The sequence below is a fragment of the Phacochoerus africanus genome, chromosome 1 (genome assembly GCF_016906955.1).
Source record: "Phacochoerus africanus isolate WHEZ1 chromosome 1, ROS_Pafr_v1, whole genome shotgun sequence".
NCBI lineage: Eukaryota > Metazoa > Chordata > Mammalia > Artiodactyla > Suidae > Phacochoerus > Phacochoerus africanus.
Genome location: NC_062544.1, coordinates 66,165,018 through 66,309,196, shown reverse-complemented (window position 1 = coordinate 66,309,196; position 144,179 = coordinate 66,165,018). Strand labels below are relative to the sequence as shown.

Below are 144,179 nucleotides of genomic sequence, written 5' to 3'. Positions count from 1 at the left end.
CTAATCTCTGCCTTGATATAAATACATGTGTTTTCTATCTTAAAATTATTAGATAAGATTCAGTACACATTTATAGAAAATCTGCTCTAATAGGCATTGTGCTAAGAATTTGGGGATATGAGGACAAGTGGAACCCTCAGAGAGCTCACAAACTGTGAGAGGACAGACACATGTACAATAGCATCGTACGAATGATAAATGTGCTATTTAAATACATATTCTTCTATATTTATATAGGATTTTGTTTGTAATGAGGAACAGTGAAAAGAGTCATTAAGGGGACTCAAAATTTAGTGGTTTAAAACACTGTTCTATTACTCATTATCTGATTTTGAGTAATTTTCTTAACAGTTTTGGGCCTCAGTTTACTTATCTATAAAAATGGAATCCTAATAACACTCACTTCATAGGGAGTTTGTGATAATTAAATGATATCTGTAAAACCCTTTGATCCCTATGTGGTCTAATATAGGTACAAAATGTTTGCTTTAGTTGATACTGTTATTGTGATCATCATGATGGTGATAATGACTATAATGGAAGAAAGAATATGTGAAATTTTAACCTTTTCAGATTTTCTAAAGTCTTCTTTCTTTTTTTTTCTGTTTTTTTTTTTTTTTCCTTAGGGGCTTATTTTTCCTTTTATGAGAATATCAAATAAAGAAGATAAGTGAGGCCCACCACCACTTCTAATATACATCTGTCTCCCTTAAAGTTTTCCTTCTTTGTGATTATTCTGTAACTGGGGAGAAAACTGAATATAATGACCCACTCCTCCAGTGATGCTGAACTCAAAGTTTGCTTTTCCTACCACAAGAAAGTTTTATGCATTCTGGATTAAGAGGGTTTTTTTTTTTTTCCTTGTCTTTTTGCCATTTTTTGGGCCACTCCCTTGGCATATGGAGGTTCCCAGGCTAGAGATCTAATTGGGGCTGTAGCTGCCAGCCTACACTAAAGCCACAGCAACGTGGGATCCAAGCCACATCTGCAACCTACACCATAGCTCAAGGCAACGCTGATCCTTAACCCACTGAGCAAGGCCAGGGATCGAACCCACAACCTCATGGTTCCTAGTCGGATTTGTTAACCACTGAGCCATGACGGGAACTCCTTTTTTTTTTTTTTTTTTTGTCGGGGTTCTCGATGTAATGGAATCCCTGAAGACTGGATGCAAGTTTCTTCATGCATTGGAAGAAAGCTCACTCATCCAAACTTTGTATAGTCTAATCTCACTCCAAATGGAACATTTTATTAGATTCTAAAAAAAAAGATATCCTGACTCTTGAGCCCTCCCAAAAACTTGAGTGACCTTCCCTAGCAGCAAAACCAGAAGAAAATTTCAGAAATCATGTGTGTAGCAATGGACTAGGAAAGGTCCCAGCAGGCATACTTATTTTGAATAGGATCAAAAATGAGACAGAATCACTACACAAAAATCATTAGCTCAATTTGATGTGAGGTACTTTTGATTCTTCAGGTAGATTCTGTTAGAGCACTAACACTAAAACTGAATTGAATACATGATATATGATCATTTTTCAAAAATGATATATGATCATTTTTCAAAAAAACTTTGTTCCTTCTGGTGGCTGCCAGACTGCAAGAAGAGTCCCAGGGAAATTTATCTCCTGCTGTTCACATACTATGCAGTCATCTCTGACCTATATAATCAATGTAATATTGTGGAAATGATAGCATGAGTTGTTCAAGGCTAAATCTGAAAGAAATTGGGGTTCCTTCTTGTTTTTCCTTTAATATCTTGCTCCAGAAGCCTACTGTCATGTTGTGAGGACACTCAAGTAGCCTTAGGGAGAGGTCCACATGGTCAGGGACTGTGGTTTCCTGTCAAGAGCCAGGACCAACTGACTATACATTTGAGTGAAGAATCATCTTGGGAATAGAACTTTCAACCAGTTAAGCCTTCAGTTGACTAAAGAGCAATCTGAGTCAAACTCTTAACTACAACTTCACAAAGACCACAAACTCGGACAATTCAAATCCTATGTACCTAATTGTCTGACCTATAGAAACTGTGTGAGATAATATAAACGTAATGTTTTAAGCCACCAAACTGTCTAGTAATTTGTTTTGCAACAGTAGATAATTGAGACCTCTTTATCTTGCTTTTTCCTTGCTTCCTTATCTTGCCTTTTTTTTTAATCCTAATCATTCAGAATAAAATAGTTTCTTTCCATCATTGATATGGGCCATAAACCTTAATCTTTATATAATCCTTGCATTTAAATGTGAGGTGCTCAGGGGAATGCCTATATTTCAAAGTTTCCATTAGGAAATTTTTCTTTTGCCGTTACAGTCAGGTTTCAATAGAAGGGAAAAAAAAAAAAGCTACCTATTGGACACTGATTCAAATAGATTTTAGCTGAACAAACTGTTTTTTTTTTGTTGTTCTGTTGGCTGCTATCCTTTCTTTTTAATTTGTTTTAAGCAATAACTTCATGATTTGTTTTCTCTTTTACAGGCTTAAAAATGTTTGTCTTAAAATAGCAGCAATAACAGTATTCAGTATATAATTTTACAAATAGTTACTTTTTTATTTGACTTTTATGTTAAGCACTGACATTTCAGTTTTGACAGTTTTTTAACAACATAATTAGAATGAGTATGTTTCCCATTAAGATAAAATGAAAAGAAATATATTACCAGAAATAATACATTAGAAATGGAACGTGATATAATATAACCTGTGTATAACACAAAATATAGTATATTAAATATTACTGAAAATTGATATGAAATGCTGAGATCTTTTAAAAAAGGAATTACACTCTTCCTTCAAACATAGTGCTAAAATAGGCTAAAGCTGTGGTCTATTTCTTCTTTACGTTTCAATTCTGTTCTAAACTCCAGAGTGATGTCTTGATAATAATTTGCTTAATCTTTTGTTAAGTTTAGTTTTACTCCATGGCTGTTTGTTTAAGTTTCAATTTGTACTTGTTGTTTTATTAATATTACTACTATTTTATTATTAATTGTAGTGCATATTCTTTCTTGCTCACTTGCTTAGCAGCTCATACTTTGTAAGTAAAGAATTATCATACACCTGCTTTTTATCCCTATATGTCTCTTTTTATAGTGGAACATAAAATTAACAAATTAGATCATAAAACCTTTTTTCCAAGTGTTTCATAATTTTCAGTAACTTATTCATACTTATTTTTTTCTGTTGAAAAATCTTTTGTGGATCTATTTTTAATGGACTGTAAAGGAATAATTAAGGGTGATTTTTGAAGAAATGGTCATGAAACCCCACATATTTAGCTTATTAATTCCAGTGCACCCTGGTGTTTTATATGTCTTCTCCTATGTTTATTCCAAAATGTCTCTGGAAGTAAATATTAGATTTTGCTTCTTTGAAAATATGTTTTTTAGTAACTTATCTGACTTTATTATTTTGTCACAGTGTGTGTGTGTTTAACGTGTTTGCAATATGATCATATGTTTGCCAAGGAGAAGTTTGTGGGAAAAAAAGCTTGAGAACTTAGATATTTTTCTATATTTTTTGTCTGGCAAAAAATTCCATTCCTCATTAGATTTAGGGAAATGATATTGGGGAAAGAGAATGACCAAATTTCCTTTAGAGACTGAAATAATTAAAATTCAAGGAAAGTCCTGCATTTTCTTCAATCTTAAGGAAAATCAAGCTTAATTATATCTAAATATTTTAATTGTAAGAACTTTTGCTTGAAATTAACTTAAATTTTGAATTTAACTTAAAAAAACTATGAATAATTAATAAGGATCTCAAAATCACTACTCATAGTTAAAAGAATTCCATGGCTCCTGAGTAATAATCACTTATAACATGTCATGATATTGCAAAGTATGAATCTAAAAGCCACTCATTGTTTTATTTAACATACTTTTTTTTAAGAGATTCTCTCTAGAATCTTTTCCATTCTAGTAAGAAACCCCTGTACACTGAAATTTGTAGCTACTGCCTGAAAGATTTTAAAGTGTAAGACGATTTGTGAGGTTCAGAGTTTGACTGGAATCCCTCTCAGGTACAAAATGTGGTCAGGTTTTTGGGGTGTCCATTCTCCAGCAATTCCCCCAATGTATTCACTATATAAGATGAAAATGTTCTTGGCAGTGTCACCCTAATGATTCCAAACCATCTTGAAGACAAATTTCTTCTAATGACTGAGAACTCTTTCTATACTAATATTAAAAAAATAATGTTTTGTCAATCATTGTACTACATATAATGTGCTAGAGTCTTAAATGAGTGCATATTTTTCTTTTTATTTCTTACTTTTTAAAAAAATTCTAGCCAGGGAAAGTTTTTTTTTTTTTTTTCTTTAGTTTTAGGAAATGGTTGAAGCAGCTGGCTATTCATAGTTTTGTGAGTCATTTGGTTCTTGTGATTCGTCCTAAACACAGGATTCTCTAAAAAAATTAAGAGAAGGAAAACTAAATTCAAGCTTATACTGCAATGAAGCTGTGGTGCTGTGAATATCATTCTTTTGGAAATCTTGGAAGGCTGCTTAAGAAATCAACCCCAATTTGGAAATGCATTAACATTAGCATGAATGTGACTAATATCTTTGGCTTCACAGAATTACTAAGAAGAAGTTTTATTCTTCTAGTGGTGACAAAAATGTACCCAATGTCTGTGCGTATAAACTGCATATCATAAGCACATCACAAAAATTTACAAGTGGAAAGTAGATACTGGAAAAAATATTTTTAAAGATTACTTTAGACAATTTTAGTAATCTTTAATCAATGTTTAAGATAAAGTGAAATGGTAACAATGAATAAAATATATTGTCATAAAAGCCACATTTTTATATTGAATCTTCAACATGCCTTTCCATAATTGTGTTCGCATATAAAAACTATCAGTTGTATTCTTAGCATTCATGAAAAACTCAATCCTAAATAACTGAACAATTATATATTTACTCATGTTTTAACTCAAAAAATGGGGAAGGGGCATAAATGCATAATCCTAAATCATCATCACTGGTCATTTCAAGACCTTTTATTTGCTAGGGTATTTTTGGCTGTAATTATTGAATACTTCATTAGAGGTTTTTGAAAAGTAAATCTTATGTATTTATTTATCTACTTACTTACTTAACAATACCAAGGAATCTAAGGGTAGTGGATTCCAGGGATATTTTAATCACTCAGTAATGTCGGGCTTTTTCAGAGTCAGCTTCTCTGTTATTTTCTGGCCTTTCTTTCTGTGATGAGCATGGCTTTTAGCCTTTAGTACTCCCAAAACAATGTCCCATAGCAAGAAGGAAAGCAAGTCACTACTTTTTTCATCTTTCAGTTTATGAGTCTTTTCAGAAGCTCCCAGAGTATTTCACTTTGGATTCAATCAGCCAAAATCTAGCCTGGTGTCTGACACCTCGCTACAAGAAAGGTGAGGAATTCAGTCAGTGACTTGCTCTTTCAACTTGCAGAGGGATGGACTAGGCACTGCCACAAGGAAGATTTAGTCGGGAATTGTTCGCATTTAGGTAACCAAAGAAGTCTGCTATGTGATTGACTACTGAGGCCTCAAAAGAGAGGCATGTTAAGGTAAAGCTCAAGGTCTCAGATGCACACTTACAAAGGCTCATTTGAAGATCTGGCGGGCACTAGTAATTGAGATTCGGTTTTATAGAGAGAACATATTTATAACTGTATATTTGGTATATAGCTAGAAACCAATTTAAGCATATAAAGGATATAAAAATAACAATAAGAAAATAGTATTGGCAATTTCATGACAACTTATCAATTACTTTCAAGAGGAAAAATGATTAATGTGTTAGAAAAGAATATCATTAAAAATGTAGGGATTTGTGCATTCACTCAGTATTGGCTATGCTACTTATTAGCTATTTCATGTTGAACAAGTAATGCCACTCTTTCTATTTCTAATCTCCTCACATGTGATGAAGTTAATGATACTGATATTTGAGAATTAAAATGAAATAACATAAGTGGACACTTACAGCCCAGTTACTAACCATTAGAAAATCTTCTGGAATTTTTTTTTTTTTTTTGTCTTTTTGGTATTTCTTGGGCTGCTCCCGCGGCATATGGAGGTTCCCAGGCTAGGGGTCGAATTGGAGCTATAGCCACCGGCCTACGCCAGAGCCACAGCAACGCAGGATCTGAGCCGCGTCTGCAACCTACACCACAGCTCACGGCAACGCGGATCATTAACCCACTGAGGAAGCGCAGGGACCGAACCCGCAACCTCATGGTTCCTAGTCGGATTCGATAACCACTGCGCCATGATGGGAACTCCTGGAATTTTTTTTACTCCATCCTTCATCCCACACATCTGGTTTATTTCTTCTTATTAAAAGTTCTTTGATAATAAGAACTCAACTTAATAGTTTATAATAACCTAGATGATGACTTAAAGTTTAGTTTGTTATATAAAAATGTACTTGCTTAAAAATAGCGCTGTAAAATTTCAGGAAATATATTCGAAATATAAAATTCTCTTTTATTGGGAGTTCCCATCGTGGCGCAGTGGTTAACGAACCCGACTGGGAACCATGGGGTTGCGGGTTCGATCCCTGGTCTTGCTCAGTGGGTTAAGGATCTGGTGTTGCCGTGAGCTGTGGTATAGGTTGCAGACGCGGCTCGGATCCCGCGTTGCTGTGGCTCTTGTGTAGTCCAGCAGCTACAGCTCTGATTGGACCCCTAGCCTGAGAACCTCCATATGCTGCAGGACTAGCCCAAGAAATGGCAAAAAGACAACAGCAACAAAAATAAATTAAAAAAAATTCTCTTTTATGTAAATTAACGAATTCGTCATTTCTTGAAACACATTATCTTTCATCATAGCCCATCTGTCAATATATAGTAAACAATATTCAGAAAATCTTCCTACTTTTTTATTATGAAAAAAGTCAAACAATGAAAAAAATAAAATTACACTTAAATGTCATCTTCTTGGGAAGTAGATCCTTTACAAGTTTAGAGGTTTTATACTAACATAATAAGGCTATCAGCCTATTATTTATTTATTTATTTTTGGCCACATGCATGGCATGTAGACATTCTCGGGCCAGGAGTCTAATCTATGCCACAGCTGTAACTAGAGCCACAACAGTGACAATGCTGGATTTTCAACCCACTGAGCCATGAGGGAACTCCTGGCCTCTTATTTTTTTAACTCATTTTTGAGTTGTTTTTGGTGTATATAGCCATACTTAGAATGTTTATTAATTTAAATATTGGAAACCAATTAAAACTTTCAAGTGGTTAATTACATGAAGTTATTAACCAGAAAATGACATGTGTGGTAAACAAAACAATGTAAGCAAATTATAAAAGCATAGGAAACAAAGAAACACAAAAGGAAAGCTAACACAGGGATGCTAAGTTTTTCTTATATAGAATTATATAAAAAAATGGGTAGTACTACAAGGTGCACATGAGTCCTGCTGGGTACTTTACACTTGTCAGTGCTATTGCTTTTTACTCACTTTGAATAATGATGAATACTTGCACTCAACTTCCCATAACCCTCAGGATGTGATGGATGTGATATATGGGCTAAGGTCACATTCTATTTCATAAATCAAGAAAAAGTGCCTTTCAATGACATGAAAGTTTAAAGATTAAATAAGTGCTTTGTCTTCTAGATTATCAGGTAATGACTCTATATTTAGGAGCATATCTTTAAATACTACTGTATTTTAATATTTTATTCCGAATATATAATATTGTTTTCTCCAAATCTCTTGTTGTATTATGTAGAATGTATATTTATATCTATATTTAGACACCCATGTATGGACAGATATACACATCGGGAGAAAGATGAATAAAAAGATATTCTCACAGTAATGAAGATCTTGATTTTATTCCAATGTGTTTAATCCTTAAAATAGAATTTAAAACAAAGTATAAAATATTTACTTCCATATATTACCTGGGATGCTGGCATTTAGTTTTCTAAATCATTACACATAATTTATTATCTATCAATGAAAAGGTTAAAGCGTAAAATGATCTGAATTTGCTTAATATGTCATTTATGGTACTTTTAATTTTACCTTTCTGTAAGAACAGTTGAAAACTATTTCATATAAGTATATTGCAAATTGCCATTTTTTTATACTATGTCCTTTGGTAATGATTATATGTCTAAATCAAATTTAAGACGTCAGAGCCTAGTTTCACAGGAAATGAAGTTAATCCTGGGAGAAAAGTGCCTTTCAGAGCATTGCCATTTCCTTTTCACTTTTCCCTTTTTATAACAACCTCCTCTTCCCATAGTGAGCTCTCTGAAGTCCAATCCCACCCGCTTCCCTATATCACCTTGCTTATTTCTGATTCTGGGCTTCCCTACTCTACACTTCTCCATCAGATTGTACCATACTACTTCACAGTTATTCATGCCAGTAATTAGTTATTTACATTGCCTGCTGTATGTTCTGAGTACTCCTTCCTATCTCTTACATCATTTGCTCTTTACACTGAATATTGAAATATTACTTATTGATTGATTATAATAATATCTAAAATGACAGAAAATAGGAATCCCTAGAAATTCTGTTTTTCTTCCCAAACACAGAAATTCCTGAAAATTCCTGACTTTACTTTTCAAATTTAAGGCAAAGTTTGTATTTTACTCTGTAATATCTTCAATGTTGACTACGTGGAACAAAATTCTAACTTAAATTGTGAGATAGAAATTTTCTGAAAACTAGATTACTTTTTGATTCCAAAAAAAAAAAAAGAGAGAGAGAGAGAGAGAAAGAAAAAAGAGAACCACAAACTGACCTGAGCTGGTATGAAGTATCTATAGTCTTCATTTATCCCTATTAGTGAATATTCATGTTTGATTGCATACATATATTTGGTTGGGGGTAGGATAAGCAATATATAGTATACTCATCAAATTTAGATTTTTGAAATCCAAATTTGAAAAACATTTGTCCTTATGGGTTTCCAGCTATGTACCATGGATGAGAACCAGTAATTTTCATAATACACCTTTCTTTTATTTGCAAGTATAATTTTTCTTCTGAATTTCTCCTGGCTAATTATCTTATCTGTGGAGATCGGGGTGATAGGTTAATAATACCCTATTTTGAAAAGAAATTATCTATATCTTACAAATGAGTGTGAGTATCAACCCTTCTTTGTAAACAGGAGGCTGAGAAATTAAAAGATAAAGTAGTTTGCCTGATGTGATATCATTAGGTCAACCCTGAATCATAGCTCAGTACCTTCCCAGTGATCCTACTACTGCTTTCATCTCTGTCATCTTTCATCCCTGCAGTATTCTGCTTAGTCACAGGATTCTTAATCTAAGAAATTAATTCAAACTGAGATGTTTGCCGGTGACAATGGCTTCTGAAAACATCAATATTTTATCAGAAGCTTTTAGTTGTCTGTGATATGGCAAGATGACAAGGCCCAAGGAAGATATTTTTAAAATGTAACTCCCTTCTTAGCACTTAGAGGAGACCAGTGTGATTCTTCCATCTAGCGCAAATCAGTGCTAGCAGATTTTAGGATGCTACAAATTCTATCTAAAAAATAATTAGGTGGTTAAGTGATCAATCACTAATTAGAGTTTTGTTTTTCTATATTTGTGTTGGTTTATTAAGTAATACTTCTAAACAGAAATGTTTTCAACAAATTGAAGATCTATTCAGTTAAAAGCAATGCCATAACCATTCCAATCAGTGGTAAAAACAAGTCACAGGCAAGATGATTATCACATTATTCATATAGACTTAATAATTAAAGGTATTTTCTTGCTTATAGTGTCACCTGTGCATTTTCAACTATATTTGCTTTAAATAAAAGTATGAAAAAAAGAGATATTATAGTTAAGTGATTTTTCCAAATGCTCATGCATTATGTATATTGATGTCCCATAATAAATTGCAACTTTTTAATGTGAAAATAGATTGCATAGATACTTCTATTCATATGATTTATTGTGGTGTTCTGCATTAATGAATTTTTGGAATGTAGTTTTTCTTTATGTTACAAATATAACAAGACAATGTTACTTTTTTTATGTTTCAAATATAACTAAATACAGTCATACTAAATAATTTAAAATGGGTCTTTAAAACCACATATAAATGTTTCATAAAAGTTCATCTTTAGAAATTGACATTTAAAGAGATAAAATTATTTGTTTAAAAAATGCTCTGAAAAAAAGAAAATATGGAGTTCCTGCTATGGCTCAGTAAAAACAAACCCAGCTAGTATCCAGCAGAACTCAAGTTCAATCCCTGGCCTTGCTCATTGGGTTGGGGATCTGGTGTTGCCATTGACGTGAGCTGTGGTGTAGACTGCGGATGTGACTCAGATACTGTGTTGCTGTGGCTGTGGTGTAAGCCAGTAGTTGCAGTTCTGATTCAACCCCTAGCCTGGGAATTTCCATATGCCGAGAGTCCGGCCATAAAAAGCAAAAAAAAAAAAAAAAAAATTTTAATTTAAAAAAGAAAAATGCTCGTGTATATGAAGTTTAAAAAAGAAAACGGCTTCCATATATGAAGTTTAAAAAAGCACACAGTGTTTCCCTAGAGATTGGTTTTGAGACTTCACAGCTTTGTTTTTTTCCAGATGTAGATGTTGTGATTCCCCAAAGAAGTGCCTTAGCGAAGTTGTACTGACCTTCCCAAGTTGGTCCCCAACAAAGGTCCTCATGCCCAGTGCAGCTCATGCCAATAGAACGTGATGGAGTTCAGTTCAGAAATAAAGGAAAACTTTATTTTTTGATCAGTTCTCTGATCAGAGAACAGAGAGATGTGAACTCCAGTTCTGGAATCCTAGCTCTCCCCACAGATTGTGGGTGGAGCTGCTTTCTAGGGCTCTGTCCCCTGGGAGGGGCCGGGAGGTGGGAGGAGGAGGAGGGCGGGGCTGCATTGCTCAGGCTCCAGATAGGAGTTCAGGGCTCAGGGTGTGGCTCAGGCGCCGCCGCCATCTTGAGCTGAGTGTGTGCCTGAGCTGAGGTGTTGGCAGCCGTTTGGCACTAGGAACTCCGGCCTGAAGTGCCAGCTATATGGCCTCTGCACATGGCAGCCCGTGAGCAAGTGAGACTAAAAGCCCCAAGGAAAAAAAAAGGTCAGACTTTATCACCCCCATTCTAGTGTTATTTCCCAGGAATTGTTAACGGGCTTTGCTTGTGAAGATGTTCCAAAGAGAGCGTTTTTCCTGTAAGGAAAGGATTTGGTTGCTGAAGGAGTCGGCATTTGTAAAAGTAGGCATTTGTAAAAACCACGTAGCCCCTGTCCTTAATGGTCCAGTTCTGAATAGAGGAACCACATTTCCTGGAGTAGAGAAGCTTTTCACCCCCACTGACAGAATGTTCTCTTTGCCCATTTCATATCCTCTGCTTTGTCTTGAGCAGACGTTAGTCAGGCTTCTCTCCTCCCTACAAGTTCCTGAATTTTAACTTCTTCCATGTCTGAGCAAGAGCTAACAGGCGGCATCATCCCCCTGTCAGCCTGCCCAGGGTACCGGCTGACTGCAGGGAGACACTGTGCCCCTAAGACTCCACCTGTTGTGCGCCCTTGCTGTTGCAACTTTCCCTGATGCGTTTCTGCTAATCTTTGTTACCCCTCTTCACCATGTAAAAGAAAAGCTATTTTTTTCCATTTGGTTTTGAGATACTTGTAGATTTTTGAGATGGAGGCATATTCTCCCTTTGTAATAGTTTTCCTTCTAAAAAAAGTACTTCCCTATTTAGATCCATATTTATATTTATATAACACTACCCTGTGACTTGAGTTAGGAAGCAAAGAGGAGGGCAGAACAGGGCCAATTTCTTCTTCTGAAAAGAAATCCAAACGGATATCCAAAGATGTTTCCCTGTTGCTTTTTTCAGTCCCTGACATATGAAACCTCATATATCATCCCATGAAACCTCATTCCTGGGGCAGGTGGAAAATTGCCTAGATTCCTGTCCTTATGAGCACTTGAGTAAAAATCCCTTTAAAAGTGAAAAGTTGTGGGAAAGTCTTAGCCAAAACTGATTTGTTTATTTATTTTTATTGTGGACTTCCCCATCATGGATAGAAAGATAATCTCTATCTACCTATCAGTCTCCATAATCAGAGGCACTGAAAAGTAACAAAACAAAATATTCTGTATTAGGCCTGAATTTAATTTGCCAGGGGAGTTCCTGGAATGCCTCAGCAGTAATGAACCCCACTAATATCTTTGAGGATGTGAATTTGGTCCTTGGCCTTGCTCAGTGGGTTAAGGATCCGGTGTTGTGTGAGGTGTGGTGTAGGTCACAGACCTGGCTCAGATCCTGCGTTGCTGTGGCTGCAGCATAGGCAGCTGCCACTCCAATTCAACCCCTACACTGGGAACTTCCATATGCTGCAGGTGCCTCCCTAAAAAAAAATTGATGGGAAAGAGAGATTCATATAACTCAGGAGGGACCTCAACCATTCACTCTGTGAAGTATAGGTGCTAGATTGAGGACCAAAACAGAGTTACTTTAAAATAGATGGGATAGGCTTCTCAAGACATTTTTTATAATTTTTTTTTTTGGTCTTTTTGCTATTTCTTGGACCGCTCCCATGGCATATGGAGGTTCCCAGGCTAGGGGTCGAATTGGAGCTGTAGCCACCAGCCTACGCCAGAGCCACACCAATGCGGGATCCAAACCGCATCTGCAACCTACACCACAGCTCACGGCAACACGGGATCGTTAACCCACTGACCAAGGCCAGGGACCGAACCCACAACCTCATGGCTCCTAGTCGGATTCGTTAACCACTGCGCCATGACGGGAACCCCAAGACATTTTTTAGATTGGTTACTAAAATCTAAACATCTCTCTTAAATTGACTGGTCATTTTTCATCATCACTTCATTTGGGTAGGTATTAAACTGGGGCTTAATCTTAAAAGTTCTGGAATGCAAGCATGCAGGCATATAGACATGTGAAACTTAAAGTAGAGAATTACTTTACAGAGGTCAACTATATGCTTCTGAGATATTACTTTCTAATATAGTCATGTTAGATTAGAGCCCACATTAATGAATCCTTTTAGCTTGATTACTTTTGAAAGACTCTGTCTTTAAGTATGTCCACATTCTGAGTTTCTGAGGGTTAAGATTATAGCATGTATATTTTGGGAGACTAGAGTTCAACCTATAACAGGATCATACTGCCACTTGCAAAGATGAGGAAGTGAAGACATTACCATTACACAAAGAGAAAGAAAAGAGAGGTCCCTGGCTGGAAGTTCTGATCAAGCAGGAAAAAAGGTAAATTCTTTAGCCCACTTCTTCAGCTATAGGAAGTACAGAAAGGCAGCAAGAGTAAGAAAAAGGACCAATACCACAATTCTTTACAAGAGAGCTGACACTTTTCACATTCCTGCTGCATGAAGAGGAAGGAAAAAAGATGTTCTTGATCTTTCAGTTCATTATAATTTTATCAATTAGTAAAAGTAGGTTAATTAGAGATAGAAATTTAGAATTTGCACCTAAAGCCTAAAAAGATTTGCAGTTCTTTCTGTGGATTTTCTCAAAATTGAAGGCAAACACTTAATTGGTGAAATGTAATTAAGAAGCAGTGCCCTTCCCCTGGGAGCCTAGGAAAACTATTCTGCCCTGAGGCAAGTAACCACTTGTTAGGGACTAGTATATTGTAATCCTCTAAGAAGAGGATTTTTACTCATTAATAGAGTATAACTTTCCTTGTTTGATAAAACAGATAATAAGAAAATTTGTCCACTTTTTTCAACCACAAACCGAGTTCTATATTGTTGTGCTGATACAGTTGTAGAGGAACTTGAGAAACATTATTGAAATTTGCTACCCTCAGTCTCTCATGATTAAAAGATACTAGAATGGAATATTTTAAACCTACTGGAAGTACAGTTATGTCAACTGAATTTTGAGCCAAGTTACCAATCATAGACCATATGTATTAGATGCAAGAAGTGAGAATAGAGAACAACCCAGTCTCCATTTCTCATAGCCAACCAGGTGGTTGTATCAACAAGAACCAATGCAAATTTTCACATTAATTCCCTTCATGTGAAACCTGGGGTTTTCAATAGCCAGTGCCTTTCTGTTAATCCTAAACCTTGAGTAGAGAAGATCCCCCTCAAGACCTTTGGGGGGGTGTCAAAATCAGAGACCAAGTTATGAATGCAGGGGTAAGCCAAAGTAAACGTAACTCAGAACAAAGGTTAGGATAACAGATAAATTAGAGAGAGAAGCTTACATGAGCACTAAGTACAAGTGTTGAGATATGAAAACCATGGATTAAGAGTAGAAATGAGCAGATCAAGAGCAAACCAAACAAACATTTGCAATAATTCCTACAAGAGGTTATTTCAGTTAAAGTTCAAATGGAAAGAAATGCATGTGCTTGGGGTGTATATTTATTACAAAAAACGTAATGTTTCCCAGGTCCTATGTTGTATATGGTTGAATGACTAAATGTAAATAATCTGGAGTAGAGCATTTTATTTTAGATTAAATGCAAAATTATATACTAGTTTTATCATTGAAAAGTACTTTTGAATCTGAATTAAATAACTGAGATCTCATATATCCCACATAAAGAATTAACAATATTATTGTTTGCACTGTATAATTTTATATATTATTGTATAAAAGGTAAATATTATACTGAAGCAAACTGTTTGCTTTGTTCCAGGTTTTGTATTCTGGTATACACCACACATATAAAATGGTGAACAATATATAGGAAAACATAAACTCATAAAAAGTAATAAATAGTCAAGGTATGGTGTTATAGGCTTCAAGTCCCCTTTAAGGAGATTAAACCCAAAGCCTCTGGCCAAAACAAGAATTATCAGACCCTTATTATGCATCATTGTAATGTCCCCACCCCCACCTTGAGCAACCTGGACTTCTCTCTACTCACCCCTAGGAAAGGTATGTGGACTCGTCACTCCACCTCTGTATCTCCTGTTCCCCACACAAATGAGGCATCCTGCCCTAAACTAATGGGATAATCAAAATGTGCCCCCACACAGAGGCCAATCAACACTCAGTCCTTATGCAGGCAAAGTGGGCCAGGGCAGGAAGGATCAGATCCCCACTCAGGTCCGCAGCATATAGAAATAGTTATAAAGCGAACAGGCTCTCTTGTTTTCTCACAGGGCGGCCTGCACACTGTCTCTCTCTGTAGATGTACTTTGGCTATAATAATTTTGTACTCACCTGCCACCTGCCATTTCAATGCTTTGTTGCTCTGGGGCAGGGACTGAGGAAACAATGCAGTTCTATCAATGGCAATTCATTACATGATTAACTTTAACAAAGTGGTGAATCAGCAGACTCAACACTGAACCCGAGCTACAGTAGTAACCAGAGGCACAGCAGTGACAACACCAGATCCTTAACCCACTGAGCTACTAGAGAACTCCAGAACTCAACAATTTGATTACATGTAGTGTACAAAAATATGTTGAGTAATACATTGCCTAATTTTAGTTTGTTCTGAGAGTATAATGTAAAAAAAAACAAAACAAAACTTGGAGTTCCCTTCGTGGCTCAGCAGGTTAGTATCTGTGAGGATGAGAGTTTGACCCCTGGCCTTACTCAGTGGATTAAGGATATGATATTGCTGCAAGCTGTGGTGCAGGTTGCAGGTGTGATTCAGATCCTGAGTTTCTGTGATTGTGGTGTAGGCCAGCAGCTGCAGCTATAATTCAACCCCTAGTCTGGGAACTTCCATATGCCACAGGTGTTCCCTAAAAAGAAAACAAAAAACAAAACAAAAATCTCTATAAAAAGAATAGCTGTTTAAAAGAGTGAGTTAGATTTTAATTAAGTTACTTGAATGGGTAATTATGATACATTATTAGCTAGAAAATGTATGTCAAGAGGACACATTTATTAGATAGTACATGTTCTGACTTTGACACATGTACAGATAAGTATATATACATATGTAAATATATACATATATACATATAAGCATTTATTTCTCACTACATTAAGCTAGTTTTCAAATTCAAATTTTATTTTGTTTCTAAATATATCTAATAAGTAGAAAGATGAAACATCTTCTAGTTTTAAATAGATGAGATGGTGATTTTTGTTGGCCTTCACTTCCCTGCAGAGGATTTTTTTTTAATGGTCTCTAAGGAAAGATAATGATGCAGTCTCCCTGAGTATCTCATCTTAAGAGTACAAGATTATAGTTTTTAAATGATAATGCATTTGAATTAAATTTTGGTGCAGTAATGAGTTTACACCATTTCATTCTTTGTCCTTGGTTCAATCTCTGTTTTGAAAAGGAAGTCTGAGAGTGTTAACAGCTGATATTGTCAGAGCAAATAATGGTAATATAGACATCTTTTCTGAGGGATTTTGACAGAATGCGTACCATGGAAACAATCTCTCAGCAACAAAATTGTCCAAATTGGGAAATAATACCCAGGTCCACTCACCCTTTTTACTTATGCTTTTGTGATTTTCTTTAAGCTATTTTAATTTCTCCCATTAAAGAAACTCTGGGGATAAAAATCTATGACTGCATTAATATGGTATTTTATTTGAATTAGAAAATCAAACCTCTGAATCATGGCTTTGAATGTTCCCTTAGAAATAAGCAAGAGTGGCACATTTATTTGAGATGTAAGGAAACAAGATCTAGGGATGCCAGCATGCATTGCCCGAGGCCAAGCAGCTAGTGACTACAGAGCCTCCAGGGAAATATAATTCTCCCTGTTCCTTTTCAGGGACTATTGTACTTAAGCTGTAACAAATACAGAATATAAACTGAGTCATCCATATAATTAGGAATCAACTATATTTTACACAGCATATATTTATTTTTTTAAAGTTTGATTCTATGAAATACTTCCTTTATAAAAATTTGCGTTAATGTTCAAATTCATATTGATTAGAAATTTGATACTAACTTTTATTACATATTAAGTTGGGCTCATTAAATATTATGTTATAAATGTTGTGTCTTATAAAACACAACAAAATAATTACATATGAGAAAATTGTCCTCTTCTCCTCAACTGTGAGGGAACTGGCTTCAAATTAGACCAAGAAAATTTAAAAATTGAGGAATTAATGTATGAACAATCATTGGAAGAATGAATATTTCCTCTATAGGTAGATGTTATTAACTTAAATATACTGTTATTTGATTTTAAGTATTTATTTATTTTTATATAACGTGTATTTTTTTTATATAAGCAGTTGCCATCTGTTCAAAGAAATAAAAATTTCCAGAATCCTCTTTTAGCATGGGCAGTTCTGAACAACTGATTCAAGAATTGCTTTTGGCACCTTACCTCTATGAAGGAAAACGAACGCATGCTTTGTTAGTTTAAAACTAGAGTGTTTCTGATAAGTCTGGAATGGCTCTGTCTTTGGGAAGTTTTTATGTATACTATAAAACACTGTTGTTAAGTGTGTCTGTGTATTTTTATTCAGTTATCCTCTTAATGGTATTTAATGAGGACATTCTATGAGCTCATTTTGAAGTGGACATTAGTAAAATAATTGTAAGCAAAACACACAGATTCTTAATTGAAACTTGTGGCAGAGTCTCCATTAATGATTAGACAGTAACCAAGCAAATAACCACAAAATATACAAATATGTAAAATACCATAGTTCTGATGAAATAGTGCATGTTATAACATTGAATAAATATAAAATAAATAACCTCAAAATGGTATAAGAAAAAGAATTGATTGTTTTAGACAGATCAGAGAAATCTTCTCTGGGGATGTGACATTGAGTTGGAAAGAACACATTTTCACAAAGTGGAAAGATATATGAGGCAAAGTTACTAATGTCCCAGGCTATGGAGACAACAACTGATAGTGTCTTTGAACAGAAGACTGTCTCATTTGCAGAAATATAAAAAGGACAAAATAGATGGTATTCAGAGAGAATGGGGAGTGTATTTGTGGCAAAATTTCAGAGGCATATAGGAGCCAGATGCTCAGCCTCATGTTAAAGAGTTTAAGAACAATGATAATGCACTGATATTTTTTTTTTGTTTTAAAGAATATGGAGTAACATAAATAAGATTTTAACTTTTTAAAACTGTTCATGAATGCAGAATAAATAAAATGGTTTGAAAGAGGCCAGGGTAATGAAGACAAATTAAAAGGCTATTGTTGAACTCCAGGAATGATCCAACAGTATCTTGAAGAAGCATAGCAGTTTTGCATTTGGAAAGAAGTAGACACATTTGAACAGGTTAGGAGAGAAAACATTAACAGTAATGTGATGGTAGATTAGATACCGAAGACTACAGGAGAGTGTGATATTGTGGTTTCTGGCTTATATGACTGGGTGGAATCAGTTGTCATTTACAAAGATAGGGAATACTGGAAGATAATGATTTTTGAGCGAAAAAAGTTCATGACTTCATTTTGGTCTTGTTGAATTTAATTTGCCTTTGAGTTGGCCAGGGAGTGATTCAAATAGGCATGTGGATTGTAGATCTAGAGCTAAGAGTATTTTATGAGAGAGTTTTATGTATGGAAGCAGACAGGGATAGAACTAATTTTTTTTTTTTGAAGTAATTCTGGCTGAAAATATAGAAGAGTTACTAACATTGTATTCATTCCAACCCAATTTAATACAATTATACCCTAAATTCTGCTCTCAAATGTGACTGTTATGCAAATGAGTAACATCTCCTCTATTTGGAAATTAATGCTATTAATCTGCTATTTAGGAGCATATTGAAATTTCAAGTAAAAATTACAATCTAACTGACACAAAACGAATAATTGTATCTGAATGAAATACTCCTATTTACTTACAGTTTCAAATACTTGCCCAGATAAAGTCTCTCACCCAAGACAGGGCCAGATGATTGATTTTCTTTATTAGTGAAGATTTAAGCTTCAGAAGCACCAAAAGACATTTTAAGTTCTCTGCGTGGATTGTTGAAAACATTTCTGCTTATACTCTAGATTTCTGAGATTCTGTAAATAGTACAATTTGGAATAGCCTTATATATTCCATGTGAATTGTCTGATATTTAAGCTTATAATGAGGGCTTCAAATTGTATCTCTTAATTAAGACTTCATTATTGTATAAGGTATCATTACTTCTTTCAATGAAACATATAGTTAGAGGATATTATGTGAAAAGTACTAGGCATACCATAAATTGTAGGACAAGAGTTCTGAACTTTGAGCCACATAATCTGTCAGAGTGAGATCATGATAAAACTAAAGTACTAGAGAATGTTACAAGAGGATAACAAGATTCAGAGTCAAGCAGTAACCCAAAAGAAAGAGTGGTATATTTTACCTGGGATCAGTTCTACTCTACTGGGGGTTAGAACCTTAAAAAAGTAAAAAGTATGTGCTCCTCCTTCAGATAGAATTAATTTTAGTACAATTGATGGCAGAGATACACTGTCTGCTATATCTATGTCACACCTCTCCTTTCCCCTATGTCATTTAAGATTTTCTTTTCTTTCCTTTTTTCCAGGATAACGTTAGCTCTTTTCCACTGAAAAAAATGGAAGCAGTGAGAAGAAAATTTCTATATGCATCTAGCAACACATCTATAAAAACTATCTGAACCTCGGTTCTTTGTTTTCCTTCCTTGTCACAGTAGATCACTGTTTGGGTTCTTTTCTAAGGCAAAAATATCCACTTATGATTTTGTTCCCTTCCCTTCTTTACCATCATTTCAGAAATTGTTCCTGTTTTCTCCTTCTTCTACCAGCATGTTTTCTTTCTACTGAATTATTTTCATCAACATATATCTGTGGCTTTAATATCTCCCACTTTCAAAACTCTCTTTGACTCTGAACACTTTTGAATTAACATAAACTTTGTTGGCTCCTCATTTAGAGGAAGTTATCTGATTTGGTTCTCCCTTGGGTAAAGAAATTTACCCATGATTCCATTGATATAGGTCTTCTTGGGAACATGAATAGACCCTGGATTCCAAAACCAATGGACAGTTTCAAAACTTCATCTTTTTCAACCACCAGCAGCAATTGACAAACTGATCTTTACCTAGATAATATTATCCCATCTCTAAGGTTTTAAAATGTTCCATACATTGATGAGCTGAAAATTCCTATCTCCAGCCTAGATTTTACTCCTTAACTCCTTAAAACTACATCCTCAGTTATTTGTACTTAGATGCCTAGGAAGCACTTCAAACTTAATTTGTACAGAATAAAACTCTTTGTATTTTCCATTAAATCAACATATTCCATGGTATTCTAATTTTAATGAATATGAAACGTTTTTCTTCTACTCGCTCAGACCGAATCTGGGAACCATTCTTGAGCCTTCTCCATCATACTTCATAGCAAGACATCAGTAATACTATTGGTTGTTCAACTGAAGTATATCCCTTGTCTGACCACTTCTCACTGCCTCCGCAGCAGCCATCCTTGTCTATGATGCCAAATTTTATCTTTTTAGAATATGTCACATATCATATTGCACAGAATGCTACCAGTTTTCTCAATCCTTCTCAGACTAAAGTCTAAATTTCATGTGATGGTCCTCTTCTAGGATGTACCTGATCTAAACCACTCTTATGCCTATAACCTTATCTCTTACCTCTTTCCCTCTTTCTCATTCTCATTTTGCCTATTTGGGTTATTTGTTGATGAGTTTGGATTTTTTTTCTCTCTTCCTAGGAAATAATCCCCTTGGATTTTCAAGCACTTACCCCCACCCCTCATTTTTGTCTAGTGTCTGCTCAAATATTACCATACCAGGGAGCCTTTTCCTAATATTCATCAAATAATACACATTCACTAAAAAATTGTCTTGCTTGATCTGCTCTACTTTCTTAATCAGTCTTCTATTATACTATTTAATATCTACATATTTGCTTCTCTCTATTCTTTACTGGGATAGAAGCTTCATCCAATAAAATGTGACTACACCGGAATTGTCTGTTTTCTTCACAGCTATATTAATGCTGTATAAATCTGAGTATAGCACATTCGTCCACTGTTTTCTAAATAAACAAATGACTGCCTTACTGAGTAAATAAATGAATAAATAAATGAAAAGGCCATATGAATAACGTTCAGAGTTACAGAAAACACAGGTGTGTCTAGAAATATGCACACATTAAACTCTGATTTCAGAACACAGTTAGAATTTGCATAGGAAAATATTAATAAGGCTAATCATGATATTTTCAGATAAACAAATTATTATTTTTCTATGTTCTTTTATAAAACCTTAGAATTTAATTTTATTCAGGTCTTGGCATCACATTAAGTAATTGGTATACAAAAAAAAATGAAGACTAGATATCATTGACTATGGAGAACAACCATCATACAGTTTCTATACAGAAAAGTAAGTGCTATGGTTAGAGTGAGTAGTTTTAAATTACTCTTAGTGGAGTCAGGCTCTTTATTGTAGGCTTTGCAAATTTAGCCATTAGATAAACTGTTTACTTACAGCACCAGCAGAATAGGGACATCAGTTAAAAACAAAACAAAACAAAACAACAACAAAAAAAACTCATTGAATTGTTTTATACCTAAAAAGGCCTCCAAGCTGGGTTTTTTTGTTTTTTTTGTTTTAAACTTTAAATATTTGCCTTTATTTTATTTTTTTTATTACTCAAATGAATTTATCACATCTGTAGTTATATAATGATCATAACAATCCAATTTCACAGGATTTCCATCCTATAACCCAAGCACATCCTCCCACCCCCCCAAACTGTCTCCTCCAGAGACCGTAAGTTTTTCAGTGTGTGTAAATCAGCATCTGTTCTGCAAAGAAGTTCAGTCTGTCTTTTTTTCAGGTTCCACATGTCAGTGAAAGCATTTGATGGTGGTGTCTCGTTGTATGGCTGACTTCACTTAGCATGATAATTTCTAGGTCCATCCATGTTGCTAAAAATACTGGTATTTTGTTCCTTTTAATGGCTGAGTAATATTCCATTGTGTATATGTACCACATCTTCTTGATCCACTCCTCTGTCGATGGACATTTAGGTTGTTTCCATGTCTTGGCTACTGAAAAGAGTGCTGCAGTGAACATCGGAGTACATGTGTCTTTATGAGTCATGGTTTTCTCTGGATAAATGCCCAGAGTGGGCCCCCAAGCTCTTTTAAGTTTGCCTCAATTGTCTTGTTTCTTCAAGTGGCACAGATCAAAAAGTCCCTTAACCACATTTGCTAAGGATAAGCCTACATCTTTAATTCTATCACCATATACTCAGTACAAGAGCCTATTGTTTAATGCTTATGACTATATTTATCTAAAAGCTGTGAAGAATATTTTTGAATGCTTATGAGTGGAGACATCTGCCAATGAAGATCAAAGGTTATGCTGGACCATTTAAAGCTACATGTAATGGGCCTTAAAAAATTAAAACTGAAAGTGCTCCTATTCCATTTCCTACTTTCCCTGACTCTAATGGCTTCTTTGATCTTTTTTCTGTAGCTACAATTGGGACACTTTAGAGCGAGATAACCAGGAGGTTCATCAACAGGGGTGTAATTTTGTTTCCTGAGATTCTAATTGTCCTTTTGATATTTTGCCAAGGATTACGTTTTAAATCCAAATATAAGTAGTGGATTCTTAAGAAAAATGCATAATGTTTCTACCATGCAAAAAGTAGTAAAGTAACCACCCTCCAAAATAGAGTTGTAAAGGGGTCACACTATGGAATGCAATATTTTGCATTGATATTATTGTGTCAGGAAGTGAGATGGAGGTACAAGAAGAGAGTCACAATAAGTGATAGAAGTAAAATTTTCAAAGAGCAAAATAAAATCATAAAAAAGAAAGAGCAAAGGACATAATGAGTTTATAAATTTTCTTAGCAAAATGAAAGTTTAATAAAATTAATCATTTTTAGACATTGAGCATTTCAGAGAAATCTATTGCTTATAGAGCATACAGAAACTGGCAAAAGTCAATAGAGGGAAATAAGACAATTTGAATGAGGATGTCTCAGAAAGAAAAGAAATTTCTAAAAATCCATCCCCAAATGGAGTATCTTGACACAAAATTGAATGACTACACTTTTGCTATGATAGGTATTTGTATTTATGCAAAATATGTAGTATTTAATGCAATGGATTAATAAACCTAAATATACATTTAATCATAAACTGGGTTATTTTGACCACATTCTATATTGGGTAAATCATACAGTATTCTTTGGTTGACTTGCAATGGGGACATATTTCAATGGAATGAGGTAAACTGAATAAGTAAATTTGTGTTATTATTTTCTTTATTGTCCATGGTTGTCACAGAATAAACTCTTTATGATGGATAACAACTCAGTTTTGTTTTGTAGAATCTTCCAGCTGTGGAATTTTTGATTAATTAAATTGATGTAAATTTTTCTTATTTTGCTGTAAATTGTAAGTTTTTTTTAATGATTATTTTATGTGCACAGATTGTCAGGGTGCCTTTTGGAGAGATAAGAGTAGAATTATATTATAAAATTGATCCAAGTGTTTTATTGTAATCATGACCCAAGGTTTACAGTGTTAGTTGATATATCACATAGTTCTAAGAATTCATAAGAAGAAAATCAGAATTTCAGATGATAATCAAGAGAAATAGTATAAATTCCCACATTCACTTCTAGTGTAGATAATTATTTGAAACGATATTATGAAAAAATATTTCTGGGCTTACGCAATAAGGGTGATTTCACATGAGATGGGAAATGATTTTGTTGAGTTGACCTATGCAGTAACTTCTGCATGCTTTGCAGAAATCTTTTCTTTCAGCTGAGCTTAAAGAATTCTTTTGTCTTCTTAAATGAATACATTGGAACCCTTACTTCAATAAATAGCCATAAAACCCTGTGAACTTCAAAGAGTTCTACCTTTGGCCCTCATTTTTTTCACTCTGAAATATAATGGGCCAATAATTTCACCATGGGCTTTCAATAAACTCACCACATGGAAAAAGAGTAATATTTATTCCAATCAGATCTAGAAAAAATGTGACTATTGCTTTTATTGTTCAGATGTAAGCACATATCTCTGGAATGTTGGAAAACAGTCTTTCCCTTATGATAACTTCTGTGTATTTTTTTTTCCTGCAATATGGTTTCATAGCAAGTTTGAAACTGAGTCAATCCACAATCATCCGCATATCCACTCAGCTTAATCATTAAAAATTGTTGTGGAAGTTCCTCTTGTGGCTCAGGAGGTTTAGAATCCAACTAGTATCCATGAGGATACAGGTTTGATCCCTGGCCTCACTCAGTAGTTAAGGATCCGGCATCACCTCAAGCTGCTGTGTAGGTCACAGATGTTGTTGGAGCCTGCATTGCTGTGGCATAGGCCAGCAGTTGCAGCTCCGATTCAACCCCTAGCCTGGGAACGTCCATATGCCGCAGGCATGTCCCTACAAAGAAAAAAAAAAGTAAAAAAAAAATGTTGTGTTTGATGGTATATGTCTAAAGAGAACCAATTGGATGGGCATAATCTGTTTTTTCTTTATTACTTTGAGAATGTTCTTATAATCACTAGCACTTAAGAAAATGTATTAAGACTACCCTCCCATGTGGCTGATATGAAATGCTAAATTCAATGGTATTTAAATAGATAAAGAACGTTATAGTTTTAAATGTTTTTGGTGAATCACTGAATTAAACGTTAGATGACATGTCCATTTTCAGCACCAAACTCTGGACCTTATGATATGCTAGTGTAGTGTGAGAATCTTTATTGAGTATGAAGATAATGCTCTCTACATTTGACAATGAATTTTTATTCATAGTGCATCTTCCAGGACAGATATTCTGTGAAATTACTTTGAAATATTCTAGAGTCAGATAATTCAAAGCCAAATTTCTCCAGGTTTCCCAATTTCAACACTTCACATCTACTACTCATTAGAAACCAGAAGCCAATCAGAAGAAACTCACTCAAGTCCCAGCAGAAATCCAGCAAAATTGCTTGTATTTGCATTCATTTGTTTCATTTTCTCCTACCTGAAGAAACTCTTCCAGCTATGCTCTGAGCTCCTTTGAGTCTCCTCTTCCTGGGATTTTCTTCCATCTCAATTCTTTCTTATGTTAGCCTCTCCAGTTTTACTCACTTTTACTCTTGTTCTCTATGAGTTTACGCTTCTCCTTTAAGATGTTAAAATGGAAATTCTGGAGTTTCCATTGTGACTCAGCAGGTTAACAGCCCAAAGCTATCTGTGAGGATGAGGGTTTGGTCCCCAGCATTGCTCAGTGGATTAAGGATCTGGCATTGCTGCAAACTAGGTGTAGATCACAGATGTGTCTTGGATCCTGCATTGCTATGAGGTAGACTGGCAGCTACAGCTCTTATTCATCCCCTAGCTGGGAGAGTTGCACAAGTGTGGCCTTAATAAGAAAAAAAAAAAAAAAAAAGAGGAAATTCTACCAGAGACACAATGATGTGATTAATCAATCCCTAACATAAATTGACAAATTGTCAAATTGTTGCCCTAGATCCTCTAGCATTGAACCTGGAATCCCTCAGACAGAAACCCCATACCAAATCTGAAGTAATAAAATTGCAAAAACAAACAAAGCAAGCAATGATTTTTTTCTGGAGACATATTTAGATTTCTTTACCTAAAATTTTATCAAAAGTATATACCAAAAATCAGTATGGAAACTTCTTGTTTATAATGTAAGTCTAAAGGGAAGGGCTTCAGTGGGACTAGTGGAAGAGACTGAGAGATATCACTAAAGTTTGTAAGACACAGTAGTCTGGACTTTGTTCAGACAATAGCTATTATTTTGACTACTGATTCATCAAAAGCATTTGTTTTTCTTCATGGGATTATATCTAGATTACAGTTGCCAACTCCCCTTACATGTGCTGTATGTTTACATTCAAGGCACTTCAGTGTGGAAGGGAGTTAAATACAATATTTTCAAGCCTTCTCCAAAAATCTCTCTCTCTTTCTCTCTCCCTTCTTCGCTCACTTCCACCTTCCCTCCCTCCATCCTTCCTGCCTGGCTAAATTGCAAAGACTGGTGGAATTGCAAAATGGAAGGGCCCAGTTTATTTCTTGAATAACTATATGGAAAATCACCTTCAGTAAACATATTTTAAACTATTGAGTGAGCATAAAATAAACATCACTTACATCGAATTAAGCTATCGTTCCATCATTATTTACTAATAGAAGATAATTTTTGCCTAAGAAATTTGGAGGGCATAAGATTTACACTGATGAGATACTTTGAAGGAGCTATAATGGGGAAACATCCTGCTACATTTGGAAAACAAATATTTAGGGACAAAGTTCCAAGTACAGGTGTGTCTTTGTTCACAGGTACCAGATGTGGAGCAAACAGAAAGGAATGAGTTGTTTTATAGCAACCTTCTTACCAACTCCCACCTTTCTTTCTTAAGTTTTTGTGATCCAAACCTGGGGGGAAAAAAAAACCTGGAAGAGTCAGGAATATTACCTACCAAGTAAAAGGAGAAATAACTAAAACTAAACTCCATGGCAAATGATAAATCCACAACAGTATAGCTTGTGTGTCTGGGAGTATTTCACATTAAAATGAGTTCACAGTCTTGATAATTATGAAGAATTGAACATTCCCAAACCTATAATGGAATAGAAACCATGTTTTTGACATTTAATAACTTACAGCAATTTTATTACATATGTACCTATTTGCCAGTTGGCAGTGTATCTCTTTATCATACAAGAGTCTGAGCTAGTGTATTGGCTCTACCTTAACTATATCTTTTACCATTATCCTTAGTAATTTACCCTTATGCATATATTTCCAACCTTCCTGCATTAAAGGCAGTGGAAGAGGCAAAAAGTACAGTTCCGGGGGCTGAACACATGATCCTGCTCACATTTTAATTGTTGGTATCAATGATATGGCCACACTTGCTGCAAGGGACAAGACATTTTTGTGCATGACCATTTGTTAAGCTAAAAGCGTTAGCTACTTTAGAGAATGACTATAATAGATATTAGACAAACCCAACATATTTCACTGTATTAATTTTAAAGACAAATGTGTTTTTATTGTATCCCATGGGTCACCTTTCGCTATTATACTAGTAGCATGTACCAAAAAAAAAAAAAAATCCTTGAAAAAAAACCACTAGAATCTCATTGCTTATATCTAGTCACTTATGATGGAGCATGATAATGTGAGAAAAAAGAATCTATACATGTATGTGTAACTTGGTCACCATGCTGTACAGTAGAAAATTGACAGAACACTGTAAACCAGATATAATGAAAAAAAAAATCGTTATATAAAAAATAAATAAAATACAAAAAAACCCCACCAATTCAATACATAGAATAAAAGACCTCTCTTTTTTAATTCCCAAATTTCTAGATGGACTCTTCTGCCTTTCTCTTTTCTACTTAATTTTCTTTCATACTTTAGTTTGCAGTAACATGGGTCTATTGATACTATTTTACTGATACCACACTCATAAACACAAAACAAAACAAAATTTTGTTTCCAGCTCTTGTTCCTTATAATCTTCCTGTATTATAGCAACACTGAGTATAGTTGTCACAGTGACAGAGATTACATGAACATAAGCCAGACACTTTTTGACTGGTTGGGGTGTGTGTGTGTGTGAGAGAGAGAGAGAGAGAGAGAGATGTGTGATGTGTGATGTGTGATGTGTAGGATACTAAAGCCAAATTTCCAGGTAGAATTGACTAAGTATAGGGCATTTCATATAAATGACATGGGGATTCAAGTGCCCCTAATAATAATATTTGGTAAATGTTTGAAAATCTAAAATTGCTCCTATTCTATATTTAGAGGATAGCAAATAGATAAGCTAGATTCAATTTTTGCTTCCAAGTACATGATTTCTCTGGTGTTGTTTTTTATTGTTGTTGTGTTTTGTTTTTTTCTTTTTTAGGGCCACACCTAGGGCATAAGGGAGTTCCAAGGCTGGAGTCAAATTGGAGCTGCAGCTGCTGGCCTAGGCCACAGCCATAGTAACACAGGAACTGAGCTACATCTGTGACCTATGCTGCAACTTGCAGCAATGCTGGATCCTTCATCCAGTGAGCAAGGCCAAGGATCAAACCAACAAACTCATGGATACTAGCCGGCTTCTTAACCCACTGAGCCACAACGGGAACTCTTTGTGGTGTTAATTATATCCTTTTCTAATGAGAAGACGAGTTAAATTATTTAATATTTGTCTTTTTTGGGGGTTCATTGTAAAGTAAGGCTGTAACAGAGAGATGCAACAAAAATTTATTTACTTTAAAACAATAGGAATTTCTTTCTTGTTTTGTTCTAAATCAAAGTCAGTATTACAATCAGCTGACAGCTCTGCTCCTTACAGGCATGGCTCTCAGCCTAAGGTCCCCAAATTCTGGTTGATATTGAGGCTGATATATCTTCATATAGTAAACTGTAATATTTAATTTATTAAAAGACTTTTTCTGTCTTTACACTCTTATTATTTGATTCATCCTTAGGGAAGAGATTTTTGGGTTGCCTAAAATGAGCATTTTTAAAGTGATGATAGCACTGTGATAAAATATTCTTGGGTTATTATGTAATGGTTACATCTGCAAACGTCAGAGACAAACATCCTGGGGGATAGTTCCAACTTTGTTGTTTACTAACTGTAGGAACCTAAGCACATTATCTAGTCTGAGTCTGTTTACTCATGTCAGAAATCCAGGCGATAACAATCTGTCATCTACCTCAATGACAGATTGAATCAATTAATAGATTTAAAAATCTGAGAATAGTAGCAAAACAATAGTCAGTACTCAGTAAGTAATATTGAATACTGTCCACTAAAATAATAAGCACCTTGAGGTAAGGTAATGTAAAAGGTAATGTGTTGTCTCTTTTGTTTACTGTTTTATCTCTACTGACCAGCCTAGTGTGGAGTAAGCACTAATATGTTTAAGTTAATAATTTTTTTTTCTTTTAGCTATTTCTTGGGCCACTCCAGCGGCATATGGAGGTTCCCAGGCTAGGGGTCGAATTGGAGCTGTAGCCGCCGGCCTATGCCAGAGCCACAGCAACTCGGGATCCGAGCCGCGTCTGCAACCTACACCACAGCTCACGGCAACGCCGGATCGTTAACCCACTGAGCAAGGGCAGGGACTGAACCCTCAAGCTCATGGTTCCTAGTCAGATTCGTTAACCACAGTGCCACGGAGGGAACTCTAAGTTAGTAAATTTTAAGATATTCCAATAAAATATCTTCCATCATTTATCTATTTGTTCACGCTAGAATTCAACAAAATATGGTTTAATATAATTAATACAGCATAATATTTGTAAGCTAGCATAGCAGGATGAATCTAATTTGAATGCTACATCTGCCACTCCCTCTGAGTCTCTTTATCTTACCAAGAAAATAGGATTAATAAAAGCACACCTCTCTGTGTTATTTGTAGGACCAGTTAATATGCTGTGCCAGAAATGTTTAAGGTGATGCTTGGAAAAATGACAAATGTCTTACTGGCATTATTATTATTACTATTATCATTTATCATTTGGATAATCAATAAAAGTGTAAGTGTAATTATGCTGTAATTACTACATTAACATTCGTTAGGCCTACTTTATACTCTTGTTGTTTTGTATTTCATTAACTTTTAAAATACTTGTTTCCTCAGTAGACATGTTTCATACCATTTTATATTCCATCTGCTCTCACTGGTGTATGACTGCAATGAATGCCAACTGGTGATTCATCCTGGTGATTTAGAGAAACAGTGTTCTTTACATATAAAATCAAGTAAACTATTTTCTCTATGATCAATTACTCATGTCTTCCTTCCTTAAAAGAGATATTATTTAACAAGGATGCCACTCAGTAACCTCTCAGAAACATGCAAACATGCTCTCCTCCAAGTATCTTCTTCATTTAAATGAATTTTTTTTGTCATCATGTCTTAGAATAGCAATACTTCCTTCAGTCATTGGTTTACTGATCCTGTAAGCACAATTACTAAGAAAATCTTCATAGAGTCTTTTGCATTCATTTTCTTTTTGTTAATTCTCTTGCTGACAAAGGATAAGCAAGAGAGTTTGACTTTATTATTATTATTATTCAGTAATTTTTTTAGTGAAGACAATACCTTTGGAAAGATTCCTGTCTTTTAATTTTCTCTCTATAAAATCATTTTGCATACCTTCTGACTTTTGTGAAGTAAAGTTTTTCTATTCTCTTCTACTCTGTGAAGACAAGGAATATTCTTCCCAAATATTTTCATTCAGGTAACCAGCAAATATAAGCAAACTAATTCCAGGGTATTGACATGTGCTATGTGGTAGAGATAAGTAAGTAAGTAGAATTTGATCTGTGTTCCTCTGGAGCTGCCACACTGATGTGGTAGATGCCCAAAGAAAAATAAAGTGAAAAATGTATCTAGTTCATTTAAATCCTATATTAAAAGGGATCTAATTTACTAAATTTTGAAAAACAAAGGGAAAGCTATACATCTCACCTGGGATATTAATTGAGTTGAATTAATAAATTAATGTATTAATGAATGTCCCCTATTTTACTGTCAGATACTATATTTTAAGACAGTCTATTACCAAGAAATAGGAATTATTTCTTTTAGATATATATAATCGTTCTCTCTCATATTTTCTATTGAAACAATGCTAAGATGAATAAAGTACAAAAACCCACTAAATAATCAAAATGAATATTTTCCGAAGAGTTCCTTTTGTGGCTCAATGGGTTAAGAACATGACTGGTACCCATGAAGATGCAGGTTCAATCTCTGGCCTCTCTTAGTGGGTTAAAGATCCAGTATTGCTGCAAGCTGTGGCATAGGTCACGGATGTGGCTTGGATCTGGAGTTGCTGTGGCTGTGGTGTTAGGCCAGTGGCTATGGCTCCAATTCGACCTGTAGCCTGGGAACTTAAATATGCTGCAGGCGAGGCCCTAAAACAACAACAACAACAACAACAACAATAATAATAATATTTTCTGGGAATTTATTAATTTTAGACTTAATGAATCCAATGCCCTTTAAATTTTTCAGGATTATTAACATCAAGTCACTGCTTTAACATTAAGGTCTAATACTTCCAAAATGACCTTTTTGTTTTTGGTGTAGTATTTTTTTGGGGGGGGTATATAGAATAATTGTATAATCATAGTTTGACCTTGAGAGTATTTTATAATGATAGACTTGTACACATGTAGGTTAATTTTTTTCTTAGATATGATCGATTAGTCAGAATGTTATCACAACTAACAGAAATTTCCATCCTAGAGATATAGAATTGGAAATAAATTTTCAGTTTCTTATAAAAACTAAAAGCATAGAATTAATATGGATTGACTACTCTGGTAAAATTGTTTCTCAAAAATAATTTGAAATCGTGCTCTATTCAGATTTTCCTTTGATTTATAACTATATGACAATTTCTTTTAAAATCTCTGAAGCAAATCATAGTCTTATAACATCATATTCAGGTTGATAGGAGATATTACCTGCCTTGGGTTATAAGAATGCTCACCAGGGTTGGGTCCTTTGGAAAGAGTAGACACACAGTTATTCAGTATTCAGAATCCCTTTAGGAGATTCATAGGAGATATGTTTAGGTCAATTGAGTGAATGATTCTCTGACTGAACAGCTACTAGGTATGTATTAAACAAATTTTAGGATAAAGCGCTGTATTAGAGTTTGCTTCCAGGTTTAGGGGAGAATTCATACAGAATCTCTAGGGGTAGAATGAAAATGACTATTTCTTCCTATTGGACTGAGCATGTTCATAAGGGTGGCTCCTGCCTGACTCTGCTGAACATTTTGGGGAAATGACAGGTATGTAGTGCATATACCTCAAGGTATTTGGATTTCCTTTGAAAAACCTGTTTTAACTTCTACCGGTTAGTTTCAGTGGTGCTTCTTGGCTCTAGGTTTCCAGTAATGATACTACAAAATCATTTGAAAGCAATGCTGAAAAGTACACAAAATCATATATTCTGGAATCAGAATGTCTTTTGTTTGAATCCTCAATCTTCTTCCTGGGGGAAAAAATATCTCTCTGTGCTTTGGTTTCCTCTACTGGGGAATAGGGATAATAATAATACTAACCTCATAGTGTTTTCAAGAGGAATAAATGCTTACATAGACATAAAACACTTAGCACAATGCCTGGCATTGAGTTCACTCAGGAAATACTAGTTTTATATGTGTAGAGTGTTATGTATGTTTGATAGAACTTACACTAAGATTTCTTAATAAAAGACTCCCTAATGGCTCTTTTTTATTATTTGTCCAGGTCAATTTTCTAAGCTTCTCTGATCTGCTGTGTTGAACTGCTCTGTGCTGCAAGGTTGCTAAAATCAAGCAGTGTGTGACTGCATAACTGGGCTTCCATGTCTTCTAGCTTCCCTTAGGGTTTAACCAGTAGAAAATACCAGAAGTAAATAAGAGAGCATGAGGAATAGTGGTCAGATATTGATGTCCTTCTCTCCTTGCTATAGCTGTGACATTAGACAGATTTTTCACTCACAGATCCTGACTAGGAACTCTGTTCCAAACTTTGTTCCTATCATATTGCTTCTCTCCATGTTCTTTTTGGAAATGATGGAAAGTCTTCTCATTGTCATTGGTCACTGGGTGCTTCACTCTTTTGGTTCTCTTTATTCTGTCAATTATTTCAGATATAATCCCTTTCTTCAATTAAATATATTGAACATGGGTATGACATTTTTCTTTTTCTTTTTCTTTTTTTTTTTGTCTTTTTGCCATTTCTTTGGCCACTCTCGCGGCACATGGAGGTTCCCAGGCTAGGGGTTGAACCGGAGCTGTAGCTGCCAGCTTATGCCAGAGCCACAGCAATGCGGGATCTGAGCTGCATCTGCAACCTACACCACAGCTCACGGCAACGCTGGATCGTCAACCCACTGAGCAAGGGCAGGGATCGAACTTGCAACCTCATGGTTCCTAGTCAGATTTGTTAACCACTGCGCCAGGACGGGAACTCCCGACATTTTTCTTTTTTGATAAATTAAATATGAGGAGAAAAATATGTCATTAAATACTTCTCTGAGGCTCACTAAGAAACTCTTGAAGTGTCTAAAGTATGAAAATTCAAGCCTTATTTTCACCTTTGCTCAAGTTATTTCTAGCACAGTGTCTGGGTTTAGAACACTTGTAGATGACAGAGCCATTAAGTGTTGTATCCACGTGAAAGTCTACAGCTTAGTATTGGACAGATTTTATTTAATTAATTAAATAATTGTCTTTTTTTTCAGGGCCGTACCCATAGCATGTGGAGTTTCCAAGGCTAGGAGTCGAATCAGAGCTGTAGCCACCGGCCTATGCCAGAGCCACAGCAACATCTGTGACCTACATCACAGCTCATGGCAATGCTGGATCCTTAACCCACGGAGCGAGGCCAGGGATCAAACCTGCAACCTCATGGTTCCTAGTCAGATTTGTTTCGGCTGTGCCATGACGGGAACTCCCAGATTTTAATATAATGGTATTAACAATAATTGTTGTAATGCTTGTTTGTAAGCATTGTTTTCTTAATTTTCCCTTGAAACTACCTATGATTGATGCTATTTTTTGTTGTTGTTTTTTTTTTGCTTTGTAGGGCTGCACCCATAGCATATGGAAATTCCCGGGCTAGGGGTAGAATCAGAGCTACAGCTGCCAGCCTACATCACAGCCACAGTAACTCAGGAGCCAAGCTATGTCTTCGACCCATACCACAGCTCATGGCAACGCTGGAACTCGCTGACCCACTGAACAAGGCCAGGGATAGAACCCAGAACCTCATGGATACTAGTTGGATTCCTTTCTGCTGTGCCGCAACGGGAACTCTAAAACTATCTATGAGATGCTAATTAGAATATGATAAAATGAATATTCTTGATACAAGTATATACATACATAATAAATATACACACACATATATATATGCATCTGTGTGTTTATACTTGATTTCTTTCCCATTCAAAATTTCTGCTGCACAGAAATAAATGTCTGAGAAATTTCATCAAAATATTGATTCCAGAATATATTTTGCACCCAAGTACTTAACAGGGTCATAATATATGCATATGCATGTTTCTATTCATTATAAACAGTTACAGAGTTGAAGATTTTTCCTTTGGCTTTGTATACTGCTGAGTAAGCTAATGATGATGGACACATGGCAAATCCAAAAGGAGAAATGGTAAAAAACATAATTTAAATAAGATAAGCAAGATAAACCAGGGAAGAATATATGTTCTTCCTTCTTGTTTACTGTCTCCCTGGCAGTAAACTTATTTTTCTCCTGCTGATACACAGTGATAGACTTTGTGTTCATAATGAAGATTTGTCTAGAAAGATGATGAATGCTATAAGAGAACATAAAAACTTTTCTATGAGGATATTATTCCTTAAATCATTATCATCTTGGTTCTCAGTGGATTAGAACTTACTCATTTCTATGGTTGATTTTATTCTATTTGCAATTTAATTTTAAGTTAAAATTTAATGAAGTAATTTCCTTTCCTCATAATCAAAGAATAAGGATAAACTTTCTCCCTTTTTTTCTCAGAACAGTATTCTACTTTTTAAAAAATTCTGAAAATGCAACTACCCTTTGAGGTTTGTAATAGTTTTTAGCTTGGGGCTTTTCTTTTTGATCACTTACATTTACTGCTTTTCCTGTTGGACCCTCATATGAATCTGTAAAGAGAGCCTTTTCCTCAAAGATGAGCAGAATTTTCTCATAATCTTACATTCCCATCCTCGGTCCCAATTCTCAAAGGTATTTTTGCCACAGATGCAGAAATTTTTCAACAATAGATGCCTAAAATTAAGTACACATTTGTTTTTCTTCTGAAATATTATTTTATTTATAGACTTCTGTTGCTGGTGGCATGCCTATTTATTCTTAAAAGGAAGATGAATATACTATTTAGAGAATAAATAAAACATTTTTTCTTAAGCTGCTGAAAATAACAAATCATACTAATTAATATGTCATACATGAACTAATAGCAAGCAGTTTAGCTCTCTTAGTTTCAGCTGAATCAGAATCAGTTTTTAAACAAAATTTTTTCAGAATTCAGATCACTCTTCCGTTTAACATAGATTTGCATTTCAGTATCCTTAACTTTGTTTCTAAATTATTTGTTATTCAGTGAGCAAAACTGATGGTTATTGCATTAAAGTTTTAATGAATAAAGGTTGAGAATATTTAATATAATTTCATGATAATAAGTGTGAGAGTAGATTATTAATGAAAAATTCAGAATATGATCTTTCATTATAGCTGCAAGGTTAAAGAATTAATTTTACAGACCATGAAATGGAAATAACTTCCCCACTATTTTATTAACCAATACTTAATCAGTACAATAACCTCCCCTATTCAGACAATGTCTGGTCTCTTATTTAGTGACACTAGATTGACATTTCCATCAGTTAATTAGGTTGATATAATTTAATAAATAATACCCAAGTCAAAACTAGATTATATCATACGATTATTTCTTGATAAGATACCTTATTTCATGATGAAAATACATCAACAATTCTGAAATTTAAACAAGTGTGAATCTGTTAGCTACATTTTTATAAGTTGTGTGGTATATAGCATGATGTCATCAATATAGGAATACAAGGAGATATTTAGAATACTCTAAGCTTCATATAATTCTTCCCCATTGATTGGGTAGTTGTAATTCAATGTATATTTTTCTTGTTAATATTAAAATCTGAATATCTACACTTAGATAATATATAAACAATCCTCTACATTTTCAAAATATTTCATTATATAGACCCAAATGAAGGCTGGGAAACAATGTGTGAACTGTTTAGCACAATATTATTTTAGTTTTACCCTTGGCAATGTTTTTGGACTTTTCATTATTGAAAAGTTGTCTCAGCAAGTGAGAAATATTTGGATTTAGACAAATTAAATCATGCTGGGAAATGAGTGTGTAGAGGACAGAGGGAAGGGCCATGAAAATGCAGCCTTGGCTTATCTCTGTGATTTAATGTAATTGAATACACGTGGGGAAAAAAAATGTGTTTTATGCAATGACCAGAAAAAAAAGTTAATGAGATTGGTGTCACCATTGCCTATTTCTCTTCTTCCATTCTAGTAAGAGTTTCCCAAGTTCCAGATTGTTCTCTTTAGAATTAATATGATTAATGACAGGTATGATGTTCTATAACCCTTTATGGAATTAGATTTAACCGCTCCTAGGCCCCTATCTTCATTTGTTTGCTCCAAGGATTAATTCAAAATGGTCTTTAAAAATTTCAAAGCATCATGTGGAAATTTAGGATGTAAGGTCTCACTTCTGACTTCCAATCCCTGTTCTTTCATTGTGCTTCCTCTGCCCCGGTCCTGCACAAGGCAACAGTGCAAGCTTCCCACTGTTACCCTCCTTCAAGGTGTGAATACAAATTTACCCATCATTATTAATTTTAACAGAAGATTCAGAATAAACTCAAATCTATTTTAGCTTTTAAGGAAAACTAGACATATCTAATTCTACACACATTCTATATTACTTATTTTCCAAGACAAAGTAATAATATGCATAATTCTGTGGGAATTTCTCCAAGCACAGGTAATTTACCCACCTAAAGAGAAATAACTTACAGAAAGGCATAGGTAAGGGAGATTGAGGTACATATTTCCAGTTGCAAAATAAATGAGTCATGGGTATGAGATGTATAATATAGGGAATGTAGTCAATAATTGTGTACTATCTGTGGATGGTGACAGATTGTAACTTGACTTATCAAGGTGACCATTTTGAAATGTAGAAACATTGAATCACTATGTTGTGTTACGGGGACTAACATAGTGTTTCAGATTGATTATACTTCAAAAACAAACAAACAAACTCATAGGAAAAGAGATCAGATTGTGGTTACCAGAGACAAGAGATAGGGGCAGGGGAAATTGGAATTGGGGAAACTTCCAGTTATAAAATAAATAAGTTCTAATTATATAATATTCATGATGATAAAAGTAATTAACACCACTATACATTATATATAAAAGTTATTAAAAGGGTAAATTTTGAGTTTTTATCACAAGGACAGTTCTTTTTTATTTCTTTAATTCTCTATCTACATGAGATTACAGATGTTCACTAAACTGATGTGATAATCATTTCATGATAAATGTAAGTGAACTCATTAAACTTATGCAGTGCTTTATGTCAATTATGTCTCAATAAAACCAGAGGAAAAATATAATGGAACTATAATATTAGACACAAATAAGCAATGCTATCCCCAGGTAGATATATAGACTGGATTATTTTATTTATTGTTTTATTTTGAAAATTATTGATTGATAGTTGATTTACAATGTTATATGAATTTCTGCTCTACAGAAGAGTGATTCAGTTATGTATACATTTTTTAAAAATATTCTTTTCCATTATGGTTTATCATGGGATATTGAATATAGTTTCCAATGTTATACAATAGGACCTTGCTATTTATTAGGCCAGATTATTTTATTTATTTATTTATTTATTTATTTGCTTTTTAGAGCTGCACCTGCAGCACGTGGAGATTCCCGGGCTAGGAGTCTAATCAGAGTTACAACTGCGCACCTATGCCACAGCCACAGCAACGCTAGATCCAAGCCACAACTGCAGCCTACACTATAGCTCATAGCAACGCTGGATCCTTCACTGGTTGAGTGAGGCCAGGGATCAAACCCACAACCTCATGGATACTAGTTGGATTCATTTCCACTGCACCAAAATGGTAACTCTTAGACTGGATTATTTTAATTGTGATGGAGAGAAGGAGCAAGGAAAGCAAACTGACATGGCATATGGGAATCAGGACTTCAACTCTGAATTAGAGACCCAGGAAGTGCCCAGGTTAATGGGGGGATGCCCTTGGTATACGAAACAATTAATCCATCCCAATAGAGTGGCTCAGTGACTGAAGGAAAGATTTCTTCAAGGAGATGATATTCATTCTCTACTTTTTTGTGCTTCTGAGATTTTAGAAAATTTAGACAGTTTACACTAAGTTTGAAGTTGATATAGCAGTAAGGACACAGAAAAATCAAGCAAAAAATGGCAGGAAAACCATAAACCATAGCATATATCATTTTGGTTACACTGAAATAAATTACAGTAAAAATACAAGCCACATATTTGTGAAAGATATTTATATTATTATTTTAAAAATATTGCTATCATAATTATATATTTACATGTTTAGAAGCAATGACAAAATAAAAATACCTAAAAGAAAAATATTCCAGACATGAACTGGCAGTTTGTGAAATTGAGTGACACATAGATATGAGAAAAAATGCTTAGTTTCACTAACAAATCCTTCAAGAAAATCCAGAGGAAGTGATTTCTAAAGAAAATATCTTGATTTGGGGGTTTGGTTTTTGTTTTGTTTTGTTTTGTTTTTTGTCTTTTTGTCTTATTAGGGCCCCACCTGCAGAATATGGAGATTCCCAGGCTAGGGGTTGAATCAGTGCTGCAGCCACTGGCCTACACTACAGCCATAGCAACACCAGATCCAAGCTGCATCTGGACCTACACCACAGCTCACGACAATGCCAGATCCTTAACCCACTGAGTGAGGCCAGGTATTGAACCTTCATCCTCATGGTTTCTAGTTGGGTTCGTTAACCACCGAGCCATGACGGGAACTCCATATCTTGATTTTTAAATCCTGAGAATAATGTGGTTTTTATTCTCGTTTTTACACTGAGTTGACCATATTCCATCAAACAACAGCCGCAAGGTCTGCAAATCAGATAATCTTGGTGCATTGCTATTTTGAACATATTGATTAAATTAGTGTTTCTATTTCATATAAATTATCATCAAATAATATTTATTCTTCAAAAATAGGCACATATTATTACTGGCATTTATTTAAATATATTTAAGTAAAAAACACTTAGAGTTGGTCTTTTGCCGTTGCCTATAGTCTACTATCCAATACCAGAAAATAGTAGGCTGAGAGCAGTCCAGTTATTAAGAGACTGTAAAAATAATTTAAACAGCAGAAGAGGACAATATTTATTTTATTCTTTCTTTGTGTTGGCTTCTGTTTTGATTGTCACATTTGGAACTGATGGCCTGAAATCTAGTAAAATATCATTATCATAGTTTTTGAGAAGCAAAGCTCAGTGAGTGCAATTTTAGTTCAATGAAATTTTGTTTTAAAAAACTGAAAAATTATTCATACTTTTTTTGGTAATTTTGAAAAGGTCTTTTCAAATAGTGACTTAATGATGATTAGCCAGAATTCATTAAACAGTATTTTGATTTAAAAACCTAGGCCATAATCAGTAATAAATTGAAGGCAAGAACATTGTTATGAATTTAAGTATAATTATTTTTGTTTACATTTGTTTTATTGTAATCTCCTATGTATTTATATTTTACCAACTTAATTATCATAGCTAAATATGGAGCATGTCATTCACCATTTGGCAAATATTTTGCTGCTCTTTAACAAGGTATGAGTCACTAATACAGACACATGGAATATTTTAGTGAAATAATAGATGAATATTGTTACCCAAAGGTACCAATCTTTGTTGGAGGAGGTTATCAAGAAGTGACTGCTGGCTGACCTGCAAGCTTGATCCTGCAGATGGAGGCTCTTCACCCACTCTCTACCCTTGGAAAGCACCTTCCGCCCACAATTACCACACCATGAACTGTTTCAAGGATACAGCCTTGAGAGAGAAAGGTATGTTGAGACTGGATTGAACATATGACTGAATCCAGGTAAGACTTCTATATAAACCTTTAAGATTTTGGTGGCAAAGTGCAGAGATCTACTTGTCTCATGACTGTAAAGCCTTTAGTTTTCAAAACTGGCACCTATTAATTTGGAATGGCTTGCCTCTTTCTTTGGTCTTTCCTTGTCTGCTGGGCCCAGTTAATGAACCAAAAAGAATTTAGAAGCAGACAACAATTAGATGACAAATAAATTATGGGCAATGTTGAGTGGCGATAATTGCTGAGAAAATATTTTAAAATAACCACAGAAATGAAAAATGGGTTTGGAGGATTGCAGTTTTAAATAGATTGTTTAATATAGTCCTCATCTAGAAAGTGGCATCTGACCCAGGACTTGAAAGTTATACAGTTAACCTCATGGATATCTGAGGAAAGATTGTTCTAAGAAGAGTGATCAAAGGGAAAATGCTTAGCATTTTTGAGAAAGAACAAGAAGCCCAGAATAACTAGTGACGTGATTTAAAGAAATAGATAAAAGAGATAATATGATCCTGATATAGTAGATCATTTGGAGGACCAATTCTCACTTTGAAGAACAATTAGTAAGTTTTGAATTGAGAAATGAGATGCTCAAACCTACCTAGTTAAAACAGAATAAGCAAAACAAAAAGAGAAAAAGGAAGGCAACCCACCCTGTGTTTGATGTTTGAAGTAGATGGAAGGGCAAATGTTAGTAAGAAGATTTAGAAGCATACTGCAATAATCCAGGTGAGACTTTTAGACCCAGGATTGTAGCAGGAGATGTGATGAAAAGTCATTGTATGTCAGATTAATTTGATGATATAGTGACAAGACTTTCCTATAATGTTGGATGTGAATAAGATGCTTGAAGGATGACTGCGAGATTTTTGGCTTGGGCAATTACAGATATTAATTTGTCATCAACTTACATAAGACAGGTGGAGAGTAGAACAGATTTAGGGGTAAAAATTAGAAGTTAACATCTGTACATATCCCATTTAATTAGACACGTTAAGTGGGTATTTAGAATAGTTAGTTTTATATATATATATATGTTTGGATTATAAGAAAGAAGTAAAGATAAGAGTTTCTAAATTTGAAAATTTTCAATTTATATCTAATTATTGATATAGCTATATTAAGATAAAGATAAATATAATAACTGAGAGAATAGATAAGATCATCAAGGGCCAAGATTTAAATAGAGATTAAAAAAAAAAAAAGATACAGGTTAGAGCCTGGACTCCAAAATACAGAGTCAGAAGGATAAGAAGGAACCAGTGAAAGAGGCTGAGTAAAGTAATTAAAAGAAAAACCAAAACCAAAATAATGAAGAAACCTGGAAGCCAATTGTTCTGCTTTTGCCAGGATAAAACAAATTATCAACTGCGATCATTTTCACCACTGGCTAAGGTAAGATGTTACTTTTCTTTTTTCAGTTATTGGCTTGTTTTGTTGTTAACACTTTTTACTAAGTTTGATTTTTAAGTCATTGGAATGTATTTCACGTGTCTGAGAGTAGAATTGAATGTAATAATATCCATTCTGTGTGTTAAAGTTATGATAATGTAGGTAGGTTCGTCTTAATGAAAAATATTCAAATAATAAATATAGACATATATTACATTTTTCTGAAAATCACTGAACATTCAAAATAAACCAGTGATTGTTTTATTTATATTTAGAAATACGGTAACTAAAATGGTTTTAATTTAATTCTATTTCAGGTTTAAGCACTCAGAGCTAATTATTTTGTTTGAAAAGTAGTATACACTAAGAATTCATTTTCCTAAAGTCTTACCAACTCCAAAAGAATCAAGTGATGAAAACTAATATTTTTAAGTGTATTGTGTGCATCCAATGAAATAAAATTAACCAAACCTAATAGGGTAAATATTATCAAGTTTGTTTTTCTGGAGAAGTTGGATAACTTTTTTACTTGTCAGTAATGAAATAATAAAATCTGATATGACTCCTAATTGCATTTTTTCCACTGTAGGAGTTTCAAAGATTACTGGAAAATTATAGGAAATATTAGTATTACACAGATTTGGTAATTTCTTTAATCAAGTCTGAACCTTCAGTTTATAGCAAAAATAATCATGTACCTATTAAGTATGAAATACTTAGTTCTGTCCTTACAAAAACTTTAGTAGTATATCAGCGATTTCCAGATCAAGGAAAGGGAGAACTCTGAACATTAACTAATAGCCTGAAAATTGTAGTCATATTAACAATTCTTCATAATTGCACTTAAAAAGTTAATATGTCTTATCTGGTATCAATACAATTTTCTCATAGCATTTATAGGTGTATAACTGGAGCTTGTTTTGTTATGGTGCTCTTCCTATTTACAGCATGGTAAACCCAGGCAGGCAATGTAGCCACCAATTCCCTCAGTTCTGATTTGATACAATTTCTTCTTTTTTTAAGCAGTCGTTACTTATATAGTCATTATGGACCTCCTTAGAATGTGTTTATTTATTGTCACTTATCCCTCTGGTGATTATACAATAGTGGTTATAAAAGGCATTAATAGATATAGAACTCTTTTTTTCTGACTTCCTTAAGCCACTCTGTATCATCTTCTTTAAATATTTGTCTGAGTTATGCTGGAAGATCTCTAGCAGTGGGGAAACTACTTTTTAAGGTTAAAAACTAATAGTTTCTTAACTAAAACTGAAACTAAAAATTTTCTGTTTTCTAGGCAATTGCAATGATAAAATTTTCAAATGTTTATTAAGTACCCAGTGTGTTTTTGCTTTCTTAGCATTACATTAAATCTTTAATATGTGTTAGCTATTGGTGGTAAAGTTATTGAAATAGTCTTGGTCTTTAAAAATTTTACAACATAGTAACATAAAAACATACCTAAGTGTCTGTTTATAATTTGTTAAGTATTTGCCATTTAAAAAAGCTTGGTAACAGAGTAGCCAAAGCTAAATTTCTATATAAATTCCACTTAGGTCTCACTCTGGGCATGACATTGCTCCTCAAAGGAGGAGTAATATAAGAGAAAGAAAAAGATAACCATGACACATAAAATGGATATCATGTAGTCTCACTGTTAAATTTCCGAATTTTGGTTTAGTATTTTTTCTCCGGGCCAAACCAGGGTAAGCTTTCTGCATTGCAGTCTTTAAAATATCTGCAGGTGATTATTATGCAAAATTCTCTCTTTTCTATATTCTGTTTTCTGGGCAATACCAATTATTAATAAATTTACATTCCTGAAGACTTCTTAACTCCAGTCTACATGTCACTATTTCTTTCAAGATTTCCTCAAACACAATGACTTCCAACTTCCTAAACAAAATTATCATTAAAAAATAGCTCCGCTAACTTGTTAATACATTTTTAAATATTACCCGAATTATATCCTGTGCACATTATCTAACCATAAAGAAAAAATTGGAACCCTCATTTCTCATTTTGAAACTATACTATTGAAGAAGGAAGGGTGATTTAGATTTTTTTCTTCTTTTGCATAATATTACTGACACATACTTTTCCTTAAATAAAATTCCCTTGTGGTCGATCCTCTAGAAAATAGTTGTAGAAAAAATTAAAATTAATTATTCACAAGTATATTTATAATAGTTTATATTCAAATGTGTCTCACATCCTTATTGATAGATATCAGTGGTTCTATATACACATGTCCATCTTGGAATGGTTGAAGCAGAAAAAAAATCACAATTTATACTAAAGCTCCTTTATATTCCCACCACATTCTAGTTCCAAATCACACAATAATTGAGAAGCTTTTTCCTTGAGTAAGTCATGTTTTATCTTTAAAGATACTTAAAAAATTTATAAAGTGAAATCAAAACTGCTTCTAATAATTAAATAAAGTGAAATTTATTTTTATAAATACTATTTTATTTCATAAAAATACAAAAATATAAATATACATTTATAAAAATATGAATGAATTAACACAAAGACATTATTCAACTAAATAAATATGGCAGTAATAATCATTCCTATTTCTTTAGGGATTTTTTTCATATTAATTTACAAAGCAGTTGCACAATGTTTCATTTAATATTAAAGGTGACTGTAAGTCAGTTAATAAAACATTATTTATAAAGTTCTTATAGCTAAGAAAAGGCACAAAAAGCCTTTTGTATGTTTTTATTGATTATTGATGTGATATACTTTCCTTCAGAGTTTGTGAGGCAAAGAGGGTGAACTGGTTATTAATACTTATTAAAATCTATGTCATTCATATTCATTCACAGAAACTTACTGATTAAGCAAACTCTTACTAAGACAACACCTACGTATTGTTTGTAATTTTGATTTTTTAAAAAATTTCCTCCAAGGAAGAGAAAGCAGGCCACTCCATCTAGTAACAAAGAGAGTACTTCCATTGACATCTGTGAAGTCATACCATATTCTTAATCTCGGTCACTATCATCACCCCCGTACATATCAGCAAGTTTTTTAAAACGAGGCCCCCAGTCGCTGAGGTAATCATAATCTTGGTTGCAATCTGCTGTGAGAGATTCCAAAGAACTGAGTGAATCTGCTATGGAATCATTCCCTTCATAGGCATATGTTGCCAGTGAATCATACGGAGGTGCAGTTGGGTCTGAGTCATTTTCTTTTAATCTCCGATGGATAAAATCCTGTACATCAATATTTTCCCACAGAGGTACAGTTCTCCTTATCTGAAAAATTGTTTCAGGCATTACATCCCTTCTAAGTTTACTGTCTTCTCTTGCTTCTGGATTCCTTAATGTGCCGATGTCAAAAGCTTGGGTATCTTCTTCCCCGCCGCCTTCGTCATTGTAGGTCACAATGTTGTCCCGGACATCATCTTTTGAAATTATCAGAGGTTCCTTTTTTCTTTGCCTTTTTAATGCAGCAAATAGCACAACTAAAACTATTAAAAAAAAGAGAGAGAGACAGGAAAGAGAGAAAATTGTGAGATTCAGGTTTAAGTTAAATATAGCTCACTTCTGTGTGAAGCTGGTGTGGTATTAAAAGTGTTAAAATTGTTTGAATGTAAAGAATAACTATCCTATACAAATAGAGGATGACTTGGGCCAATGACTAGATGCACTGTATTGATAAACAAGCAGATATCACAGTGCCATTTATTTAAAGACTTAATTTCCTATGGGACTCTGGCATTGAAAAACTATTCGATTATACCTAATGTGATTAGCCAACTGTAAGTATGTAATACCACATCCTTCCCGAATGTATGTTTGTTTCAAAATACTAGAATTCTAAAGCTACAATCATTATATTCCAAGAGAAACTGAACCCCAATATAATGCTTTCTTAATGGCTCAAGGAATACATGCAAAACATTACTCACATATATGTATATATACACATGTGTATAGTATGCATATTTTATATGTATATAGTGTACAAATGTGTATATATACACATACATATATGTGTTTATATATGTATATACATATATATATGCTGTTGATCTCATCTCTTCCCATATGTCACATCTGTTTAAACTCTTTAACTGACTTGGTTTTGAAAGCCTGCTTAGAATCTGAAATATAACTCTATAAGCTATAAAATAAAATTCAAACTCAAACTCGTCCTTACCTTGTACTCATCTTATAAGAGAGTTCCAATATTACCTCATTTCTGAGGACTTCCCTGACTTACGCAGTTGCAGTCAAGCTTTGGGCTGAAATGTTAATTGCTCTCCCTCTATATGCTGTATTCTTTTATCATTTACATATTTATATTATCAAGTTAACTATGAATTTCTCCATGTATGATATACTTTCTTCTTTCTTGTTATACTGCTGGAATTTAAATTGCTGGAGTTCCCATTGTGGCTCAGTGGTTAACAAACCCAGCTAGTAACCATAAGGTTGTGGGTTTGATCCCTGGCCTCATTCAGTGGGTTAAGAATCTGGTGTTGCCGCAAGCTGTGGTGTAGGTTGCAGATGCAGCTCAGATCCCACGATGCTGTGGCTGTGGTATAAGCCAGCAGCTACAGCTCTGATTCAACCCCTAGCCTGGGAACCTCCATATGCTGTGGGCGTGGCCCTAGAAAGACTAAAGATAAAAATAAATAAATAAATTGTTATGCATATATTTGACAAGGAACACTTGCAAGATAAAAACATTTTGAAATTCAACATTACATTTGTATCATAAGATATACAGAAAGCCCAGAACATATTTCTTAAGTGCCTAGTAGAGCATCTGGCACATGGTAAGTACTCACCAACATCTGCTGAAAAAAATGAACATGCAAGATGCATAGACCATGTTAAGGAGCCCAAAACTTATCCTAAGAGCAATGGAAAGTTATTAAAGTATTTCATCTGGAAAAAAAATAAAAAAATAAAAAAAGACTCTGGCTTCCATCTTGGGCTTTCTTTCCTCTTTCTCTCTAGTATTGCTTGTCTGGGAAATTGCCATGTTGCAAGAGATGCTGTGAAGAGACCCATATGGTGAGAAACTAGAGTCTGTTTTAGTCAGGGAGAACCTTAGACTTTCATGTAAGTGTGTTTGGGAGCCCTGTTGAGCTTTGAGATTTCTACAGCCCTGGGATAGCAGCCTGGCTGCAAGATTCTGACCAGAACTACCAGATATTTCTGTGTTCCCGACCTTCAGAAACTACGTGATAAATGTTTGTTGTTTTAAGCTGTTTAATTTGGAGTAATTTGTCAAGCAATAATGGATAACTAAAAACCTACCTCTAGAGGGTATTAATAAACTTCCATCTCTCAAATTCAAATAAATAAATAAATAATAAAATGCAAGGAAGACCATGTGATTTCCAACAAAAATTCTCATTGAAAATGGACTAAGTCCCTAATTTTATATATAAGAAAAGTTAACAATTAAATAAAGAAAAATCATACTTACCTGTTGCCGGGAAAAAGTAAAAGCAGGTTTCCCTCACTTTAGGGAAGTTAAATGTTTTCTCAGTGCTATTAATGTTTCAATGAGAAGTCAGAAAATGTTGGCTCAAAAACCTATCATCCTTTTCTCAATTTTCGTTTCCTGATTACAGAAACTCATTTCCATTGAACCCATTATTTTGCCATGGCCCTTGAAGCCTCTATAACTATGCTAAAGAACTGTCCATGCTCTTGTCATATTGTCTAAAACGCTTTCCTCAGATCCTACTAATTGGTAGAAAAAAATACCAAAAAATTCATTAGTACTTTCACTGACCTCCACAGAGCAGTCTATAGGTGCTGAGCTATATTGAAAATCATTTTGAAGACATTTTAAAAAACTACTCTTAAAAATGGGACATATCTTGGAGTTCCCATCATGGCTCAGCGGAAATGAATCTGACTAGCGGATGAGGATGCAGGTTCGATCCCTGGCCTCGCTCAGTGGGTTAAGGTTCTGGCATTGCCATTAGCTGTGGTGTAGGTTGCAGTCGTGGTTTGGCCTTGGCATTTGCTGTGGCCATGGCATAGGCCAGTGGCTACAGCTCTAATTTGAACCCTAGCCTGGGAACCTCCATATGCCGAGGGTGCAGTGCTAAAAAGACAAAAAGAAAAAAATGGGATATCTCTTCATAAGCATGAACATAATTAAGTCCAACATAGGTCTGAAATCCACCAATCTAGTGAACCATGCAGTAGAAAAAAGGGGTTCTTCTAATTTAAATATTTAATACATTATTCATAAATTCTCTACCTTTTCATGCATAGAACAACTAAATAGTAAAATTGTTCTAAGGGTTTCTTAGCTAATATAATGTTTACAGACTTTCACAAGTGATCCTCAGAATCTGCTCTGAGTATTTTCTCCTTTGCTAGGTCAAAATTATCTGCTTCTTTTCTCTTGTCTGTGGTTATTAATCTGGGGTATGTGAATAGAATTCAGAGAGGCTAAGATGAGGAATAGGAAAAGAAAGGTATCATTATTTCCACTTATCTGTAACTTGAATTTAGCATTTTTCATACACACACACATATATAACCAGTATAAGTAGTAATAGTAACCACACAGAAGGTAAACCTTTAGAAAGCAGATACTTTATATTGCACTATAATTAGAACATACTCAAATGATCATTAGACTCACACTAGAACAAGGCACATATGACAATAATCAAGCACTTTTTGCTTTCTGTGTTTTTTTTAAATTTGGATAAGTATATTTCCTTTTGTGGTACATGTCTTATTTTTATAAATTTAAATTATTCTAAATAAGTCCATAAGCTTCATCTTCACTACCAAAGGTGTCCAAGGAAGCAAAAGTTTAAAAAGTCCCATCCTAGGTTTTAATCCTCTACTTTTCCTTGTAACATGGGTATAAACTACAAGCTACATTTCTTCAAACTGTCACAGGGTAGGTCTAAAATATTATTGTCCATGTTATATTACCACCTTGCAAAGAACAGACTCTTATAACTTCAGAAATATAGTAACTATGTCCAGCCATTAGCATAGACTTTAAATAAGAATGCTTAAGGAGCTTTTATCATGAATTCTAATGAGTTAGAACCCATTTTAACTAAAATGATCAATAATTACTCCCCTTTTAGGCAATAAATTGGGAAGGTAGAAATATAAGAAATGTGTGCCTTCTATATTGCTCAGGGCAGAAAGATGACAGAATTTTCAGAATAAAAGAAACCTTCTAGGATTTCTGCATAGAGAAAAATATTGTACAATTTAGTTGGATAATGTCATAATATCTAAATTTATTTCAGGTAGATTTTCCCCCATGTATTCGTGCATGTGTTTATATGCATATATGTATTATATTTATATTGAAATTAAAAGATCAAATTTGATGTATATGTATTTTCATGTTGTTCTAAATTAGTTCTTCTAAGAGTAGAACTATTTGAGGAAATAAAGCACATGGTATCAGTAGCATTTGGCTTAAAGGGTAAGCCAAAATTTAATCTCCATGGGGGTACAACAATATTTACAGAGAAGTTGAGCTTCCTAGCAGCAGGCGGAGGTGTGGACTACTGTGGATGATGGCAGTAGTGTGTAAGTTCTAAACCACTCCAAGAAAATTTTTTTCTAAGTGGTTGGTTCATCTTAACTGAGACAAATGTTTTACCCTCATATTCATCAGTTCCCCAATGAAGTCCTGCAAGGGTATCTGGCCAAAGGGATTTCATCCAGATAGCTTGAAAGGATTTGCAGTGAAAAGGAGCCAGCACATATGAGCATTGGAATATAAATTTGGCCAGCTCTCCTGCCTTAAGCATTTGTTTTGGATGAATATTTGTTGGAAACAAGTTTTGGGGGAATGTTTTACAGTGGAACAACTGTTTAATTGAATTAAATTGTTGTCCTGTTAGGACATGCTCAGATAAAACATTTACAATTGGAAGCATGACTTTATTTAGAAAACATTGCTGGACTAGGTATGACCACAGTGCCATAGTGATATTTTAATAAATGAATTTAAACTTTTAATTTAGTGTTTTGCACCTATGTTTAACAAATTGCATGGGAAAAAAGTTTATCTTATTGTGAGAACTTAAATGAATTGGCCAATTCCATGTCTGATATACATAGTGTAGTGTTTGTTAGGAATAATATTTGTAAAGTAGTCTTTTGTTTTGAGAATAGTTGTTAGAAGAATTCTGAAATGGAACGATATGGGAATGCTAGATAAAACACTTTCTGAATGAGTGACTGTGTAAGTTAACCTTTCTGTAGAAGAAAAAAAGTATTTACAGAATTGATATGAAAATTAAATCTATTATTAAATGAAATGTCCTTAGAAATGTGACCATGATAGTTAACACTAAACATTATAAATATAAAATATTTTAAAATATATTTATATCACTAGCTATTATATCTTTGTTATTCATCTCTTGAAAGCTAGAACTATCCCCACTGTCAAAACCTTTTTTTTTCCCCAATGGGAAGAACAATTTTAATATAAAGTTAAAATTTTCAATCTTTAGCTATAAAGAAGAGTGCTTTTCAGTGCATGATCTCTTCATAATAAGGGAGAGAATTCCCGAGTTGAATGAGCATAATTCGGGGGCAAATCATTCATGAAGGGTCAGAGTTTACCGAGTAGAATGATGACACAGAGAAGGATGGCGATGAGAGCTCCCGTGCTCAGGCCAGCAGAGAGGACCAGAGCTTCAGCATTGCAGGACTGCATGTTCCCTTGATTATCACAGGCACACACGCGAATGGTGAGTGTGCCTGTGCTGCTTTGAATTGGATAGTCATTGTCAAAGATTAAAATCGGCAATAGATATGTGCTCATTTTGTTGCGGCTATACCCATTTTTTCGAGTCATGATTCCTGCTGTATTATCTGGAAAAAAATGGGGGGGGGGGGCAAAAAAAGACCTGTTTTAAATGTTCTCTCTTAAGCTTTCATAATATTTGGCTTTAAAAACATTCTATACCTTTATTATCAACAATGGTGAAGTTTGGATTGAGGGGGAAATCAGGCACTGGTTCAAAGAAGAATTTGTGGCCTCGGGGAGGATCATCTTTGTCCATTACACTGACAGTCTGAATCAACTAAGACAGAAGAAAAATTAATTAAATCAAGCACAGAAAGCAACTCTTGTTAGTACAATACATTTCAAATCAGTCTTTGTGCTTTAAATACATCACTGAAATTAAGTAAACAAAAACATGCCCTTTTCAGAAAAATTTGCCAAGTTTTTTTTATAGTTCTGGCTAATGTAACCTATTTAATGAAAAATGAAAAATGCCCATGAGCTATCAGTCTGCAGTCCCCTCTATGAATCATTGTCTGATCCCTGGCCACTATAGTAACCAATTTTAAAGAAAAATGTGACCACTCCAATATCTTTTGTCTTTTAACATTGTTAATATATACTGCCAGTCTGTGTTATTCTTAATTGGTTACCAATCTGTTGCCTCCATTAGCTAATGATTGTTTCAAAGGAAAGAACATAACAGAAGCATTTATAAAAAACACAAGTGCTTAGCACAGCTATTCCTAATTATTAAGGAAACTATAAATATAGTTTTGGAAACATGAGCAATATGCCATATAACATCAGAAAGCAGAAGATTTTAAAGCTAAATGGCACCATAATTACAGTCATATTGCCTACTTTATTCGTTTTTTTTTGCTTTTCTTTTTAATGCTAATTGAAAAATTTAGAATTTATAAATAAACACTTTAAAGTTTTGTAAAATCAGTGTTGAATTTGAGAAATTATAGCACCTCTCTGCTGTGCTCATTGTAGGTTAGAGGTGTGCCAAGTGTGAATATGAAGCAGCAAATGGTAGGTTGGGCAGGAGAATTCCAATGAGCACTTTATTGTGGATAAAATACAAAGCTACACATCAGGGTGCCTGTTTTCTAGTCCTGGCTTTGCCATCTGTGTGATCTGTAATCACAGTCATTTAATTACCATTACTTTCAAATCTCTCCTCTAAAAAAAACAGTTGCGCATTTCCAGGTATAATAGTCCAACATTCTGTGAGGAAGAATTTTTGGAATTTCACAGTAGTTTAATATATCCATTGTTTTGGTTATTTTGTGACTTCAACAGCCACACCAACGTTCATACTCACTAGTTAATATTTTTCTCTTTAACTTGATATTAGCTAGAATTTTGTTAATTTTATTGACAGTGACATGTCACTGTTTGCTTCTTTATATAATGCTTCTGAAAGTACATAATTATTAATACAAACTTGCTACACATTTTCTCCTTAGAAGATTGCAGCATGCCATAGAAAAAATTTACATAGGATCTAACATTCTTGTTCAAACTTTTGTTCCAGAATAGAAATAACTAATGTTTAGTAATATTTTAATCTTAGACAACATTGATATTTTCATTATCTAACTCAGGTCTTGAAATGATTGTTTAAGCCTATATTAAGACAAAATATATGTCAGTACCCTAACATATGTTGTGTTTTGTTTTTAACCTTGTTAATTTTAACAATGAAATTGTTTTGTGCCAAGTATATGAACAATGAAATAGATGTGTTAATAGTAGTAGTATTTATTAAAATAATTTTAATTAGTTGTTATCAATTATACTTTATCATTATCAAATATTAATTGGTAATATATCAACTCACATGAATCAATAAAAGAAAATCATACCAATAGAGGAATAAGTAAAGAATATCTATAGTCTATTGTCAGTTGCCTTGTGTCCCTCCAAAATAAATGTTTAAGTCTTAATCCTATGTACCTGTGATGTGACTTGATTTGGCAACAGGCTCTTTGCAGGTATAATCAGGTTAAGATGAATTCATATGGAATTCAAATGGTCCCTAATCCAGTGAATGAAATTTTCACAAAAAGAGGGAAATGGGAACACAAAGAGAAATACAGAAAGAGTGTCATGTAACAATGGAGACAAAGATTAATTTGGGTCCACAAGCCAAGGAATGCCAGGAATTGCCAGCAACCACAGAGGCTAGGAAGTGCAAGGGAGAATCCTCGCATAGAGCCTCTGGAAGAGCAGGAACTACTGACACATTGATTTCTGGACTTCTCACCCCCAGAACTGTGTAAAAGAATATGTTTCTGTTGTTTTAAACTTTCTAGTTGATGGAAATTTGTCATGGTAGCCTTAGGAAATTAATATGGCTGTGAAGACTTTTTAAAAATGGCCACATTTATGAAAAAATATTCAGCCTCAGTAATTTTAATGGAATTCACATTAAAATTATTATGAAATTTTATATATTGGTAGATATTTAAAATCTGGTATTTCCCAATAAATAGGCAATTATCCACCTTTGATGGTAGTTATTACTAGGCATATAACATATTTCAAATGCTATTTGGAAACATTAATGAGTAATTTAGAAAAAATCTATTTCTACCTTTAGGATTATATCAGAGAAAAATGATAACAGGTAGTGTATATATGATCACTGTAGTGCTGTCTACTAGATTAGCATTTTATTAGTAGACCAAATTTCCATTAATAAATAGATAGTTGAATAAGCTGACTAATGTGTGGCCATGCTATGAAAAGTAAGCATCAAATTAAAAATCATTTAGTAAACTGGGTATATGCCCATTACATGTTACAAAGTGAAAAAAGGAAAAGAATTTTAAATCCATATAACTGTAATGATTCTCTGCTGGTGAAAAGAAAAGAAAATCGTCATATTTATTTATGTGTATGCAAGTTGAATGTGGTTTGTATCTCTATCTTAGTCAGCTTGGGCTGCCATAACAAAAGACCACAGACTAGAAGGCTTAATTAGCAGAAATTTATTTTCTCACAGCTCTGGAGGTTGGAAGTCCAAGATTAGAGCATCATCATGGTGGCTTCCTTGGGAGAGGTCTTGTAGATGGCTACCTTCTTGCTAAAAACTCATATGGCCTTTCCTTTGAGCATGTATATGGAGATAGTGATTCTCCCTAGTGTCTCTTTGAAGGTTACTGATCCTATCATATCAGAGCCCCATGTATGCCCTCATTTTACCCTAATTCCTTCCTTAGAGGCCCCCCATCTCCAGATACAGCCACACTGGGGTTAGGGCTTCAACATACAAGTTTGGAAGGGCAGGAATACTTAGTTCATTATAATCTCTACTGTAATAGAAGAAAGACTGTATTTCACTTTATTTTCTATATTAAAAATCATGGTAAGTTGACTTTTTGTTTTCTTTTTGGTTTCCTTTGCTGTGCAAAAGCTTATCAGTTTGATCAGTTCCCATTGGTTTATATTTGCTTTTATTTATGTTGCTTTGGGAGACTGACCTGAGAAAATATTTGTAAGGTTGATGTAGAGAGTGTTTTGCCTATGTTACAGAATGGGAGAAGATAGTTGCAAATGATGCAATTGACAACGGCTTAATCTCTAGAATATACAAACATCCTATAGAACTCAACAGCAAAAAAGCCAACAACCCAATTGAAAAATGGTCAAAAGACCTGAATAGACATTTTTCCAAGGAAGATATACAGACGGCCAACAAGCACTTGAAACAATGCTCAACATCCCTGATTGTTAGAGAAATGCACATCAAAACTACCACAAGATACCACCTCACACCAGTCAGAATGGCCATCATTAAGAAGTCCACAAATAACAAATGCTGGAGGGGGTATGGAGAAAAGGGAACCCTCCTGAACTGTTAGTGGGAATGTAAGCAGGTATAACCACTGTGGAGAACAGTATGGAGGTATCTCAGAAAACCATACATAGAACTTCCATACGACCCTGCCATCCCACTCTTGGGCATATATCCAGACAAAACTTTCCTTGAAAAAGACACATTCACCCGCATGTTCATGCAGCACTATTCACAATAGCCAAGACATGGAAACAACCCAAATGTCCACTGACAGACAGTTGGATTGGGAAGATGTGGTATATATACACAATGGAATACTACTTAGCCTTAAAAAAGAACCACATAATGCCATTTGCAGCAACATAGATGGAACCAGAGACTCTCATACTGAGTGAAGTAGGTCAGAAAGAGAAAGACAAATACCATATGATATCACTTATACCTAGAATCTAATATATGGCACAGAGGAACCTTCCCACAGAAAATAAAATCATGGACTTGGAGAATAGACTTGTGGTTTCCAAGGGGGAGGGGGAGGGAGTTGGATGGATTGGGAGCTTGGGGTTAATAGATACAAAGTATTGCCTTTAGAATGCATCAGCAATGAGATCCTGCTGTGTAGCACTTGAAACTATGTCTAGTCACTTATGATGGAGCATGATAATGTGTGAAAATAGAATGTGTACATATATGTGTAACTGGGTCACCATGCTGTATAGTAGAAAAAAAAATTGTATTGGGGAAATAACTATTAAAATAATAATAATAATAATATAATAATAATAATAATAATAATAATAATAAATCATGATAGAATTATATACGATTCTTAACGTCTACTTAATTTTTCCTTAAAGAAATATCAAAACAACTGGTTAAAATTTCCTGCAGTAAAATTTGTGCAGTTGCTGTCATTTGTAAAACACTATACTAGTGTAAAAAATGAGCATATTCTGCATTTTCTTACTTTAGAGATATCTGAACTATTACTATATAAGAGGATTTTGTAACTCCTATAAATCCTTTTTATTTCACTGGTAATAAAATTGAAAAATCATAAAGAAAATATAACTTGTATCAAACCAAAATGTCCTGATTGAGCAATTGGAAGGGGCAAAATATAATCAACAAAACAATTATTATGATTTCCTTTATATTAACACAGAACAATTTTATTTTCATACTTCATATTATATTTAATAATGTATTTTTATTCTATATGTGATTATAACTCAGTATCAGTAAAATTATGAATCCAGGTAAGAACTTTTTATGTGTGATATTCAGTATGTGCCTGGTATATAAATTAAGTGCATATTATAATTTTTCCTATAATATCATGGATTATATAAAATATATTTTTAAAGTCATATTTTTAAGATCATTGTGAGGGTTTTGGTACAGGAAGATTAAACAAGTGACAAAGACTGACAATAGTTTGCATGAAAATAAATTGTGCAAGTAAATTAATGCACTGCATCAATATTTGTGAAGAGAAATTAATTAATTAATCCTTCTATCTTTGTGAGGAGAAATGTTTTTTAAGTTTATAGTAACTTACCTGCCCAGGTTTTGCATTTTCACAAACAAATGTTTCATAGTACATGGCAAATTCTGGAGCATGGTCATTTATGTCTAGAATTCTGATGAAGACAGGAATGTGACTACTTTGTTTTGAGTTATCTGCAGGGAGAACATGTGTAAAATTTCAATTTCATTTATAGAGTAGTGGTGTTATCATTTCACCATTTGTAACTTAGCAACAGATCATTTCTGGAGTGTTCACTTCTTGATTGGATTGGTGATAGTTATCTCAGCTTTCTTACATTGTTCAGATGAAAAACATGATTAAAAGAGGAGAATGAATATTATTTATAAGCAATATAAACATGATAAGCAAAAATGATAAAATTGAGAATGGATATTATTTATAAGCAATTATTTATAATCATAAATAATTATAAGCAATAATTTTCTTAGACTGATTAATTATTTTTATGAAGTTAGATTATATTTTTATCCTACAGTATGTGTAAAAGAAAATCAAGTTTAAAATAAGTGAATATTTGATAATCATTAATTCAAAAATCCAACATAGTGTAAATCACTACTCTCAGATTTTGCTAATAAAATTGTTCTACTCAAGACAAAAAGTCTATTTAAAGCTATTCTTTCACTACTTTGGTGAAAAATAATGTGTTAAGATGAATGCATTTCCAACTTACTTATTTCTGTGGCTGTAATGGTGATGTTGTGCCAAGGAGTTGATTCACGATCTAGAGGCTTCAAAGTGAAAATAGAGCCATTTTCTGAGTGAATACTGAAAACCCAGTCCATATCAGTATGCCGATCAACAGAGTATCTAGCAGAGAAGAGACACATAAGCCCATTTCTTAAAGTTACAGACAATTTCACACAATGGTCTGATAAAGGTGACAAGTAAAAAATTGTAATTTTCTTGAAATTATTTTAGATATAATTGTCATTAGATAATTTGATATGTTTGGCTGTTTTTATTATGACTATTTTATGATTATGTGTACTTTGGAAGTAATTATTTATAGTCATGAATCCTTGTGACAGCTTTTAAGTGAGTTTTTAATTGTCACTTTATTTATTCTATCATAGCTCTATTGCAGTGCTTCAGACATGTTACATTTGATAGAGTCAATTGCATTGGATACATTGAAATTATGTTGAAAAAAATATGAAAACATGTGAACACAGAGTCCTTATAAGTATAAGTGAATATGGAGAAGCTGTTGTAAAATACATGGCTCTTGAATGGTTCTCTATTCAAGGATTATTTCAAATGAATCAAGGGTCTTCCAATCTCTCCCTTCAACTAATTCCAAATAAAAACTGAAATGACAAAGGACCACAAAACTACATGACTCTTTCTGATCAGGGCTGTGTATGGAAAAATTGACCATAAACTTTGTATAATTAAGTGGTTGGCAAAATAATGCTCACCCTCATCCAAAGGATGTCCATCTCTCATTTCTGGTACCTGTGAATATGTAACTTTACATGGTAAAGTTAACTTTGCAGATTAAGGCTAAAGACATTGAGATGGGAGATTAACCTCGACTAGCTAGATGGGCCTAAACTAATCATATGAACCCTTAGGAGTGGAATAAGAAGACAGCAAAGTAAAATTCTAGCTTATATGAAAATCCTTTTGTTATGTTGTACTAGCTACCATTTTTGCATGATTGGGATTTCTGCTGCTAAGTGTTTAATAGAGCCACACAGGAAACTAAGTTAATGTTCTTATGAATCACATGAGAATTTTGGTAAAAGTAGATTCTGATACAGTAGGTCTAGTGTGGGAACTGTTTTCCATTATTCTAAAAAACTTAGGTAAGTCCCATGTTGTAAAGTCCATAGACAAGGCTTTGTAGAACAGGTTTATAAAACATGAGATAAACTGGTTAGAATAAGGACAGCTAAAGGAACGATGCAAAGAACTAACAGAATAATCAGCATCTGGAGTCTTGCTCATTTTTCAAGATATCTATTAAAGGCATTTAGCAAATGAACTCCTTTTTAATCTAGTGAATTAGAGAATTAACAGCTTCCTCCATAAATCTGTAATATATCCACCATCAGTCACCGACTTCAGCAAACATAATAGATATTTAGATTTCTAAGTATTGTGAAACAATGGTGATTTTTAAAATATTGGATGAAAATATATTTATCTAAATTTTGTGATTATTTTTAATAAAGAACATGTGACATAGTCTATTGTTAGAAGAGCTATGCTTAAATTAAGGGATCCATTAGTAAGTTCAGTTTTCAAAAATAATTTTAACAATTTAATATAGTGTGTGATAGAGCTCATGGATATCATTGCTTATCCATTCTAAATGTAATAGTTTGCATCTACTAACCACACCCAAACTCCCAGTCCATCCCATCCCTCCCCTCTCCCCCTTGGCAACCGCAAGTCTGTTCTATACTTATTATTTTTAGATTTTTTTAAAACTCGTATGACATATGGTCATTATCCAAGAATAACTATCCTTCTGGGATGGGAAACCTTAAGTAAAAAGAGGATAATTTAAAACCTAGATATAAAAGCAGTTACACAAAAATGCTTAAGATGTATCTTAGAAGCAAATGTTATATTGGGATTTAACTAAGAATTCATTAATTGTAAAATAGTTCTTATTTTTAAAATACCTGTTAATGTACTAAAATTGAGGATGAAAGTCATCAAATTTTGTCTTTTTAATTTCTATTGCTTAAATAATGCTAAAATAAAATAAAATATAGTGTTTCCTATCTCTAAGTTTCAATCCTCCTCTAATTTAGTTCCTAATGTGAGATGAGAAAGTCACTGGAACATTAAAAAAATGTTTCTTTTCCTCCAATACTTATACCAATTTCTGCTTATGAATACAAACAATCCGAAAAGAAACACAAAGAAAGCAAATAAAAGAATGTAATTCAACTGTATCTATGTGTTGAATGGAACTCATTCATAATATTCCCCTTATATATTTATCTCCAGTATTGGAAAGGTCAGTAGTTAACCATTATCTGCTTATGGCTGAATAGATCTTGGATTACTTCCTATCATTTGCATCAGAGATCAAGAGGAAAATAAAAATAAAAAAAAAATAGCATGGTGCCCATTGCTCCTTGCCCTAGAGATTAGTACAGGGGTTTCTATGATTGAGGAATAGTCATCAATGCTAACATTATACAAATCTAGCTTTGACTCACTTTGAACTTATGTGGGATCAAAATAGATCTATGCTTCTGGCTGTCCCACTCTTAGGTTCAACCTTAAAAGGCACTGTTTTCAAGTTAAAAATTCATGAAGGAGAATCACTTTGATGATTTATAAATAATTCACTTTAACATTAACACTGCAAACTTCCGGGTCTCTTTTCAGAAATTTGCCCCACTGCCAATGATGTCTTGCAGTTAGTCAAAGCCCAGAGACAATTTTCTTTTAATTAGCAGCCAATGTTCTATTTCAACACAGAATAGGATGTTCTGGCTTACCTATTAAGAATAAATACACTGGATTACAATAAATGACCAGAAAGAGGCTGAAAGACACTTAACTCAGGACAAAGCTATCTCTATGTCCCAGCAGATCGCTTATTAAAACAATATTTAATTGATCTCATTATGTTGATTTTTTAACAATACATTTTTAAAAATATCATTCGTATAATTTTTTTTTGAATTCATACCTTTTGCAGAGACAGGAGCCAATCATATAGACAGCAAATATAACAAGGTAGAAAAGATCACAAGAGAGCTGAGACTGGAAGATGATCTGTGGTTCTAGTTTTTGTTTATTTGTTTGTTTTTTTAATGTTCTATAATTAAGAATCAAACACTTAGCAGATCCCTGTTTTGTTTTTGGGTTTTTTTTTTTTTCCTAGTACAAGAAAACATGTAAAATAAATTACAGGCGACAGAACATATCAGTAATATGCAGGAATATATCATTCCTTTTGCTTTTCTGAATTCCAGGCACATCTTTCACTAAGTCAGTATAATTCATCTAAGAGTTTGTTCATTCTTTTCCAGACACTGGTTTCCAGAAATGTGTTTTCTAGCTATGAACTATGAAGCCTTCATTTCCCTTTAAAAAGAGAATGTGGCTATACAATGCTTGAACAAATAGTTCAGATCTTTTTTTCCAAATATTTGTGACATGATTTTACTCTCTGTAATAAAATCAAGCAAATGTTAAGGAATTACTGCTATATGTGAAGGCATTTATTTACTTATTCCAGCTTAGGGTGAAATCATGTATATTTTGCTGTGGCATGACTAAATTTCTTACAAGCAAGTTTGTTTTGTGTTTACTTCTCTATTTGACTGCAGTAAAACTGATTTCTTCAAAAATTTGTTGAACTTTAAGTACGTTGAGCATAAAATAGGTGTGAAATGAGACAACATGTTCTTTCAGAACCTGTAAAGCTATAATCAGTCCTATAACTTGGGAAATCTATGATTACTAATGAGGTGAAGCAGAGCTGACAACAGCTGCTAATTGTCACCATAATCTCATGTTGCAAGTGGCAGATGTATTTCAGAAAATATGTTTGATGAACAGATTTACTTATGGATGAGAATTACTTCCCAAACGTTCCCTGGAAAATGTTTCTCCATGATGCTTATTATCATAGCCTGTTTCTGCTCTGGGGATCAGTCATCCCTCTAAATGCTATCAGAGCAAACAGAAGCGTCAGAATATTACAATGTTGTCTCCTTGTTGAATTATTGCTGGCTTTTCACACATAATCGAATATTTAAAGCTTTTTTTTGGCATACATTTTTATGCTAAAAGGAATTGGCTTAATACTATATTTTCAGGCATAGCCTTATATTTTGTCAGACTTTGGAGTGCATGGCCTTATATTTTGTCAGATTTGGAAGTGTAATTTTAAGATGTAATTTCAGAATCATTTGTTCTCCAAATATTTTTCTTCCCTTTGTTGTAATTCTTGAGATTTTACAGATAAAACCACTGCTTATTATTTTTTCAAGAATTGAGTACCCTATACAAAGTAAATATTTCTGGGATAGCTATGAATTTAAAAATGCATCACCTACTTGTATATACTGTAAAGTAAGGCTGCAAGTCTTACTGTGTCTTTGATCAAGGAATGTTCTGCTAAAATTGTGTCCTGAGGAAATTATCAGATACAGGGAAAGAGAGATAGATAGATAGGTAGATAGATGATAATCCAAACAGTCTGCATTTTCATCAGTGATGCATTACCTACATAATAGTATGATATCTGTACAATAGAATTTTATCAAGAATTTAATAACTTAGCAAATATTCATAATAAAATATATAAGCTTATGTTATATAAGCTCTAATTAAAAAGTAGGAGGTGGATAAATTGTTTCAAAGATGATCTATTTTTTTGGATATAAAATAAAATAGCACTGGTGTTAACTGCTGGAGGGGGAGAATTATAGATGTAATTTACTACAAAATTAACTGCAATTCATTTTTTCTAAAATGAATGGCTATAGTTATATAATCAAAAATTATTTGAAATTATATTTTTAATGTCCTCTTCAGATATAAAATAACAGGAACTGTATTTATCCCTTTCTCCTCGCCTCAAAACCACTAAAACCCAGAATAAATATATTTAACAATTGGTTTTTTTTTGAAGCATTATATGCCAGGAGATAGAAAGAATAATTCCTGAGAAAAGAAGAGATTATATGATCTCCCAAACTGGCTGCTGTCTGAGAAGTTTTCTATATAATAATGCAGGAAATGGGAGCCCAGATGGATCTACCAGTCTCTTGAGTTCAGGTGATGATGTTGAGAATCAAGGGAAACCAAGGTGGCTAGAATTTTCTGGGCAGGGGACTTCAGAGGATAGAGCTTCACAAAGAGAAAACCATAGACAGTTGAAGAGGATCCCACCCAGCACTTCAGCTGAGTTCTGATCAGAACATGCATGAGAGTAGATAAAATGAAGCCACAGATATAACCAATAAGAAGGGCCAATGGAAGTAAGGGTTGCTAAAGTAAGAGGCAGAATGATTAAACTGTTTTCTGTAACTTAGCCACACATCTGAATACAGTTCAAGAGTATTTATGAAAATGCAAAGCTATTCCATACTACACACAGTATAAACACAATATTTTTCATCTAGTCAAAAAAATCACAGGCTTGCAAAACACAGGAAATGTGACTGCAAAGAAAGGTCTATCAGTTGAAACTAACCCAGAAATGATACAATTGACAGAATTAGCTGACAATGTTTTAAAAACATTCTGTATGCTTAATTAGAGGGAAAATTAGGCAATAATATAGGTAGATATAAGTAGATATATGTGTAGCTCTTCATAGAACTTCTGGAAAAGAAACTAAAGTCTGTGAGTTGAAAATTATTCTCTGATGGAATTAAGGCAAGTTAGATATTGAAGAAAAAATGATTATTAAACTTGAAAATGAATGGGAGCAATTTAAAATGAATAAAGGAGGTGGTGGCAAGACTAAAGTAAATAATTAAACAGAGCACCAGTGAGCTGTGTTACACTTTCAAGAGACCTAACATAATTAGAATTAAACGATCTGAAAGAGAGGAAGGTAGGGCAAAAAATATTGAAGAAACACTGGTTGAAAAATTTTCCATGTTTGAAAAAAGCCAGAAACTCACAGATCCAAGAAGCTTAATAAACTTATAATTTTTTAAGTACAAAAATGTATGAGGCATATTATGGAAAATCACATCATAATAAATTGCTTAAAACTATTCAGAAAATTTAAATGCATCTTAAGGAACAAATAAGTTACAAAGAGAAAAATAAAGACAGTGCAAAATCTTCAGTATAGAGCTAGAAAAAAACTACCACCCTCAACCTAAAATTCTATACCCAGCACAAAAAAAAACAACCAAAAACAAAAAAACAAAAAACAGTGGTAGCATTAAAAAAAAGGAAGCATTAAAAAAAAAAGAAATAAAAAGGACTGCAAAATAAAATACAGTATCAATTCAAAGGAGGCAGAAAGTAAGGAAGATAGAGCAATTCAAATACAAACAGCAAAATAATAAATTAAACTTAGTATTAATACTCACATTAAATGTACATGATTTAAACATTACAGTTAAAGGCAAAGAGTGTTAGGTTGTGCAATAAAGCAGAACAAGTGTATGCTTCTTATAAGAAACATATTTTAAATACAAAAGCAGAAATAGGTTAACAGCATCATACTTAATGATGACAAACTGATTTTTTCATAAGATTAGGAGGAAGGCAAGGACTTCTGCTTTTATAATTTCTGGCAGTTCTTGGCAGTGCAATAAAGTTATAAAAATATAAAATATATTTTTATATGTAGACATAAAACCACAAAACATGGCTAAAAAAAACCCTACATGAGTGCAGAAATACACATTGTATAAGGAGTAATATATTCAGTATCATTAAGATATTATCAATTCTGCCTATGTTGGTCAATGAGTGCAACAAAATCCCAATCAGTACTTCAACAGGCTCTTTTGTAGCAGTTGATATGTGCAAATGTAAAGGGCCTAGAATTACCAAACAACTTCAGGAATGAAAAAATAAGGTAAATGATAAATACTACCTAATTTGAAGACTTTTTGTACAGCTCTGCAACTGTGTTATTCTTATAAACATAGATAAATACATAATTGGAATCAAAGAGAGAGTCCAGAGTTAGAGCCATACTTATGTAAACAATTGAATTTTGACGAAGGTACAAAATTCGTTCAATGAAGACTATAGTCTTTGTAACTAATGGGGGTGGAGACATTGGGCATCCATATACATAAAAGAAAAAATAAAATTTCAGTCTATATCTCACACTATATAAAAACAATTTAAAATGGATCATAGATATAATACTAAAAATAATAAATCTCCTAGATGAAAAAATAGAATGAGAATTTTAGGATCAGCCAGTGCTTTCTATGTTAGAACCATAAATTCAAGATTTAATAACTGGATTTTATTAAAATTGAGAAATTTTGCTTTTTGAAAGTTACTTTAAGGAAATGGATATATAATCCGCTGACTTGTTGAGGAAACATTTGCAAATCTGTGGGGCTTGGGCCCACAGGGTGCCCTGGGGCTGATGCGTTCCCCACTGGTTGATGAGGCCTGTCCTAGGCTAGTGCCTGCCCACCCAGGTAGAGCTGGGTCCCAAGGTCTCTGGAAGTAGAACCCAGTAGTTTGTGTTGTCCTGCTGGTAGATGCAGTTATGTCCCGCCCTCTGGTGGGCAGGGTATGGTCTCAGGGATGCTGTGGACTTGGAGGAACTTATGACAGCCAGCTTGCTGGTGGGTAAGTCTGCATTCTCACCTGGATAGCTGTTTGACCTGAAACATAACAGTGCTGATGTTTCACCTACTAGCAGGCTGACACTAGTTCTCTGATCTCTAGACCCTGCAGCCAGAGACTCTAAGACTCAGCACTGCTCGCCAGTGGCCAGAACTAGACCCAGAACTTGGCCTCACCCACAAACATCAGTCCAAGGATCCCCTGGGACCTAGCTCCACACAAGAACAGGCTGATAGTTGATTCAGGACCCCTGTCATCACAATCACCAAATTCAGAACCCAGCTCTGCCCAGCAGTGGGTCAGCACTAGCCCAGGGATCTCCAGGGCCCCACAGCCAACCCACTTTGTGACTCTTCCTCTTGAGACCCAGCAGCTTGCAGCCGCCACACAGGGAAGGGCCTGTCAACCTGCTAGACCTGGGGCCAACCACTCCTGCAGACCACCCACAATACTCAGCCTGCTTTAACAGAGGGACCCATGCAGGCCACATGGGGGCACCCCTGGGGATATATCCATGGTGACCAGAGGGGAATGCACTGCTGGGATGCATAGGATTTCACAAAATACCACCTCTCCAGGATAAGAAAATATAACCAACTTACCAAATGCATAGAAATAAAAACAGCAAATTAAGCAAAATTAGGCAGTACATTCCAAATGAAGGAACAAGATAATACCCCACAAGAAGAAATGAAATAGAGATAAGTAATTCATACAATAAAGAGTTCAAAGTAATTATTATAAAATGTTCAAAGAACTTGAGATAAGATTGGATGAACATGGTAAGAGGTTAGAAATTTTTAATAAGGAGTTAAAATATAAGGAAGAAGCAAAAAGAGATGAAGAATACAATAACCCAAATAAAATATACACTAGAAATAATCAACAGATTAGATGATACAGAGGAATGGAACAGTGAACTGTAAGACAGAGTAATAGAAATCACTAAAGCTGATCAGCAAAAAGAAAAAAAAGAATAAAAATAAAAGAGACCTCTGGTACAACATTAAGCATACTAAGATTTATATTTTTGGGTCCAAAAGGAAAATAAAGAACAGAGGCAGAGAACACATCTGAAGACATAGTAGCAGAAAACTTTCCTAACTTGAGAAAGGAAATAGGCATTCAGGCCAGAGTCCAAAACAGGGTCAACCCAAAGAGGATCATGCCAAGACATACTGTAATTAAAACAGCAAAAATTAAAGATAGAGAATATTAAAAGCAGCAAGGGTAAAGCAACAAGTTACATACAAGGGAGTCCCCATACAGCTCTCAGTTGACATTTCAACAAAAACTTCAGGCCAGAAGGGAGTTACACAGTGATTTAAAGGAAGAACCCAAAAGCAGGAATACTTTGGTAAGGTATTATCCAGATTTGTTGGAGACATCAGAAGTTTTACAGAGTTTTTCTAGAGTTTTTTAAGAAAAAGTTAAAGAGACCAAACAGCTTTTTAAGAAAAGTTAGAGAGACTTCTCTAAGTGAAAAAAGAAAAGCAGAACTAGAAATATGAAAGTTACCAAAGGAAGATCTCATTGGTGAAGGCAAGTTTACAGTAAAGTGGGTAAATCAACCATGTATAAAGCTAGTAGGAAGATTAAAAGACAAAAGTAGTAAAATCAGCAATATACACAATAAGTAGTTAAGGGATATGCAAAACAAAAATGTGTAAAATTGGATGTCAAAAATAGTAAATGTGGAGGGGAACTAGGGAGAAAATGTGCATGGTTGTTAAAATGTTTCAACTTAAGAGATCTGTGACTTAAAAAAAAATCACGTGTGTATGTGTGTAGTCGTAAATGTATGGATTACTATATATATACCTCATGGTAAACACAATCTTATGGTATGCTCAACAAACAAAAGTCCAGGACCAGGAGTCTTCACAATGAATTCTATCAAACATATATAGAAGAGTTTACACTTATCCTTCTCAAACTATTCCAAAAAATTAAAGAGGAATGAATACTTCCAAATACATACCAAGAGACCAGCATCCTCCTGGTACCAAAAGATTGTAAAAAGAGCCTGGAGTCAGTAACAAAGACATCAATGGTTTAATGGATGGGGGAGCTTACACTTCTGAAGCAAGGTCCTGGAGCAACACCCCACTATGTGGAGTAGATGGCAGGCAGGACACGGCAGAAGTCTTTGCTGGGGTGGAGGAGGGAGGGGTAGGCTACCAGTTATAGGAGGTATTGACTTCGCATTGGCTCATGGGTTACTAGGGAAACTAGCAGAGGGACACTCCCCTCACTGTCCTTTGATAAGCTATCATGGTGGGGATGTTCTAATTTAAAGATTAGAACCGTCACTAGAAGGAATGGAGCAAGTATGTAGGTAGGTGAGTCAGGTGAGTAAGGTGTAAGTGAAGCAGGAATTGGTTGAGCAGGGTATGTACAGAGGGCAAGAGAACACCTATCTTGAGTGGCCTGATCAAACATTATTTTGGATATAAACATGCTAGTATGTATGTGTAGGCCATTGGAAGACTAGATTACTTGTTCATTTAATTTTATGAGTTTTTTTTTTTCATTTTATGAGTTTAATGCATTTTTGTATGCCGATGCAATATTGTCAGAGTAAAATAATCTTCTGTGTATTGGCATCATTATGACTCATCTTTTAAAATTAATGTTGAACAATATTAAATATACATAATTTGAACCCTAACATTTATTTAAAAGAGAAGGTTAAATGAAGTCTAATTAAACTAAAATATACCAAATATTTCAAGCTAAACTTGAATTATTAACTGCAGATTAAAATTTCATGAATTGTTTATTTAATAATACATTAATTGACCAAGAAATTAAATATTCATTAGGATATGTTTAGTGCAACAAATATTGCTTTGTAAATTAACACTTGACTAGTTATTACATTTTAAACCAAATTTAATAGTTATATATTAAATACTGTGCTCATTATTTTTCTATGTATGACATAAATTCTAGGAAATTTGGGCATTTCCAATAATAATTTAATTGTTTATTTTCCTTAATTAAAAATTAATTTTAAATAAAGCATAATTGTAGGCATTTTAGCCACGCATTAATAGATAACCTATTATTTATCTGTCTTTAGCCTCTACGTCTTTGACACATTTTCCCATCTTCATTCCCCATCCTATTCATCCATTTATCTTACATCTATTTTGTAGTCTCCTTAAACACCATGAATAGGAATCACTTATTCAGTTTGTGGCATATTTGAGAGCATTTAAACTTTTGAGAAATTATTGCACTTTACCAAAGAATACTATACTAGGTTTTAACAGTTTCACCATTCTCAAATATCATTACTCTCTTTACCAACTCTCTGAGTTCTTAGTATAATATAATTGATATTTTTTTTCTCCAAAATGTTGATATGCACTGGGTCTGGGACTACCTTTCAATAGAAGGTATTTTGACAGTTTTCAAGGTATCTCTTAGGAGCCTTTCCAGAAGAATATTTTTTTCTAAATGATTTGTTTAGACCATCTATTATTTGAGCTATGATGTATCCAAAAATAATGAGACAAGAGTCACATCCACATAGGCGTTCCCATTGTGGCTCAGTGGTAAAAAACCCAACTAGTATCCATAAGTACACAGGTTCGATCCCTGGCCTCGCTCAGTGGGTTAAGGATCCCATGTTGCAGTGAGCTGCGATGTAGGTGGCAAACACGGCTCAGATCCTGTTTTGCTGTGGCTGTGGCATAGGCAGGCAGCTGCAGCCCCAATTTGACCCTTAGTTTGGGAACTTCCATATGCCTCACCTGCAGCCCTAGAAAGAAAAATAAAAAAGAATCATCTACAACTAATGGATTAAAATCATAGAATCAGGAGCCAGACAACATGATCCTCAAACCCAGCTTTGCCAATAACTGTTTGGCAAGTTATGTAAGTCTTCAGTGCTTTAGCTTTATCATCTGCAAAAAGATATAGTAACAGGAGCTACTTTGTAAAGTGTGACAAGAGTCAAATGAAATACTCTATCCAGAGCATTTACAAGATACTTTTAGCCCAGCTAAGAGTCTATGCTATGGAAGAGTTTTATCTTATAACTGTACTTGATCATAACATTGTGGGTTTTTGTTTTTTGGCATACAGCTTGTGAATAGTGTGGTTATTATTTTTCTGCAAACTTAAATTTTCTTGAAATACTTACTTTATTAAATTGTTCATGGCATCTGGGTCATACGCTGTGACCTGTCCAATGATGCTGCCCTCCTTTACATCTTCATCTACTTCGATCAGGTAAAAAACTTTACTGAACACAGGAGGCTCATCTATATCTTCTACAGATATTTTGACCACAGCTGTGTCTTTGAACGGTCCCAGGTGTAGGAATCGTGGATCAGGGTGAGTGTTACTTGCATCCACTTTTAAAGTGTACAACATTTTGCTTTCAAAGTCTAAATTCTGAAATTAAATGAAATAAGAAAAATTAATATATAGCAGATATAACAATGAAGACAATTTCAAAATTTAATAACCACCTCTTTTAATAGTACCAGTAATTCTGGTTAAATAACTTTGCCAAGTATTGCTTCATGGGTATATCAAATAAATTAGTAAATATTTGTTTTGCCTAACATTTAAGAGAGTGATTGAGTATTATAGTATAGACATTGAGTCCCACTTAGTAATGCATTTTTCATTTTGATGGTTACAGGTAAATTAACTGTTATCTAATAAGTACATAGGTAATTTATTTTTACTATTTATTATTATTATAAGTTACACAAAGTTTAAATCAGTGGAAATATAAAGTTGAGTTTTAGCAAGCTATTCATAGAAGTTGCTTGCTTAGGCCCTGTGTTTCTAAAGCTGGTGTTTTTTTTTTTTTTTTTAATATATGTATCTTTGATTAATCTGAACACTGCGGAAAGCAAGATGTGAATGAAAGCAGGGAAATCAGGATGATATAAATTAATATTTAGTTGAATTAGTCTATATAACATTTATAATGTTCTCCTACACCTCATTAAAAATCAAGAAATCCAACATAAAACACATAGCATATTCAGACTTCATGTATTTGAATAAACCATAACATTTAACAATATATAGTGCATGAATAATGTGATGCCTGCATGCCCTTTTTTTCTGGCATGGAAAAACAAAACACAGACTTTTGAGAGTATCTTAACCTACTTTGATGGTTGTCTATTATATGCACAAGCAATTGAGGTTTTATATCAACATTTAAGTGTCAGTGATGAAGATGCTTAACTTATTTGAAAAGTGAAATCACAACTATTCCTACTTATATGAAGGACAGACACCATGTAAAGGATGGGAGAAATAAGTCCTATGCTTTCTTCCCTGAAAATTAAAAATAAATTATAAAGTGCTCAATGAAAAAATGAAGACAGTGAGAAGAAACCTGTTTGACAGTTATAATCCCTTCCTGGGTATCCTTGTCAGTGATGACATCAAACATGTCTGCTCCTTCTCCTCCAGCAATGCTGTATTCCATCTCAGCATTCTCCCCCAAATCAGGGTCATTGGCTTTTATCCTTCCAAGATGAGTTCCAAGAGGTACAGACTCAGGAGAATGAAATTGATACATACCTGAAAATTAAATCAAAGCTGTTTTGACATTTCATCTTTAGATAACAAAAATCTTTCATTTCCTTTGCCTTTTTTACTTAAGTAAATTAATTTTAGATCTGGTCAGTTTTTCATTATATTGAATTGTAAGCTGTCAAAATTTGTAGATTTATTGAGCTGGAAAAATAATTTATAAAGGCAGAAAACTCTCATTTTGTAGATGAGAAATTTACATTCCAGAAAGATTAAGTGAATGTCTCAAGTTAGAATGTAGAACTTTTGGCTTAAGAGGACACAAAAAGACAATTTTTTCCTACTGATACAGAGCTTTCAACATAGTCATTACGCTTTTTTATATACACTAAATTATTTTAAAGAACACACATTTATTCTTATATTCTAACTCAAAGATAGAAAAAAATAAATCTATACACATTGACTTCTTTTTTTTTCTTATTAATGTCTTTAAGTGAGATATGAACCTTCTGTCTCCTGCAGTTTCAGCCAATCATGTTACACTGTACCGTGCATGAAAGCATTTTTGTTTGTGATGGTTTATTCAAGAGATAATAGGACGAACTTTTTAAAAATGAAAGTTAGAAATGTTTTTAAACCTTTAATGTGTTGAAATCTAGAAATGTTTTTAAACCTTTAATGTGTTGAAATCTATATAGTAAGAATTTAATTTATTAAATTTATTATATTCTGACATTATTCCTCATATGACCCATGTAGGTATATTATTCTCAGAGATAGGGCTCAAGGAAATCATCCTGTAAAACTGGGAAAAGCAGAAGGAAAAACTAAGTCTGACTTCCTGGTCTGTCTGATTCCAATTTGCTTGGCAGTTAAGAAGAGGGATTTCTAAATCCAACTACCCTGAATTTGAGTTCTTATCACTAGAAAATTTAGTTAAATTCTCTAGCCCTTAATTTTAATGTCTATAGAATAAGGATGATGACAGCAATTAACTTTTAGGTTTGTTATGAAGATTGCATGAAATTATATCTTTAACATGCTTAGCCCAGTTCTTAGTTCAAGAACATTTTTTACTATTGCTACTATAATTCCAAAACTTCCACTAAGATTATAATAGATCATAGAATTATAGAGTAGCAAGTCATTTGAGAAGTCATCAAATTATACTCTTTTGTTTTATAGTTAAGGAAACAGAATGCAAAGTTTATATTTATGTTAATTAGGCTTAATATTCATATTCGCAGCAGACTTTATTTTTTAACATTTATCATATGCAATATGCCCACTATCCAGAATTATACCATCAAGATTTCAAATTTTATTAATGCTTTTCTGTGTTGGAATTAATTTTATAAATTTAAATTTGCAAGCCCTTAACAGAACATTTCAGGATAGGGCCCCTTATAATTTTATTTGCTGTGAAATGGAAACATTTTCAGCAGAGAATCAGAGTCTGTTTTTGTAGGACCTCATGGCATGCAAAGAATCCCTGGTTTCAAATACATCCCTAAAAACAGAAACAACTAAAAGGCTGTTGATTGATTTAATCTTCACAAGTAGGTAACAGATACCAGCAAATTTTAATATGTCTCTGATGCCATACAAACAAGGTATATCCCAATGCTATGGGCTCATAAGCAAGAAAAACCTGACCAGTTAAATCAACTTGCATTAATTTTACTTTAGTATCTGATTTCATAGATATTAAAACGTCAACAACCTTGTGTTTTAGAATTGTTAAGTAAGGTATTATAATTAATTGTAAGGGGTTATAATTTTGATGTACAAACAAAAAGAGTGACAGGCATGGTATTTGAATCCAGGTGGTCAGACTTGAGAGTCCATGCTCCTAGTCAGGAAAGAGATGAGAGGAAAAGTAGTCTGGGAAATTTTATATCTCTTCAAAAGGTAGAAGACAATAATTAAAATTGCCATAAAGAACCTCATTTCCTTGTTTTTTGCATTACCTATTCTGTGATGAAAATGATCATAGTCACTTTTAATTTGTGGGAAATTGCGATATTCTTTGGGGGTGAGGGTTGTGTATTTGCTTTATGCATAAACTAACAGTGAAACTAGCAGTAAAAGTATGGGACTGTTTGTAGTATGTTTGAGAAACTCTCCGCATAAGATCACTGAAACCTCCCTTACTCTGGGGAAATCGTGGAGGATTGTTGTTGACGTCTGTCAGAGTGATGTTCACTGTGGTGGTTCCAGAAAGGCCTCCCATCTGGCCGCCCATGTCTTTGGCTTGTATAACCACTTGGTACTGCTCTCTGTTTTCTCTGCTCATGTCTGGTAATGCAGTTTTTATTATGCCTTTTGGAAAAAGTAGACAAAAATTTTGTAATATAATCAAGGAGTTTTAAAATGAAGCCATGCAAGATCCATTTACAGAAGTTAATCAAAACAAACATGATAACACGTCAATGTACCTAAAAAAGTCTTTCAATCCATAACCAATTTAACATAAGTCACAGAATGGAAACAGATTATTTCATGGGCTCTTGTTCAGGGAAGGAGTTTTGCAAAGTCAATTAATTATCATTTTGATTAAAAAATTACCTTCAGTCAAAAATCTTTAGATGAATAAACTTGTTTGATTTTGGTGATTGTTACATTTTTTGTTTGAATATTTCCTAGGACACAAAATGTTTTGAATCTCTGTAAAATTTTGTATATAGAGCCATAAATTTAAACTCAATAAATAGCAGTCTAAGGAATTTAAGGGTTCAAAGCTTTTAAATGGATAGGATATTTGATTTTGCTTTCATAGAATAAATGTAAGGAGTCAATAAAAACGTGATACTTAATAGATAGCTTTTTTAAAAAAGAAAAATAAATCTTTAAATTAATTGTGCATCAAGATGTATTACATAATGAGAAAGAGACCAACTATTAAATGTTGATACCTGATTCTGGGTCCACTGAAAAATATGGCTGTCCTTGCAATATGCTGTAGACCACTTTGGCACTGTTTCCATAGTTGGCATCATCTGCATCTGTTGCAGTCACTTGTATAACAGACGTACCTACATGAATGTCCACCCAAACACAGACACTTAAATACTTATAAATTTGAAGCTGTCTTTCTGAAAATATGATACTGGAAGTGTGGTGTGTTAGACCATGTTATATGTTTCAAGAAATTTGTTTAAATTATGCTGCTCAAAAAATTACTGATCTATTTTATTTTTTAATTTAAATATTCCTTAATAATATTGTCTGAGCTAAAATCCAAAAAATTTTATCATAAAGATGAATATAATGAGAAAAGTGCACTGAATTTTTAGTTGGTTGAAAATATTATGATGCAAAAGTTTTTCACTGAGTACAGGGCACATGCAATTTTCAGTTAATACATTTATTGCTAACTAGAAATGTGTATTCAAAGAAAACCCAACATTGAAAGCATTCCTGCTACATTTCAGTCTGATAAATTAATCTATATTGTAAATTGAATGAAAATAAAGAGGTGGTGTTGTTATAAAGAAACAAACAAAAGACATAAAATTGACTGCTAAAATTTTTGGTGTGTCAGGTATACATGATTATTAAATGTCCATGCCTTTTAAAAAAATGTAGTTAACATGGTCATACATATTTATTGATATGCTATGTGTTATTTGCTACATGGATGTAAATCAGTGGTATACCCGTTCAAAGTTAAGAAAGTGTATAATTGTGTCACAGGCAATACTATAATTTAAGATTACTCCTAGTTTAATTTATTTTATAAAAATAAAATTATTTTCTCTTAACTTTGTCACTACCATTATTTTTAAATGTAAAAGAGTTTTAAAGGATTTGGTTTCAGAGCTAAATATAATGTAATATGTTGATGGATTTTTTTCTTATATTTTGTAGAACTCCACAAAGCTTCAAGGCATGATTCTAAAAGTGCCATTACTAAAGCCTACCATGTGTCCCCTGAGCAAAACGAGTTTGTAGGACATTTTCTCGTATATTATACACAATTTTTCAAAATATTAATATGATTCTTGCAAAGATTTTAAAATTCTTTTGGAGGAGTGGGTTCCATATTGGCCCTGTCATCTACTTTAATACTCTCCGTATATTACACACTCATAGCTTGTCTAATTGAGTTGTAGAAAATGTTTCCCAACATTATAGCTTATGCAGAATTATAGCATATGCAGCTTATGCAGAATAGCTTATGCAGATTCTAGAACTAATGTATTGCACACTAAGATTAAACTGGCATCTTTATTTCCCATCAATGTATTTGAATACCAATATATGAATTAGCAAGTCATCTATATATTTTCTCAAAATTAATTAGCATAAAATGAAAACTTGAGCTCTTCCTCTTGAGGCCTCTGTCTCTTTAGCTGCAGCAAAATTGGTATGTCCTATATGAGGATACACTGCATTTCAGTCAGGCCTAGATGTACTCTTTTATCATTTAAAAAACACCCACTCATGTCCAAGTTAGACCAAAGCAAATATTGTAAAGTGATTTCCAACCCACAATAATGTTCAAAAGTTCAACCAAAGTGGTTTTCTGATTTAAATTTATTTTTATATAACCCTATGTGAACATATATTAGTTATATTAAGAATTGTTTTCATACTTGAGGATTCTTTGAAATATGAATTATTAAGCATAACTGAGATGTGAAATGCAAGTAGTTAATCAATTTTATGATATTTCTTTTGCTACCAAACTCTCATTTTTCTTTTATTGTGGCTATCAGTTCATTATAGGCGCAGATAGAAACACTCTTCTATACTATTTAATAATGTTTTTTCTTGTTAAGTTGGTTTTGATCATTTGCTCTTTATTAATAGGTATGTGATCTTTGAACTTACCCCAAATTACTTGGCCTAAAAAAAAAAAAGAATTTTTAGAATGGAAACCAATCCTATAATGTGACTAAAATGCTAAAACACCTATGTAAAATACTGTCCTCTGTCTCAGAATCATGGTAGTAATTAGAATGGTGTTAGACACTAATAAACACTAATAGCATATCATTGATATTTCTCATAGCAAAATGAGAAAAAGAAATACCTAGTGTGTTGAACTTTAAGGAATGGATGCATTTATTTATTTATTTATTTACTTACTTACTTAGCTTTTTAGGGCTGCGGGTATGGCATGTGGAAGTCCCCAGGCTAGGAGTCAAATTGGAGATACAGCTGTTGGCCTATATCACAGCAACAGCAATGTGGGAACTGGGTCGCGTCTGCAACCTATACCACAGCTCACACAATGTCAGATCCTTAACCCACTGAGTGAGGCAAAGGATTGAACCTACCTCCTCATGAATACTAGTCAGGTTCGTTTCTACTGCGCCACAAAAGGAACTACTGTGTTTTCCTATTTTGTTTTTTGTTTTTAGTAAATTTAATGACATCTCCCAGTTAATACTATTTAGTATCAAAATTAGATAGAAAGTGGTTTATGTGTTTTTGTACTAATTTTATAAATATTTGTTTATAAAGACAAAAAAGTAATATGCCACTTTGATTTCTATGTACCTCTAAATTTTCTGAGCTATATGGTTTTGTTTATTCTCAAGTAATTTAAAATGAGTATTTTACATTTTTATTAAATATAAAGTAAAATATAGTGAACTCTTAATAGCAAAATTTATATCATTTGTTATCTATAAAAAGTTTTCCAGTGTGATACAAACTCTCCAAAGGCAGGGGCTAGGTCTGCTTTTGTTCAATATTTTCTCTCTAAACCCCAGCAGAGTTTCTAGTGCAAAGCCATACTAGAGTCACAACATTTATAAAATTCTTTACATAGTCTAGGCAGGGTTTTCAGCACTTGATTTGTATCATTATTTTATCCCCATGATAAACATGGGATGTAGGCCTTGGGGCACAAAAAGGTTGCTCGTGATCACACACCTGGTAGGTGACAGGAGGGGATTCAACCTAAGCAGTCTGAAGAAAGACGGTCCATTCTAAACACTGTACTAGGGAGGGAGTAGAATGAACTGCAAGTTTGGGGTTAATGATGAGAACTATTATGCTTAGAATGGATAAACAACAAGATCCCACTGTATAGCACAGGGAACTATATCTAATCACTTGTGAAAGAACAAGATTGAAGTTAATATGAGTAAAAGAGAGAGAGAGAGAGAGAGAGAGAGAGAGAGAGTGTGTGTGTGTGTGTGTGTGTGTGTGTGTGTGTGAGTGATTGGGACACTTTGATGTACAGCAGAAATTGACAGAACATTGTAAATCAACTATAACAAAAAATTAAATAAAAAAATAAGTACTTTACTAAATGGCCTATCTGGACATATGATTGGACACATAATTGAATTTACAGGAGGTGAACCTCTAAGAAAGGGCCTAGATTAGGGTATGAAGCATCCTTTGATGAGTTATTTGTGTGATATGTGAAAAATTACACGCAGATTCTTTTTTAGGGGGATGATATGAGAGGGTAAGTTTTTGAGGGACCAGTTAAGGGAAATACCCACCAAAATGAGAGACCACCAAAATTACACAATAAGAATTTGCCATGAGGGAGATGAATGCATGCAAATATAGCTGATAGATAATCTTTAATCAAAGTCGAATGGCCACAAAAAATGGAAAACATAAAATGTAGGGATCTCCTACAAATATCTAAATCAAAGTGCATCCCATTTTCTTTCATTATATATCCTTATATATGATCCAGATTTTGTGTTCTGGGTTGAAGATGCTAATGTGTTTCTGATTTCAAGAGTCAATTGAAGTCATTTGATTTTTTTTTGTCTTTTTGCCTTTTCTAGGGCCACTTCCGCGGCACATGGAGGTTCCCAGGCTAGGGGTCCAATCAGAGCTGCAGCCGCCAGCCTAGGCCAGAGCCACAGCAACGCAGGATCCGAGCCGCATCTGCAACCTACACCACAACTCATGTTAATGCCTGATGCTTAGCCCACTGAGCAAGGCCAGGGATCGCACCCACAACCTCATGGTTCCTAGTCAGATTTGTTAACCACTGAGCCACGATGGGAACTCCTGAAGTCATTTGATTTTAACTAAAAAGTGTGGGGGGGAGGGGACACATGATTTTTGAAAACCAAAATGAAATATGGCTTATGAATCTGACAAAAAGAAGCAGAGGCAGAGGGAAAAAAGCAAGGAGAGGATTTTGTGAGAGAGAAAAAAGGAAAGACAAAATATGAAGACAAAAATAACCAAATGGAAGGGGACAGTATAAAGGAGAACATTGGAATACAACATTGGAAAGCCCAGTAAAATGAGAATAAAGAATTTATACTTTATTCTCTTTGACTTCATTTACCCCCAAAGTTAATAATAGTTTTTCAGTTCTTTAAGTTAAAATCTCTAATACAACAAAAATAAGTTTAGAGTAAATCACTGGGCATTACTTCCTTTAGAGAAGCATTATTATGTGATGTGATATTATATGGGTTATCTATGTATAACAAAGTTTCCAAGTATCACCCTTTACATTTCTCTGTAAATGGTTATTTGCATAGGAAACAGCAGAGAAAATCATATGTGCAAAAGTAGAAAGTTAAGTTGTATTTTACTTTAAATTAGGTAAGAGGGTTACAAAAGAAGAATACAATTTCAGGATATAAATAAATTTACTTTTTATTTAGACATAATATAAATTATGATTATTACATAAATCTTATTGTAATATTGTAATATGCAGTCTTCCCTTCCCTTACTGTTACTTGGATTTAATTTTATTGAGAGAAATTTGAATTAAAAGAATAAAATAATAAAAATGCTGTTTTTGAGGAGTTGCTATGAATCTAATAAAATTAGAAGCTTTCAAAATATTTTGCATAATAATTATTTTATAGTGGATAAAAATATTACAGTATTAAAATTATCCTGCTAAGCTCTGCATTTTATTAACTTTTTTTTTTTCTTTTTAAAACTAGTATAGTAAGTTTTTGGGCAAGCCAGTTTAACTCTTTTGAGCTCAATTTCACTTATTTATTATAAGAGGAAATTAAACCAAGTATAGTATCTTCCATGTATATATTATACTTATAAAAATGTACATTTATGTTTAAAAATAGATACATATACAAAGTCTATGGGCGGGCCAAGGAGAAGTCAATTAGTGCAGTAATATCAATATTAGTACCAAAATTAATAACTACACTTTATAAATATGATCAAGATTTACCTATAGTTCTTTTTTTTTTTGTCTTTTTAGTTCTGCACCCACAGCAAGCCAGATCTGAGCTACATCTGTGACCTAAACCACTCATGGCAATACCAGATCCTTAACCCACTGAGCAAGGTCAAGGATTGAACTTGCATCCTCATGGATATTAGTCAGATTTGTTTCCACTAAATCCTGACAGGAACCTCGTACCTGTAGTTCTTAATTTATTTGTACTGAAGTCTGCAACCAGAGTCGTACAGCTGCCTCTTTTATGCTTTCCTCAGTTTTTTTAGAATTATATTGCAGGGAATGTAATTGGAATGGCCCAAATTCTCATATTTAAGGTCTGTTAATGAGAAATTGTATTGCCCACAATTTAAAGCATATATAAATTGGATTGCCTTATATGAAGGATTTTTTTTTTGTACAAGATAATGCGTAAGCCTTTTCCCATGTGTAAACATATATTCTATATTTTAATATAGGTATTGAACAAGTGAAGGGTTTTAAAAAAATAAAAGAGAAGCACTTAGTCTAGTTCTGATAGTAATACGTATTTGAAAACTATTAATAGAATCTAGATTCTATTAATATTTCAGATGAGAAAGACTATCTTTAAGTGTACAGATTATGAGAATATACCAATTGACAGATAATATCCTATTAAATAACACAAAATAATATAAGAAAATGCAGATTATTTCAATTTAAATATATATATATGTTTTCTGACAAATATTCTTTTTTTTTTCTTCAGCTGCACTCATAGCATATGGAATTTCCAGGCCAGGTATTGATAACCTGTGCCACAGCAGTGACCAGAGCCACAATATTGACAACACTAGATCTTTAGCCCTCTGTGCCACATTAAAACTTCAAGTACTCTGTTTTTAATTGTGAAGTAATGCTTTACAAAATTTAAGTTATACAAATTTAAATCAATTATTATCAAAATTTATCATATTCAAATATCTTTCATCTTAATTACACTTTTTACTCCTGTAAGTCTAATCATATCTTTTTGGAGAAGAATAAGTGGAAGTTTTTGTACTATTAAGTGTCAAAATATCTGGCAAGATAACACACACACACACACACACACACACAAAACAACAGTGTTTTACCACAGTTAAAGGAATGTTAATCCAAAAACCAGACTACTTTAGAATGCTTATCAATAGGAAGCTGAAATGGAGGTCATAATTAACCCACAAAATGACATGATGTATATCTACATTAATCTACTGATCAACCTATATGGACCAATCCAGTACTTTCATAGAACTGTACCAGGCTAACAGATATTTTAAAATATTAAAAAAAGGAGCTCTCGTTGTGGCTCAGTGGTCACGAACCTGACTAGTATCCATGAAAATGCGGGTTCGATCCCTGGCCCCACTCATTGGGTTAAGGATCTGGCTTTGCCACAAACTGCAGTGTAGGTCACAAACGTGCCTTGGATCTGGCATTGCTGTAGTGGTGGTTTAGGCTGGCAGCTGTAGCTCAGATTTGACCCCTATCCCGGGAACTTCCACATGCTGCACCTGTGCCCCCCCCCCCAAAGAATTAAAAACAAACACACAGACACAGACATATTTCATCCCAGGTTTTTTTATTTCATAGAACTCCTATCTAATTTGATAAATCCCTGTCATATTATTGGAATGAATTCCTGGAAGGGCAGAAGAACTGTACTTTTCTCTGACAGATGGGATTTCCTCTGAGGTTAGAGGAAATAACTTCTTTAAAACTTTTAGTTCTAATGGCTAGATGGCACACATAGTTAAGAGGTATTTAACATCAATAACTCAGTAAAGGTGGACATAAGATAATTTTTTCTTTAAGAAATTATTTTAGACAGACCCATGTATTAGTTACAGTAATATCAGAGTTATATGCTTATAACTGCTTTTGAAATAATATTCAACTAAATATCAGAATTTGAAAATCAGTTGCATATTTGGGATATTATAGTAAGTTTATGCCACTGAATTTTTTTAGAAATATACTATGATTTAAGCGTTAGTTCTCATCTCATTAACAAATCTAATCCTTTCATATAATTACAGCTAAATGTAGTTACATATACAGAAAACAGCATTGTATAATAACAAATGCCATCTAAAATTATAGGCAGCCTTAAAAAACAAAACAATTACTTTTAGTTTTCCATGATAAACAATTACTGGTGGAACATAAAATAACATTAAAAAGAATCAAAATATCATTGTTATGCTATCAGTATATTTGATGTTAATTCAATTGCTTAATCTTTCTGAATCCAAGGTTTCTAATTAACAGAATGGGGTTTTAAAGTTCTATTTCCCATGCTCACCACATGAAGTTGTTTCAATGATCAAATGAGACGATCAAAAGAAATTTGTCAAATGCAAGCATTAGTTGTTATTATGCAAAAGAATGCAAGCAAAACTGTCTAAAACTGCTGACACTATTTGAAATCCCTTTCATTTCAAGCAAAAGTTACATTCAACTTGACTGCCGTTTGAATGGTAGCTGAGTAGAGGTAAAGATGGTTGAAATGCAATGGAATAATTGTTCTCAGTTATCATCTTCAATATCACTTACAAAATAGCAAAAGACATTAAAAACATACAGTTGAAAATCAATAGAAGTGAGATAGCTAACACTAAATAATAGTTTCGGTAATAGTTCTTCTCTTGAAAGAAACCACACATTATAGCTATATGTCCATAATAATTACTTTAGTCAAACATAAAATAAATAAAAATTTAGTTTACACGGATTAACAAATACCTACCAACTCCAGACATTTCCGGAACACTGGCAGTGTATAAGTCTTTTGTGAATTTTGGTTCATTGTCATTGATATCATGGATTTTAATGATAAATTCGGATTCAGGCTCCACCTGCCGCCCGGTCTTTCTGTCTATAGCCTTGGCACGCAGAACATACAGGGACTTTTCTTCTCTGTCTAATTTCTTTGCTGCATGAATATCTCCTGTATTTTCATCTATCACGAACAGACTGCCAGCCCCATCTCCAGTTAATATGTATTTTAAATTTCCATCTCCTTTATCTTGGTCAGTGTGAAGCTTCAGAAGGGTAGAAAATAAGAGTTCTATAAATATATGCATTATTATTACGGTGAAAAAATAATTTTGACAAATAGCATTTTATCTCCACATTATATCACTGGAATGATGATTGCAATGGTCATCTTTTCACTGTGGGGAGACCAAACATTTTAGTTTTATCATTCTCCAAATTTTTAAATACTTACACATTGTGAGAGACTAAATTTAAAATAAAAATATATTTTTCAAACAGTGCTCCCAAGATATTTAATAGAATGCTTCTATGATTTAACCCTCTAGTATATTAACAAGAAAAAAATCCATGAGTTTAGATTTGAAGTGTAAAATAGTTATATATGCTTGATTACATTTAAAATCACTAAACTCAAAGAAATCATGTGGGGAAGTTTTGCACTTAGCATGATAATAAATTTAGGATGTATACCATAATTTTAAAATTTTACCTGTCTTCAATGTATTGTTTTCAGATGCACAGGCTTGGTCATCAGAGAAACCAATCATAGAGAGAATTTTAATCTCATAGATTATTCCCTATATGATTTTATGACATCTTTCAACAATGATGTTCTCATTTTTTTAATGTACATGTTTTATAGACTGATTTGAAATTTCAAATGATATAGAACACACAGGGCTTTTTCCATTGGCTATATGTAAAATTTGATGAAAGTATCAGGATTCATCTCATAAATGATCTTCCTTTCTTCTAATTCGGCCCCATCTTAGAAGTAAATGTCCTAGTGTGGAAAGTTGTTCATTGAGTATTTAAAAGATACAGGTGGATCATGTATTCACAGAAATTTTGAGTTTGAAAATATCCTAACATTTTTGCAAATCTGACTCTTCTGCAACTTGAGTCTTTACTAGCCTGCTCTACCCTAATTTCTTCCATCATACACTTCACAATTCCTATTCCATCCTGGCTGCACCTATTTTTTTGGTGTCCTGTTCTATCCAATGAATTATCGACTATTTGAATCTATTTTTTATGGTAGAAAAAATTACGAACTTGGATTTATATTTTATTTGCCCTTCACTTTCAAGCTCAGTGTTAAAAAAATTACATTCAGCCTTGTCTTTTCTGAAATATCCTCCCAATCCATCGGTCTCCATCTCTGTGGTTACCTCCCTGGTTTCATTCACTCTGTGTGTGTGTGTGTGTGTGTGTGTGTGTGTGTGTGTGTGTTTAGAGCCACACCCACAGGATATGGGGTTTCCTAGGCTAGGGGTCAAATTGGAGCTACAGCTGCCAGCCTGTGCCACAACCACAGCAACATGGAATCTGAACTGATTGTGCAACCTACACCACAGCTTACGGAAATGTTGGATTCTTAACCCACTGAGTGAGGCCAGGAATTGAACCCGCGTCCCCATGGATGCTAGTCAGATTCATTTCCACTGAGCCAGTACAGAAAAGCCATAAACTTCCATACTGAGCCAGTATAGAAATTCATCATATCTTATATGAACCATTCCCTCTTGCTATATTCCAAACAATTTTCCATACTAAAGTTGACTTTTCTGCATCACAAATCTAGTCATGTTATTTCTCAGCTTAAAAATATTCAAACAGGTACAGTGTATAAGAACCAAAGTCTTACAAACCAGAGTTGGTCTCATAAAAATTTCTATTATATTGGGCAGTGTCTGTGTGTATGTGTGTGTGTGTGTGTGTGTGTGTGTGTGTGTGTGTGTTGAATCTACACTGCTTCTATTAAAGGGGATAATATTAATATTAAAAATAATCTATTTTATTGTTATATTAATTGCGTGGATTGTAGAGCCTTATTTATGCATCATCCATTATCTTGTTCACATTTCCAGATGTGTCTCTGCCACCTTTATCCACTTTGCTATACACCCTATACATACCAATTGTTTTGTTTTGCTTCATTTCATTTTCTTCATTACTCAGAAGGCCTGTTCCAGCTGCCACACCTGATGTTTGCAGATATCTCTCTCACCCTTTAAAGCCCTTCCTTTTCTCTGCATTTTCCCCTACCTAAATGTTTCTCAAATCTCATTTTAAAATTTTCTTCTTAGGGACACCTTTCCTGACTCTTTAGGCTAGAATAAATATGCTTGCTCTGTAATTGTAAATCACATTTCACTTACCTATCATGATGCTCATACCATTTGGTGAAATTATTCATTGTGCCCACTAAACTATAAAATCCAAAAGAAAAAGATTTACCTCCATCAATCTATTTACCTATCTATTTACCTATAAAATTGTTAGAGTTTCAACATGTATTTCTTAAAAACCAAATATTTCCTTTGTCTAAACGTATACATTTACATTATACACATCAGGTTTAATTGTCAGTGATTATTAGAAAAATCAGATCATAAGTAATTAAAAAATTGCCTTTTTTAACTAAAATTACATCTTAGATATATAAATAACATTATTTTAATGACTGCATTTTTTTAATACTTTTTTCAAGCTTTTTATAATAAATATTTTTGTACATGTTTATGAATTGCTAGTTCTTTTATTCTAAGAAGAGAAAAAGAAAAGCAGATACTTTTAATGAAAAAATATAACTAGGAAAGGATAAAAAAGATATATAGGTAGATAGAAAATTTATATGTATTGGAAGCTCTATTTAATTTGGCAAAAAAAAATGGAAACAACTAAAATATTCACCTTATTAATGTGGTTAGAATATGTACAATGCCATCATCTATAGCCATTAAAATTACAGTCTACATATTATGGGGATACACCCATTAAAATTATGGTTGATGTGGGGTGTTCCCTTCATGACGCAGTGGAAACTAATCTGACTAGAAACCATGAGGTTGTAGGTTTGATCCCTCACCTTGTTGAGCGGGATCAGGATCTAGCATTGCCATGAGCTATGGTGTAGGTTGCAGATGTGGCTCGGATCTGGCATTGCTGTGGCTCTGGCAGGGGCCGGTGGCTACAGCTCCAATTTGACCCCTATCCTGGGAATCTCCTATACCATGATTGTGGCCCTAAAAGGACAAAAAGACCAAAAAAAAAAAAATCATGGTTGATGTAAATCATTTGAGTGAGAAAATTTTAAAAAATATAGTGTATAATATAATTTCAATTTTTTATATCTGTTTTTTCATAAAAATATGCTCAAAAGATACATAATATTTTAAGTAGCTATACAGTTTTAAACTTTTTCTTTTGTTTTTAATTTGTATATGCTTATACCTTTTTATGAATAAATTTGTACTAATTTCTCAATAAAATAAAGGAAAAATAAGTAAAACTAGTAAGGAGCAATGTAGGAAATAAATCATAATGTCTCCCACAGCATATATACTAATGTTCTCACATTTATACACAGGAAAAAAAAAAGTGATTCATTGTTATCAATATTGTTAAATATATTGACTGAAACAAAGGTAATCCAGGGATAATGATGCAATTTAGTTTAAATTGTAGAATGTTAAATGATGTGGGGCAAAGATCATGTGTTATGTCAGAAATACTTACCCCATACTAATATTATGGAAATTACTAATAATCTGCCAAAATATAAAGCAGGAATAAGGCTATATACTGTTATAAAATTTCAGTGGAAATTTTATGTATATATACACAAATTAAAATTAGTTTTATTTTTTCTGTATACTTCCCCATTATTTTTCCATATATTTAACTTAATTATAATAATCCTTTAATAAAATATTGTATCATACCTTTTTTGCAGTTAATAAATATTTCATTTAACATCCTATTCTATTGTATTAAAATGTGCAGGAAACTGAATCTGTATCTTACATTAAATTAGATATGATTCAACATTCTACTTTGATTCATATACCTATGGAAACAATTTACTTTTCAAAGATTTTCCACTCATTCAAAATATTTTGGAGTCTAAAAAAATAATTTAGTCAAACATAAAATTCATTAAAAAATAAGAGTACAAAAATATAATTATTTTCTTTAATTTTTTTATCATTTATTTATATATATATTTTCTACTGTACAGCATGGTGACCTAGTTACACATGCATGTATACATTCTTTTTTCTTACATTAAGTGTTCCATCATAAGTGACTAGACAGAGTTCCCAGTGCTACACAATAGAATCTCATTGCTAATCCATTTCAAAGGCAACATTCTGCATCTATTGACCCCAAGCTCCCAGTCTGTCCCACTCCCTCCCCTTCTCCTTGGCAACCACAAGTCTATTCTCCAAGTCCATGATTTTATTTTCTTTGGAAAGTTTCCTTTGTGCCACCTATTAGATTCCAGATATGTGATATCATATGGTATTTGTCTTTTTCTTTCTGACCTACTTCACTCAGTATGAGAGTCTCTAGTTCCATCTATGTTGCTGCAAATGGCATTATGTGGTTCTTTTTTAAGGCTAAGTAGTATTCCATTGTGTATATATGCCACATCTTCCTAATCCAACTGTCTGTCAGTGGACATTTGGGTTGTTTCCATGTCTTGGCTATTGTGAATAGTGCTGCAATGAACATGTGGGTGCATGTGTTTTTTTAAGGAAAGTTTTGTCTGGATATATGCCCAAGAGTGGGATTGCTGTGTCATATGGTAGTTCTATGTATAGTTTTCTAAGGTACCTCCATCCTGTTCTCCATAGTGGTTTTACCAGCTTACCTTCCCACCAGCAGTGCAGGAGGGTTCCCTTTTCTCCATATCCTCTCCAGCATTTGTTATTTGTGGACTTCTTAATGATGGCCATTCTGACTGGTGTGAGGTGGTATCATGTGGTAGTTTTGATGTGCATTTCTCTAATAATCAGGGATGTTGAGCATTGTTTCAAGTGCTTGTTGGCCGTCTGTATATCTTCCTTGGAGAAATGTCTATTCAGGTCTTTTGACCATTTTTCAATTGGGTTGTTGGCTTTTTTGCTGTTGAGTTCTATAGGATGTTTGTATATTCTAGAGATTAATCCCTTGTCCATTGCATCATTTGCAACTATTTTCTCCCATTCTGTAAGTTGTCTTTTTGTTTTCTTTTTGGTTTCCCTTGCTGTGCAAAAGCTTGTCAGTTTGATTAGGTCCCATTGGTTTATTTTTGCTTTTATTTCAAATATCAATAAACTAAGTAGCCCTCACTTCCTGGAAATAATTTACTTCTTCTTAACTCAAAAAAATACACTGAAAAAAAGAAAAATAAATACTAGATAAATATTTCAAAAGCTAATTATTATTTTCCCACAGTATAATTTTTAGTTTTGCCCTGTTACATTTTTTGTTTGTTTTTAGAAAAATTTAAAAAGTAAACATATACTTGCAAAATAGGCTAAAGATTTAAACTGGTGATGGTTAATTTTATATGTCAATTTAACTGGGCCACAGAATGTCCAGATATTTGGTTAAACATTATTCTGGATGTGACTATAGGGCTGCTTCTGGAAGAGATTAATAGTTGAATCTGTAGCCTGAATAGATTGTCCTTTCCCAAAGTAGGTGGGCCTCACCTAATCTTTTTAAAGGCCAGAATAAAAAAAAAAAAAAAAAAAAACACTGAATAAGGGAGGATTCGCTTTTTTGCCTGCTGTCTTCCATTCAGACTCTTAAGTTACCCCATTGATTCTCCAGTTATCAAGCATTTGGACTTGGAATCAGAACTATTTCATCATAATTCTAGTCTCCAGCTTGCCAACTGCAGATCTTAGGACTTTCCAGGATCCATAATCATGAGCCAATTCCACATATACACACACACATACATATATACATATATTTACACATATATGCATATATACATATATATGCATATATGTTTTATATAAGAATATAATAAAAATATATTTCCATATAAAATATAATATACCCTTATATATATTTTCCAGAAAGAGAATTAATTTGTGTGTATATATATTATATATATATATTTTATATAAATAAAAGCAGTATTTGTCTGGGTTTTCAGATAAGAAAGAAAGAAAAACAGTAGTCCTTACAGACATTGGAATATTAAGAATAGGTTTGTCATTTAAGATCTACTAACACTGAGAGGGTCCAGAGGGACCACTACTATTTTTCACCACCACTATGAGAAACACAGAAAGGAACAGATCAAGGCATACTTGAAGAGTTTCGTCATCATTTTTCTTTATAAGCCTGATCTTACAGTGGGAACTACTATCACTGAAATGGGAAGCCTAAATGCAATGGGAGTAATTGAGTTCCAGAGTAACAGGGGCCAAGTGCAGCACTCAACTTACAAAAAAACAAGTGTCAGGGTTACCATAATGGACAGTAGAATCAAAACAGCAATCAGAATGGTCTGACTCATATAGACCTATGGTGTTGGCTAGTTGATTATGATGTTCCTAAGTGAAATAGATAGGAAGCCTACTAAATTCATACTTAACCTATAAAAGCAGATATGTTCAAGGTCAAGAGAAAAAAAGACCAATATGAATCATAATAACCGAGTCATGACCACTCAAGAAATTCCCAAACTTGGGCCAAGTTAGAGACCTAGAACCCATTGAATATAGAGCATGCCAGGTCCTCTTGAGGAAGGACCCCAATGCATACCCAAAATAAGTGTGCTTAGTCTTTCTCCCAGTCTTCCTTCCAAAAACCTATGCCTTTTATCAGAATAACTGTGCACTGGGGGAAAAGGAAATGATTGGTTATTCTGAGATCACTAGACTCTGAACTAGCACCGATTACAGGAGAACCAAAATATCAATGTGATCCACCAACTTGAATAGAGGAGTATGAAAGTCAGGTGATTGACAGAATTTTACCTGGGATTTGTCTCATAGTGTCCCAGTGTGTCTCAAACCCAATCTATGTAAAGGAAAAATTGTTACATCTGGCCCATCTTAGAACCAAAAAAGAGGCACAACTATGCCTAGTGGGCTTCTTCAGATTTTGAAAGCAGCATATTCTTCCATTTGGTGTTTTATTTCTATCCATTTACCAAGTCACCTGAAAAGATGATGGTTTGTGTGGGACTCTGAACTTGAAAACTCTCTGCAGCAGGTATGGACTGGTGTGTGAGCTGCTCTACCACTTCGGCCATGTAATCCAATAGAGCCAAAAGTGCCCAAAAGTGTCAGCACCAGGTACAGATGCTGGTTGGAGCCTTTGACAAGTACCTATAGGTGAATTGAAATGTATTCCCTCCTAATTTGGAAGCAAAGTCCTGCTATCCTCTGTCAATAATTAATTTCCTTTGGAGGAAAAATCTCTTGTCCTACTACTTAGCCTTAAAAATGATTGCTTAACCATGGGGACCGAGTTACCATGCAACCTGAGATGTTCAACTTGAATTGTGTATTATCCGACCTATCAAGCCATAAATTTGAGTGTGCATGACAGCACTTTATCATCAAATGGAAGAGGTATATATGTGATCAGGCCTGGACATGCCCTGAAAACACAAGTTAAATTACAGGAAGAAGTGCCCAAATGCCCATGGTCCCCACTCCTGCTCTACTGCCTTCTTTCTCCCAGCCTGCAACTATGGCCTGATGGAGAGTTTCTTCAATCAAGTTTTCAGAAGAAATATCTTGGCCTAGTTTAAAGAGAGTTCTGCATGATATTCAAGCATTACTAAAACGTGGACTGCAGCAGTATAGTCTGTTTCTGAGACATCCTTGAAGAGAAATGACATAGATAGAATTTCAAGCAGTGTGTTCATCTCAGAATAATACAACATTTGAAAGCAATGTTTGCAAAAATCAAAGTAAATTCATCTCTAATAAATTTTCTTTTAAAATTAGAAAGGTCTTTCAATGGTTTATTTGTTTTAATTTTTGTTTAAAGTACTCTTAGTTACAAAAGTATGCCATAGTGCCCAAATCTTATTGTCAACAATCCCTACATATCTTTAAAAATATCTTTGGAATTTTATAATGTCTTATTCAATTTTTTAAAAAGGAAAACCACAGACTTTTGCTGATAGTTGCTTAAAATAACTAACAATTACAATGTATTTCTTATATTTTAATAGTGTTAAAATACATTTTAAATATATTTTTAAGAGTAATATGTTGCGTGTCAGTCTTAATGATATACTTGCTTGTTTATTTCAGATAAAACAATTTATTATCTTTAAATTGACTTATATATTGGCTTCAATAATATTATATTCATATTTGGTATATGATAAATAAAGTCTAAATATAAGGCCACTAATAAAGAACACTTTATACCATAAAGCTTTCAATCTGAGGCTAAGATATATTAGCTAGATATACTGTTTCATATTAAGCAAATACAAATCTGGGCAAAATATGTGAACTCACTGTTTTTAGGAATTGAACAGCAGAAAAGAAACAATATGATCAGCTATAATTCACCTTAGCCTTTTGCCTGGGAAGAATTTTACTACAGGGAAGAGGAACATGAAAAGAGACTAGCAATTCTGCTGCGTTGAAAAAACAGAGATCAGAATTCAGGGCGAGGGTACAGAGAGGAAAGAACCAGAGAACCACAGAGGAGCCCAACTAAGGTATATGTATAGATTTCTGCTAAAATTTATAGTAGAATAATATACTATAGATGTACAGGAAGGCAGGCACAACATACATAGTATACATCTGGGGATCTGAGATTTTAACAGAGAATTTCAGCCATTGCAAAGAATGGAAAGAGGTAGGAGTTTTGACACAACCAGAATGGTTCAGTCTTATGTGAATATCCCTGGCATTAAGTTAAGAATTGAGACAGCTATACCCAGAGAAAAGACTTTGTTCTATGAATAAAACAAACATCCTCAGAAAAAAAGTCTAATGTAGACTCATTCGATCAGTTCCTAAAATCAAGAGTTGATAGGACATTGTGTCATCTATGATGACCACAATATAGTAATATAAAATAATTACTAACATATCAGGAGAATAATATTGTACATAATGTGTCATATCATATCATATATATCAATAGAAGCAGAAACACCAACAACTCAGATATGTGAACTAACAAACATAGAGGTAATTGGAGAACCAACTAATATACATGTACTTATGGTTAAAAAGGAAGGGAAAAGTATGGCAGAGAATAATATTTTAAAGAGATCATTCTCCAAGTTTATGCCCTCAGGGCATAAATCACCTGTACAATTTTCAGTGAATTGCAATGAAAATAATTACAAAACCAAAGTAAATCTGGGTACATGACAGTCAAATAAGTGAAAACTAAGATTCACAGAAAATATTCATGTTTCTTATTTTTTTGTGATTACTTATTTCATTATTTAGAAGTGTATTATTAATTTTCAAACATTTTAATGTTTTTTTAAAATATATTTAATATGATTCTAATTTCTGAAAGAAAAGATATTTAAGGCATCCAAGGAATAAATATATGTTCAGAGAAAATAATATAACAATAAAGACAACTGAATTCTCATAAGACATAATGAAACCCAGAATTGTTCAGTAAAAATAACCTTCAAAAATGAAGATTTATATTAAAAAATATGATAACATTTTGAGAGAAAAATGCTGAGAGAATTCACTGTAATAAGACTTTAATTTCAAAAAACATTAAATAAATGTCTTTAGGCTGAATAGAATTAATCCTAGATTGAATCCTTGGCATAAAACAAAGAAGTGAGGCGACTTGTAAAGGGAAAAACAGTTGATAAATAGAAGAGACTTTAAACATATTCCTTAAAGACAATTGACTGTTTAAATCTAGGATAATATTACTGTATTATGAGGTTTATAAAACATAGTAAAAGTAAATTACATAGTAATAATAGCCAAGTGGGTGCAAATGGAATTGTATTTTTGAAAAGTTATAACATTTTGCAATAATGCCATCATATTCTGGTTGGACATGAGTAAATTAAGGATGGATATTTATCTTTAGCCTTTTAGTCCTTTCATGATCCTTAGAGCAAACACTAAATAATACAAGAAAATTAAACTGAAAAGATAATAGTGAAAGTAAAATTGAATATTAATTAGGAGAGAAAGAGAAGGATGGGGAAATAGAGACAGAAATATTTCCATAAACAAAGGCAAGAAACAAAGCAATTTAAAAAAAAAAAGGAGAACAAATGTAATACAAATAGGCCAGTAATATCAATGGGCCTCAAGCAATAAAGAGATTATCAGAATCCACTAAAAAACACTTCATTGTATTATATGTAGATTACAAGAGGTATGATTTCAATTTAATAACACAAATATATTTAAAGCAAAGAAAAAAAACTATAGCAAGGAATATTGTATAGAAGCATATGGACTATATTAATATCAGACAAAATAAACTTTGAGAAGTAATAAAGAGGAAATTTCATAGTAAGAAAGGGATGTTATCAGAAAGATATAGCAATCATTGATGCACATGTAACTAATAATAAATTTCAAAACATGTGAAGCACATTTCATAAAACTAAAAAAAGTAGTGGACAAATCCAAATCATAGTTGAATTTTATTATGGAAATGACTAGCTTGTATTTTTTATAAGAAACAAACACAGTAGATATAGAAATGAAATTATGAGATTTTAGAATCGCTGAACACAGTGGGCAATGCTATTATTAACCAAGCCAATCTCGATGATATTTCTATAGCACAAAACCTAATATCTGCCTAATACACATTTTTTAAAATATACATTCATCACATTATGCTATGTAATAAGTTGGACTGGGATTGTCCAAAATCTAGCCAATAGGCTATTTTTGTGTGGTCTGTATTATAGCTTTCATCCCCTTTACCTAAAATAGAGAATATTTTATATCATATATCAAATTCTGAGTCAATGCTATCCCTATCAAAATTCCAGCAAGTATTTTACAATAACAAAATAACAACCAAAAATTAACATGAGAATGCAAATGACCTACAGTAGCCTAGACTATTTTGAAGAAAAACAAAGATAATTTACATTTCTATATTCCAAGATTTATTATACAATAATGAAGCCAGTGATGTATTGTAAAGATAAATAAGAACAAATAGAAAATCTAGACATAAACTCGCAGATATATATTCAGTTAATTTTTGATAAAGTGCCAATGAAATCTGAATGTGGGAGGATGGGATTAAGATGGCAGAATAGAAGGACTAGAGCTCAACTTCTCTCCTAAAAACAACAAAATTCACAACTAAAGGCTGAGAAATCTTCACCCAAATGGACCAGAAACCTTAAAAAATATATCCTACTCCAGAAGAAAAAGAGGAGGACACATCAAGAGGTAGGAGGGGTGATTTCATGATATAAACAACCACATACCTCCTAGGTGGGAAGTAAGACAGACTGGAAACTAACTGGTTCACAGAGATTCACCTACAGGAGTGGGAGTTCTGAGCTCCACATCAAACTCTCACGTGTGGGGATCTGGCACTGGGAGAAAGAGCCCCTGGAGCATCTGGCATTGAAGGCCAGTTGGGCTTTTTGTACAGGAGCTCCATGGGTCTGGGGTAAATGGAGACACCATTCTTAAATGACGCACACAGACTTTCACATGCACTGGGTCCCAGGTCAAAGCAAAGTCTCCATAAGAATCTGGGTCAAACCTGACTGCAGATCTTGGAGGACATCCTGGGAAAACAGGGGTGAATGTGGCTTGTTGTGAGGGAAGGACATTGAAGGCAAAGCTCTTGGGAATATTCAGCAGCAGTGACTTTCTCTGGAGGTGGCCATTTTGGGAAAATCTGGTACCACCCATCAGCCAGCTGCTGAGAAGCCCCAGGGAAAACAACAATCCAGGTGGGATCACAGCACTGCCCCTCAGTAAACAGGCTACCTAAAGACCACTCAGGCACACAGCTGCCTCTTAATCCCATCCAGAGACTAAGCCACACCCACAAGAGCAATTAGAATCAGCTTCACCTACCCATGGGCAGGCATCAGCCCCTCCCATCAGGAAGCCTAAAGCAAGCCCCTGTACCAACTTCAGCCACAAAGGGGGCAGACACCAGAGGTAAGAGAGGCTACAACCCTATTATCTGTAAAAAGGTCACCACACCAAAAACCTATCAAAATGAAAAGACAGAGAACTATAACTCAGATGAGGGAGAAAGGAAAAATCCTAGAAAATCAGCTAAGTGATGAGGAGATTCTCAGCCTCCAGGAAAAAGACTTTAGATTGTTGATGCTGAAGATGATGCAAGACATTGGAAATAACCTGGAGGCAAAGATGGATAACTTATAGGAAACACTGACCAAAGAGATACAAGATATAAAACTTAAACAAGAAGAGATGAAAAATACAATAACTGAAATAAAAAATTCACTAGAGGCAGCTAACAGCAGAATACAGGAGGCAGAAGAAAGAATAAGTGAGGTGGACAGATTAGTGGAAATTACAGATGCAGAAAAGAAGGGAGAAAATAGATTGAAAACAAATGAAGAGAGTCTCAGAGAACTCTGGGACAACATTAAACACACCAATATCTATATTATAGGGGTGTCAGAAGGAGAAGAGAGAGAGAAGGGGACAGAAAAAATATTCCAAGAGATAATAGCCAAAAACTTCCCTAACATGGGGAAGGAACCCCTCACTCAAATCCAGGAAGCTCAACAAGTACCATATAAAATAAACCCAAGGAGGAACACCCCGAGACACATATTAATCAAACTGACCAAAATTAAAGACAAAGAGAAAATCTTGAAAGCAGCTAGGGAAAAGAAAGAAATAACATACAAGGGAACCCCAAGAAGGTTATCGGCAGATTTTTCAGCAGAAACTCTGCAGGCCAGAAGGGAGTGATGTGATGAAAGGAAAAAACCTCCAACCAAGGTTACTTGACCCAGCAAGCCTCTCATTCAGATTTGAAGGAGAAATCAAAACCTTCACAGATAAGCAAAAGCTGAGAGAATTCAGAAACACTAAACCAGCCTTACAACAAATACTAAAGGAACTTCTCTAGGCAGAAAAGAACAAGAGAAGAAGGAAAGGAAAAAGAGCAGCAAAAACAAATCCAAAGTAATTAATAAAATGGCAATAAGAACATACATATCAAGAATTACCTTAAATGTGAATGGACTAAACGCCCCAACCAAAAGACATAGACTGGCTGAATGGATACAGAAACAAGATCCATATATATGCTGTCTTCAAGAGACCCACTTCACTTCTAGGGACACGTACAAATTGAAAGTGAGAGGATGGAAGAAAATATTTCACGCAAACGGGGATCAAAAGAAAGCTGGAGTAGAAATACTCATATCAGACAAAATAGACTTTAAAATGAAGACTATTTTAAGGGACAAAGAAAGTCATTACATAATGATCAAAGGATAAATCCAAGACGAGGATTTAACAATTTTAAATATCTATGCACCCAACACAGGTGCACCACCATATATAAGGCAACTGCTAACAACCTTAAAAGGAGAAATCGACAATAGCCCAATCATAGTGGGGGGCTTTAACACCCCACTTACAGCAATGGACAGATCAACCAGACACAAAATCAGTAAGGAAACACAGGCTCTGAATGATGCATTAAGCCAGATGGACTTAGATATTTATAGGACAGTCCATCCAAAAGCAACAGAATACACATTCTTCTCAAGTGCACATGGAACATTCTCCAATGTTGATCACATCCTGGGATACAAATCCAACTTCGGTAACTTTAAGAAAATTTAAATCATATCAAGCAACTTTTCCAACCACAACACTATATGACTAGAAATCAACAACAAGAAAAAAACTGCAAAAAACACAAACACATGGAGACTCAACAACATGCTACTAAACAACCAATGGATCACTGAAGAAATCAAAGAGAAAATTAAAAAATACCTAGCAGCAAATGACAACGAAGATACAACACTCCAAAAACTATGGGATGTAGCAAAAGCCGTTCTAAGAGGAAAGTTTATAGCAATACAAGCCCACCTCAGGAAACAAGAAAAAGCCCAAATAAACAAGCTAACTTTACATCTAAAGCAGCTGGAGAGAGAAGAACAGACAAGACCTAAAGTTAGTAGAAGGAAAGAAATCATAAAGATCAGAGCAGAAATCAATGAAATAGAAACAAAGAAAACCATAGAAAAGATCAATGAAACAAAAAGCTGGTTCTTTGAAAAGATCAACAAAATTGATAAACCCCTAGCCAGACTTATCAAGCAAAAAAGAGAGAAGACTCAAATCAATAAAATTAGAAATGAAAAAGGAGAAATAACAACAGACATCACAGAAATACAAAGGATCATATGAGACTGCTGTATGCAACAATACACCAATAAAACAGAAAACTTAGAAGAAATGGACAAATTCTTAGAAAAGTACCATCTTCCAAGATTAAACCAAGATGAAATAGAAAAGATGAATAGACCCATCACAAGAACTAAAATTGAAACTGTGATTAAAAAACTTCCAACAAACAAAACTCCAGGACCAGACGGCTTCACAGGAGAATTCTATCAAACATTTAGAGAAGAGCTAACACCTCTCCTTCTGAAACTATTCCAAAAAATTGCAGAGGAAGGGATACTCCCAAACTCATTTTATTAGACCAGCAACACCCTGGTACCAAAACCAGACAAAGATTCCACAAAAAAAGAAAATTACAGGCCAATATCACTGATGAACATCAATGCAAAAATACTCAAAAAAATACTAGTAAACCACATCCAACAATACATTAAAAAGATTATACATCATGATCAAGTGGGATCTATCCCAGGGATGCAAGGGTTCTTCAATATCCACAAATCCATCAGTGTGATACACCACATTAACAAACTGAAGAATAAAAACCATATGATCCTCTCAAGAGACGTGGAAAAAGCCTTTGACAAAATCCAAAACATTTCTGATAAAAACCCTTCAGAAAGTGGGCATAGTGAGAATCTACCTCAACATGATAAAGGCCATGTGTGACCAACCCACAGTGAACATCATTCTCAATGGTGAAAAGCTGATGGAATTCCCACTGAGATCAGGAACAAGACAAGCATGTCCGCTCTCACCACTACTCTTTCAACACAGTTCTGGAAGTCCTAGCCACAGCAATCAGAGAAGTAAAAGAAATAAAAGGAATCCAAATTGGAAAGGAAGAAGTAAAACTATTGCTATTTGCAGATGACATGATACTAAACCTAGAGAATCCTAAAGACTCTACCAGAAAACTGTTAGAGCTCATCCACGAATTTGGCAAAGTCACAGGATACAAAATCAATACACAGAAATCGACAGCATTTCTATGCACTAACAATGAAAGAGCAGAAAAAGAAATTAGGCAAGCAATCCCATTTACCATCGCATTCAAAAGAATAAAATACCTAGGAGTAAACCTACCTAAAGAGACAAAAGACCTATAATCTGAAAACTAGAAGACACTGGTGAAAGAAATCAAAGATGTAACAAATATATGGAAAGATATACCATGTTCGTGGATTGAAGAGTTAATATTATCAAAATGACTATACTACCTAAGGCAATCTACAGATTCAATACAATCCCTATCAAATTGCCAAGGACATTTTTCACAGAACTTGAACAAAATATCTTAAAGTTTGTTTGGAAGCACAAAAGACCCAGAATAGCCAAAGACATCCTGAACAAGAAAAATGGAGCTGGAGGAATCAGGCTCCTGGACTTCAGACTATACTACAAAGCAACAGTCATCAAAACCGCATAGTAGTGGCACAAAGACAGAAATATAGATCAGTGGAACAGGATAGAAAGCCCAGAATTAAACCCATGCACCTACAGCGAACTCATCTATGACAAAGGAGGCAAGAATATACAATGGAGAAAGGACAGCTTGTTCAATAGCTGGTGCTTGAAAACTGGACAGTCACATGGAAAAGAATGAAATTAGAACACTCCCTAACACCATACAGAAAAATAAACTCAAAATGGATTTTAGACCTAGATATAAGACCAGATAATATACAACTCTTAGAGGAAAACATAGGCCAAACACACTCTGAAAAAAATGACAGCAATGTCTTCTTAGATCCACCTCTTAGAGTACTGACAATAAAAACAAAAATAATCAAATGGGACCTACTCAAACTTAAAAGTTTCTGCACAGCAAAGGAAACCCTAAACAAAACAAAAAGACAACCCACAGAATGGGAGAAAATCTTTGCAAGAGAATCAACTGAGAAGGGCTTAATCTCCAAAATTTATAAACACCTTCTGCAGCTCCATACCAAAAAAACAAACAAGCCTATCAAAAAATGGGCAGAAAATCTAAACAGACATTTCTCCAAAGAAGACATATAGATGGCTGAGAAACACAGGAAAAGATGTTCAACATCACTCATGATTAGAGAAATGCAAATCAAAACCACTCTGAGGTACTACCTTACATCAGGCAGAATGGCCATCATCAAGAAGTCTACAAACAATAAGTGCTGGAGAGGGTGTGGAGAAAAAGGAACACTAGTACACTGTTGGTGGGATTGTCAATTGGTGCAACCCCTGTGGAAAACAGTATGGAGATTCCTCAGAAAACTAAACGTAGAACTACCATTTGATCCAGCAATCCCACTCATGGGCATCTATCCAGAGAAATCCACAACTCACAAAGACACATGTACTCCAATGTTCATTGCAGCAGTATTTACAGTAGCCAAGACATGGAAACAACCTCAATGTCCATCAACAGAGGAGTGTATCAACAAGATGTGGTACATATACATAAAGGAATATTACTCATCCATTAAAATGACCGAGATACCAGCATTTTTAGCAACATGGATGGACCTAGAAACTATCATGCTAAGTGAAGTCAGCCATACAATGAGACACCAACATTGAATGCTTTCACTGACATGTGGAATCTGAAAAAAGGACAGACTGAACTTCTTTGTAGAACAGATGCTGACTCACAGACATTGAAAAACTTACGGTCTCTGGAGGAGACAGTTTGGGGGATGGGGGGATGTGCTTGGGTTATGGGATGGAAATACTGTGAAATTGGATTGTTAAGATAATTTTATAACTACAGATGTGATAAATTAATTTGAGTAATAAAAAAATCTAAAAAAAATTTAATGTTAAAGAATTCTTAGTAAATCCTGCTGAATCAATTTGATGCCAGTATTTTAAAAGTGAAGAAATTTTCATAGCCCACATCAACCGCAAAAATTAATTTGAGATGTATTACAGATTTAAGTGTAATAGCTGCAATTAAAAAAAATCTTGGAAAAATTAGACCTTGACTTTCTCTTACAAAGGTGTTGAAACATTCTATACAAAACCAATAGGCACTAACATAAAGACAATAAAAAAGATAAATAACAAAGTCCTACTCTATAGCACCAGGAACTTTATTTAATATCCTATAATAAGTCATATGGAAAATAAAAAGAGAAACAGTAGAAAAGAAAATAAAAACAATATTTTGATTTAATAATAATGAAAATATACTCATCAGAAGACAATATATTTTGATGTAATACGGTTAACTTTGATGTTAAATGGTTAATTTATATGTACATTAAGTATCATTTTGTCTTTTTGGAGAACTGACCTTTTTTACCATTATGTATTATTCCTGTTTACTCCTAATAGGTGTTCTTGATATGATATTGGCTATGACTGAAATTAATATAGCTACTTCAACTTTTGATTACTGCTATCTTAGAGTATCTTTCTCTAACTCTTCACTTTTAATCTTTCTGTGTCTTTATATTTAAAGTGTGTTCATTTTAGACAGAATCTAGTAATGTATCTTTTATCCGTTCTTTTTCTATCATTGGCATATTTAAACCATTTACACTTAAAGCCTCTATTGATTACTTACTTGGTTTAATATATACCATATTTGTAATTATTTTTAGTCATTGCCCTGGCTTATTGTTCCTTTTCTTATTTGTCTAATCTTTTCCTGTCTTTCCTGGTTTTATTGAACATTTTCTATATTATATTTTTTTTCTACTCTTGTCAAAATATAATTCTTTAAAAAGAGAGACATGAAGGAAATTTAAGTTCATATTACTAAGTGAAAGAAGCTAGTCTGAAATACACTGTATGTTTCTAAATATATTCTGGAAAAGGCAAAATTTTAGAGATAAAAATGTTATCAATGGTGCCAGGGTCTCAAGAGACTAAGGGAAAGGAACAGATTTAGCACATGGGATTTTTAGGGCCCACTTCTCTTTATGACACAGTAATGGGGGATCCAAGACATTATCCATTTGTCAATACCCATACAAAACAAAGAGTAAATTCTAATGTATACTATGGACTTTAGTTAATTGTAATATTACAATGTTCCATCAATTTAAAAAAAAATGTGTGGCACTGTTGCATGATGTCGGTAACAGGGGAAACTGTATGGAGTGAGTGGAGAAGAAACTCTGCTTTCTGATCAATTTTTTGGTAAATCTCAAACTGCTTTAGAAAGTAAAATATATTAATTAAAACAAAACAAAAATACAAAGTCAAAAAATCATTGTAAAAAAGGTGAAATAAAGCCCTAGACTAGAATAAAATATATGCAGAGTATATATATATATATATATATATGGACATATCTATAAATCTGAAAATACTAGAAATCAATAAACAAAAGACAAAGATTCCATCCAACACAAAATGGATAAAGAACAGGCATTTCATAAAAGTAGAAACTTGAGGAGTTCCCTTTGTGGCTCAGCAGAAACGATCCTGACTAGTATCCATGAGGATGTGGGGTTTGATCCTGGCCTTGTTCAGTAGGTTAAGGATCTGGCATTGCTGTGAGCTGTGTTTAGGTCACAGATGTGGCGGCTTGGATCTGGATATGGCATTGCTGTGTCTGTGGCATAGCCTGGTAGCTGCAGCTCCGATTCAACCCCTAACCTGGGAAGTTCCATATGCTGTGGGTACTGCCCTAAAAAGACAAAACAAAAGCAAAATAAGACCAGATACTTGAATAATTAATATACATATAAAAACATTCTTAATAATACTATTTTTCATCAAAATGCTTCACCCTTGAGAGTTCAGTGGGAAATACTACACATCTTCCAAAACATCTGAATTTGAAAACTAAATTGACAAAGATCGACTGTTGCAAAACACTGTCCAATTTGAAGAGCAATTTATTTTACAAGTCTGATAAACTCTTTTTCAGTTTTTAATAAAATCAGTTATATTCTTAACCTGTATAGACTAACTATATGCACTCCTTTATATGTACCCATATATGAAAATTCACATCTAAACACATAAAATTTTTATATTGTTCATATAAGTTTTATTCAAAATAATTTGACAGTTAATAGGAGAATTGATAACCAGATTATGTATATCCAAACAACTGAATACTACTCAGCATTACTGGAGTACTGAATACTACTCAGCAATACTGGAGCTCAGCCAATCACTGGTGGGTTGAGAGGTAACAAATTCCCCTAGCACCCTATAAAATAATTCATGTGTCCAGAAATTTATCCAGTATCAACAGAAAAGGAGCTGCCAAAAATGGCTGTGTCTAAAGTTCCTAACGACTAGGACATGACAAAGCTCAGACCACATGGTAGCCCTAAGGGTTACAAATATGTGTTATCCAACACTGACACCAGTTCTTATTTCAGTTCTGCTAACCATGTAACAGATGTAACATCAGCAAATACATGTAAAGGTGTCAACATGGCCTTGATCAGTATATTTCTTCTCTTCAAGTTACATATCGTTATCCCTTGTTATTACTATTCTGAAAGAATCAGGGAAACAAATTTTATGCTGTTTCTCCCAATCTCACACATCTCTAATTCAACACAAAGTAAGGGTGGGGAAATTCATCAAAATTTTACTTTTTGCTCATTAGAAGTACGATGTTTTAAAAATAAGTAAATTTTTTCCTAAAACTCCTCTCATTCTTTGTGGTTTGTTTTCTTTTCTAGCCCCTTAAGTATGTGTGTAAGCTGTACAATGCATGGCTGTATTATCTATCATGCTAAAAAAAAAAAGAGCTGGAACTTGATTCTAACTGGGTTTTTAAATACCTTTACTTGTTGAAGATGTATTATGACTCAGGTCCATGTATGAGTTTTACAGTACCAGACTTATTGAAGCTTCACTTTAACAACAAATTTACATGATGAGTGTTGTATCTCTATTTTTCAAGGAGGAAAAAGATCCTTAGGAGGTTAAGTGGCTTACTCAGGATCACATAGCTAGTTAGCCACAGAGTAAAATTAATAAACCTTATTATCTCTAGTCTCTGTAACCTTATCACAAAGCTTATTACATGCGAAGAATTGCTCTATTTAGTAGCAGTTGAAACACTAGTTATTAAAAATGTGTGAATAAAAAGACTCCATGAGTTGGCTTAATCATTTAAATGAATATGTCCTCAGTTTCGGTATAAGAGGATGTAATGTGAGACTCTCACTGGAATCTAGAAGTAGGAATTGAGGAATGGGGGGATGCAATTATGAAACACTCCATCTTTCCCTGTAAGAAAATTCTTCTTCCATTACTCCTTCTCCAGTCATGCCGGACCCATTTAAAAATTTTCTGTTTAAAGAATGTCTAAGGCCTGATTTTGATGTCATTGACTACCATCCATGTTTCTAAATATATTTTGGGATGAGTCATAATATCAAGGTTATGGCCTAATTATGACTACTTAGAAATTCATTTCCATTACCAAGCAGCATTTGTCCTATATTCTCTATGTTTCAAATAACTCATCTGCCTAGAGACAGGGATGGGAGTGGCCAAGTGTTAAGAAGGCTGCTTTTATGACCAGCTCTATAGGTAAATGCCCACTAAGCTTAAAAATTATTCTTGGGTGGAAAGAAAATAATAAATAGAAATAGATATATAACAAATGGAAAAAGATTCCAGTTTCATCCCATAAAAGGATGAAAATACTAGGGAGGGATGTATCATGAGCATATCAGTATAAGAGATGACCAATGGAAAGTAGTAAGAAACCTCAGGACTTGTGATTTCACAGTCCTGTGAACTTGTGAACTCCTGCTTATTGTTCCATGGCAACAACAATGTGGTGATTTGATAAGCACCATCTCCATTGTTTCAAATATTCTGTGGGTATGTTAGGAGCTTGTCTGGAGATTCTCAGTAGGATTGAAATAATATTCCTAGAACATTGTCAGCATGATGAAAAAGTCTTGCTTAACACAAAAAAAAGGCATTAGAAAAGATTTTTTTTTTCAGGAGACCAGGAATAGCTAGAAATAAGTCTTAAGAGAAAACAAAGCTCTGATTATATGGATCAATTTAATAATTACTCTAGCAGAACTGTCAACAATGTCGGCAGAGGGCTTATTCATTACAAGTATGGGAAATTAGATCTAATTTCTGATGGCTAAAGGTCAGTGACTGTGTGGCCTAGAGAACCAGGCAAAGGAAGTTCAGTTGTGCGAGCATTACATTAAACTTAAGTAATAGTTGGTCATCACAAAGAAATGTGGCTTTTATCATTGTCTCCTAACAGCCTGAACAGACAAATTAAAAAATTGCGATGATTGATTCATTGGTTTGAATAAATAGAGGAGCAAAACTGTGTTATCCCTACTGGGGATAAATGGACCTGTGTAACACCCTGACACTTGGATGCCAGTGTCCTAAACACTTCCCTTTTATTACTGGAATACTGATATGCCCACAAGCCAAATGTAAGCAAAAATTCACAGAATAATGTTCTTTGGTTACCATCTTAGTCAATCAAAAATGTGGTATATAGGGAAATTGCTATATTAATCTCTCTGACAAAGCTATAAAATGAACAATGCTTTGAAAAATGATTTATAGAATTAAATGAAAGCCAGACTTCTATAAATGATAATTATTTAGATGAGAAAATATTTTATGATTTGAATTGAAGCTACCACTTGACAAAAGGTTTCTGAAAACTGTTCAGAAAAGGAAATAAAATCAACCATATAAAGATTAAACATTCAATAAATGCTTACATCATCTCATATTAAAAAGTTCTCATGACTGTGATCACTGTAGGAATAAGAGTAATTGCACTGACAAAAGAATATTAAAACAACTCTGAAGACATATCATGTTTAACAACTTTTACAAAGGAAATTCCCATTAAAAACTGTATAAGTAAAAAATCCAATTCATTGTCATGATGCTAGTAAGATTAACTTTTGCAGAAAATATAACACAAAATATAAGACTGGAATATGAAAATGTGTTTTAGGAATATACAGTGTGGCGATAATGTGGACAGGGGACAGACTAAGAAATAGTTCACCTTTAAAATGTTTTCTTTGCATTGCTGGAGAGACGCTCCTTAGGCTGAAAGACATCTTCAACACATAGGTCCAGTAAAACAAAACAAAACAATCTCCTTAAGAATTTTGCTGTTCTAAGACTAATGCTCATTGAATTAATCCAAAATGTCTCCATTCCTAAGGAACAAATAGTTTAAGGGAAGAACAAATTTGAAAAGTGAAGCTATTCTCAAAACAGTGAAGGAAAATAGAATAAATACGTCATTAGGAAGCTTGCTATATAATTGATATTCTATGTGGTATCAGCATAAAACACACTGCTTGCAGTAGATTTTTCATATTAACTTCCATGTAATCTCAGTGTTTATAGAAGCTTTTATAATTCTACTATGTATTTTCCCGTTTTTATTGGAAACCATTAAAGTTTACATTTAGTAATATATCAAACATTTTTCCCTAGAAAACCTAATGAGACAGTAATTTGACCTATACAGGCATTATATAATTTTGATTCAATTATTGAGCAGATTTGAAAATGTCACTATCATTCTATTAAAGTTTTCTCTATTATACTTCAAGAATATTTTATAATAATACTTATATACTAGTGCACTGCAACTGTGCTTATATTCTCTCCTAGACATCACCGTGGATACTGCTGTAATGAATTTATCATTACACAATAAGAGCCCTTATCCCTGTCTTCTATTTATACTTTCTTTCTAAGTAGTTTGCCTTGTCAAATGTCTTCACATTCAAATTTTATGTGAATGACATCACATGTGACATCTCTTTGCTAATTTTTCCACTTTCTTTTCAAATCTGGCATTTAAACACTTGCATTTCATACCTACCAATGTGTTAAATAAGCCATTTAAAACTTTATATAGCCTCCAAAGAATTCTCTATTCCTCTTGCAGTCATCCACTACTCACCCCTGACCTTGCCTTTTCCAGTGGGCTCCAGTCCATTGCGGTCAGTAGTGCTATCCATTGTACAATTGATCACAACAAAAAGTACTTCCTTTCTTTATCTCATCCCCTTTATCCCATCTATCTGCAAGTCCTATCATCACATTTTTTTTTTTCTGTTAACATCTTAACTCAAGCTGCCACTATTGATCACCTATATTACTTTGGTGGACTCCTAATCAGTCTCCCTGAATCTTTCTCTTTTAGAATCCATGTTAAACACAACAACCAAAACAGAATCCGTTTATGTGAAAATCACTTGATTAAAATACACCCACGCCTTTTCATTGCACTAACTCTCTCACACACACACACTCTCACACACACACTGTCAAAACATTTAAAGCCAAAATATTATCAATGCTTTCAGTAACATACATGGCCTTGCCTGCTTCTATCTCTCCAAACTTATCTAGGCATTTCTTCCTCCTTTCTCACTAAACTATAACCCTATTGGCTTTCTTTCTTCACAGTGGATCTCAATATAATTGAGCATAACCTCTTTAGCTTAGAGAGACAGATGAATTACTATGTCCAAGGTCATGCTACAATTTTATTGCAGAGAGGTATTTAAACCATGATTTCCTGACTCATCCATTTGTTGTTCATTCCTTTTATAAATATGTAAATTCCAATGAACAATAACATTTCCCCAGCTTCCTTCATCTGTGATTAATTATCACGTATGAGCATTGATTCTCTCTTGAACTAGATTTCTGAGAAATTTTATTTTGGTGAATGCCCAATTTTTTCCCACTCTTGAAAAACTAATCCCCTCTCCTTGGATCTTAAAAACACATCCTGTGGTGAAGATAAAATATTACAATGTTAGAAAGAAAAATAAGTAATAGTTTTTAAATTATAAAAGCTTTGACAAAGCTTCATAAAAGCAAATGCAGACTATTGTGTACATCATTATAAAATTCAATCTAATGCTGTGGGTATGGCCCTAAAAAGACAAAAGACAAAAAAAAATCAATTTAAATAACAATTTAAAATGGACTGTTAGAATATTATCATAACAAGCTATCAAATATTCCTCTAAAACCAAACATCACTATTCTCTCATTCCTCAACTATTCTGTTTCTTTTTAACTATTAGCTCCATCTTTCTTTTCACACATTAGCTTCCACTATCTGGAGTGACTTCTTACCACTTTCTTTAAGTATTAATTTCTTATTATTCTTCAAGGTTTAGGTTAAATGTTACAATATTAAGGAAGTTATACTTTGTATTAGTGTTCTGTTGCTGCTGTACAGTTTATCATAATCTTAATTGCCTAAAGTAAAATAAATTTATTATCTTCCAGTTCTTATAGAAGTCTGACAGATCTAACTAGGCTAAAGTCAAGATATCATCAAAATTATATTTCTTTCTGGAAGTTCTAAAAGAAAATCCATTTTCTTGCCTTTTTAAGTTTCTAGGGGCTGCCTGATTTATTGGCTCATAAGCCCCTTACTCCATCTTCAAAATCAGCCGTAGCAACTCAAATGATTTTCACATTGTGTATCTCTTTTTTTTTTTTGGTCTTTTTGTCTTTTTGTCTTTTCTAGGGCTGCCCCCATGGTATGTGGAGGTTCCCAGACTAGGGGTCTAATCAGAGCTGTAGCCACCGACCAGGTCAGAGCCACAGCAACGTGGGATCCGAGCTGCATCTGTGACGTACACCACGGCTCATGGCAACACCAGATCCTTAACCTGCTGATCGAAGCCAGAGATCAAACCCGCAACCTCATGTTTTCTAGTCAGATTCATTAACCACTGAGCCATAACGGGAGCTCCCGATATATCTCTTATAATTGCATCTCTCTCTCTCTGTCCATCTCTATCTCTTTTTCTTTCTCTCTCTCTCCCTCTGTCCTCCTTGCTGCCTCTCTCCTTCCCTCAATCCCTCTAACCATCAGAGGGATTAGCTGATTAGCAACCTCAGATTTCTTGTCCCATATAATGTACCAAACTTACTGATTCTGAATATAGAATATAGGCTACTTTGGACCATTACCCTGCTTATAATATATTTTCAGGTGCAGTTTCTTACACTAATTGTTCTATAGTTAGCAGTTACAGTTTGCAGTGTAGCTATTTATATACCATATCTTAAGCTACTCTAAGTGTCAGTATGCTGTAGTGGTTTAAAGTATGTTTCCTAGAGACAGGTTAGATTCAAATCCTAGGTCTTCAAATTGATATTATGTGACCTGAGGAAGTGATTTAACCTTTCTGCATCTCCATAAAATCATCCTAATAGTAGCAATCACTGTTAAAGATAAGGAATACATTTGTTAAAATATATGAAAACAGAAAATGTTCTGGGTCATGGTTAGTGCTTAATGAACATTAGACATAATCATTAGCATAATTCAATGAAGTCATCCTCCCGTGTGCTTTTTTCATTTATCTGAGAACATTTAACTATCTTTCTATACTTAGTACTTAGTTTTTAATACTTCCTTAAAATATTACAGTGGGAATAATTGAACAATTTCTATATATCTGATTTTTACATTCCATTAACTTGCTCCCTCAAAAATATGCCTTTATTTAGTTGAATTTTAGTAGAGCATTCATCAAATTTACTAGACTTTAATATCACATCAAATATTAAAATAAACTTCTCTTTGAAACTTGTAATCAAGTTTGCTAGAGGAGTGATATTGAGGATATTTTATATGATATTAATTAAAAACAATTATATATAATATAAATGAGAAATAGTCTTATAACATGTTAGGAATCATGAAATCTAGTTAGAAGATTATTTTGTTGTCAAATTGATATCCCTATGAATATTTGCAATTACTTTCCTAAATATTTTTTCTTTGGTGGCAAATTGGATGCACGAATATAGGCATTCTGCAGATTCCATGCTATACAACTTCAAATTAATTAATACATTCTGGCAATCTTCTATTTTAAATAAATCAACATTATTTTACATGCAGATTCTAGTTAAATACCACCTCAAAGTAATTGTGAGATATCTGATTTAAAAAGACAGATTAAGGAAACAAAGAGTTTCCTATTCTTTCTCACAAACCAAATGAAATATGAAAAAAAAATCTAAATTCATAATATTGTTGAGTTCAAAGACAAATGCATCATTTATTTCTAGCCAATTCCTGGAGTGAAGCAAATGGGTAGGATTTACTAAGACATTATTCTGAGAAAAGAGACACAAAACACAGAGAAAATCAAAAAAGAACAGTCTAGGGAGGAAGAGAAGTTTGTTCTGTTTTTGTTTGTTTGTTTCCATACCAAACGCTGGGATTAAAAGGAAAGTGAAAATGAGAAGGATGAACATTGAAGGAGTTAGTAAAAAATTGTTTATGCAATGGCATTATCGGTTGATTGATTTTTTTCTTATCCTTTTCCCCTGATCAACATGGGGGAAAGAGAAAGTTGACCTTCAGATTGAAACAAGAGAGAGTTTCTCTTAACAAACCAGAAGTCTCTCTTACACTAGTCTCCCTTGTTTATTTAAGGAAAGAATGCCCTCCTCCTTTGCATGCATTATTCCCACAAGGTACCTCCTGAGATAAAGTCTATTTTTCTGTAGAGAACTTTCATATGCACAAAGGGAAAGTCTCCTACAAACTAAGGAGTCTTGGCTATAGCAATAGATATAGATATAAACAAACAAAATGTTAATGATATGTTTGAAGAAAACTGGCAACTCGAAAATAAGTAAATTAAGAATAGGAAACTCCACCCAGGAGATACTGAGTCAGCACAGTGAAGACAAATTTACTTAAAAAAATTCTAAATTGTATGTTTATTATAATTAGAAATTATATTCACCCTAGTAAAATATTTCACTATAAAAAAGGACAATTTGAAATCCAGAAAGAATCTATGAACTTATGCTAAAATATCAATAAGTGACTGGACAAAAGTATGGATAAAAATAACCTGGTGTCAAAAATTAACTCAAAAAGTTCCCTCATGGCTCAGCAAGTTAAGGATCCAGCATTGTTATTGCTGTGGCTAGAGTAGCTTCTCTGGCACAGGTTTGATCCCTGGCCCAGGAACTTCTCCATGCCTCAAGCACAGACTAGAAAGAAAAACAAATAAGCAGACAAGACAACAACAACAACAACAAAACTGTCTATGTAGACCAATGACCTAAATTTAAGAGCTAAAAATATAAAACTCTTAGAAGAAAACATAGAGGTAAATCTCTATGACCTCGGATTTGGTAGTGGATTCTTACATATGACAGCAAAATACAAGCAACAAAAGAAGACATAGGTAAATTGGATGTAATAGAAAAAAAAAAAAAACAAAATGTTGTGCATCAAAAGACAGTATCAAAAAAAAAAAAAGAAGACACTGTCAGTAAAGTAAAACAGTAATTATATAATGGGAGAAAATATTTTCAGATATATCTGATAAGACTCTAGTATCCAGAATATATAAAGAATTCTTAGAGTTTAACATCAAAATACAAAATTAAAATATGGTTAAAGGATGTGAATGGCTTTTTCCCAATGATGATATACAAAAGATCAACAAAATATGGAAAGGTTTTTTTAACATCAATATCTCACTTAATAATATTTTCATTCTTACTTGTGTACCTTCCAAAATTGAAAACATATATTGAACTGAATACTTGTACCTGAATGTTCATAGCAGCACTATTCATTTTTTAATGATTTTTATTTTATCCATTATAGCTAGTTTACCAAATTTCTGCCAAATTTCTACTGTACAGCAAGGTGACCCAGTCACACATACATGTATATATTCTTTTTCTCACATTATCCTCCATCATGCTCCATCATAAGTGACTATAGTTCCCAGTGCTATACAGCATGATCTCATTGCTTATCCATTCCAAAGGCAATAGTTTGCATCTGTTTGCCACAAATTCCCAGTCCATCCTTCCCCCCTTCCCCTTGGCAACCATAACTCTGTTCTCCAAGTCCATGATTTTATTTTCTTTGGAAAGGTTTATTTGTGCCATATATTAGATTCCAGATATAGGGATATCATATGGTATTTATCTTTCTCTTTCTCACTTATTTCACTTAGTATGTGAGTCTCTAGTTCCATTCATGCTGCTGCAAATGGCATTATTTTGTTCTTTTTTATGGCTGAGTAGTATCCCATTGTGTGATATATCACATCTTCTTAATCCATTCATCTATTCATAATAACAAAAAAGTGGAATCAAAGATCCATTACTGATGAATGGATAGACAAAATATGGTATATTCATATAATATAATATTATTCAACTATAAAGAGAAATGAAGTACTGATATGTGCTACAGTGTGGATAAAACTCAGAGAAATATGCTAAATGAAAGAAACCAAAAATGAAGGATGACATTGCATAGATTCCATTTATGTGAACTATCCAAAATAGGTAAATACTTAAAGATAGAAAAAAGGCTAGTGGTTGACAGGGGTGGGGGGCAGGGGAACTAGCTACTAATGGCTTAGTGGGTATGGAATTCATATTATGAAGGGTGACAAAATGTTTTGGAACTAGGTAGGAGTGATGTTGCACACTGAAAATGTACTAAATTCCACTGAATTATTTTCAAAATGATTAATTTTATGTTAGGAATATCTCCAAAAATATTTAAAAAATGATAAAGTGATGAAATATGAATTTGGATCCTTCTACTTTTGATTTTCTTTCTCTTATGTTATGATGAAATTTTACAACACTACATAAAGAGAAAGCATCCTAAATGCTTCCAGTTTGATCACCTTCCCGGGAATGTTCTCACCAATAACTTTGGACACTAAAAGATCAATGGTATTCGTGTTCATGTCCATGTTTAAGTTATTTGGAAAATGAATTCTATACTCAGTAGTAATTAGTTAAACATGAGGATAAAAATCAAAACAATTAATTCAAGGACACAAAGAATTTACCTTTGGTGTGCCATTTTAAAACAACAACTGGGAAGTTTAAACATCACATTAGACTACCCAATTAATAATTTAATTATGACACTGGAGACTTTATGTTGAAAATATTTATACATTTTTGTCAACATTAAAAAAGATAATCACTTACTTTAAAAAATAAAAATTTCTCGAAAGTATTAATCAATTAGGAAACAAACTACAACTAAAAATTAGCATGATTTTAATGACTAGTAGATATTAAGGGAAGAGAAGTCACATGATCTTTGAAATTTGAGTGTTTTATTTGTCATTTCATTTGCATTAATTTTCAAATATATATTATAGCTCCAATTGTAAACTAGGTATTAGTTGGTATATTCTAACCTTTAGAAATTTTAGGTATAACTGCACTAACCCCTTCTAACGTCCTGCTGAAATGCAAAACCCTTTCCATTTAGCTGAACAATTATTAATGATGTCTATGTTCTATTACTTTTACTCCTCTTATTTTCTATGTTTCGAGATCATCCCATATATAATATTTTAAGTAAGGAAAATAAGAAAAAAATTTTGATGCTCTTGATTTCTACCCACACCAATCAATGAATCAACCAACACAAAAACTAACGGATCCATACATAATTTTAATTTTGTTGTATGAGATTTTCTTTATGATTTGAAAGCCCTAGCACAGAGTCACTCTGACCACTACACCAAAATTCAGCACTATGTGTTTATTAGTATAGAGCTCTTTCTGCTGCCAAACACAAGGTTTTATTACTAATTTTTATCGACCTTTCATCAAAGCAGTTAACCTCCTATTACCAGTCTCCTTACCTCTGTTCTCTTCTGTTGTACAATCCACCAATAGGATCACAAAGCCCCAGACATTCTCATTTTACTATTATTGTGTGTGTGTTGGTTTTGATTCTGCTCTAAAGATCTCACTTTCTAATTTGTTTAATAATTATTTTTCCACACAAAATTTTCCTAATGGAAAGAACTCTCCTAAAAACTGTCAATATATTTTCCTACAAAAAAAAATCCAATCTCTTTATTTTTTTGTTTTTATTTTTTGTTCTTTTTTGTCTTTTGAGGGCTACACCCATGGCACATGGAGGTTCCCAGGCTAGGGGTCTAATCAGAGCTGTAGCTTCCAGCCTAGCCAGAAACAGAGCAACGCCAGATCAGAGCCATGTCTGTGACCTACACCACAGCTCACAGCAATGCCAGATTCTTAATCCACTGAGGGAGGCCAGAGATCTAACCTGCTACCTCATCGTTCCTAGTCAGATTTGTTTCCGCTATGCCACGACAGGAACTCCAAAATCTGTTCTCTTTATATAAATACTGAATAATAATTGTTCAGAACTCACTAAATCATGTTAGAATTGATCATTTAGAACTACCTGTAATGATATAATTTTAAATCTGTAGCATTTAGACTTCTGTTCTTTTAGAGGAATAGTGTTTGTTCTGTCTAGAGGAAAATGCAGAGTATAAAACAGTACCCCAAATAATTTTCATTCTTTTGTAAGATAGAAGCGAATCCAGAGGACTATCTCAAGTCCCCTTTGGGGTGCCTCCTGCTGGACTACTTTTATTTTATTTTATTTCATTTTTTTATTTTATTTATCTTATTTTATCTTATTTTTGTCATTTTAGGATGCACCCGTGGCATATGGAAGTTCCCCGGCTGACCTACGCCACAGCCACAGAGATGCCAGATCTGAGCTGCGTCTTGACCTACACCATAGCTCATGGCAATGCCCTATCCTTAACTCACTGAGCAAGGCCAGGGATTGAACCCATGTCCTTGTGGATAGTAGTCGTGTTTGTTACCACTCTGTCACCATGGGAACTCATGGAGTACTTTTAAATTTATTTTGGAAAAGCCACTTAAGTCTTAGACTCTCTCAAAGCATATGGAAAAAATAAGGCTAAGTACAAAGGCATAGAATATCAATTCTATATTTCTTGGTTTGTGGTTATAGCAACTGTTCATTGCTGATATTTGAGTCTAGCAAGAGCATTACAGTTAATATTTTGTAGCTTGTTACAAACATGTGAAACAAGCACCAAATCAATCAGTCAATCAATCAATCAATAGCTACCATTAGCCTTCTTCCAAAAGTTTCTGAAATAGACACACCCAGGAGGATCTACTTCATTTTTGTGTATATTTTTCTAGCGTTAAGGGCACAAATTCAAGTTTATCATATATAATATGAACATTGGTACAGATTGGTAATTACTCCTTTGTCATCCTTTTTAAATGACACATTATTTCAATGGATATTGTGACTGGATGCCAATAGATCAATGGAGATAAGCATCGATTAGGAGTTTGAAAACCTTCCCTAATAAATACTGGTAGGATCCTGATAAAGACAATTAATCCATTTTACTAAATTAACTGAGCCCTTAATGGTAGTCAAGGTCTATGACAGGATTAACATTATAATAATCCATAAAATAAAAAAGAAATTATGAATGCTAATGCTAAATATGATCAAGAAATTGTGAATCATGTTTTCATAAGCTCTGTAACAGAGCTATAATATTGTTTTGTTTTATTCAAGAAAAGATTCTCTTATCTGCATAAAATTTATCTTCAATACAGAACAAGCCTCTATCATGATTCAGATACACATACACACAAACTCACTCAATATAGAACATGGAGATTGAGAAATATGTTTTTGATTCTCTATCTCTCTGAAGTCAGATTTCTGAGACCACCACAAGGAAATAGTTGTTTCCTACCCTCTTAGATTTTGGCCTGCTAAGTTAGGTTTTATCCTTTCTTAATGAATACTTAGGAATCAAAATGATAAAATATATAAAACTATAAATTCTGTGCTAATTTTCTCCATTTATCTCTTTTCCCAGAGAGGTAAAGTGTTGATTGAATGCAAGAATTTTGACTTTATGAATAAAATATTTTCAAAATACTGTTATATTTAGGCACCTGTTATTTTTGTTTTCTGACAAGAGATCAGTAGAACAGCTTCTAATTTAGCAAAATTCCAAACACTTATTTCCTTAGTAAAAATTTCCAGCTCATACTTTCAATTCTTTTTAGTCCCCTAGTAATATTATCAGTACAGGCGATGAGGAGATTCATCAATTACGTAAGACTTATTAGAATATCCTCTACCTACCCACCATATACATTTTAAACAAAACAGTTGTCAGTCTCTCTATCAAAAAACATCTCTTCGAATTAAAACATCCAGGTAGCATTAGTATTAAAGTTTAACTGGTCATACCTGTAAAACAGTTTTCCTATTATATCATTAAAACAAAATAACTCTCTTTTGCCGTTAGTAATACACTTACTAGCTTTGTGGGCAGGAAACAAGAATTTGACAACTAGAAACAATTCATTAGTCTTCAAACACTGCTGAACCTGGCCTCGCTCAGTGGGTTAAGGATCCAGTATTGCCACAAGCTGTGGCATAGTCTGCAGATGTGGCTCAGATCCTCTGTGGCCATGGCTGTGGCATAAGCCAGTAGCTACAGCTCTGATTTGACCCCCAGCCCTGGAAATTTCAGATGCCACAGGTGCAGCCATAAAAATAAAAATAAATAAACAAACAAATAAATAAATAAAATGGTGTTTTAGAGTATTTATAGAAAAATGTTCAGGAAAGTGAGCGAACCTAGGGAAGATTTGAGGGAAACTTTTCTGGAAGATGATACATGAGGCAAATTTTGGAAGATGAATAGGTATTCAGTTGATGGCAAACTCAAAGAGGTGAGAGACAGTTCAGGACATTTGAAAAAAAAATTATAAAATGAGGTATAAGATGAATAATCTGATCTAAAGACAATAAGCATTTTGGTATGATAAGGTAGTCTAACTCTTGTTAGGGGGAAGTGCCAAGAATTTAGAGAGCAATGGGACCAGGTCTGGACAGGGTCTCATGCCAGGCAAAATTGGATAGAAGAGTAGTACTTTTCCTTATCATGAAAGCAACATATGATGGTAAAGAATTAAGATTCCCCTACAAATATATAAACCCAAGTGAATATAAAGATCCCATCTGTCTTCAGCTTTTTCAGCTTGTTGACCTGAAATACAGTTGAACATATAAGAAGTTTAAATATACAATGTTTTAAGGTCTTCTGCCACCCCCGCCCCTTTTTTTAACTAAATAATTTATCTCAGCTTCTCATACCAAGTAGTTCTATATACTTATTTTTCACTGTGAAGGAATTGTTCGTTCTTATTTAAGCCATCTTCAGTGAATATTTAGGTTGTTTTAGTTGTTGCCATTGGTAATAAAATAGAATGATATAATGAGTTATATTGTATGTGTATCTTCAAATACTTCTAAGATTGTATACAGTGAGTACATTTCTGGTGAGAGAACTGCAGCATCGACTATTAACTATTATTTCATTTTTTGTTATGTTTGGATAAAATGTACTTCAAAATTCCTTGCTAAATCTCAAACTTTTTCATTTTTACAAGTTTCATTGGAGGAGAACTATATTTAATAATTGTTTTGATATTTCTGTTATTGTGAATAAAGTAGAGAATCTATTCTTATGTTAATTGGTCAGAAAAAGGTTTGCAGGATGATGGTAATTTTATATTTTTGAAATAACAGTTGATGACTTAGAGCACGGAGGTAAGACAAGGCAGAGATGCCAATTATGTGGGTTATGAAAAAAATTTAGCTTTTTCCCATGAATATATGCTCATGCTCCCCATGCCACTGACTATACAATTCTTGTAAACATTCATTTTAAACCTTAGATGTCATATAGCATAGTGTTAGAATTAACAGATATCAACACACAGTTTAAGAGTTTAATTCATACTTTAAAATCAAAATTTCCTTTGTCTGATATACAGATAATTTCCTTTGTCTGATTACTTCTTTTAATTATCTTTTCCTTGTGTTAGCTGACAGAATTTTATTTTCCTTGTCTTCTGCTGATGGATAGGTTAAAATTTTTATATGTTCTTCATAACAAAACCAATTTTAAATTTGAGCATTTCAAATGACACTTTGCATTATTAAATTAAAATGAAATGTGTAAAATATAGTAGTAAATCCTGAATTCTAATGTTTTGAGAAATGTCAGGTTTTTGTTTTTATGGAAAAGTCACTAAACTAAATAGTCATTGACTTTTTCTTTATATATATAATTTAAATTATAGTTACTGACCTTAAATTACTCTACTTTCTAATCAATTAAATTTCTTCATGTAGCCTAGTAAGTAACCATAAGGCAAAATACCTATTTTTTTTTCTTTTTTTTTTGTCTTTTTAGGACTGCACCTGTGGCATGTGTAAGTTCCCAGGCTGGGGGTTGAATCCGAGCTGTAGCCGCTGGTCTGCACCACAGCCACAGCAATGTCAGACCCGAGCTGAGGCTATGACCTATACCACAGCTCACGGCAACGCCGGATTCTTAACCCACTGAGCAAGGTCAGGGATCAAACCTGCGTCCTCATAGTTGCTAGTCAGATTCATTTCCACTGAACCGCAATGGAAACTCCCACAATGCCTTATGGTAAAGAATAATCCTCATAGGTTTGTTTATAGTTTTTCTAACAATTTATCTAATCTTAACTGTATATGAGGAAAAACTCACTATGTCAGTATTTATACATACACATAATACATGTGGTTCCATGCAACATGTAAATATAAATGATTTTCCTAATATTGTGTTGTTTGGATATTTACGACCAAGCTTCATTGTTCAAGTTATATTTACCAGACTTATTAGCCTAAAATAAACATAGAGAATAACTAAATTATTGCAACAACTCCAAAGAAGTATGACTGTACAATTGAGTACATTCTGAAGTTTTTTTCACTCATAATCAGCCCCTTCATTTCCCTGCTTTCACTAAATTTTCCCATATATTTACATAGAGAATACCTTATTTACTTGAGAAAAAAACTAATTTTGCAAGTTTGACCTTGTTTTGTATAGCTGTATACATATAAATAAGATTATTTTTCTCATAAATGTTGCAAGCCCTACAGTTATTCACATGTCTACTGTGAATACAAAAAGAATGGTCCCGGAATCTTCACGTATAATTCAAATTGAATACCAACATAAGCTTTCATTTCCTCTAAATTTTCTGATCCATAGCAAGGAAAAGAATGTTAGCAGTAAAAACCTCAAAAATGCTTCTGACATAGAAGAGACCATTCTTATCACAATTCACACATTTCAGCTACCTTTTATTTCTGTGAAGTTCCTTATGACATAAATGCAAACTCTGCTTCTTTTCAGCTGTATGCAAAACTAAAATAGGAGCCTCTATTTCTAGCTTTGACTGGAAAGTCAGAAAAGAGAATGTGTACTCTATGATTCCAGCATTATTCACCATAAAAAATGGTCAAGATGAAGCACATATTACCAGGAGTGAAATGACATGAGAGAAAATTAGGATTCATTCATCAGTCGTATTATATCTCATAGAATACAAACGAAGGTTATAGTCTTGAACACATCATTTTAATGAATAGAATACAAACGAAGGTTATAGTCTTGAACACATCATTTTAAAGAGGCAATTTTTATACTCTGGGGAGTACTAACTACAGCATGTATTATCACTCTCACTCTTTCATTCCAACTTTAGAGAAATATCTGTTTAGTTGGAACAACTTTAAATAACATTACCCATTGTGCTCTCAATGCACAAAATTCATTAATTATAAAAACCTGCAAGTCAAAAAGAAAGTTTAGAATGAATCATTATCATGCAGCATATTTTCTGTATATGTTGGTAAAATCAAACACATTGTTGAAATGTGCTTTGGCATAGGATTTGCTTAGAATATTTGCTTGCAAAGTTTAATCTATTTACAAATGAAATTTTTCTTATTGCTATAACATGTGTGTGTGTTCATATGCCTACACCGTACCAGGGACATTGAAATTGAAAAGAAATTAGTTTTTTTTTTTTTTTCCCACAGCCTGAACACAATTGTATGCATACATACACAGATACAATTGTGTGCTAAGAAGATATAAAGCATTATAGAATATACAGTAACACCACAGAGAAAACAATAATTGCTACCTGACAAATGGGTAAATGGATCATAAAGAGCGATATCAAATGTAGACCTTTTAAACTGAATAGAACTTAATAGTCAGAGACTAAAATGGAAGGTATAAATTATCGTGAGACATGTTTCTACAATATTTTCTTAGCCTCTTTGCTGAAAACTCCATCTTGTCCTGCTTTACTTTACCCCATATTCCTGCTTAAAAAAATAGTCACATTGCTGGTAAATGACTTAAGCTTAAGAACAAAGACCTAAAGGCATAAGTTATTCATATGGTCAGCTGAATGAGGACATAATGCGTTGGTCTAGGCACGCCAGACCTGTGCACTGCATGATACGTCCTCTTAAGAATAAGAGAAAGAGGAACCTCATGGCCCCAAGTGGTTTATGAGGTGTCGTTAGCAGAATATGCATTAGCAAAAGAGAACCAAGGTGCAAACCTAGGCACACGGAGTTGCTACAGATAGGCATGCCCTTTGTGGAAGCACAGTGATGATTCTCTAGAATGCTATGCTAGAATGCTATGTGTAGATAGCTAACGCCAAGTTTCCTCAAATGCTAATGATTGTTAAATTCCTAAATGTCAGAGTAAAAGCTTAACCATCTACCAGCTATGTGACTTTTAAAATAATAAAAGAACTTATAAAATAATTTAAAAAAGCTATATCCTGCACCTATAGCCCCCTCCTCACTTGACATAATCCCAAAGAGCACAATAAAAGCAGTGTGGTTTCTCGAGGTGGCGCTCTTGGTCCCTGAGACCTTGAGAACTCGGGTTCTCACCTTTACTTAAGATAAATGTCTCTGTGTCTTGTTTTATATTAACTTTTTCCTTAAGTTTCACAGCACCCGCTCTTCAGCCCTAGCCTGCTGAGCTGGTCTTGGCAATAAATAAACCAGGGAGAGGTGGAGATTAAATGGTAAAGTAAGTAAATTTGATTATGTTGTGAATGATAGTGAATATTCAACTGTTAAGAGTTTTAAAAGAATGGTAGTCTCAACATTTGAGCATTTTCCCTAAGCAAGAACCATTAAAAATGTGTGGAGAGGAGAACACTGCAAGGCATAATTTAGAAAAATTACTCTGGTAAGGATTAGAAAGTTAACTTGAAAGCAGGAAAAAAAAAATCAGGAGTATTAGGAGTAGTTAGGAATTTAATACTATGAGAAAGCTGACAAGAGACTGATGACTGACAGGAGCAGTACATGTCACCACACTTATGAATATATAAGATAAATCAGTAGAACCAGATCAATTACAAAAGAGGAATAAAAAAGAGATATCAGTGATAAACTCAATTCATTGGTGTTTCTTGAATCCATGTTGTATATTTTCTGTACTGGATGCTTTTCATCATGCATATAAATAAAAATATTAAAATAATTCTTATTAGGACCAGCAGCATATGGCAAAACATTTGAAAAACTCTTCTGGGGCTGCACTTTAGATGCAGGTTGCAGGTAGCAGGATAAAACCAAGGAGTAGGAACACTGAGTCTTATTCTTAGGATTGGTGACTGCAGCAAGATAATAGTAAGTTTATATTTTTATCTGCTTTGAAGTGATAACTGATCATGAGGTGGGACTTTAAAATTAATTACTCAATATACTCTCTGTATTAGCTCTATGACTTCAGTTAATGGCTTAAGAAGTAGCAATACTTAAATTACTAAGGTCAGTATAGCCTATGGAAAGTCTTGGTAGATTCCTGATTGCATAAATATATCATTTGCTTTTGTACTTTAGCTTACAATCACCATTATGGCATTTTGTATTTTTTACTTAAAAACATCCTTTAAGATGAACAATGCAAGGTATAAAAACTATTGATATATAGTTAAGACAATTCACATTTATTACAAACATATAATTTTAGAATAATATTCATCAATTTCAACTTCTTCCATGACCAAAGATTTTCAAGGATTCTAGCAACAAAAAAATTCACTGACTTGAGTGTCTGTCTCTCTGTCATAATATACTCTCTATCATAACATACTGTCTCTACATTATCATATACTATCATAATATTCATAATAATGAATATTTCTTTGGATTTTCTTTCATTCTCATATTGTGATATTTTTTATTTTAATATCATGAATAAATTTAAAGTTAAAATAGTATTTATAATGCATTTTTACATTTTAAATTACATTAAAATCAACAAAATAACATTATGTTACTTGTTATGGTTCAGTTTTACTTAAATATCTTTCATAATATATTTTAAAACATAATTTTCCTTCTTCTGCTCCATTTTCCTAAAATCATGACTTCATATTAAGAAAAAGCCATGTTTAGTGAACAAAATAATGATTTTTGTATTTATGAAAATGAATAAGTAAAAAGCCATGCCATGTGATTTTTTTTTCCCTTTGCAAAACTCCATTTAAGCAGTTCACTGGGTTTGGAAGCTATCTGGCAATTCATTTTCAGCTCTATCTTGTGCTTAATCAGTGCAGTAATTATAATAGTGATGATAACATCACAGTCCTGTGCTCAAAAATCTAGATTAATATCAACATTGAATTGAGTACTAATATATGCCAGACATTGAACTAGGGGGTAAAAATTTGTATTTTCAAAGAATAAGACAGTCAGAATGGATATGATGGAAATATTTTTACAGAACATAGTAAAACAAAATTATGTTGTTTATGTTTATTTGATATAACTCTCTTCTGTATATAGTAAAAGAGTATATAGTTTAAAAGATGTGGACTAACTAGTGACATCTGACTTTTGCCCTCATACTCTCATTGATGCATGAGATATACTGGTGGATTGAGTGGAGATGTTCAGAATGTCCTTAGAAGAAGTGACATTTCTCATTAATGTCACAGGGTATTTGAGCTCCCAATGTAAAAACAGAAAGGCCAGTCTTCAATAGACTGGCTGGTCCAGACAAGAAGTGAACAGAAAACATTTGCAAATGGCCACTGCAGTTTACATTTGAAGGTCTGAGTTCCTTGCCAGAAAGAAAACATTAAGCCATCATCTTTCTTAATATACAAGAGAACCCTAAAATACCAAGGATTGTATTGCTAAGAGTGACATACCACAGTAAGGAAGTGAATTACACTCTCCTTTATAAAGCACTCTGAAAGTTCTTCCTGATATAATAAACCATGAAACAGAAATAATAAGTATACCTTTGCTATACAGTAGAAATTGACAAAACTGTAAATCAACTATAATGGAAAAATTAAAATCTTTATTTTTAAAAAGGAAGTATCTGATATTACATGCTAAGCATGGATGAACCTTGTATATATTATACTAAGTGAATATTTATTTGGGGGGGAATAGAGCTTATGTTGATTTAGCACATTGGAAACATTTTAAAATCTTACAATATTACAATAAGACTTACTAGTTCATGAAACATGCATATTTACATCATGATATATTTTCTGAAAAGCAATTTTGATATTCAGGTTTTATCCTTATAAGTAGCTTCATGGACAAATATATACACTGACAATAATTATGAAAGCATGACTCAAACAAACAGATATACAGGCAGACAGAAACAGACAAAACTTTTTTTATAGCTGAGTAGTATTCCATTGTGTATATATACCACATCTTGATCCATTTTGGTTGTTTGGGGAGGGGAAGGGAATGGGATGGACTGGGAATTTGGGATTAATAGATGCCAACTGCTGCATTTAGAGTGGATAAGCAATGAGATCCTGCCATATAGCATGGGGAACATATCTAGTCACTTGCAATGGAACATGATGGTAGATGATGTGAGACAAAGAAAAAAAAATATATATATATATGACTGGGTCATTTAGCTGTACAGTAGAAATTGCCAGAGCACTGAAGATCAACTATAATGGTAAAAATAAAAATCTTAAAAAAAAACAGGCAAAACTGTTTGATAACAGGTAATATCAGTCAAAAGAGATGATATATTCCAAAGCCTATGACCATATATATGTATGTATGTATGTATGTATGTATGTTGGAGCCCGGGAAGAATCAGTATTACTGGGCCGAGGAGGCAGTGGTCAGTGTTTGTTTGCTAGAGTAGATAGAAATTGGAAAGCACAATTTTAAGCAGAAGGGAGTCACAGAGAATGGAACCCTCAAGTCCCCATCATCCCCAAGCTGATGACTAAATTTTATATGCCCAAAAGCTAACTCCAAGTAACTTAGTATAAAATGTCAGCAAGAAGGCTAAGGATTGTGGATTTCATCAGCTGGCAATATAAATTAGAGTTCAGTTGGAGATCCCTTTGTGGCTCAGTAGTAATGAAACTACTAGTATCCATGAAGATACAGGTTCGATCACTGGCCGTGCTCAGTGGGTTAAGGATCCAGCTTTGCCATGAGCTGTGGTGTAGCTCTCAGACACAACTCAGATCCCATGTTGCTGTGGCTGTGGTGTAGGCTGGCAGCTGCAGCTCCAATTTGACCCCTAGCTCAGAAACTTCCATATGCCACAGGTATAGCCCTAAAAAGTAAAAAAAAGGAAGAAATAAATTAGAGTTCAGCCTTGCTCAATTCAGCCTGAGCTCAGGAAGAGACAAATCCTAGAAGTAATGACAAAATTGAGAAGGTCCAGCCATAATATAAAATCTGTATAAAGAGAGTAATCAAAAATCAAGTGAAACACTGCTGGTAGGAATGTAAAATGGGTGCATCTCCTTTGGAGAACAGTTTGGCACTTCCTTACAAGATTAAAAAAAAGCTGCCATATGATCCAGTAATTAAACTTCTAGGTGTATACCCAAGGACAAGTTTATGCAAAAACTTATACAAATGTTCATAAATAGAAGTGGAAACAAGCCCAAATTTCAATCAACTGATGAAAGAGTAAATACAATGTAATATATCCATACAATGGGATATTATTTGATGTTAAAAAAGGAAGTATCTGATGTCACATGCAAAGCATGGATGAATTATATTATGCTAAGTGAAAGAATTTGGGCTCAAAAAATGACATCTTGCATGATTTCATTTTTAGAAAATATACTAAGTAGGCAAATCTATTTTAAAAATGTAGGAGGAGCTCCCATTGTGGTTCAGTGGGTTATGAACCCAACTACTATCCATGAGGATATGGATTTGATCCCTGGCCTCACACAGTGGGTTAAGGATCTGGCGTTGCTGTGAGGTGTGGTGTAGGTTGCAGACATAGCTTGGATCAGGCACTACTGTGGCTGTGATGTAGGCCAGCAGCTGCATCTCCAGTTCAACCTGTAGCCTGGGAAATTCCATATACTTTATGTGGCCCTAAAAAAAGAAAACAAAAGTGGGATTGTGGCTATCTAAGATTGACAAGTTTGGGGAAATGGACAGTGGGGAAATGGACAGTAACTGCTAATGAGTATGGGATTTCTTCTTGAGGTGATGAAAATGTTCTAAAGTTGATTGTGGTAATGATTGCACAACTGAATATATTTAAAAACCATTGACATACACTTGAGATGGGCAAGTTGTATCAATAAAGATATTTCAGTCTGTAAAAATGAGTGAGATATTCATAATTGGTAAATTTTGCTAACTGGCGTATAATTATTTGTACAATTTGAGTCACCCTCCATATTTTTTAACTTTCAAAATAAAGTTAAAATAAATACACAAGGATATTGACTGGGATGGAATTTAAAGTTTAGATTATTTTTTTAGTCTAAGTCTATTGTGTTTCTACATTTCAGTGTCTTTTAATGTTTCTAGCATTTTTAGTTCAACTTGAATTCTTGAAATTCCAGTGTCATCATATCACATTCACTTGGGATTTTACTCTTGGTCATTCTGGTGTTTGAGTGGTTTAAATCTACATTCCCATGGTGTTTATTAATTTTGTAGAACAGACCACAAAAATAAAATGATCGTACAATTTTAAACTTTGATGAAGAAAGGGCTACTGGTCTAAGAAGGCCACTGAATATCAAGCAGGATTAGAAGAACATCTGTAGGTATCAAAGTAAGATACTTGCTGATGTAAACTGTTGAGAACCAGTGAAATAGACAGAACTTTAAAAGCAACCAGAAAGAAATAGTAATTATATGCAAGGCAAGAATGCTAAGAATAATGACTAACTTATTAAAAGTAATAGAATCCACAATGCAATGTAGCAAAAATTTAAAGGTCTAAAAGGAAAGAAAAAAATTAAAACTGTCAGATCAATCTATATTTCTATAGCAAATTAAAATATTTTTGAAAATAAAAGTGAAATAATGATATTTTCAGATTAAAAAGAGCTAAGAAAATTTGTTTCCAACAAACTCACACTATAAGTAATACTTAAAGGAAGTATTCAGTTTGAAGGGAAATGATAGCACATAGAAATTAATATCTATGCAAAAGAATAAAAAGAATGTCTGGAAATGGCAACCAGGGCTTAATATAACATATTTTTTATATTTTACTTTTTAATAAATAAATGCTTAAATAATAAATGTTAGCAATGTATGATGCAGTTTATAATATAGAGAGGAGGAAAATACATGACAAAAATAAAGTTCTACAGGCAAAGGAAATTATATTCCTTTAAGACTATTACATATAATTATAAATATATTGTAGATGATTATAAAATATATAATATTCATTTAATTTACAGTATAGTAGCTTAAGGATGATGTGTATTGGGATATTTTTAAAAATATGCAATTAACCCAAAAGATGGTAAGAAAGCAGAAACAAGTTAGGAAAACAAATGGGGCAAAAGAAAATGGTAGGCTTGAATCTAAGTATATCACTAATTTTCTTTTATATGAAGGTACTTAACATTCCAATTAAATGTTTAAGATTGTCAGACTGGAAAAAAAAGCATAAACTAACTCTGAGCTGTTTATATAAGAACTGCATTTTAAATGGAATTACACAGAAAGCCTGAAAACAAAAGGATGGAAAAAGATAAACTATAAAAACACAACCATAAATGAGTTGGCATGGGTAAGTTTGCATCTGGCAAGTTAAACTTCAAGCAAGTAGTAGTATTAAAGATAAAGGGTTATTATGAAACATCAATTAACAAATATAATTGGTCATGCACATAATGCTTGCATAGAAATAAGTGAAAACATTGACAAAGGTAAAGAGAGAATTTTTACAATGGAAGATGTTTAATATTCTTCTTTTAGTAAGAATTGGAACAAGGAGACACACAAATTGTAATGATAGAGAATCGAACAATACCATTATCATCTCTATCTTAGATTGCAGAATACTCTACCCTATAACTAAGCAGTACACATTCTTTGCAAGTATTGACACAAATTTACCAGAATCGTTTTTAAAATTACAGGTTTTTTTCCCTAAAGCCATTAATACACAATAGCAACAAATCTTGATTGTATTGATAGAGTAAGAACAATATAATATAAACTTTGGGAGAATACAATTTTAATTTTTCCAAAAAAAAAACCTTTTGTTTTTAGAAAGTACTGAGAGAGCTGAAACTTTCACAAAATAACAACGTATAAATATATTGCTTCCAACTGTAGGAAAAAAGGTCTCCTTCCCCTTAGTTTTGCCAACTCACTTATTCATTAATCTTGAATTCTTATTTTTGCTTCTATTGTTTAATGTATAGTTCTGACTGATGATTTATAGTTATCACATCACTAGGAAATTCTGGCTAAGAAATGGAATATTTGCTGAGGAAATTACACTAAGTATAAATTTAATAACATATCTAGAGTGAATACAATTACCTTATGAAATCAGTGTAAAGAAGGCTGGACATTTTTTAGAATATCTTTCTAATACCTTTTCCATGAACACCACCACCATAGCTATAAGACCACAATGCAAGTTATAAGGATTTACTGTGGACAAATTACAAAAGGTTTGCATAATGAACATTTAAATATTTGTGATAATCTGGTAAAAATGTCTGTGTTCACTGGAATAGGGAAACATGGCAGTTCTTAAGTTAACGAATAAACATGATTAATTTGAGACCAGTTCATCTACTGACTCTTTTTTTTTTTGATTCACACATTGTAGGTGTGAAGATTTTTAAACGAATTGAGTAATAATATAAAAGGCTAAAATCCACATTAAAATACAATCATAACTTTACAAATAAATACCCAAATGCAAATGTCATAATTTGGTATGTTTTTGAAAGAGAAGTAGTTTAGATTTTTTAAAATGGAAATGACCAATATGCACCCAGAGCTTTAAAATTAATCATATCTTTGACTCTGCAAATTTCAATTTCAGTAATTAGCCTAAATAAAGTACATTAAAAATATAAAATACAAGGTTGTGTGTGTTTGTGTGTGTGTGCACACGTATATAAAAGCAGAGTCTAAATAGAACAAATTATGATTTTTTTATATGATATAACATGGCATGGCTAATATTGACCTCTTAACAAAATCTAAAAACATGGCATTGAATGAGAAAGGCGAAATAAAATGTGTATAAACAATATAAAATCACCAGTGTTAAAAATATAACTAGTAAGTAAGTAGAAGGATGTAAACATTTTAACCTTATATTGGTGGTATGATCATAGTTATATTTGATTTTTTAATTATTTTTAAATTTTCTATACCTAATTTTTATAGGTAGCACAAATTACCTTTATTATAATGATAACGATAACTATTGCTATTAACAATAATGATTGTTTGTACTTAAATAATTTTCCTCATCCCTCTCCCTGTGCCCTCCTGAAGAATCTACTACTTCTATTTGTTTCTTTTTTCTTTTCTTCTTTAACATTGATGAGTCTTTAAGGGTGGGTTTGATCCTCTGCAAGTTTTGAAGTAGATGAAGAGAATGTTGGAGTATTAGAAATAGTTTAAAAGCACCAAAATCAATGGACGATATCAGGAAAATCACACATATAATTTGCAATAATTTTTTATCACATTTAATATTTTGGGCTGGTTTAACATTTATGTGTAGTCTAGGGAAAAATTCATATTTTAAAGAAAACATTTATAAATGTAGTTATAATTCCTAACTCTGTCAGAATTTTTGTAATCTTATTTTTAAATTCTAAATACATGTTTGAAATTATTTATATTAAGAAGGTGGTAGTTATTTTGGAGTGAAAGTTGTTCTAAAGTATGTTTGAGGTCCTAGAGCAAAATGGAAGGGTCTTGGCTAAAATGAAGGCTCTCGAATAAAACAAATATAGGAATGAAATCAAATTTAGTGTAACATGTGTCAGGAAAAAGAACTATGTTTTTTTAAGTTTTCTCTGCTCTTTCTATTTTAGTCTCAATCTCTCAGGACCGAAATTAATTAATACTCAATAAAGATCTATTGAGAGAGCAAGTGAATATTAATTTTGAGTGAATATATGATGTCAAATATTTTGAGGAAAAAAATACTAATTCAAAGCCCAAAATTCTCAGATTCTAAGAGCTAAATTAGTACACCAAAATAGTTTAAATGTGTTCTAAATAAGGTTTTGATAGATGACATCATAATTTTGACAGGAAATTCTATCTGGGGAGAATGAAGATGGGCTTTATGTAGGAGGATACATTTGATGTAAGACTTAAAAAGCAGAGAGAAGACATGAGACAAGAAAAAGGGTTAGACAGTTCCTAGAAAAGAGACTGTGAACATAGTAAGATAGAGGTCAAATATCTGAAAAAGGGAAGATTTCACTTTGCCTAGAGCTAAGGCTACCTAATTATGGGAACACAGAGACATAGGCAGAAACATGCAATATTAAACACTGAATTCTACTTAAGTAAATTTGAGTTCTTTTTCTATATACATTTTGTCCAAGAGATTGATATCACTTAAGAAACAGTGTGCAATATGTTTTTGAGAAATGAAAAATAACTTCAAGTGAAAAGGCTGTTTCACTTGAAGGTGCCATGATGTGGTAATACAGTACTGGCAGTCAGGGGATCCTCAGTAAGAATTAAATGATAACACTGTATTGTAAAAGTAGATTTTTCTAGAACTCAGTATGAAATAAGCCTTTGTAGACTATCCAGAGCACCTAAACGAAATACTTAATAATTTTCACATACCTTCTTAGTTTTAAACAACCAACCTACAAAGAGTATTTTGGGATACAATGTGCCCATAAATCAGAAGCAGCTGCTATATGTACTGCCTTGTAAGTGATGACATTCTAAAACCTTTATAAAGACCATTTATTTAGATTCTTGAAAAACACCATAATATGGTATAAAAATTTATCAAATATCCTTCAGGAAATTTCAGACTTTATTTCTGTCTCTGTACAAATCATATTACCATACCCTAAAAGCCTATAAGAAAATTGCCTGTCCAAGTACATTATTTTATATATGCTTGGGGGAAATATCCATATTTAGTGCATAAATAAACATACAAAAAGCTCAAGAGAGAATCTCCCCACTGTTCGATTACTCAGTAGAGTATAAACCAAGCTTCTAACTATTTGGCAGTTGGTACCTCTGTTTTCCATCATTTTGTTAAACCTAGACCAATTGTATCCAGTTGTAACCAAGAGTTTCATAAAGTTAAAATTCCTTTCCTTTTTTTTTTTTTTGTCTTTTTGCCATTTCTTGGGCTGCTCCCGCGGCATATGTAGGTTCCCAGGCTAGGGGTCGAATCAGAGCTGTAGCCACGGGCCTACACCTGAGCCACAGCAACGCAGGATCCAAGCAGCGTCTGCAACCTACACCACAGCTCACGGCAACGCCGGATCCTTCACCCACTGAGCAAGGCCAGGGATCGAACCCGCAACCTTATGATTCCTAGTCGGATTCATTAACCACTGAGCCACAACGGGAACTCCTTTCCATTTTAAAACTCTGATTATACTTTTGATTATCTCAGCTATGGAGTAGTAAAAGTTTTTGAATTAAAACTATGAAAAATTGAAAGCTAATTCTATAAAAAAGATACCTTATCAAATTTAGATGAGGACTATTTATAGGCAGTTCCACAGCACTACATCAGTTGTCCTCAACAAAGCAAGTATAAATGCATACCTATGAATTAAAATGCAGTGGTCAATTATTTCAAAATTATTTTATGAATACTAATATTTTCCTTAAAATATAATAAATATTATCTTTATAACATTGTCTCTCCATGCAATAAATGTGTTTTAACATCCAGGTACTAAAGTAAAATAAATTCTTCTCAGTTCTCAATAATTATAGATATATGTTCGGTCAATTATTAACCCATAACAGCAATGATTTTTCAACATCTAGATCTAATGTGCAAAAAATAAATTTCATATGAAGTTTTTCTAACAGAATAGTAGGAGCCTTTGCTATGCCTTTGGGGGGGGCACTTACTTTTTAAAATCTGATTTGTAGTTGATTTGCTTTGCTTCTTGTTAAATTTATTTTAATACTTCTTTTGAGCAGTATTACTATTCTGCCCCAGTAATTTAGTCGCATGTGTCTATGAAAATTACAGAGAAGCTACATGGCAGTTTTTATGACTTTGTAATCTTCTTGAGTAAGAAACAAATATTTCCCTTATTATAGAAAACATAATTAGTAAACCTCAGATTGAATTATTGTGAAAACAAAAATTACTGTTAATTTCAATATTTCTTACTGTGTTGTATTACAACATCTAAATGACATAAGAAAATATTCTACAGTATTTCCTTATAAAAATATTCTCTTTATTCATTCTCTTGGTCCTCCAGTATATCCTGACAATGAAAGCAAATTGATCATCCCAGACTTGTACTCCACTCACAATGACAAGAGCTTTCAAGGGTACTCATATCCCTGTGTGTAAAATCAGCTCAGCATGGAATCTGAGGTCTTTCATAGTAGTGGTCTAACCTCATCTCATTAGGTTAGCTTTTGTGTATAGGCGTATGGCATGTGAGTGTGTGTATCTTTTATCGTGCCACATGCAATCCCATCTTCTTGAATTTATCCACATGTAATTTTTAATTTTTTTACTAGCATTTACTGCTTACAGACCCAACTTCCTCCGTAATGCTAGAAAATATCAGAAAGTTGAAGAAATCTTAATGATGAATTTAATTTAACCTAAAAATAATCTGAGGTTTGGAAAGTTTAATTGATTTATAAATTCTGTGCCATTATTGAAGGGCACAGTCAGAACTAAAACTTGTAAATTGTATATTTGTGTGTGTACATGTATTAAATTTTACTGCTGCTACTTTCTTCTAAAACTACTTCCTTTAAATGAAACCATAGATTTTATATCCAAGGATGAAACATCCTTCCAACTTTATACAATTTTATATCACCTATAAATTAATATATTTTACCATTTTTTGTGATACCTATCTTCTGAAAAATAAGGGAAAAAGGTTATGAAAAATCTCTTTCCACTGGAAGCTCCTATTCTTTCCTAATCTTGGTGCCTAGTAAATAAAGTAGATCTTTACCTCACACAGGATATTACCAATGCAGTGTGTCTTAGAAGACAGGTTTGAGTTTACCCAGGACCACCAGAGCAAGGCTGTCAAAAGGACAATCTGTATGGTGTTTAAGAAATTAAACTGTCATCATAACTCATGTGTTTGCCCAGGTTCAAGGGTGACAGCTTCACAAGCCTCTGTATTTACATATGAATAATTATGTCAAAAGGAGAGCAGGTTAAGAGAGAATTTACAGACCCTTGAGAGCTTAATAAATGCTAAGGAGTAGTGGAATCACATTTACAATGAACTAAATATGTGGTGGGTGGCATATCTAAGACAAGACCCTATTACAAAACAGAGAAAGTATTTTTTCCAAAAAGTAGTCTTAGTGTTTTATTTCTTTTAAGGTTCCTTTTCATATGAACATTGTTTCCAGGGATAATACAAAAATAGTTTTGACAGACTGTTTTGGTTTGAACAACCTCATTAAAAAATATTGATTGTTATAATGGGTTTTCTATTTTGGTTTCATGATCTAGTTGTAAAATAGACACAAAAAGTTACATTCTATCTTGTCCATGGCAGAAAAGAGGCTAATTTCCCAAGACCAGTGATAAAATATTTTATGAAAAGTAATTCAATAAAAATAGGCACACACTTTTACTATTTTTGACAGACTACAGAATTAAAAATAAGCAAGATGGTGCAAAACATCTAAAGCATAATGTATATTTTTAAATGTCAGTACAGTAGTGGTGGTCAATTAAACAATGTGCACTCAATTTTTAGAAGGAACATTTCTGTTTACAGCTAAAAACAAGTGCTTATAGTGGAGCTTTGATTGCCTTAGGATTACAAGTATCTCTTTTTATCTGTATCTATTCTTCTGTATCTGTGAATCTCCAAGGATGAATCCCTTTGTGCAAGGCCCTGTGAACTGAATGTGGCGTTTATATACTGCCTTAGAAAAAGAATCATAAGGCAATTTCAAGTCCTTAGATACAAACATTTGTCAGTTGAACTTGTAATATCCTGATGTTAGTTATTAACTATAGTGTGAAAAGTGATGTTAAATGAGGGGTACTGGAGAGTGCCATATGACTAACCTGAGGAGAAAGAAGAGGAAAAAAAGAATCAGCAAGTAAATTGTATGAGGCAACATGAGTATGACCTATGGAACCAGAGGAGAGAGGTATCAAAAGAAGAGGAAATAATAGGTTTCCAAAAAAGGAAAAGTATACCCTCACATACAGAAAATGAAGAATTAGGCCAAGATTTTTGCAATTTCACAGATAAATGCATGTCTGATTTAATAGCAATAAGCATGACTTTTGTGATATTGGCTACTTTTCTTGTTTTCATTTTTGGTTGATTCTGTCTTACTTGCCTGATGTTGCCAGTGAGTCAAATACTGTTTATACCATTAAAGGCGCTTCTAGTGTCTTGTGCCAAGAATAAAAAAATAAATATATGATCTATGAGTGCTGTGAGTATTAGTAATTACTTATCTTGTTTTATGCTCAGACTTTAGAAACTATCTCAGTATACACTGGGCATAAATTGGGGATAGTTCACAGTGAACAAAAAAATTATTTTATGTTTGGAATAGAATGAATGAGATTGGTCAGGGGAGGGTAGATAAAAAGACAATTCTGGCCCTCAGAAAGATCCTTTCACCTATTTCAAGATCCAGAAGAAGAGAGGGTAATAAATCTGTTTCCTCAAAACTGGATACAAGAAGAGAGTAACATCTTCCTTGTTGCCATTTGCTCTCAACCACTAATGAGCAACTTTTCACTTGCTCTACTAAAACAAAATGAAATCTAAAGGTAGTGTCTTCTTTCTGCTTCCTTTCTCTTTTCTTCCTCATTCTGCTTCAAACCCTTTGTTCTAGATTTCAGGCAGGAAGTAGTTCAGTTTGACTAATTAAGAAACGAAAGCATCTAGAAGTATTAGAATATATTTGTTTTTCATACATAGCATATTATTCTTAATTCTCACACATTATTCATCATCAAAGACCAATATATTTTAGTAAATTTTAGTATATTACAGTTGCAGTTTTCTTTGCCTCATATAACACGTTATTATTTATCTATGGCTTTAAATTTCAAAGAAAGTTTGCTTAATCTTTTAGATTCACACACACATAACATTAAATTATATCTAGCTGACTAATTAATAGTTAAGTCCACATATTAGTTACTTTATTTTGAGGCTTAATATGGATACTGACCTAATCTAGCTACCTGAATGAATCACATTCCCGACACTATTCTCCAAAAGAATTTGCATTATCATGCCTTCTGCATATTGTTCATTAGTCACATGTTTTAAAATCATGATTAGAAATAAGGAGAGTTGCTGTAAAAAATAATTATCACTGGATTTATCATATAAAGATTCTTACCTTGCCTACATATTGTGTGTCTGTACCTGTATACTCTTCCAACAAGAAGAACTGATTCCACATCCAGCCACGCTTGGTACGGTGTAGGATTTTACCCTCATCTTGTGTCAGACTCACTATCCTTTCATTTGGTAAATTACTGTTAGCTTTTTCTTGAAATGGGATAGCATCAATTGTATGAAACATATAGGTCCAGATGAATAGTGGTAGGCAATGATAAGTCCTCATTATCTGCAGCTTCAGCAGGAAATCAAATTCTATGTACTGTCTGTTTCCCTGAAAAGTATTGGAAGAAAAGTGGTTTATTAGATTGTGTTTCATCTTCACATAACCTATAAATTGTATAAACTTTTCTGAATGTTATTTAAATGTTATAAATAATATATTATAAATACATTACATTTCCATGTTACAACAGGGAACTCTCATTAAAAACTTATATATCATACATATTAGTAGGGAAACGTATATAACACAAATAAATTAAACAGGAATTTAAGAGCTAATTTTACGACCACTGCATTACAGCATATAAATGTGAGTATTTTTTTAATTTAAAATATAAAGTATTTTAATACCAAGTAAGCTCTGTTATACACCAAAGATCATATTGAGTGTTCCTAAATTCCTCGTCTAATAAAAGATGATATTTACATAGTAATATAGATATATTTTAAAGAACAATTTTTATATAATAGTTGTAGTTCATAATAAGTTAGCATTCTGCTATCATACAAATTCTTAAGTTAATGTTTTCATCATCAATATCATCATCATCATCTACCCTGGTTGCTCCCAATATAGCCATTTACATATATTTATCCATAGATAACATAATGGAGAATGTTAATTGCAGAGTAGAGAATGGATGCCTGCTATGGTACAGAACTATTGGCTTGTCCAGCTACATGTACCCAAATTTCCATACCTTTTTTTTTTAATGTTCTTACTTAACAAAACACACCTCTGTGGCCACAAATCCACACACTATTCCATAATGAGAGAAATCAATGTAATATCATTTTTTTTCCTGAAATTTTGAGTGATGATAGTTATTCTTGATGAGAGGAACTTTCACATGCTGAGGTATGATGAAGTCATTCTGGCTTGTCCATGATTTAACTTGAATTTAATGCTAACTAAAAGTCTATCCATGGCCTGTTGAACATGCTGCACATTTGCTTTAACCATTTAAGAAAAGAATGCATTTAAAAACCAAAATGGACTACCTCTGCCCCAGTCATCCAAAATGGATCTGGGTGGCCATCATAGACATGGTTTTAGACACATTCTTGTACCACTGAGAACTTGAATTTCCTGAACTATATCTGACTCAAGGGCACCACCAGCCACTAGGCATTCTCAAAACAACATCTGATAGAAGCTGCAACATTATGGTCTCAAGGTCTCCCCTTGTAACTACATAACCACTTTGGAACCAACTAATCCTTATTTAACTAGCATCCCTACTTCTTCCCAGCTCCAGTCCTAATTCCTGACAGTTAATGTAATTTTTTTTTTTGTCTTTTTGCCAATTCTTGGGCCGCTCCCGCGGCATATGGAGGTTCCCAGGCTAGGGGTCTAATCGGAGCTGTAGCCGCTGGCCTCCGCCAGAGCCACAGCAACGCGGGATCCGAGCCGCATCTGCAACCTACACCACACCTCACAGCAACGCCAGATCGTTAACCCGCTAAGCAAGGGCAGGGATCGAACCCGCAACCTCATGGTTCCTAGTCAGATTCATTAACCACCGCACCATGATGGGAACTCCAAGTTAATGTAATTTTTTAAAGCATAAAGGTTTTTGCCTTAATAATCTTCCCCCATTTTGTAGTCTGGTGGAACACAATTCAAATTCTTGAATCTTTGTGTCCCAGGGTATAATCCCCAGTTTGGCTCACATAAAACTTTTTATTCTAATTATGAATAATTTATTGATTTTTTTCCATTGACATTCTTATTATAGATTGCTATTATTTTTGGCAATTTTATGTGGCTTTAGTTTAATCCTGTAAACTACTGGAAATTGGTCAATTTAAGCACAACTGATGTAGAATTCTGAAATAAATGTCAGAAAACTGCAATATCAAGTAATGGTAACAAAAAGAGTAAAAGTACTAGCTAATGGCCATTAGTTCAGAATACGCCCTTCATTTTATTGATCAGTGCTTGTGCAGTAGAAAATGTGCAGGCAGAAAATCTCAAGAATAACTGTTTTGATAAAATACTACAGATTCCTTAGCTGACCACACTGGGTACCCTGGTTTCTTCCCATGGGGAAATTTTTCTTTTGGCCACCATCCTTGCAGATTGCTCTTGCAAAAGAAATCGAAGAGCAATCTTCATTTCCTGTGGTCTGCTCTATGATTTCCACTTTAGGTAGAATACAAGCCTTTAAGAAGAATAGTCCAATCCTATTAGATGGATCCAGAGACTTAGGCAGAGGCTAGGATCCCAAAGGCTTCTATAAGCTATAGTAAGAAATTTGCTTTCATTTCCAGTGCATTGGAAAGCAGTTGGAAGACTTTAACATGCCATGTTTAGAAAAGATCAACCCTTATATAGAGTGAAAAACAGGCTTAGAGGATAGGAAAGGATTTGGTTAGAGGGGAGATCAGTTAAGTCTATCAATCCAGTCCAGAAAGTGATGACGATGGTGGTTTGAAGTGGACACCGACACTCTACTCAGGTTTCATTTGATTCTTTAATGTGGACACATACACACACACACACTACATGCACTACAATTTTTGTGTGTTTTTTTTCTAATGACCTGCACCTGCAACTCTCTTTGGAGGACTTCCCTTGGCTACGGGAGCCATTTTGCCTACAGGCACAGGGAGCCTCAAGTGCTTGCACGTTTATAATTTTCTCCACAGAATCCCTGAGCCTTTGCTTAACAGGTGCAGAAGTATTTACACTAACATGCTATTTACATCCCAAAGCTCCCCTAAAGAATCATGCTGATGCTAGAACTTAGACTGAAATTATACCCTAACTTGGATTCTTTTTCCTATCCTGCTTTCCCATTCCCTCCCTCACTTCCTGACCTGGAAGCAATCTATTAACCAATCATTTGCATCCAAATCCTCGCCTCAGGGTTGTTTCTGGGGAACCAGACCTAACAACTGGGTAAGACTTGCATATTCATATTCAGAAAAGAAAATACTACCTACTCATGTATTGGTTATAAAGGATTAAAAGAGAAATAAAATATAATTCCTACATTATTTGTGAACTGGCTAGATGATTGTGCCATTTTTGAGTGCCAGTTTCATCAGGGGAAAGGACAATCTATTAGAAAATTATTCTTGGTCAAAATAAAGAGATTTTATTTTATTTTTATTTATTTATTTATTTATTTTTGCTTTATAGGGCTGCACTCACAGCATATGGAGGTTCCTAGGCTAGGGGTCTAATTGGAGCTATAGCCGCTGGCCTACACCACAGCCATAGCAATGCTAGATCCAAGCTGCATCTGCAACCTACACCGCAGCTCACAGCAATGCCGGATCCTTAACCCACTGAGGAAGGCCAGGGATAGAACCTGCAACCTCATGGTTCCCAGTTGGATTCGTTAACCACTGAGCCATGATGGGAACTCCCAAAATAAAGATATTTTAATGCTGCTACTACTAATGGCATTTCAGCATAATTAGTAACAGGAAGCAAAGTGATTCACTGATCTACTAATTTCATATAATTCATATATTTATGACAAACTTTTAAAGTATATTCTTCTGTAATCCTTTATATCAATCATATTATTTTAAGGAAACTGAGGCAAAAGAGGTTAAATGACTGTACAAGTTTATATAAACAGCTACAGAAAGACTGAAAGTTAAATCCAGGCACTCCCTTGTACTTGGGCTGTACTGCTCCAGAAATAGCCTGTGAACACCTGTGATGCTGGCAACCAACATTTATTCTAACTTGCTTTCTGTGTTTTAGGCAATTGGCTGAGTCTTTTTTTTTATTTTTAAACAATGTTTCTTTAACTCTCCTTGCAACAATATTACAAGGAAAGCATGACCAAATTACAGAGAAGGTTAAACTGAGTCTTGGCTTGTTGAACAAACTTGCTGATATGGCAAAATGGTAGGCAACTTTGGGAAAGTGGAAGGCATCCAGGATTTTAATTCTGTGGGACTGAAATCAATGGACCTTATATTCATTGTACTGCTGTTAAGTAATATTGCTTCATATGTGCCCAGCTGGAAGCCTCCTTCATGTGTCTTAAGTGCTTGCCCAAATCAAGGTCTTTGCTTTACTCACATTCAGACCTTGAATAGTCTTACTTGACTCACCCATAGCCAACTCCTTCTCATTATTCAGTTCCTAAATCATATTCTGCTTTCTTGCAAAGTCTTCTATAACAGCCTTTTCAAAGAGCTTACCCAACTTCAGTCTCTAATGATTTCTTTGTTAACATCCATTTATTTCCTTCATATAACTTACAGTGATTTTAATTATCTTTTTCATTTAGTGCATTATATGTTTATTGATTGTTTCCTTTAGTTATAATGTAACTTGTATGATTGTGGGATATTTTGCAAATCACTGTATCTTGCATGAAACAGCTGTTGACATGTAATACATACTTAATATATATTTGAAAAATTATTTGATTGGTTTGATTCATGCCTAAAATGGATAAAAGCCTGGGATCACATACGAGACTGACAATATTCCACTATATAAACAAGCTAATAGAGATATGTAAAGGGTTTAACTGGGAGGAAATGTGCCTTTTAAAAGAGTCCTGGTGAATTTTTCCTAAAAAATGAAATTCAGTCTGCAATGAACTAAGAAAGATGTTTATGAAAATTTGCATAACATGGGATTAAGTATGAACTTCACAAAGTGATTGGTATAAATTATAGAGTGTTTCTTTGAACAGTAAACTCCTTTTATTAAAAATTTTTATTTTTCTCATAATTCTAGGCATAATTCTTTCACTTTTAGGAAAAATTAATGTATCCTCCTGTGCCTAATTTAACATCTGTACATTCCTTAGCTCTTAGACAAAAATGCACATTCTAAAAGGTTTTGTTACATTTGTTTTTAAAGTTAGCAAGCTCTTATCCCATAGGGTTTATTAAAATTCTTCATATCCTTTATTCATTCAGTAGCAACAAGCTGATTACTAAATTTTCTATGCTTAATTACCTCTATCGCCCTTAAGCACTCTGCATTTTAATCACATTTTTTGTTGATAAATAAATACTATTAGATGCATTATGAAGTACAATATTTTAAGTTTGGTGTAATTGTGATTTTGTAATCAGGGAATTCACTTGAATCTTGTTAACTTTAAAAACTGAAAATTGTTTTGTTATCATTCCCTTGTTCTTTTAATTATATTTCAATTGCTCTTGAGAAAAATGGCTGCTGGCTATTTGTAAGCAAAAAAAAAAAAAAAAAAAACAACAAGTCCATTACTGTAATTAAGTAGGATGTTCAGCATATAAAATCTGCATCCAAAATTAAAGTATATCATTTTTTCTTCTACCTATGGTTTAAACTCAGATAAAGTATTTTAATAATTCCAATCATGTTTTTTGGGCAGTTTCTCAGATGAAATGTACATATAAAAAAAGTGTATGTGACTGATTTTAGTATCTTATTTTAAGATTTATAATCAACAAAGCACCTCTGGACATCTTAATGTATTTATCTTAAAAAAAAAAAACTGAGCTGTAGTCATTTATTTTAAATCCTTTTCTAGATGAGATATATAAGATGTGGAGAGGTGAAGAAAATTGTTTCTGATGACCCAGTTATTTTGTGGTTTTGGCAAAAGGCGTACATATCTTGTTTGATTCCTTGGCCAGCAATCTTTCCAATACTTTATTGTATTTTTAATATGAGTTGGTAAGACAGATCTGACAGTTCAGTTAGGTAAATGACATGTATATAAAGAAACAGTCCTGTGACTATGAATAGACGCCAAAATTATGTCTTACATAATCAAGGAACTATTTGGGGATATGTGTTTTAACATATCTATTTTTCATAGAAATTGATAATTCTTGCATTTATTACATAAATATATGTGTGTATATATAATTGGTCATATGTATTTAATATATATAAGCTCTCTAAAATATTTTTTAAAAAATTCTACATCCAATTATTGTCATTATTTAATATATATATATAAGCTCTCTAAAATATTTTTTAAAAAATTCTACATCCAATTATTGTCATATTTAGTTAAAAATGATTTCATTTTTCTTATTAAAAAAATAATGGAAGAAATATGAGCTTCCAGATTTGTATAAGCAATCCTTAATACCACTACTAAACTAAGCTTTAAAAAATTAGGTTTAGGTCTTCTCTAGAACACTGGTAGTTTAAACTAGTATCATAAAAAAAGCCCTTCAACAGGTTTTGCCAATATCCTATCAAAATAACAATAATAATATAAATAATAGAATATAAATATATATAGAATATATAAAAATTTACATAAATACATGAAAACTTATTCATAGAATCTGAGAAAAATAATCACTATAGCAAGAGTGGAGCTAGATTAAAAAAATAAAAGTTCTCTATGATTTATGGAAAAAACATCAACTTTCAAACAAAAGGAGGTAGAAAAGCAAGTTTTTTCACAATATTAGTCCTCCAATGAGGATCAAGGGGATCAAATCTTACATATGATCCTGGATTACCAGGATTCTCCTTTGTAGTTGGCCAAGATACTATTATATCAATTTAATCAAGGCATCCCCTATAACATAACAGGACAAAGATAAAAAGGTACAAATTAGTGTACATTATTTCAGATATATTCTAATTTGGAGATATGCCTTATAAGTGAATAATTTTAGTCAGAGTCAGAGATGGAAAATCTGTTAGGAGAGAGCTATGGCCACAACTTGTTGAAGAATGTTAGCTAACAAAGTATTATTGGCATATGGGAAAAGTAGAATTTGATACTATCACAGAAAATGGGGGCTTTTTAGTCAAAGTGTTCTTAGACACTGGAAACCGGAAAAAAAGAGTTTCAAGTTGGTGTGGAAAAATGATAAAAATGCAAGATGAGGTTAGACTACAATAAAGCTGTGGGAGATCACACAATCTCCTCAGCATAAGCACATGCAGTAACACTTTCATCTGGGGGAAAAAGACAAAAAACAAAGCATGAAAAAGGACTTATGGAGATGTAGGAAATCAGATGAATAGAGAGCTTTCTGTAAGAAAAAATAATTAAGTAGTATAGAGTTCCCAGTCTCAACACTTCTCACAAGAGATCTTCCCTTTAGTCAAATGAAAAAAGGAGAAAAAAAAATTTATACAGGATGAGTCCATATCATTAATATATAAAAAATATTCTTAAAACTTGTAAAAACAGTGGAGTTATATCTATGTAATAAGAACAAATGAATTACAAATGTGTGTATTTATTGTCTAAACAAAGTTGATGAATCATGTCATATGCATATGTTCTAGGCACTGGCAATACAGCAATGAATTAAAGTACATTTACCTGTAGAGATGGTAGCAGAAGATAAAAACTAAAGTGGCAGATAGTGCTAAGTGTTATAAAAAATATAAAGCAAAAATAATTTGAAAACTTACTATAAACTTACAGTTGTCTGCGTAGCATGGATTTGGCAAAAGAATAGATCATAGATTGAATAGAATAGACAGTACAGAATTGATCCAAGCAAATGTAGTTAACTGTTATTTGATAAAAGGACAAAGGCAATTCAGTGGAGAAAGGATAGATTTCTCAGCAAACTGTGCTGGAATAGTCGGACATCCACATGCAAAACCTTTTTAAAAAATATATCTCCATACAAACCTCATGCTTTTCGCAAAAATTAACTCAAAATGTGTCATAGACACAAACATAAAATGTAAATTACAAAATTTCTGGAAGAAAACACAGGAGAAAATCTTGGTAAACAGGTTTGTCAATGAGTTTTATATATGTGAAAAGTACATTTTATGAAAGAAAACAGCGATAAGAGATTTTACTAAAATGAAAAATGTCTGCCTTGTGAAAGTGCTATTAAGAAAATGGAAAGACAAGGCACTGACAGGAAAAATTTATGTGCAAGACATATATCTGATAAAGAATTTATATATAAAATATACAGAGAACATTTAAAATTCAATAATAAAAATATAAGCAGCCTAATTTTAAAAAATGTTCTAAAAGTCTGAAAAGATGACAGTTTACCAGAGAATATACCAAGGTCAATAAGCATACCCCACAAAGCCTTTTAAAATCAATTGGCATTAGGGAACTGCACATTGAAACTGAAGCAACAAACGTTTACTGTAAAACTATTACAACAGCTAAAATCCACAAAATCGCCCTATCAAATGCTGCTATGGTTGTGGAGGAACAGGAACTCTCCTTTATTGCTGGTAGGAATGCACTATGGATCAGCTGCATTGGAAGACTATCTGAAAGTTTTTTATAAAGCTAAACATAGTTTTATTGCATAGTCTAGGAATCATGTTCCTAGGTATATAAATAACTATTTGATTGAAAAGTGATGTTCACACTCACATAAAAAATCATATTACTGTGTATATAAACTATATTCATAATCTGTAAAAACTATGCAAAAAAGATACCCTTCAAAGGTTGTACATGAAGCCCTGATAGCAGTTGGGTTTTCCTTTTTTTTTTCTCTAATGCAAATGCCTAATTGTCCATCTCAAATAAACACTTTACCAGCCACAGGACTAGATAAAAAGCAGATGTTCCTTCCCTTCCTTTGAGGTTCCTTTGTTTTAGCAATCCTGGTTGATTTAGATAACTGACCATTTGAGTTGCTTATTTGTCTCTTCCTGCACTTTAAATTCCTGCTCTTATCTTTTAAATTTACCAATAAAGAGTGAGAAAACCTAGGTCTCAGGCTCAACCTCAAAAAAGAAAAAAACAGAACCCCAGACTCATGGGCTCAGTAACACTCTCTCTCTCTCTCTCTCTCTCTCTCTCTCTCTCTCTCTCTCTCTCTCTCTTTCTCTTCCCCCTCCTCCCTACTACCTATTTCCTTCTCCCAGGACCTAGATGTGCTACCAGGTGTGCTCTGTGCTTTACAGAAGTTGTGAGTAATAAACTTTTGGGTTTTTTTCAAAGTTTTCTGACAGTTATTGCTTAGGGTGTTTTGCAATCATAGTAAGAAACACAGGGCTGGTTCAGCCAAAACATTAGTTATCAGTAGGTTTAGACTGGAACAAAATGTAGGTCAATGGACGAACAAATTGTGGTTATCTATATAATATTATTCAGAGATAAAAATAAATGAGCTTTCAATTCTTAAAAAAATGAGGAAACTAAAATCATAGCTCTAAGTAAAAAATTCCAGCCTGAAAAAGCTACATACTGAATGATTAAAACTATATGACATTCTGTCATGTGCTTGTTGGCCATCTGTATATCTTCCTTGGAGAAATGTCTGTTCAGGTCTTTTGCCCATTTTTCAATTGGATTGTTGGCTTTTTTGCTGTTGAGTTATATAAGCTGTTTGTATTTTTAGAGATTAAGCCCTTGTCCTTTGCATTATTTGAAACTATTTTCTCCCATTCTGTAAATTGTCCTTTTGTTTTCTTTTTGGTTTCCCTTGCTGTGCAAAAGCTTGTCAGTTTGATTAGGTCCCATTTTTATTTTATTAGGTTTATTTTATTTTATTTATATATTTTAAATTTTATTTTATTTATTTTTTCACCTATCTTTCCCAAATAAATCTTGCATAACCATAGTGTAATTTTTCAAGTCAGCAAGTTAACTTTAATATAATATTATTAACTAATTACGCACTTTATTCAAATGTCATCAATTGTCCCACTAATATTCTTTTGTCTTGTCTGAAGTATAATCCAGTATTCCACATCACATTTATCTATTTAGTTAGTTAATTTGTTTTTGTCTTTTTTTAGGGCCACACCCACGCCATATGGAAGTTCCAAGACTAGGGGTCTAATCGGAGCTGTTGCTGACAAGCCACAGCAATGCCAGATCTGAGCTGCATCTGTGACCTACACCACAGCTCATGGCAACTCCGGATCCTCAACCCACTGAGCAAGGCTAGGGATAGAACCCACAATCTCATGATTCCTAGTTGGATTCATTTCTGCTGTGCCAAGAGGGGAACTCCCCATTGGTTTATTTTTGCTTTTATTTCTGTTGCTTTGGGAGACTGACCTGAGAAAACATTTGTAAGGTTGATGTCAGAGAATGTTTTGCCTATGTTCTCTTCTAGAAGTTTGATGGTGTCTTGTCTTATATTAAATACTATATGATATCACTTATATCTGGAATCTAATATATGGCACAAATGAACCTTTCCACAGAAAAGAAAATCATGGACTTGGAGAATAGACTTGTGGTTGCCAAGGGGGAGTGGGAGGGAGTTGGATGGATTGGGAGCTTGGGGTTAATAGATGCAGACTATTGCTCTTGGAATGGATTAGCAATGCCATGCTGCTGTGTAGCACTGGCAACTATATCTGGTCACTTATGATGGAGCATGATAAAGTGAGAAAAAAAGAATGTATACATGTATGTGTAACTAGGTCATAATGCTGTAAAATAGGAAAAAAAATAATGTAATGGGGAAATTTAAAAAAATTTTAAAAACTATATGATATTCTGGAATAGGCAAAACTATAGAGACAATTAAATAACAGTGGTTGCAGTTGTTTGGGAGGAAGATAGCAGGGATTAATAGATGAGGAAAGGGGAACTTTGAGCAGGGAGCTCTGTATGATACTGCAATGGTGGCTACATGACATTATACATTTGTCAAAAACCATACAACTTTACAACATAGAATAAACCTTAATGTATGCACAATTCCTAAAAATCATTTTAGGAGCTGGGGACTGGAGAGATGGGGTCCAAGAAAGAATGCAGGCTATGACAAGAGAATCTAACTTAATAAAAATATATGAAACAATCTCAATGAAGAGGGAAGTTGCTGCCCCAAATAACTTTGAAAATGATTTAAGTCCCCAAGACTAAATGAAAAGAAATTGCACATATGCAAAATCTAGATATTGAAGTATTTTCTCCAAAGGATTAGGTTAATAATTAGGCTGCTCCACATGTATACTGAAATCAATTAAGTAAATGAATGGCAGATATTAGAAGTCAGGTTTCTTACTGTTGTAAAAATTTAGAGATAAACAAGAGGAAGAGGACAGCATGATGCATGTGGAATAGAGTTGGAGACTTCAATGGAAATTCATGTACTTTAGGAGTTTCCACTGTAGCACAGAGGGCTAAGGATACAGCATTGTCTCTGCAGTGGCTTGGGTCGCTGCCAAGGCATGGGTTCAATCCCATCTTGGCCCTGCACAGAGGGCTAAGGATCCAGAATCACTGCAGTTGTAGTGTAGGTCACAGCTGCAACTGGTATTTGATACCTGGCCCAGGAACTTCCATATGCCACTGGTGCAGTCAAAACCAACAAAAAAAACAAGAAACCTCATGTACTTTAATATAATTATGGATGCTTATATATTGAAATATTTATAGATAAGTGTATATCCATACAAGTTTGTATACATACATATGTATTCCTTGCTCTATTACCTGAGATGGCCTAGCAGCAATACCACCCAGTACCCATGAACTCACCTAGTGCCCAGATCTTGGTTTCAAATACCATTTTCCAACTAAAGGAACCAGAGATCCTTGGGAAAATAGCTCATTTTAGGACTAAAGAAGGAAATATATAAGATGATCTAGTAGCATCTTGGAGTGTCAGAAGATGAAGCAATATTTAACACACATACACACACACCAGGAACACTACACTATCCCTGGTTAGTTCCTTTAACACTTCCCATCCCCTCTATTAAATTCTTGCCAATCATTGAGTATGTCATCTGTTTCCTGACTATATCTTGGCAGAAACACTGGAGAAAAGGTAAAAATGAACTAAAAGTCTAAGAGTAGGGAAAGGGTAAATAAGTCCTGCAACTTACATGTAATATGAGGTCATATCATGAAGTCATCCAAAAATCCATTCAGTAATTCCTTCACCAAGTACATATAAAGCACTTACTTTTTTTCTAGTCATGTATCTAGAATAGCAGATTGCTTAAGAATCCTGTATTCTGGGAATATGTTCTACATATATAGCAAGATAAAGTTTGTTTATGACCCACCCCTGAATAGGTTACTGGCATTAGAAGTCATTTATTGAATAATATGTAACCTATCAGGAAAATGAAAGAAAAACTTCAGTTTATATTTAAACTTTCTAATCAGTGGAGAAAAGTATAGATGAGTTTTCTACCTGGGGTTTCATGTCAGCTTCCAGTGTCAAATATGAACATCAGAGTCTGTCAGAGGCAAGTTAATGAATGTCTCACATGCATCAGCAGACACTAATTATTTCTCATTTAACAAAGAGCACATAGTGCTAAAAATTATCCATATTTAAAACTGCATTTGGTTTGACATAACTTCTTTCTTGAGTTAGCTCTAGAAAGCAAAAGTTCAGACCAAACTGTTATCCAGCTTTATGTCTTAGTGTGGAGCCGGGGAGAATGGGAACAAGTGAATGGGGGTAGGTTGTGCTTGGCAGTACTGAGGATAGGAAATTAAGTAGCTCTGGAGGAGCAAATTGCAAAGCAAATATGCAAGGATTTATAATGATTACCACAGTATAGATACCGATGAAAAGTTAATGTTTTAATCAAAAATCAAAATAGTATTATGGATTTTAAAGTGGAATTTTAACGTTTTTTTGTTTTGTAAAACTTTTTGTCAGATGACAGAATATTTTAACACAGATTAAGATATGGTATAGCATTTAAAAGGAAATCAATTTTTAAAAAATACAGCTATTAAACTATTTTAAAAAACTTGTGATGTAGTTCTCAATTAATGCAATAAATAACAAGACCCAGTAGCAGATCTGATCAATACTATTACTGTAAAGAAATAAATGAACATACAAGGTATTTAGTAGGATATTTTATTTCTACTAATCATAAAGTCATAGGTACATCTAATAATTCTATAAATTGATACCCATAAACATAATTTTGAGACATATTACACTTCAGTTAGAGATAAGTACAAATATTGATGTAATGTTTCCAAATTTAAATTTATGGACTCCATGTTTTAAAATAAAAGGAACTTAAAATTTGAAAAATATGTAATTTTACATTGACATTATATATGTAGACAGAAGAGTAGAATGAAAAGTGGACACACAGAGAGATGGATTAATATTCTGAATTTGTCACTATCTTAATGAGCTTAGGCAAATTTATTAACTAGGTTTTATTTTCATCATATCTAGAACAGAAATCATAAGCTTACCTTATCAGGAGGTAAAATAGTTAAATAAAACCATGTGTATAAAAAGAATTTGAAA

The 144,179-nt window shown here is 33.5% G+C and overlaps 1 protein-coding gene across 2 annotated transcripts; it reads right to left on the bottom strand.

Moving 5' to 3' along the window:
• Positions 1-44,030: 44,030 nt before the first annotated feature.
• LOC125111892 (cadherin-9) lies at positions 44,031-131,040 on the bottom strand. 2 transcript variants are annotated; one of them, XM_047754044.1, is made up of 11 exons: positions 130,813-131,040; positions 79,853-80,147; positions 71,861-71,980; positions 71,100-71,267; positions 68,803-68,990; positions 67,582-67,835; positions 55,840-55,976; positions 55,176-55,297; positions 49,984-50,101; positions 49,638-49,889; positions 44,031-44,518 (listed from the first exon to the last, which is right to left on the bottom strand). In XM_047754044.1, exons 1-11 carry the CDS (start codon positions 131,038-131,040, stop codon positions 44,031-44,033), a joined length of 2,370 nt encoding a protein of 789 aa, XP_047610000.1. The 2 variants fall into 2 exon arrangements, with proteins under 2 accessions (XP_047610000.1, XP_047610009.1); XM_047754053.1 differs by lacking the exon at positions 71,861-71,980 and having other exon boundaries at positions 130,813-130,881.
• Positions 131,041-144,179: the final 13,139 nt, after the last annotated feature.

Bases quoted from the DNA above. Each gene is read 5' to 3' on its own strand.
- LOC125111892 (XM_047754044.1), bottom strand. From the start codon at position 131,040: ATGAGGACTTATCATTGCCTACCACTATTCATCTGGACCTATATGTTT. The intron at 49,890-49,983 runs GTATAGAATGTT...ATTTTTTTCCAG, and splicing joins CACCATTGTTGATAATAAAG to ATAATACAGCAGGAATCATG. The intron at 44,519-49,637 runs GTAAACTCTGAC...TTTTTTTAATAG, and splicing joins CTGTGTCATCATTCTACTCG to TTTTAGTTGTGCTATTTGCT.